The sequence below is a fragment of the Dendrobates tinctorius genome, unplaced genomic scaffold (assembly GCF_039654945.1).
Source record: "Dendrobates tinctorius isolate UK_male_01 unplaced genomic scaffold, ASM3965494v1 ptg000036l, whole genome shotgun sequence".
Classification (NCBI taxonomy): domain Eukaryota; kingdom Metazoa; phylum Chordata; class Amphibia; order Anura; family Dendrobatidae; genus Dendrobates; species Dendrobates tinctorius.
In genome coordinates this window covers 27,963,649-28,107,827 of record NW_027361704.1, presented here as the reverse complement: position 1 = coordinate 28,107,827, position 144,179 = coordinate 27,963,649, and the positions used below count along the sequence as shown (strand labels likewise).

Below are 144,179 nucleotides of genomic sequence, written 5' to 3'. Positions count from 1 at the left end.
TATAAACAGGTGTATTTTATATTTCTTGGGCTTTATAGGTGGGGAATGAACATGAAATATATGTAGATAATAGGGGAATGAACGCATATCCTATATAAACAGGTTTATATTATATTTCCTGTGCTTTATAGGTGGGGAATGAACATGAAAATTATATAGTTAGTAGGAGAATGAACACATATCCCATATAAACAGGTGTATATTATATTCCCTGAGGTTTATAGGTGGGGAATGAACATGAAATATATGTAGATAATAGGGGAATGAACGTGTAACCCATATAAACAGGTCTGTATTATATTCCCTGTGCTTTATAGGTGGGGAATAAACATGAAAATTATATATAGTTAGTAGGGGAATGAACACATATCCCATATAAACAGGTGTATATTATATTCCCTGTGCTTTATAGGTGGGGAATGAACATGAAATATATGTAAATAATAAGGGAATGAACACAAATCCCATATAAACGGGTGTATATTATATTTCCTGTGCTTTTTAGGTGGAGCGTGAACATGTAAATTATATAGTTAGTGGGGGAATGAACACATATCCCATATAAACAGGTGTATATTATATTCCCTGTGCTTTATAGGTGGGGAATGAACATGAAATATATGTAGATAATAGGGGAATGAACGCATATCCCATATAAACGGGTGTATATTATATTTCCTGTGCTTTTTAGGTGGGGAGTGAACATGTAAATTATATAGTTAGTAGGGGAATGAACACACATCCCATATATACAGGTATATTCCCTGAGCTTTATAGGTGGGGAATGAACATGAAATATATGTAGATAATAGAAGAATTAACACAAATCTCATATATACAGGTGTATATTATATTCCCTGTGCTGTATAGGTGGGGAATGAACATGAAATACATGTAGATTGTGTTGACGCGCTGCTGGTTTCACAGGGAGTTTTGCCTAGGGGGTACTGCAGGACAGACAGAGGATGCAGACCAGCAGTAAGGTCGAGTAGATGCCACAATGTGAAGTGTGAGCGGGACCGAGGCCTAGCTGGGAGCACGGTGTCAGGAGAGACGATGTGGGCGGAGCCAGCAAGCAACAGGGAGGACGGAAGTCGGCCGAGGCTGCGGTACAGAGAGGGAGAAAACAGGACGCTGTCAGAGCCGAGTTCATTTCCCACCTATAAAGCACAGGGAATATAATATACACCTGTTTATATGGGATATGTGTTCATTTGTCTACATGTATTTCATCTTCATTCCCCATCTATAAAGCTAAGGGAATATAATATACACCTGTATATATGGGATCTGTGTTCATTCCTCTATCATCTTCATATATTTCATGTTCATTCCCCACCTATAAAGCTCGGGGAAAATATAATATACACCTGTTTATATGGAATGTGTTCATTCCTCTATTATCTACATTTATTTCATGTTCATTCCAGGGCTGTGGAGTAGGTAAGCCAAACCTGCGACTCCGACTCCTCAATTTCCTTTACACCGACTCCACGACTCCGACTCCCACATATATTGCTTATATTTAAGTGAAAAATTTATTGTAGTACAATGTGAACATTTCTATGATCCAATAATCAAGATATTTAGATAGAACATAATATCTATTTATTGGAATACAACTTTAGAACACAAAAAACTGTAATAAATTGTAAATATGTAATACACTGTATATATGTACATGTATACGGTACAGACCAAAGTTTGGACACACCTTCTCATTCAAAGAGTTTTCTTTATTTTCGTGACTATGAAAATTGTAGATTCATTCTGAAGGCATCAAAACAATGAATTAACACATGTGGAATTATATAATTAAAGTGTGAAACAACTGAAAATATGTCTTATATTCTAGATTCTTCAAAGTAGCCACCTTTTGCTTTGATTACTGCTTTGCACACTCTTGGCATTCTCTTGATGAGCTTCAAGTGGTAGTCACCAGAAATGGTCTTCCAACAGTCTTGAAGGAGTTCCCAGAGATGCTTAGCACTTGTTGGCCCTTTTGCCTTCACTCTGCGGTCCAGCTCACCCCAAACCATCTCAATTGGGTTCAGGTCTGGTGACTGTGGAGGCCAGTTCATCTGGCGTAGCACCCCATCACTCTCCCTCTTGGTCAAATAGCCCTTACACAGCCTGGAGGTGTGTTTGAGGCCATTGTCCTGTTGAAAAATAAATGATGGTCCAACTAAACACAAACCAGATGGAATAGCATGCGGCTGCAAGATGCTGTGGTAGCCATGCTGGTTCAGTATGCCTTCAATTTTGAATAAATCCCCAACAGTGTCACCAGCAAAGCACCCCCACACCATCATACCTCCTCCTCCATGCTTCACGGTGAGACCCAGTCATGTAGAGTCCATCCGTTCACCTTTTCTGCGTCGCACAAAGACATGGTGGTTGGAACCAAAGATCTCAAATTTGGACTCATCAGACTAAAGCACAGATTTCCACTGGTCTAATGTCCATTCCTTGTGTTCTCTAGCCCAAACAAGTCTCTTCTGCTTGTGGCCTGTCCTTAGCAGTGGTTTCCTAGCAGCTATTTTACCATGAAGGCCTGCTGCACAAAGTCTCCTCCTAACAGTTGTTGTAGAGATGTGTCTGCTGCTAGAACTCTGTGTGGCATTGACCTGGTCTCTATTCTGAGCTGCTGTTAACCTGCGATTTCTGAGGCTGGTGACTAGGATGAACTTATCCTCCGCAGCAGAGGTGACTCTTGGTCTTCCTTTCCTGGGGCGGTCCTCATGTGGGCCAGTTTCTTTGTAGCGCTTGATGGTTTTTGCCAATGCACTTGGGGTCACTTTCAAAGTTTTCCCAATTTTTCAGACTGACTAACCTTCATTTCTTAAAGTAATGATGGCCACTCGTTTTTCTTTACTCAGCTGCTTTTTTCTTGCCATAATACAAATTCTAACAGTCTATTTAGTAGGACTATCACCTGTGTATCCACCAGACTTCTGCACAGCACAACTGATGGTCCCAACCTCATTTATAAGGCAAGAAATCCCACTTATTAAACCTGACAGGGCACACCTGTGAAGTGAAAACCATTTCCGGTGACTACCTCTTGAAGCTCATCAAGAGAACGCCAAGAGTGTGCAAAGCAGAAATCAAAGCAAAAGGTGGCTACTTTGAAGAACTTAGAATATAAGACATACAGTATTTTCAGTTGTTTCACACTTTTTTGTTAATTATATAATTCCACATGTGTTAATCCATAGTTTTGATGCCTTCGGAGTGAATCTACAATTTTCATAGTCATGAAAATAAAGAAAACGCTTTGATTGAGAAGGTGTGTCCAAACTTTTGGTCTGTAGTGTGTGTGTGTGTGTGTGTAATAAAAATATATATATATATAGAGAAATATATATATATATATATATATATATATATATATATATGGAAATTGGGATCCAGCAAAAGGATGAAAGTTCACCAGATTTATAAAAACTTCTTCTTTATTAATCCATTATATCATAAAAAGTATGAGGAATTCCAATCAATTTGTAGCATTCCAGCAAGGGACTACATGTTTCAGCACTATGTGCCTTCCTCATGTAGTCCCTTGCTGGAATGCTACAAATTGATTGGAATTCCTCATACTTTTTATGATATAATGGATTAATAAAGAAGAAGTTTTTATAAATCTGGTGAACTTTCATCCTTTTGCTGGATCCCAATTTCCTTATATTTCTATTTGTTGGGGCATACTCCCTGCCTGGATCCGTGCAAAGCATAGGGTGAACACCGATTACTGCATCAAGAGGAACTCCTTTATGGTGAGCTGGCTATATGTTTTTCACATTGTTTGAATATATATATACATACATACACACACACACACACACACACTATGATTTATCTCGGCTCAGGTAAAGCCTAGATCCTCAGGCTACATTCACACTATGGGCGTAGCCAGGATCAAACCTGGGGGGGCAGAATCTCATACTGTTCCGCAGAATTTCATACTGCACACCTCAGCTGCTGCAGAACCTCATACTTCACACCCCTACACTTGAAAATAAAGCCTGCACCTTTAGAAGATGTGGTGATGAATGCAGTCTATTTATTCCAACTATCAGTTGATGTTACTGCAGACGAGCAATGCCTGTCCTGGGCGTCCTTTTGGGCAGCTATGAGGTGTACCTGACTGGTGCTAAAAAAAAAAAGTGTGTTAGTCTGTGTGCTATCCGGCTTTCACTCTTTTTGGTACAGATATGATATGGATAGATATGATATGGATATATAGATAGAGCAGATTTCTAATCTGCTTTTGCTATTGAAAACATTATCTATGAGCTCAAAAACCTTTCAGGTGATGCGGTTTTTTTAAAAAGCTGATCTGCTTTTGCAACTGAAAAACGTATCCTCAAAAAACGCAGGAAAAACGCTGTGTGTGAATGTAGCCTTAGATCAGGAATAGAACAGTAATTTATAGGACATTTCATAACTTTCCCAAATTCCTATGAAAAAATATTCAGCATATTCTGCATTGAACTACTGTACCCAATTTAGTATATATTTTAGGAGTCGGTCCATTTTATACCAACTCCGACTCCACCAAAATGAGCACCGACTCCGACTCCACAGCCCTGATTCATTCCCCACCTATAAAGCTCAGGGAATATAATATTCACCTGTTTATATGGGATGTGTTCATTCCTCTATTATCTACATATATTTCATGTTCATTCCCCAACTATAAAGCTCAGGGAATATAATATACACCTCTTTATATGGAATATGTGTTGATTTTTTTAATTGTCTACTTAAAATTCATGTTCATTTCATATCCAAGATGCCTAAGAAATCTATAATACCTCTCCATCTCTTTGGACTTAAGTTATGTTCATTATTATTCTTCATTCCTTTTTTTTCATTCTTTTTAGTCCTTCCCATCCAAATGGCAAGACAACACAGTAAAGTTACAGTATGATGCTACTTTAACTATAGCCTATCTGACCTTTGCTAACCAGGCTACACGGCTGCCATGCTCTATCTATTGCAGCCTATCCTAAACCCTAGCATGTGCACAGAAAGGGGTAACACTCACAGTAGCGTTGGTATCTGTCCAATCCGGGGGCCCCTGCAGCTTTGCAAGATGGTGTGCACGTCTTCCTGGAAGCTCTGTGTAACGTGGTCTTTTCCTTGTGTTTCAAGTCCAGTGATGCTCCTAGAAACGATGGATTCCCTCCTCTGGATTCCTTTCTTGTCTTTTCTTTGTGGCTCCTCACAGCAACACAGGAAAGTCTCCTTGAAGAGTTTACAAAGTCTTTAATTCACAGCTCAGGCACGTCTCCTGTTGTGAATTCCCTTGCTCGAACTTCTGAGCCGAAGCTCCCTCTGGTGGTTACTGGGAGTAGTGGAGAGCTGGCGAGGTTGATGGAAGTTTCTCACCTGACGACGATAATTGGGAACCTGGGATTACTGGCTGGGAGCATATAATTGAGCTGGCTGCTTGTGATTTCCTCCTTGTGCGTTTGGACTTTCTTTTTGTCTCCTGCCTCATCTGCATGGTTCAGTTAAGTGATTCTTTTGCTAATCCTTCGCATCTAATTTGGTTGTGCCTTTTTTTTTTTTTTGCTGGGGGCAGCACTGGGCCCCGCTCCATATGTTACAGCTTGTGTCAGTTTGTTCAGTCCCCTGTTATGTTAGTATCTTTTGCTTTGCTTCCAGTTCATACCAGAGTGATGATCTAGCGGGGGTGAGGTCGTGTGGCCTCAGGTTTTATGTATATCAGATGTGTTGGATTTTTTCAGGGTTTTGTGCGTGATTGCAGACAGTATCTTTCCTGTCCTGTCTAGACAGCTTGGGCCCCACCATTTGCTCAGTCTGTTCTCTGCCTGTGTTTGTGTCTCATCTTGTCTCACCGACAATATATGTTTGGGGGCTGTCTATTCCTTTGGGGATCTGCTCCGGGGCAGTTTAGATTTCACCTTTCTGGCTTTAGGCTTAGTTAGTTCTTCGGCTGTGCCGAAGCTGTGCGAATGGCATAACAAATTGTACTGTTTTTCTCCTATTACCCCTTGCGAAAAGTGCAAAGATGATGTGACACAAGGACTCTTCATTAGAAATTTATTTTTTTAGATTGGAAGTAGAGCAAGAGAAAGCTATTCTTTGTTAGAGACTAAGATGGGCTGCTAGTCTGTGCAACGGACTCGTCCACTGCTGCGTGTACCTCATAGACAAAAAAGGAGAACCAGGTCATAGCAAGTCTTATTACCTAACTAGTAATCAAGGTAAAGTTAACCCCTTCCTGACATCCGACGTACTATCCCGTCCACGGTACCCGGGCCCGTATGACCGTGGACGGGATAGTACGTTGGGCCCTTTAATGCGATACCGCGACTAAAGTCGCGGTGATCACATTAAAATTCCGACGCCATCTCACCTTACAAAAGATGGCGTCGGCATCCCGGGCTTCAATCCCGCCCCCCCGGCATCCAGAGCGCTGTGATTGGCTGTTCAATTCTGAACAGCCAATCGCAGCGTTTCTCATTGTTTCAGCCAATCAGCTTGGCTGAAACAATGATGTCCTAGGCTGTGATCGAGTACTGATGTACTCGATCCTAGAGCCGGTGCCTGGCAATGCCAGGCATCGGCAAAAAGCACCAGGATTGGCGCGATCGCCGATCTGATCGACCGCGCCAATCGCAGTGCACAGCGGCGCTATATCGCCGCTGTGCCCTGCCAGTACCGGCCAGGATCGGTGCTTTATTAGCACCGATCCTAGACTGGAGCCTGGAGACAGGAGTTGGCTGGCGCGATTGATTAGATCGGCGATCGCGCCAACCACAGGGCACAGCTGCGGTCACCATGTGACCGCTCTGTGCCCTGCTGGTGACCTGGGCATGACCTGCCTAGTAATCGGAACTGTGAGCTCCGATTCTAGGCAGTTGCCATGGTCACCAGGCAGATCAGGGATTGGTGGGATCGATGTAATCATTCGATCCCACCAATGACAGGTCACAGCAGCGATGTGACCGCTCTGTGACCTGCCCCCTGACCTGCCTCTGACCTGTCTGCAGGGGTCCTCACTCAGCTGAGGATTCCTGCAGAGAAGTCGGACGCAGCAAGAGCTCCTGTGCTGGGTATTGTGCCACAGCTTGTAGCATCACAATCCCTGCAGAAGAAAGAAGAAAGAAGAAAGAAAACTACAACTGTAAGTGTTAATTGATCCCTGATCCCCTGCCCAATCTATCTTCACCCCCCCAATCTATCTTCATCCCCCCCATCCCCCCCTCCACCCCCCCTCTTACCCCCCTTCACCCCCCTTTTACCCCCCTCCACCCCCCTTTTACCCCCCTCCACCCCACTTTTGCGCCACCTCCGTGCACAGCCAGCGAGCGTTGATCGGTGACGCAGTTCTCTGATCAACACTCGAGCTCGCTTTTTTTTTCCTTAGCCCCCTTTGCGCCACTTCCGTACACCCATCCCGCAGCTGCAAAAGTTGGATAAGTGACACACGTCACTTATCCAAGCTTGTGCCTGCCGTTTTTCATTTTTTTCACCCCCCTTTGTGCCACCTAACTACAACCCTAACTGTTGATCCCTGCCCAATCTCTCTTCATCCACCCCAATCCCCCCATCTCCCTTCCCCCTATTTTTACCCCGCTCCACCCCACTTTTGCGCCACCTCCGTGCGCAGCCGCCGAGCGTTGATTGGTGACGCAGTTCACTGATCAACACTCGAGCTCGCTTTTTTTTCCTTAGCCCCTCCCGCAGCTGCGAAACTTGGATATGTGACACAGTTCACTTATCAGAGTTTGTGCCTGCTGTTTTCCTTGTTTTTTTTTTTTCACCCCCCCCCCCTTGCGCCACCCCGTGCGCACATCCAGCAGCCTAGTTTTGATAAGTGACACTTATCAGCTAGGGCCTGCTGTTTTAGACTTTTCTCCACAGCTTTTTCTTTACAGAAAGTTTACACCAATCACTCCCCCCCTCACGTACACATACAGTTTTCAATAAAGTGTAAACCCAAGCACCATATTTACACAAAAATGTCATCAAATTCATCCCAACAGCGCTATTCAGTGGAGGAGGCATATGCTATACTTGCCTCCGACACTGATAGCGATTTGGATGACGATCCGACTTTTCTTTATTTTTCGGATTCTTCATCCTCTTCTTCTTCCTCTTCCCCCTCCTCATCTTCCTCCTCGGGTCCTGCGGAACCGCCACGCAGACGCTCCAGGACAGAAGATGAGGCAGCGCCCACCATGCCCGCAGCTGACCCAGTGCTCCACGTATGGACCTCGCCCCCCGAAAATTACGAGCCACTGATTCCTGATTTTGTGGCAGAATCAGGAATCAAGTTTGACACCACTGGCCTCACAGAAATTGACTTTTTCAAAGTCTTTTTCTCTGAGGATTTTGTTAACCTCATGGTGGAGCAAACTAATTTGTATGCTCATCAATTTTTGGAGCAAAACCCGCATTCAACATTTTCAAACTGGTCTCCTGTAGACGCAGTTGAAATGACGCAGTTTTGGGGCCTGGTCCTCCATATGGGGATACTGAAGAAGCCGGAAATTTGGCAATATTGGAGTGTTGATATTTTATACAACACTCCAGTGTTCCGAATGGTCATGGCCCGGACGCGTTTTGAGGCCATCCACAAGTTTCTGCATTATACTGAAAATGCAGAGTGTCCCGCACAAGATGACCCCAACTTTGACCGTCAAAAAGTTTGCTGAAGTGTACGTGCCCCAAAGGGACATCTGCGTGGATGAGTCCTTGGTTCACTTCAAGGGAAGGCTGCGATTCCGTCAATACCTGCCCAGTAAGAGGGCCAGGTACGGAATCAAACTCTATAAGTTGTGTGAGAGTACCTCAGGGTACATCCACAAGTTTAGAGTTTACGAAGGGAAGGACACCCGGATTGAACCCCCTGAGTGTCCTCCTTTCCTGGGAGTGAGTGGGAAAATTGTGTGGGATTTGGTGCACCCACTGCTGGATAAAGGTGATCACCGCTACACTGATAACTTTTATACCAGCATCCCACTCTATAAATCCCTCTCTGAGCGACGTACCGCAGCCTGCGGTACTGTCCGCAAAAATCAGAGAGGCCTCCTGAAGACACTACTTGGGCAGATGCTCCGAGAAGGTGAGAGCTGAGCCCAATGTAGCGACCACCTGCTGGTGGTCAAGTATAAGGACAAGAGAGATGTCCATCTCTTGACCACAGACACGGTGATGGCAGTACCCTCTGCACTGTACGGGGTACCTCTACACAGGTCCGCAAACCGACATGTGTAGTGGGGTACAACAAAAACATGGGGGGAGTTGATCTCTCCGATCAACTCCTCCAACCGTACAATGCATTGAGGAAGGCCAAGGCGTGGTACAAAAAGCAATGTGCATGCCCCAGCGATACGACGTACCTTCATTTCCAGGAGGTAGTGGTTAAGGCCCTGATGTTTGGCGCTCAGGAAGGAGCGGGCCCCAGTACTTCTGGTACTGAAGGTGCTCGTATTGTCCCAGGTCAGCATTTTCCGGGGGTGGTCCCGCCAACCCCAAGAAAAGGTAAGCCGCAAAAAAGGTGTCGAGTGTGTTACAAAAAAGGAATACGCAGGGACACCACTTATCAATGCGACACCTGCCCCGAAAAACCTGGCCTGTGCATGAAGGATTGCTTCAAATTGTACCACACCTCCATGCACTACTAATTTACATTAGATTAGTTGGGGGCACATCTAGATTTGTTCTTTGGGGGTCTAGTATCCAAAATGATGTCATATGTGGGGTTTTTTCCTGTTTAGGCACATCAGGGACTCTGCAAATGGAACATGACGCCAGCAGACCATCAAAGTCTGCATTCCAAAACAACGCTACTTCCCTTTCGAGCCCCGACGTGTGCCTAAACAGTTTTTTCCCACATGTGGGGTACCAGAGTACCCAGGACAAATTGGACAACAAATTTCTCCTGTTACTCTTGGGAAAATTAAAAATTGGGGACTAAATGATCATTTATGTGGGAACACAACAGGATTTTATATTTTCACGCCTGGGCATTATAATCTTTAGTGAAACACTTGGGGGTTCAAAGTGCTCACCACACATCTAGATAAGTTCCTTAGGGGGTCTAGTTTCCAAAATGGGGTCACTTATGGGGGATTTCTACTGTTTAGGAACATCAAGAGCTCTGCAAATGGAACATGACGCCCGCAGACCATTCCATCAAAGTCTGCTTTCCAAAACGTCATTACTTCCCTTTCGAGCCCTGACGTGTGCCCAAACAGTAGTTTTCTCCCACATGTGGGGTATCAGGGTACTCAGGACAAATTTGACAACAACCTTTGGGGTCCAAATTCTCCTGTTACCCTTGGGAAAACAAAATATTGGGGACTAAATGATCATGTTTGTGGAAAAAAATATGATTATTTATTTTCACGCCCGGGTGTTATAAACTTCTGTGAAGCCCTTGGGGGTTCAAAGTGGTCACCACACATCTAGATAAGCTCCTTAGGGGGTCTAGTTTCCAAAATGGGGTCACTTGTGGGGAGTTTCCACTGTTTAGGCACATCAGACACTCGTCAAATGCGACATGGCGTCCGATCTCAATTCCAGCCAATTTTAGGTTGAAAAAGTTAAACGGGGCACCTTCCCTTCTGAGCCCTGCCATGTGGCCAAACAGTGGTTCCCCCCCACATATTGGGTATCAGCGTACTCAGGACAAATTTGACAACAACCTTTGTGGTCCAATTTCTCCTGTTACCCTTGGGAAAACAAAATATTGGGGACTAAATGATCATGTTTGTGGAAAAAATGATTTTTTATTTTCACGCCTGGGTGTTATAAACTTCTGTGAAGCCCTTGGGGGTTCAAAGTGGTCACCACACATCTAGATAAGTTCCTTAGGGGGTCTAGTTTCCAAAATGGGGTCACTTGTGGGGGGTTTCCACTGTTTAGGCACATCAGACACTCGTCAAACGCGACATGGCGTCCGATCTCAATTCCAGCCAATTTTAGGTTGAAAAAGTCAAACGGGGCTCCTTCCCTTCTGAGCCCTGCCATGTGCCCAAACAGTGGTTCCCCCCACATATTGGGTATCAGCGTACTCAGGACAAATTTGACAACTTTTGGGGTCCAATTTCTCCTGTTACCCCTGGGAAAATAAAAAAATTGTTGCTAAAATATTATTTTTGTGACTAAAAAGTTAAATGTTAATTTTTTCCTTCCACGTTGCTTCTGCTCCTGTGAAGCACCTGAAGGGTTAATAATCTTCTTGAATGTGGTTTTGAGTAGCTTCAGGGGTGCAGTTTTTAGAATGGTGTCACTTTTGGGTATTTTCTGCCATATAGACCCCTCAAAGTGACTTCAAATGTGAGGTGGTCCCTAAAAAAAATGGTTTTGTAAGTTTTGTTGTAAAAATTAGAAATCACTGGTCAAATTTTAACCCTTATAACTTCCTAACAAAAAAAATGTTTCCCAAATTGTGCTGATGTAAAGTAGACATGTGGGAAATGTTATTTAGTAGCTATTTTGTGTCACATATTTCTCTGTTTTAAGGGCATACAAATTCAAAGTTTGAAAATTGCAAAATTTTCAAAATTTTCGCCATATTTCTGTTTTTTTCATAAATAAACGCAAGTTATAGCGAAAATTTTTTACCACTAAAGTGAAGTACAATATGTCACGAGAAAACAATCTCAGAATCGCCTAGATCCATTGAAGCGTTCCAGAGTTATAACCTCATAAAGGGACAGTGGTCAGAATTGTAAAAATTGGCTCGGTCATGAACGTGCAAACCACCCTTGGGGGTGAAGGGGTTAAAGACTAAGCAGCTCTAAAGAATGGTGTGAGAATACTTTGTCCAGGGAAGCCGTGAATTTTTAAACTTCTCATGTGTGCGGGCTTCCCAAATAGATAATTCTTCGTGTCCGTATATGTCCTGAACACCTCGGTGATCCACTCTCCTAATGTAGGAGGGGTTGAAGACTTCCAATATGAAGATATCAAATGTTTTGCGGCAGTCATTAATAAAGGGGTTAAGTCATGCTTCTTTGGTTTAAATGTGTTCGAGGGAAGTGACAGTAAATTCTCTTGGAGTGAGGTCTCGTATCGATAGACACAAGCGACCAAAGAGGTATTGATACCCTTCCAGAAAGTTTATATTCCTGGGCATTGCCAGAAAATTTGTGTTAGGGAACCTATTGCCTTGGAGCATCTCCAGCACTGTGGCGAGTCGCTCAGGCCAAAATAAAATACATTTTCCGGGGTTCTGTACCACCTAGAGAGAATTTTAAATGCATTTTCTTGTAGCAGAATGCACCTGGAAAACCCATGGGATGTGGCGAGCACCTGACGTACCTCCTGAGGGTACAGAGATATCTTCAACTCAGATTCCCAGGAAAGTAAATAGAGGTTTAAAACGCTCTGAAGGTTTGACAAGATTAGCGTATAATTTAGACACTAATTTAGGGATAGGAGAATGTAGCTTAACTACAAACTCAAGCCGAAGCCATTCCGGAGAATGTTTCAACTCAGACAAATTTCGATAAAATATAGTGTACGTGTTGTTTTTGTAAGAAGTCCATGGGGCGTTTCCCAGCAGCAGTCGGCCAGCCCTCCACATAGGTTTTACGGCTAGTGAGGAGATGGGAGATTAGGTTGTTTGGAAGGGCGTCCCAGAGACCATAAGCGTCCACATAGGGTCTATCAGCCATGGGATGATTTTAAGTGGGATATTATCTAGAAAAAAAACAATGGGGTAGGAGGTTCGGGATAAGTGTTCACTTGTTCGAGAGAGTGTTTAAAGTTATTTCATCACACTTTTGAGAAGGGCGAGTAATAGACGACCAAAGATATAAGTCGGAATCTTTCTCCATCAGGACAAGTCCTATGTGCTGTTAGAATCTGAGCTATGTTTGGTCAGGTTAATCCAGTGAGCGAGGTGTATAGCGTGATAGTATGTTTTAAAATCCGGGAGGCCGAGGCCAATGGTTCCTTTAGGGAGGAAAAAAAAAGGAATTTTAGAGGGAGCCTGTCCCTTTTATTTTTCCAAACAAATTAAGAGATAAGTTGGTTAAGAGAGAGGAAAAAGAAATTGGAAGAGGTATAGGATCCATTTGCATGGTGTAAAAGATTTTTTTGAGGATATAAGACTTAATATTGACTCGTCCTATCCAGAATAAGTACGGGAGGTCGAAATTTTTAAGTAAGCCCTGTAACTTGTTTAAAAGGGGTATGAAATTGTTTAATTAGGGAGGAGGGGTCTGCTGTCAAGAAAATACCAAGGTATCTTAATTTATCTGAAGGCCCGTGGAAAGGGGTCTTTTTTTTTTTTTTTTTTTTTTTTTTTTTAGTGCTGAAATATCTGCGTTTGGTGCCCAAACGTTCAAGGATTCCGACTGACTCAAATTAATTTTGAAATTAGAGACTAACCCAAAGTCATTGAATATATTCATGAGTCTAGGAAATGCTGTGTTAGGGTTTGAGGTCAGAAGAATAAGATCGTCGGCGAATGCTGCTGCTTTGATTTCTAGCCAGCCTACCGAAAGGCCCTGGATGCCTACATCGTGTCTGATTTTCTGTATTAGGGTTTCCATTACCAAGACACACAAGGCAGGGGAAAGAGGACTTCCCTGTCTTGTTCCATTTCTTATTTCAAAAGGGTCCGAAAAGATCCCATTCACCCCCATCCCCCCTGGCAGTGGGATTTGCGTAAAGGGTCATAATAGCGTCTATGAAAGGAAACAGGAAAGCAAATTTTTGAAGAATACCTATCATATAATTCCAGCTAATTCTATCAAACATCTTCTTGGCAACGGTTGATAGGATTGTAAGGGCCTTCTTAGACCTCCGTGCATAAGAGATAGCATGCAGGTTCCTGGTAAAGTTATCCTTGCCCTCCCTCCCCTTAACAAATCCCACTTGATCAGGGTGGACCAACTTTTCTAGGACACCATTGATTCTTGAAGCTAATATTTTTGCCCACAATTTTATATAGTTATTGAGAAGTGAAATGGGCCGATAATTGCTACAAAGGCTGTCATCTTTCCCCTCCTTCGGAATAATGGCAATGTAAGCTTCTAGAGCCTAACTGGGAGGGTGTACTCCCCTGAGGAAAGAATTAAAAAGTGTAACCAAGTCAGGAAAGAGGATTTCAGAGAATTTTTTATAGTATCTGGCTGGGAGCCCGTCGGTACCAAGCACCTTCCCACTAGGCGTAGCTTGCAAAGCATCCTCAATCTCTCTAGGTGTAATTTGAGAGGTTAGGGCTTCGTAGTCATCAGGAGGTATTGCTGGGAGGGAAAGTGGAGCTAGAAAGTCTTGTATACTCTCTGCGGATGCCACACAGTCTTTCATAGGTTCTGGGGGGGTCTAAATGGTATAAGGCTCTATAATATTGCCTAAAGGTCTCGGCGATCTCATTGGATTCAAACCACCCTCTTGTTTGCTTTAGTTTTGAATATTTTTCATGTTTTTTCAAAATTTGAGAGGTGAGCTTACCACTCTTGTCCCAGTGCATTGTATTGTCTCCAATACATAAGGCCATCAGTGATATTTTCATCAAAATAACGTGCGATGCTGACTTTTAAATTTTCTACATTTTTTGTATTGTCTAGTAACGATTCATTCAACCCCCAGGTCCTGACCGCACGAGGCATGATGGTGATATCTATAAATACAGGGGTATGGTCCAATATTGTGATGTCTCCTACATAGAATCATAGAGTTCGAAGGGACCTCCTGGGCCATCTGGTTCAACCCCCTGCTCAAAGCAGGATTCGCTAAATCATCCCAGACAGATGTCTGTCTAGCCTCTGTTTGAAGACTTCCATTGAAGGAGAACGCACCACTTCTCGTGGCAGCCTTTTCCACTCATTGATCACTCTAAATGTGAAAGTTTTTTCTAATATCTAATCTGTCTCTCCTCCCATTCAGTTTCATCCCATTGCTTCTAGTCTTTCCTTGTGCAAATGAGAATAAAGATGATCCTTCTACAATGTGACAGCCCTTTAGATATTTGTACACAGCTACAGTCATATGTTAAAGTTTGGGCACCCCTATTAATGTTAACCTTTTTTCTTTATAACAATTTTGGTTTTTGCAACAGCTATTTCAGTTTCATATATCTAATAACTGATGGACTCGGTTATATTTCTGAATTCAAATGAGGTTTATTGTACTAACAGAAAATGTGCAATCTGTATTTAAACAAAATTTGACCGGTGCAAAAGTATGGGCACCCTTATCATTTTCTTGATTTGAACACTCCTAACTACTTTTTACTAACTTCCTGAAGCACTAAATTGGTTTTGTAACCTCATTGAGCTTTGAACTTCATAGCCAGGTGTATCAAATCATGAGAAAAGGTATTTAAGGTGGCCACTTGCAAGTAGTTCTCCTATTTGATTCTCCTATGAAGAGTGGCATCATGGGCGCCTCAAAACAACTCTCAAATGATTTGAAAACAACGATTATTCAACATAGCTTTTCAGGGGAAGGATACAAAAAGTTGTCTCAGAGATTTAACCTGTCAGTTTCCACTGTGAGGAACATAGTAAGGAAATGGAAGAACACAGGTACAGTTCTTGTTAAGGCCAGAAGTGGCAGGCCATGAAAAATATCAGAAAGGCAGAGAAGAAGAATGGTGAGAACAGTCAAGGACAATCCACAGACCACCTCCAAAGACCAGCAGCATCATCTTGCTGCAGATGGTGTCACTGTGCATCGGTCAACAATACAGCGCACTTTGCACAAGGAGAAGCTGTACGGGAGAGTGATGCAAAAGAAGCCGTTTCTGCAAGCACGCCACAAACAGAGTCGCCTGAGGTATGCAAAAGCACATTTGGACAAGCCATTTACATTTTGGAAGAAGGTCCTGTGGACTGATGAAACAAAGATTGAGTTGTTTGGTCATACAAAAGGCGTTATGCATGGAGGCTAAAAAACACAGCATTCCAAGAAAAACACTTGCTACCCACAGTAAAATTTGGTGGAGGTTCCATCATGTTTTGGGGCTGTGTGGCCAATGCCGGCACCGGGAATCTTGTTAAAGTTGAGGGTCGCATGGATTCAACTCAGTATCAGCAGATTCTTGACAATAATGTGCAAGAATCAGTGACAAAGTTGAAGTTACGCAGGGGATGGATATTTCAGCAAGACAAAGATCCAAAACACCGCTCCAAATCTACTCAGGCATTCATGCAAAGGAACAATTACAATGTTCTGGAATGGCCATCCCAGTCCCCAGACCTGAATATCATTGAACATCTGTGGGATGATTTGAAGCGGGCTGTCCATGCTCGGCGACCATCAAACTTAACTGAACTGGAATTGTTTTGTAAACAGGAATGGTCACAAATACCTTCATCCAAGATCCAGGAACTCATTAATAGCTACAGGAAGCGACTAGAGGCTGTTATTTTTGCAAAAGGAGGATCTACGAAATATTAATATCACTTTTATGTTGAGGTGCCCATACTTTTGCACCGGTCAAATTTTGTTTAAATGCAGATTGCACATTTTCTGTTAGTACAATAAACCTCATTTGAATCCAGAAATATAACTGAGTCCATCAGTTATTAGATATTTGAAACTGAAATAGCTGTTGCAAAAACCAAAATTGTTATAAAGAAAAAAGGTTACCATTAACAGGGGTGCCCAAACTTTAACATATGACTGTATTAAGTCTCCTCTCAAGTCTTCTCTTCTGCAAGCTAAACATTCCCAAATCCTGCAACCTTTCCTCATAAGACAGGGTTTGCAGACCAGTCACCATTCTGGTCGCTCTTTTCTGAACTTGCTCCAGTTTGTTGATGTCTTTTTTAAAATGTGGTGCCCAAAACTGGACACAGTATTCCAGATGAGGTCTGACCAAAGAGGAGTAGAGGGCAGTAATGACTTCACGTGATCTAGACTGTATGCTTCTTTTAATACATCCTAGAATTGCATTTGCCTTTTTTGCTGCTGCATCACACTGTTGACTCATATTCAGTCTGTGATCTATTAGTATACCCAAGTCTTTTTCACATGTGCTATTGCTTAGCCCTATTCCTCCCATTCTGTATTTGCTTTTTATTGCCCAGATGTAGTACTTTGTATTTTTATCTGTTAAAAACCATTCTGTTAGTTGCTGCCCACTGCACCAGTTTATTTATATATTTTTGAATCCTTTCTCTTCTCTAGTATTAGCTATCCCTCCTAGCTTTGTGTCAGCAAATGTAATCAGTTTACTCTCAATCCCTTCATCTAAATCGTTGATAAAGATGTTTAACAATACAGGGCCCAGGACAGAGCCCTGTGGTACCCCACTTGAGAACTTGAGACATTATTCCAACTGGATGTGCAGCCATTTACAACAACTCTTTGGGTCCGTTCACTAAGTCAGTTATGAATCCACCTAAGAGTTGCCTTGTCCATTCCATACTTAGCCATTTTGCCATTTTTTCAGTAAGGATTGTGTGATATACTTTGTCAAATTCTTTGCTGAAGTTAAGATATACAATATCTACAGCATTTCCCTGATCCACCCAGTGATTCTGTAATAGAAGGAAATTAAATTAGTCTGACATGACTTATTAGTTACAAACCCAATGCTGACTCTGTTTAATCACTTCATTCTTATCCAGGTACTGACATACATGTTGTTTAATAATTTGTTCAAAGATCTTTCCTGGTATAGAAGTCAGACTCACCGGCCTATAGTTGCCTGGGTCCACCTTCTTCCCCTTTTTGAAGATAGGAACAACATTTGCTCTTCTCCAGTCTCCAAGAATTTTCAAAGATTATGGAGAGGGGTTCAAAAATTTCTTCTGCTATCTCTTTCAGTACTCTGGGGTTTAATTCATCTGGACCTTTAGACTTGAATTCATTTAGGTTAGCTAAGTGTTTCCTCACTATCTCTCTGTTTAGATATCCTGGATTCTTCTATTCCCTTAATAGGACAGTGAAGAACAGTTGATGTTACATTTCCTTTCTGAGAGAAAACAGATGCAAAATAGGAATTTAAAAGTTTGGCCTTCTCAACATCCTGTCTTACCATTTCATCCTTTTCATCCTGTAAAAATCCTATAGCATCTTTGACTTTTCTTTTACTTTTGTAATATCCCCAAAATCCTTTATTATTGCTTTTGATGTCTCTTGCAAGCCTCAATTCATTTTCAGCTTTAGTTAATCTGATTTGTGCCCTGCAGGTTCTGCAGACACATTATATTCTTCTTTAGATATGCCTCCCTCTTTCCATTTTATAAACATTTATTTCTTCCTTTTTAGCATGTGCTTAAGTTCTGTGTTCATCCATCCTGGTTTCCTTAAATGCTTCCCATTATTCCCTCTTTTCCGAATTGTTAACAATTGTACTTTGAGAATTTCATTTTACAAGATTTCCCATCCTTCTTGGACATTTTTGTCCTTAAGGATATCCAGCTATTGGATCCCTCCAATTCTCTTTCTGAGTCCCTTAAAATCTGCCTTTCTGAAATCTAACCTTGACGTCTGAGTCTTCTCAGGTCTTCCTCCTCTAGTTATCCAAAATTATAAAATAACCCTACCTCCTTAGGATTCCAGCCACTTTTACCTCCTCAACCATTTCCTCCCTGTTTATAAGAATTAGATCCAAGGTAGCAGTTCCCCTTGTTTTCTCCCCTACCTTTTGGAAGATAAAGTTGTCAGCAAGAGAGGATAAGAATTTCCTTGACCTGTTAGTTTTTCCTGAGAGAGATTCCCAACAAATGTCAGGATAGTTGAAATCTCCCATGACAACTATGTCACATTTTTTGGAGAACTTGGCCATTTGATGCATAAAGAGTTAATCCATATCTTCAGCTTGCACAGGCGGCCTGTAGTAAATACCTACAATAGTGTCCTTTCCATTGTTCTGTCCTTGTATTCTTACCCAAACACTTTCCACAGAACTACCAGTCTCTGCAGATATACGCGTTTCTAAATTCTAACATACAATGCGACACCGCCTCCTCGTTTATCAAGGGTTTTATCCTTCTGTCCTTGTATTCCAATCATGTGTATTGTCCCACCAAGTTTCAGTGATTCCAATGACATCATTTCTTTTCTTGCGTTAGTAGTTCCAATTCTCCTTGTTTGTTGCCCATGCTTTGTGCATTAGTATAGAAACATTTTAGTTTGTGATTGGTTTCTCTTTCTCCAATATCTTTATTATTTAGATTATTTTGTCTTTGTTCTTCCTTTCCATTTCTAATAGCAGAGATCTCAATAGCATTTGTCAGGTGTATGGCTTTTTCTGGCCTTTTACTTCCTTTCCCACATTGTTCTAGTTTAAAGCTCTCCTGATGAGTGTAGCAAGGCGACTTCCAAATACATGTTTTCCAGTCTTGGTAAGGTGCACCCCATCTCTATCAAGTAGTCCATCGTATAGGTAATTCTCTCCGTGATCCAGAAATCCAAATCGTTGCTGACGGCACCATCGACGTAGCCAGTTGTTCACCTGCAGAATCTTACTCCACCTCCATGTTCCATGGCCATCCACTGGGAGGATGGAAGAGAAGACCACCTGCGCTCCCAGTTCTTTCACTTTCTTACCTAAGTTTTCAAAGTCACTGCAGATGGTTTCCAGGTCGTTTCTTGCGGTGTCATTTGTCCCCACATGTATTAGCAGGAATGGGTAATCATCCATAGGTCTGAAGAGTCCTGATATCCTGTCACACATCTTAAATTTTTGCACCTGGAAGACAGCACATTTCGTTTGAGGTTATATCCGGTCTGCAGATAGCGGACTCTGTTCCTCTCAACAGGGAATCCCCCATGACGACCACTCCGTTTCTTCTTCACAACACTTTTCTTTCTCCATCCAGGAGGATTCTGAAGGCGTACAAGGTTGCTGTTTGTGGGCAAAGTTTTATCCTGATGTATTTCTTCATCGTTCTCCTGCGTAAGAGCCTGGTACTGGTTCCTTAGCAGTATGGGCGCTGACCGCCTCCCGATCCTCCTGCTTCTCTGGGTCACATGTTTCCATTCCTGTTTCTTCTGGTGCTCCTCAAATTTCTTCTCTTTCTGTAACATGAAGAGATAATTCTGCTCTGTCTAAGAACTTATCACCTTCCTTAATGATCTTCAATGTAGCTAACCTCTCTTCGAGATTTTGCAACTTTTCCTCCAACAGGGACACAAGCTTGCATTTGTGGCATGTGAAGTTCGGCTTTTCCACTGGTAAGTCTGTGAACATGTAGCAAGAAATGCAGCTCACCAAATGGCTCCTGGCCTCTTCCATATTGTGAAAGAGATTCAAAGCGATGATAAATGAGCCAAAATTTGGGGCACGGTTTACCGATTTCCTCTTTTCCGCTGCAATGGCCAAAAATCCAGTGATCGTTGAGCTCGCGGAGACTCTTCACTTATCCCAGAAGGCACTGGGAATATGCAGATTCTCTCTTCGGGACTCCTCCCTTGGTTTACCGATTTCCTCTTTTCAGCTGCAACGGCGAAAATCCCGTGATCGTTGAGCTCGCGGAGACTCTTCACTTATCCCAGAAGGCACTGGGAATATGCAAATTCTCTCCTCAGGACTCTTCCCCTGGTTTACATGGGAGGATCTAATTAAATGAAAGGCCCGTTAACTTTACGACAAAAAAAATAGTCTATCCGGTGCTAAAAGTCATGAGGGGAGAAGAAAAAATGTAATCCTTAGTAGTGATCAGGTCCGCCAGGGATCTACTAAGTGGAAGGAGTTTGATTTGCTCAAAAGTCTTTTTCTTATTTTCCATGAAATGGGAGAAGAGCCACCCCCCACAATCAGCAAACCCTCTTGGAAAAGTTGAAATGTATCCAGTGTTTTGATGAGCCATTGAGCCTGTTCAATGTTAGTGGCATATAAATTGGCGAATGTCACCTTCGTGTTAGCTTAAGATCCCTTAACAAAAATATATCTGCCTTCCAGGTGACTTAGGCTGTCTGTGTGGAAAAGGGAGGCCCTTTTTGAACGCTTTGCTAAATAAACCCTTTGGACGCTGAAGAGAAGCAGCTGTTAGACCAGATGGGAAAGGGGGAAAAAGACATGTTGGGGACCCTTTCAAGTTTAAAGTGGATTTTGTGAATGAAAGCTACTTATGTTTTTTTCTTTAAGAGTGTAGTTATTTGACTGCATTTGGCAGGGGATTTGATTCCCTTGTCATTGAAGGTTGCTACAGTGATCGAGCCTGTACTCACCCGACTAGTCATTCCCCGTACTTCCATCAGAGACCCTTGTCACATTAGAATGCCTGAAAGAACAACAAAAAGAAGAGAGAACTTGAAGTAACAAATTTTTTTCATTAACAAGCTCGCCCATCGTGGGGGATTTAAAATATTCAAACGTGAGCAGAGAGTCCAATTGATGATCTTAGATCAAAGATTAAGAAAAAACAGTAAAAGAAACTGTCAAAAAACTGCTAATGAACAGTAGCCAATAGAAATCTGGAGATATGGAAAAAAGGTCTAGGAAGTGTAAACATATATGACCCCACAACGGTAGGGCCCCCCCACCCCAAAAGTCGCTCTCCTCCACTTGCACTCAATCTGCCTAGGCCAGTACCAACTCGCCCATATTTTAACCTGAGAAACACAAAAAAGAGGATAAAGACATATAATAACGGCAGATCCTCAGGAATGGGGATTGTCTATTAACTCAAACTTCCAGACATCAAGCGAATTCCTTCCTCCTCACAGTCAACAGAGCTAAGTCAAGCTGGGCCCTTCCTAGGAGCCAACTTTTAAGGTTTAAGAGACGTTTGTTTTTTTCTTGAGCGACCACTCCTGCGGTCTTGTCAATTGGGGGAGGTTCCATCCAATGTCGACCAGCATCCAGGAGGGGGATGTCAATTTGCTCAATGCCGTTCACTTCCCAGGAAGCCACAAGACCCGCCGGGGAGCGTATTGTGATCTGGTGATTATCCACTCCGACCGCGAGGCCAAAAGGGTACAGCCATCAATAAATCAGACCTTTAGCTCTGAGTTCCATTAGTAAAGGTTTGAGGGGCAATAACTAGAAAAAGTTGGAGTTTGGAATTTTCATAGTGACAATTATCTTGCTCTTTGGCTATTTCAAGGATGGCTGCTGTGTCGACAAAGCTGAGGAGACCACAGATAACGTCTCTAGAGGGTCATTTGGTTTTGGCTTAGGTTAAGTACATGATGCACCCACTCGATGATTATAGATTCAGCTCTCTTGGCTAAGAAAGTAAGTGAAAATTTCATTAGAAACTTTTAGAAGGGTTTCAAGTGCAAAAGATTCAGTTATGTCTCTCAATCGGGTGTTTTTCCTCCGGCTTTGGTTTCCTTGGTGTTCCGCCGCCAAGAGTTCCATATTTAGTTGTTGCTGGAGGACTTGATCTCGGAGGCAAGTTATCGCACTGACTGTTTCCATATTGGTAGATTCCAAAACCTCTGCTCTCTGACCCAATTGTAAATTTGTTCGAAGGACGATCAATTCTTCTAAGAGGGGTTTCATATTCTGGGCCATTAGTTTTTTCATAAATGCTCTAGAAATCGGCTCAGAGTCTCCCAGATCAGATTCGCAATCCGAGCCGTCTCCACTGGAGTCTGACCCCTCCATGTCGCTTATCCATGTTATTATTATTATCATTATTATTATGCATTTATATAGCGCCATTTATTCCATGGCGATTTACATGTGAAAAGGGGAAATATTGACAAGTATAATAAACATGTGTAAGACAAGGCACACACAAGTACATAAGGAGAGGGAACCCTGCTTGCGAGGGCACATAGTCTAAAGGGATGGGTGAGGATACAGTAGGAGAGGGTAGAGCAGGTTGTGCGGTGGTTCAGTAGACCGAGGATCAATGCAGGCTGTAGGCTTGTCGGAACAGGTGGGTCTTCAGGTTCTTCTTGAAGGTTTCCGTTGATGGTGAGAGTCTGATGTGTTGCGGCAGAGAGTTCCAGAGTATGGGGGCAGCACGGGAGAAGTCTTGTATGCGGTTGTGGGAAGAGGAGATAAGGAGGGAGTAGAGAAGGATATCTTGAGATGATCGAAGGTTGCGTGCGGGTAGGTACCTAGAGACCATGTCACAGATGTATGGAGGAGACAGGTTGTGGATGGCTTTGTATGTCATGGTTAGGGTTTTGAATTTCAGCCTCTGGGCAATAGGAAGCCAGTGAAGGGCCTGGCATAGGGGGGAGGCTGGGGTATAGCGGGGAGACAGGTGGATTAGTCGGGCAGCAGAGTGCAGGATGGACTGGAGCGGAGCCAGAGTACTAGAGGGGAGGCCAGAGAGTAGGAGGTTGCAGTAGTCGAGGCGGGAGATAAGAGCATGCACTAGTGTTTTTGTGGTTTCGTGGTTGAGGAATGAGTGGATCTGGGAAATATTTTTGAGTTTTAGGCGGCAGGAGGAGGCGAGGGCTTGGATATGTGGTTTGAAAGAGAGTGCAGAGTCGAGGATCACCCCAAGGCACTGAGCGTGCAGGACTGGGGAAAGAGAGCAGCCATTGACATTGATGGATAGGTCTGGTGGAGGGGTAGATTGAGATGGGGGAAAGATGATGAATTCTATTTTGTCCATGTTCAGTTTGAGAAAGCGAGCAAAAAAGAAGGCTGAGATAGCAGACAGACATTGTGGGATTTCAGTCAGTAAGGAGGCGAGGTTGGGTCCAGATAGGAAGATCTGCGTGTCATCGGCATAGAGGTGATACTGCAAACCGTGGGATTCTATGAGCTGTCCCAAGCCAAAGGTGTAGATGGAGAACAGTAGGGGTCCTAGGACAGAGCCTTGAGGAACACCAACAGACAGGGGGCGAGGTGAGGAGGTGGTGTGTGAGAGGGAAACACTAAATGTTCAGTCTGTTAGGTATGATGAGATCCTGGATATGGCCAAGTCTGTGATGCCAAGAGATGAGAGAATCTGTAGCAGGAGGGAATGGTCTACGGTGTCGAAGGCGGAGGACAGGTCCAGGAGAAGGAGGGCGGAGTAGTGTCGCTTGCTCTTGGCGTTTAGTAGGTCGTTAGTGACTTTAGTTAGGGCAGTTTCAGTTGAGTGATGCGGTCGGAAGCAAGATTGTAACCGATCAAAGAGGGATGAGGGGGAGAGGTGGGAGGACAGTTCAAGATATACATGCTGTTCCAGTAGTTTTGAGGCATAAGGGAGAAGAGATATCGGGTGATAGTTAGACACAGAGGATGGATCAAGGGAGGGCTTTTTGAGGATGGGTGTGATTGAGGCATGTTTGAAGGATGAGGGAAAGACACCATGTGTAAGTGAACAAGGTTGAAGAGGTGTGTTAGAGATGGGATGAAGACTGTGGCCAAGTTAGGGATGAGGTGAGATGGGAATGGGTCGAGGGCACAAGTGGTGAGGTGTGATCTTGACAGAAGAGTGGAGAGCTTATCTTCTGTCATGGTGGAGAAGCTGGCTTTTGCAGAACAGAGCTGAGTGGCTAAAAGGGGCATTGGGGGCTGCGGGCCAAAGTTTTGTCTGATCGTGTCGATCTTCTGCTTAAAGAAGGAGGCAAAGTCTTCAGCAGAAATGAGAGAAGAGGGAGGAGGTGCTGTGGGACGGAGTAGAGAATTGAAAGTGTTGAAGAGCTGTTTAGGGTTGTGAGACAGGGAGGATATGAGGGATGCGGAGTAAGTTTGTTTTGCGGCAGAGAGTGTGGACTTAAAGCTGGCAAGGGACTGCTTGTATGCGCTGAAGTGCTTAGTAGAATGGGTTCTCTTCCATCTGCGCTCGGCGGCCCTGGAAACCAGTCTCAGCTCTTTGGTCTGGCTGGTCAGCCAGGGCTGCCTGTTGATTGTTCGAGTTTTGCTCTGCATGAGGGGGGCAGCCAAATCATGTGTTGCTGTTATTGTGGTGTTATAAAAAGTAGCAGCGGCATCTGTGTCATGAAGGGAAGCTATGTCTGTAAGAGGGAGAAGGGACTCGGTGATTGTAAATTGAGGTGTTTGAGATTCCTGCGAGGGTGAGCGATGTTATGTAAATAAAAGCTTATAACCTGACGTTAAATTCAGCCATTGGTTATAAAAATTATTCTTTTGAAAGCTGAAACCCTCCGAAATGTGGTTTAGGTTAAGAAAATAAATTGGCATCAATGCAGAAATATTGATCATTAACCCCTTTACTACCAAGGGTGGTTTGCACGTTAACTCCCAGGCCAATTTTTACAAGTCTGACCACTAGGTAATGAGGTAATAACTCTGAAACGCTTCCATGGATCTTGGTGATTCTGACATTGTTTTCTCGTGACATATTGTACTTCATATTAGTGGTAAAATTTCATTCATATAACTTGTGTTTATTTGTGAAAAAACAAATTTCGTGAAAATTTTGAAAATTTTGCAATTTTCCAACTTTGAATTTTTATGCCCTTAAATCTCAGAGATATGGCACACAAAAAACTTAATACGTAACATTTCCCACATGTTTACTTTACATCAGCACAATTTTGGAACCAAAATTTTTTTTTGTTAGGAAGTTATAAGGGTTAAAAGTTGACCAGCGATTTCTTATTTTTGCAACACCTTTTTATTTTTACGGATCACATCACATTTGAAGCCACTTTGAGGGGTCTATATGATAGAAAATACCCAAAAGTGACACCATTCTAATAACTGCACCCCTTAAGGTGCTCAAAACCACATTCAAGAAGTTTATTAACCCTTCAGGTGCTTCACAGGAATTTTTTGAATATTTAAAAAAAAAAAAAATGAACATTTTAACTTTTTTTCACAAAAAAATACTTCAGATTCAATTTTTTTATTTTACCAAGGGTAACAGGAGAAATTGGACTGCAAAAGTTATTGTGCAATTTGTCCTGAGTACGCCGATACCTGATATGTGGGGGGGGGGACCACTGTTTCGGTGCATGGCAGAGCTCAGAAGGGAAGGAGCGCCGTTTGACTTTTTCAATGCAAAATTGGCTGGAATTCAGATCGGACGCCATGTCAAGTTTGGAGAGCCCCTGATGTACCTAAACAGTGGAAACCCCCCACAAGTGACCCCATTTTGGAAACTAGACCCCCCAAGGAACTTATCTAGATATGTGGTGAGAACTTTGAACCCACAAGCGCTTCACAGAAGTTTATAACGTACAGTGGTACAATTAAAAAAATCATTTTTTCCACAAAAATGATCTTTTCACCCCCAATTTTTATTTTCCCAAAGGTAACAGGACCCTAAAAGTTATTGTGCAATTTGTCCTGAGAACGCTGATACACCGTATGTGGGTGTAAACGACTATTTGGGCGCATGGCAGAGCTCGGAAGGGAAGCCGCGCCATTTGACTTTTTTGGCTGAAATTGAGATCTGACACTGTCGCGTTTGGAAAGCCCCTGATGTACCAAAACAGTGGAAACCCCCCACAAATTACACCATTTTGGAAACTAGACCCCCTAAGGAACTTATCTAGATGTGTGGCTAGCACTTTGAACCCCCAAGGGCTTCACAGAAGTTTATAATGCCTGGGCGTGAAAATAAAAAAATGGTATTTTTTCCACAAACATGATCATTTAGTCCCCAATTTTTTATTTTCCCAAGGGTGCCAGGAGAGATTGGACCCCAAAAGTTGTTGTCCAATTTTCCTGAGTAGGCTGATACCCCATATGTGGGAGAAAACTACTGTATGGGCACACGTCGGGGCTCGGAAGGGAAGTAGTGACGTTTTGGAATGCAGACTTTGATGGCATGATCTGCGGGTGTCATGTGTGTTTGGAGAGCCTCTGATGTGCCTAAACTATTCAAACTCCACACAAGTGACCCCATTTTGGAAACTAGACCCCCCCACGGAACTTATCTAGATCTGTGGTGATCACTTTGAACCCCCAAGTGCTTCGCAGAAGTTTATAACGCCCCGGCGTGAAAATTAAAAAATCATATTTTTACACAAAAATGATATTTTTGCCCCCCAATTTTTTATTTTCCTAAGGGTAACAGGAGAAGTTGGACCCCAAAAGTTGTTTTGCAATTTGTCCTGAGTAGGCTGATACCCCATATGTGGGGGTAAAACACTGTTAGGACACATGGCAGAGCTTGGAAGGGAAGGAGCACTATTTGACTTCTTCAACGCAGAATTGGCTGGAATTGAGATCAGATGCCATGTTGCGTTTGGAGAGCACCTGATGTGCCCAAACAGTGGAAACCCCCGAATTCTAACTCCAGCCATAACCCCAACACACCCCTAACCCTAGCCCTAACCCTAATGGGAAAATGGAAATAAATACATTTTTTAAATTTTATTATTTTTCCCTAACTAAGGCTAGTTTCACACTTGCTTTTTTTTGCAGCGCGTTTTTCCCGCAAAAAAACGCATTGAAAAACGCATACAAAAGCATACAACTGCTGCGTTTTTTTCAAGCATTTTTATGAGCATGCATGAAAAAAACGCAGCGTTTTTATGCGTTTTAGTGCGTTTTTACCGCGTTTGCGTTTTTTTCCAACATTAGGTGGCCCCTCACACTAACCCAAACCATGACTACTAACCCTAACCCTGACCCTAACCCTAACCCTAACCCTTAACCAAACCATACTTAACCCTAACCCAAACCCTAAACCCTAACTAACCCTAACCCTGACCCTAACCCTTAACCAAACCATACTTAACCCTAACCCAAACCCTAAACCCTAACTAACCATAACCCTAACCCTAACCCTGATCCTAACCCTTAACCAAACCATACTTAACCCTAACCCAAACCCTAACTAACCCTAACCCTGACCCTAACCCTTAACCAAACCATACTTAACCCTGACCCTAACCCTAACCCTGACCCTAACCCTTAACCAAACCATACTTAACCCTAACCCCAACCCTGACCCTGACCCTAACCCTAAACCCCCTTAACTAACCCTAACTCTAACCCAAACCCCTAAATTCCATGGTTAACAAAAAAAAACGCATGTGCAAAAAAACGCATACATAAGCATGCCAATGCGCACATATGCGCACCCATAGACTTATATTGGGTGTCTTGCTGTAAAAAAACGCATTGCGCGCGCATGCGTTTTTTTGAGGCAAATCGGACGCACAAAAAATGCAACAGGTTGCATTTTGTGCGCCCGAGCGCATACCGCAAAAAAACGCATGCGCGGTAAAACGCGTACAAACGCATGTGTATGCGCACGTAAGCGCATCCCATGCAAAGTATAGGGAAAAAAAAACGCATGCGCTATTTAGCGCTAAATTACCGCAAAAAAAAAAAACGCAAATGTGAAACCAGCCTAAGGGGGTGATAACGGGGGATTTGATTTGCTATTTATGGCGGTTTTTATGTTTGGCAGCTGTCACACGCTAAAAGACGCTTTATATTGTAAAAATAGTTTTTGCATCACCACACATTGAGAGCTATAATTTTTCCATATTTTGACCCACCGTGTCATGTGAGTCCTTATTTTTTGCGGGACGAGTTGACGTTTTTATTGCTATCATTTTCGGGGCACGTGACCTCTTTTGATCGCTTTTTATTCTGATTTTTGGGACGCAGAATGAACAAAAACCAGTGTTTTCATGAATTTCTTTTGGGGGGGATGCGTTTACACCGTTCTGTGTGTGGTAAAATTGATAAAGCGGTTTTATTCTTCGGGTCAGTACGGTTATAGCGATACCTCATTTATGTCGTTTTATGTTTTGGCGCTTTTATGCAATGAAAACAATTTTATATAAATTATTTTTGCATCACTTTATTCTGCGAGCTATAACTTTTTTATTTTTTCGCTGATGACGCTGTGCTGCGCCTCTTTTTTTTTTTCGGGACAAGATGACGTTTTCAGCGGTACCATGGATATTTATATGCGTCTTTTTGATCACGCGCTATTGCACTTTTTGGCTGTATGATAAATCATTATTTTTTGCTTCGTTTTTTATTTTTTAAGGGGTTCGCTAAAGGGGCTAACTAATGGAACAGATTTATAGGGTGGGTCATTGCGGACGTGGCGATACCAAATGTGTACTTTTATTGCTTTTTTTTTTTTTATTTCCAAAAAAATGAATTTATTAGGGAATTTTTTTTTTAATTAGCGATTTTTTTTAAAATTATTTTTACACTTTTTTTTTTTTTTAACTTTATTACATTGTCCCAGGTGGGACATTACTGTCCTGTGACAGATCACTGATCTGTCACATCACAGATTGCTGTGACAGATCAGCAATCTGTCACTGGCAGTGCAGAAGGCTTCCTGCAGGCCCCCGAAGGTCCCCGTCGCCATCTTGGATCCGGGGACCTGCAGGGAATGAGCCCCCCCCGCAGCAGCGCTGCACATTGCGCTGCTGTGGGGAGCTCAGGGAAGCACGGAGGGAGCCCCCTCCCTGCCGATACTTCCCTTTAACCCCCGGTACACCGCGATCATGTTTGATCGCGGTGTGCAAGGGGTTAACATGTCAGGGGCGGTCCGTGACTGCCCCTGACAGTGTGCCGTGTGTCAGCTGTGTTAATCAGGTTACACCCAGCCGCGATCGGCTGCTCTCCCCCCGTGAGCGCAGCTGATCGCATTAGACTTACTATTCCGTCCTTGGACTTAGGTCCCAGGTCACATGGACATCTAATGTAGGAAAAGGGTTAATGGACACAGAATGGTCAGATTTTGGCAAGACAAAAGTTTTGTCGCCTGGTGATATAATGCACCCAATCCTAGTTTACATCCTCACCTGTGCTCAGTAAATGATTGGTTAATTGGTGTGTATAAAAAGAAACCTAGCACCCCAGACCTTCACTTGAGCTGCAACTTGAGCTCTGACAACATGCCAAAAATCCATCCTGCGACCAAAGCCTGGATTATCAAGAGGCTGCAGACTAGATCCACTGCAGAGGTGGCTGGCACCTTTAATGTGTCTCAGCGTCAAGTGCAAAGAATTAAAAAAAGATTCGAAGAGACTGGAGATGTGTTTGACAAGCCCTGGTCCGGCAGACCCCGCAAGACAACTTCTCAGGAGGAATGTTTGTTAGAAAATCAAAAGCAAGCCTCTCTTCCACTGCAGCGGAGCTCCAACAGGCCTGGTCTCACCTCAAGTCCCTGTGTCAACTAGAACAGTTTGTAGGATTCTGTCTTGAAATGGCCTCCATGGTCGAATCAGTGCCCAGAAACCAGCACTAAACAAAATGCAAATAAAAAATCGTGTGGCATTTGCAAAGTCCCACTCCTGCTAAACAGATAGACGCTGGAAAAGTGTCAAAAGGTGGATTTCTCTGATGAATCTTCAGTGGAATTACACCACAGCCGCCGCAAATACTGCAGGAGACCTACTGGAGCCCGTATGGATACAAAATGTACCCAGAAAACAGTTAAAGGGAATCTGTCACCCGTTTTTTCCCCTATTAGCTGCCGGCATAAACATCGGGGGTGTCATGATCCAGTTTTGGATCTGACGGTTTAAATGGATAAGTTGTACTTTTTTCCCTTTGGCTGGGTGCCGGGGTGACGTGATTGCCCCCGGTGGCCATTGGAATTGCTACACGTGGTGTTTCATTCTGAGTTGCCCGGTGGTGGTTAGTGGTATCGCACGTTAGTTTAGGTTTAATATGCACATAATTAGTATTCAGGTGTGACGCTCTATAAAAGAGTGTCAGGTGGGTTTAATCACTGCTGGTGATATTGTGTCATTTTGAAAGCAAGCCTGGGTGAAGATGGAGCTGAACATGAGTCCTGCACGGCCCAGCCAGAGGGGACCAGTGGCAGCTATGTGGTCTGCAAGAAGGGCTGGCATGGCGTGGTGGAGTCACAGTTCATGGTGTCGGTGGGAAGAGCTTGCATTGCTTGGTGGAGTGGCGACTATGGAGAGAGTTGCACTCGGCATGCTCGACTTGGTTGCTGAGAGCTGGACTCAAGCATGCTTAAATTCTTGGCAGAGGCTGACTCATCTTTGGGACTCTGTTACTGGACTGCTGCAATTGGTGGTGGACTCTGCTCCAAGGCTGCACTATGGTGAAGGATCCAGTTATGGTGATGGATCCGGGTGGAGGAGAAGATGCACGCAGTTGGTGGGCTCTGTTGCTAGGAGCGTACGCAACAGAGCAAAGCTAAGTGGCGTTTCCCCTGTTTTGTCATCTTTCCTCATGTGTGTTTTAGTGCAGTGGTGGGATTAGTTTCCGCACCGACCAATTCCCTAGTGAGGGTTTAGGTCAGGGCGAGCTAGGGTTTTTAGGTTCCTGTTGCGCGCCCGGTGCGGAACCGGCATAGGGAACGTTAGGAGTGCAGGGACACTGGCTCAGGGGAGTTCAGGAGGTCTCCACATCCTATTCCCTATCCCAGGGCTCACCATTGTTAATGTTACCCAGGTCCCCCTTATTATTTAAATTCGCCTTACTGTAGGCGGGGTTTCCAGAATGTATGTATAACGTGTAATTCCTAAATTCGCCAGGTGGAGGTGGCGTATCCATCTGTCCATTTCTCCCCGCAGAATAACAGACGACTCCCAGATGTGTGTCGACGTGACAGAACTGGCAAACTTAGGGGTGGTAATTCCGGTTCCCCGGGCAGAAATTGGGGCGGGCCATTATAAGTCCCTATTTGCCATCGCAAATCCATCTGGAGAATCCCGTACCATTATAAATCTGAAACCCTTCAATGCCTGGGTCACGTACAAATTATTCCGAATGGAGTCAATCAGATCCACAGTCCATTTGATAGACAAGAATGCCCTGATGTGTACCCTGGACCTGAAAAGTGCCTACTATCAGGTGCCAATTCACCCAAGGTCACAGAGATTCCTGAGGTTTGCAGTAAGACTTCAGAATCGGACCTGCCACTTTCAATTTCAGTGTCTTCCTTTCGGTCTGGCCTCGAGTCTTCACGAAGCTAATCGCGGAAGTGGTAATGTTCCTAAGAAATCGCGGAATAATCATCATTCCATACCTAGACGACTTCCTCCTGGTGGCGAGATCGGCAGAAGAACTACGGCGACACAAGAAGACAATAGAGGTTCTAGAGTTTCTGGGCTGGATCATAAACAAAATAAAATCAAACCTAGTACCAGAAAGAAAGATTTTTTGGGGGTACTACTGGATTCCAGAAGCAGAACTTCCTTCTTACCACCAGAAAAACAGACAAGGATACGGGACAGCATGAAGGAACTTCAAAAAGGCCGCGTTTCCATCAGAATAGCCATGCGCGCTCTGGTCCTCATGACATCCTGCATCCCTTGTGTCCGATGGGCACAGTTCCATGCGAGAACCCTTCAAAAAGAAGTATTGGCCGCCTGGGATCGTCACCAGACCTCCCTAGACAAGAAAATGGCCTTGTCTCCAGCAGTAAAAAGATCCCTGGTGTGGTGGATGCAGCGACAAAACCTAAGGAAAGGTGTCCCCTGGATCACCTCCCCATGTGTCTTAATCACTACAGACGCCAGCAAATGGGGCTGGGGGGCTCATCTAGAAGGCAGAATTCTTCAGGGAGAATGGCCGGCAAACATGCGATCCACCTCCTCCAACTACAAGGAACTTTACGCCACATGGGAGGCCCTAAGAAGAAATCAGGACAAACTAAGAAATCAACACGTCAAGATTCTATCGGACAATGTGACGGCGGTTTCCTTCCTCCGGCATCAAGGAGGAACAAGGCATTGGGCACTCCAGGACCTGGCAAAAAAGATCTTTTCCTGGGCAGAAAATACGGTTCTGTCAGTAACAGCCGTCCACCTTGAAGGGTCGCAAAACACAGTGGCAGATTATTTAAGCAGGCAGAAGATCTGTCCCACGTAGTGGGAGCTGAACACAGATCTTTCAGAACTTATGCCAGCGCTGGGGAAGACGGCAGATAGACCTCTTCTCAACTAGAAAGAATACGAAAACGTACAGGTTTTTCTCTCTGAATCCGTTGGGCAATCCAGAAGGGGTAGACTCCCTAAGCCAAAAGTGGGGGCAGACTCTCTCATATGCATTTCCCCCGATAGCTCTCATTCCAGCCATCCTCAGGAGGATCAGGCAAGAGTGCTATTGATAGCACCTTATTGGCCGAAAAGGAGCTGGTTTCCACTCCTGGGGATTATGGCAGAAGATCGACCACTCCTGCTTCCACAGAGGGAAGACATCATTCACCAAGATCCAGGGAGACTTCACCTGTCAGCCTGGATCCTGAACGGCAGATCCTGAGGGCTCGAGGCCTGTCAGACCAGGTCATATCGACTATTCAGGCCAGCAGAAAACCCGTAACTTCTGCGATATACCACAAAATTTGGAAAAGATTCTTTCTGGATTGTGACAGGCCCGACTCAGCGGAAGGAAAGCCAGACATCCCAAAGATACTGGATTTTCTTCAGACAGGCTTTAATAAAGTGTGAAAATGAGGATGAGTGACCTCGTGGAGATCAAACATCCAACACTGCGGAGACACCATCACATGTTTCTCAACGCAGTGATCTAGAGCAATGCCCCCATCCCTTATGGGAAATATGCAAAAACATGCAAAACACAAGCCGCGGAGACACCATCACGTGTTTCTCAACGCAAGCAATGACTTGCCAGGTCTTTCCCCGGGAAGGAACAACCACGGGAAGGGCAGTCTCCAATGGAGGAAACCACCTATGCCAAAACATGGTATCCATCCACAGACAGCTGTTTCGGGGTATTGCCCCTCATCAGTGTGGAGTAGGAAACTGGCTAGTAGGAGCAATGCCTAGTAAAAGACTGTGAAAATGAGGATGAGTGACCTCGTGGAGATCAAACATCCAACACTGCGGAGACACCATCACATGTTTCTCAACGCAGTGATCTAGAGCAATGCCCCCATCCCTTATGGGAAATATGTAAAAACATGCAAAACACAAGCCGCGGAGACACCATCACGTGTTTCTCAACGCAAGCAATGACTAGCCAGGTCTTTCCCCGGGAAGGAACAACCACGGGAAGGGCAGTCTCCAATGAAGGAAACCACCTATGCCAAAACATGGTATCCATCCACAGACAGCTGTTTCGGGGTATTGCCCCTCATCAGTGTGGAGTAGGAAACTGGCTAGTAGGAGCAATGCCTAGTAAAAGACTGTGAAAATGAGGATGAGTGACCTCGTGGAGATCAAACATTCAACACTGCGTAGACACCATCACATGTTTCTCAACGCAGTGATCTAGAGCAATGCCCCCATCCCTTATGGGAAATATGCAAAAACATGCAAAACACAAGCCGCGGAGACACCATCACGTGTTTCTCAACGCAAGCAATGACTAGCCAGGTCTTTCCCCGGGAAGGAACAACCACGGGAAGGGCAGTCTCCAATGAAGGAAACCACCTATGCCAAAACATGGTATCCATCCACAGACGGCTGTTTCGGGGTATTGCCCCTCAACAGTGTGGAGTAGGAAACTGGCTAGTAGGAGCAATGCCTAGTAAAAGACTGAAAATGAGGATGAGTGACCTCGTGGAGATCAAACATCCAACACTGCGGAGACACCATCACATGTTTCTCAACGCAGTGATCTAGAGCAATGCCCCCATCCCTTATGGGAAATATGCAAAAACATGCAAAACACAAGCCGCGGAGACACCATCACGTGTTTCTCAACGCAAGCAATGACTAGCCAGGTCTTTCCCCGGGAAGGAACAACCACGGGAAGGGCAGTCTCCAATGAAGGAAACCACCTATGCCAAAACATGGTATCCATCCACAGACAGCTGTTTCGGGGTATTGCCCCTCATCAGTGTGGAGTAGGAAACTGGCTAGTAGGAGCAATGCCTAGTAAAAGACTGTGAAAATGAGGATGAGTGACCTCGTGGAGATCAAACATCCAACACTGCGGAGACACCATCACATGTTTCTCAACGCAGTGATCTAGAGCAATGCCCCCATCCCTTATGGGAAATATGCAAAAACATGCAAAACACAAGCCGCGGAGACACCATCACGTGTTTCTCAACGCAAGCAATGACTAGCCAGGTCTTTCCCCGGGAAGGAACAACCACGGGAAGGGCAGTCTCCAATGAAGGAAACCACCTATGCCAAAACATGGTATCCATCCACAGACAGCTGTTTCGGGGTATTGCCCCTCATCAGTGTGGAGTAGGAAACTGGCTAGTAGGAGCAATGCCTAGTAAAAGACTGTGAAAATGAGGATGAGTGACCTCGTGGAGATCAAACATCCAACACTGCGGAGACACCATCACATGTTTCTCAACGCAGTGATCTAGAGCAATGCCCCCATCCCTTATGGGAAATATGCAAAAACATGCAAAACACAAGCCGCGGAGACACCATCACGTGTTTCTCAACGCAAGCAATGACTAGCCAGGTCTTTCCCCGGGAAGGAACAACCACGGGAAGGGCAGTCTCCAATGAAGGAAACCACCTATGCCAAAACATGGTATCCATCCACAGACAGCTGTTTCGGGGTATTGCCCCTCATCAGTGTGGAGTAGGAAACTGGCTAGTAGGAGCAATGCCTAGTAAAAGACTGTGAAAATGAGGATGAGTGACCTCGTGGAGATCAAACATCCAACACTGCGGAGACACCATCACATGTTTCTCAACGCAGTGATCTAGAGCAATGCCCCCATCCCTTATGGGAAATATGCAAAAACATGCAAAACACAAGCCGCGGAGACACCATCACGTGTTTCTCAACGCAAGCAATGACTAGCCAGGTCTTTCCCCGGGAAGGAACAACCACGGGAAGGGCAGTCTCCAATGAAGGAAACCACCTATGCCAAAACATGGTATCCATCCACAGACAGCTGTTTCGGGGTATTGCCCCTCATCAGTGTGGAGTAGGAAACTGGCTAGTAGGAGCAATGCCTAGTAAAAGACTGTGAAAATGAGGATGAGTGACCTCGTGGAGATCAAACATCCAACACTGCGGAGACACCATCACATGTTTCTCAACGCAGTGATCTAGAGCAATGCCCCCATCCCTTATGGGAAATATGCAAAAACATGCAAAACACAAGCCGCGGAGACACCATCACGTGTTTCTCAACGCAAGCAATGACTAGCCAGGTCTTTCCCCGGGAAGGAACAACCACGGGAAGGGCAGTCTCCAATGAAGGAAACCACCTATGCCAAAACATGGTATCCATCCACAGACAGCTGTTTCGGGGTATTGCCCCTCATCAGTGTGGAGTAGGAAACTGGCTAGTAGGAGCAATGCCTAGTAAAAGACTGTGAAAATGAGGATGAGTGACCTCGTGGAGATCAAACATCCAACACTGCGGAGACACCATCACATGTTTCTCAACGCAGTGATCTAGAGCAATGCCCCCATCCCTTATGGGAAATATGCAAAAACATGCAAAACACAAGCCGCGGAGACACCATCACGTGTTTCTCAACGCAAGCAATGACTAGCCAGGTCTTTCCCCGGGAAGGAACAACCACGGGAAGGGCAGTCTCCAATGAAGGAAACCACCTATGCCAAAACATGGTATCCATCCACAGACAGCTGGTTTCCTTCATTGGAGACTGCCCTTCCCGTGGTTGTTCCTTCCCGGGGAAAGACCTGGCTAGTCATTGCTTGCGTTGAGAAACACGTGATGGTGTCTCCGCGGCTTGTGTTTTGCATGTTTTTGCATATTTCCCATAAGGGATGGGGGCATTGCTCTAGATCACTGCGTTGAGAAACATGTGATGGTGTCTCCGCAGTGTTGGATGTTTGATCTCCACGAGGTCACTCATCCTCATTTTCACAGTCTTTTACTAGGCATTGCTCCTACTAGCCAGTTTCCTACTCCACACTGATGAGGGGCAATACCCCGAAACAGCTGTCTGTGGATGGATACCATGTTTTGGCATAGGTGGTTTCCTTCATTGGAGACTGCCCTTCCCGTGGTTGTTCTTTCCCGGGGAAAGACCTGGCTAGTCATTGCTTGCGTTGAGAAACACGTGATGGTGTCTCCGCGGCTTGTGTTTTGCAGGCTTTAATAAAGGACTTAGGCCTACCTAGCACGCTGAATGTCCAGATCTCGGCATTAACCCCTTCACCCCCAAGGGTGGTTTGCACGTTCATGACCAGGCCAATTTTTACAATTCTGACCACTGTCCCTTTATGAGGTAATAACTCTGAAAGGCTTCCATGGATCCCGGTGATTCTGACATTGTTTTCTCGTGACATATTGTACTTCATGTTAGTGGTAAAATTTCATTCAAATAACTTGCGTTTATTTGTGAAAAAAACGGAAATTTGGCGAAAATTTTGAAAATTTCGCAATTTTCCAACTTTGAATTTTTATGCCCTTAAATCACAGAGATACGGCACCCAAAAAACTTGATAAGTAACATTTCCCACATGTTTACTTTACATCAGCACAATTTTTGTTAGGAAGTTATAAGGGTTAAAAGTTGACCAGCAATTTCTCATTTTTACAACACCATTTAATTTTTACGGACCACATCACATTTGAAGCCACATTGAGGGGCCTATATGATAGAAAATACCCAAAAGTGACACCATTCTAAAAACTGCACCCCTTAAGGTGCTCAAAACCACATTCAAGAAGTTTATTAACCCTTTAGGTGCGTCACAGGAATTTTTTCAATATTTAAAAAAAAAAAAAAATGAACATCTAACTTTTTTTCACAAAAAAAAATACTTCAGGTTCCATTTTTTTTATATTACCAAGGGTAACAGGAGAAATTGGACTGCAAAAGTTATTGTGCAATATGTCCTGAGTACGATGATACCTGATATGTGGGGGGGGGGGAACCACTGTTTCGGCGCATGGCAGAGCTCAGAAGGGAATGAGCGCCGTTTGACTTTTTCAATGCAAAATTGGCTGGAATTCAGATCGGACGCAATGTCACGTTTGAAGAGCCCCTGATGTACCTAAACAGTGGAAACCCCCCCACAAGTGACCCCATTTTGGAAACTAGACCCCCCCAAGGAACTTATCTAGATATGTGGTGAGAACTTTGAACCCACAAGGGCTTCACAGAAGTTTATAACGTACAGCCGTACAATTTAAAAATCACATTTTTTCCACAGAAATGATCTTTTCACCCCCAATTTTTATTTTCCCAAGGGTAACAGGACCCTAAAAGTTATTGTGCAATTTGTCCTGAGTACGCTGATACCCCACATGTGGGGGTAAACCACTATTTGGGCGCATGGCAGAGCTCGGAAGGGAAGCAGCGCCATTTGACGTTTTTGGCTGGAATTGAGATCAGACACTTATGATTGAGTCACCGTAGGAGGCAAAAACAGAAATGCTAGCTAAGTCCAGAAAACCAGAGAAGTTGGCAGCTATCGGATTGCAGACCCCTGAACCTATCAACACAACTAGCAGTAGCCGTGGGGAGTTCGTACGATGCCCTAGACCCCTCGATCACAACCGGAGAAATAGCTAGGCCTAAAGCAAGAAAGGGGAAAACTAAACTGCCCCAGAGCAGACCCCAAAGCAAAAGGCAGCCCCCAACATATAATAACGGTGAAGCAAGATGGAAACACCAACACAGGCAGAAAGACAGACTGAGCAAAGACGGGGCCCAATCTAGCTAGATAGAAAAGGACAGGAAGGCTGCTGTCTGCAATCCGCGAAAAACCCTATGAAAATAAGAGCCAACAGACTAACAGTGAAAAAGGCCCTGAAGACGCTAGGCTTCAAAAAAGCTATGTCAGTACTCAGGAATATTCTGAAGACAGAGCTACAAGCAAAAGGAGATTCAGCTCACCCCAGCAGGGAATGGCAGAATCCAGAAAAGCAAGGAAAACAAAACACTAATGCAAACAGGCAAAGCAGAAAAACTTAGCTTAGAGGAGCAGGAATCAGACTGGTGTCCTAGAAGTCCACAGAGAAATCACCCGCAGGGCAGAAGGGCGTCGGCAGCCTTATATCCAGTCCGTGACTCCACTCAGCCAGTCATCCTCATCAGGTTCAGGTGCCTGATAATCAGGCTCATTACCTTCCTTCACCAGAATAGGGAGTTCACCAGACCTCAGTGACGAAGGGGAAAATGAACTCACAGCAGGACACCATGTCGCGATTGGAAAACCCCTGATGTACCAAAACAGTGGAAACACCCCACAAATGACCCTATTTTGGAAACTAGACCCCCGAAGGAACTTATCTAGATGTGTGGTGAGAACTTTGAACCCCCAAGGGCTTCACAGAAGTTTATAACATAACAGCCGTACAATTAAAAAATCATATTTTTTCCACAAAAATGATCTTTTCACCCTCAATTCTTATTTTTCCAAGGGTAACAGGACCCTAAAAGTTGTTGTGCAATTTGTCCTGAGTACGCTGATACCCCACATGTGGGGGTAAACCACTATTTGGGCGCATGGCAGAGCTCGGAAGGGAAGCAGCGCCATTTGACGTTTTTGGCTGGAATTGAGATCTGACACTGTGTCGCGTTTGGAAAGCCCCTGATGTACCAAAACAGTGGAAACCCCCCACAAATGACACCATTTTGGAAACTAGACCCCCAACGGAACTTATCTAGATATGTGGTGAGCACTTTGAACCCCCAAGTGCTTCACAGAAGTTTATAACGCCCGGACGTGAAAATCAAAAACAATCATTTTTTTTCCACAGAAATGATATTTTTGCCCCCAATTTTTTATTTTCCTAACGGTAACAGGAGAAATTGGACTCCAAAAGTTGTTTTGCAATTTGTCCTGAGTAGGCTGATACCCTATATGTGGGGGTAAAACACTATTTGGGCGCATGGCAGAGCTTGGAAGGGAAGGAGCACCATTTGACTTTTTCAACTCAGAATTGGCTGGAATTGAGATCAGACGCCATGTTGCGTTTGGTGGAAACCCCCAATTCTAACTCCAACCCTAACGCCAACACACCCCTAACCCTAATCTCAGCCCTAACCCTAGCCCTAACCCTAATGGGAAAATGGAAATAAATACATTTTCTTTTAATTTTATTATTTTTCCCTAACTAAGGGGGTGATAACGGGGGGTTTGATTTACTATTTATGGCGGTTTTTATGTTTGGCAGCTGTCACACGCTAAAAGACTCTCTTTATTGTAAAAACAGTTTTTGCATCACCACCTTTTGAGAGCTATAATCTTTCCGTATTTTGACCCACCAAGTCATGTGATGTCTTATTTTTTGTGGGACGAGTTGACACTTTTATTGGTACCATTTTCGGGCACATGACATTTTTTGATCGCTTTTTATTCCGATTTTTGGACACAGAATGAACAAAAACCAGAGTTTCATTAATTTCTTTTGGGGGGGTGCATTTACACCATTCCGCGTGCAGTAAAATTGATAAAGCGGTTTTATTCTTCGGGTCAGTACGGTTACAGCGATACCTCATTTAGGTCTTTTTTTATGTTTTGTCGGTTTTATGGAATGAAAACTATTTTATATAAAAAATAATTATTTTTGCATCGCGTTATTCTGCGAGCTATAACTTTTTTATTTTTTCTCTGATGATGTGTGGCAGCTCGTTTTTGCGGGACAAGATGACGTTTTCAGCGGTATCATGGATATTTATATGCATGTTTTTGATCGCACGTTATTGTACTTTTTGTTTGGCGGTATGATAATAAATCATTATTTTTTGCTTCGTTTTTTATTAATTTTTAAGGGGTTCGCTAAAGGGGTTAACTAATGGGACAGTTTTATAGGTCAGGTTGTTACGGACGCGGCGATACCTAATATGTGTACTTTTATTGTTTTGTTTTTTTTATTTCCAAAAAATTGATTTATTCGGGGAATATTTTTTTTTAATTATTTTTACTTTTTTTTTTTTTTTTAACTTGATTACTTAGTCCCAGGTGGGACATCACTGTCCTGTGACAGATCGCTGATCTGCCACATCACAGATCACTGTGACAGATCAGCGATCTGTCACAGGCACTACTGCAGACTTCCTCATGCCTGCGCTTTGCAGGCAGTGAGGAAGTCAGCTCCATACAGGCCCCCGTCGCCATCTTGGATCCGGGGGCATGTATGGAAGGAGTCCCCCGCAGCAGCGCTGCACATTGCGCTGCTGTGGGGGGCTCAGGGAAGCACGGAGGGAGCCCCCTCCCTGCCGATGCTTCCCTTTAACCCCCGGTACACCACGATCATGTTTGATCGCGGTGTGCCAGGGGTTAACGTGTCGGGGGCGGTCAGTGACCGCCCCTGACACATTGTGCCGGGTGTCAGCTGTGATAATTAGCTGACACCAGGCCGCGATCAGCGGCGCCCACCACATGGGCGCAGCTGATCGTGCTAGACGTACTATCCCATCCATGGGCATAGGGGCCCGGGTCCCATGGACGGGATAGTACGTCTGATGTCAGGAAGGGGTTAAGCGCCTTTCTGGACTACCCCTTGGCCTCCCATCCCTGGGTAATAAGATTTATCAGGGCAATTCAGAGGTTACGTCCCACAGTCAGGTGGTCAGTCCCCCCCATGGGATCTTAGTCTTGTCCTGCGGTCCCTTTGCTCAGATCCCTTTATCCAGAGTCAGGAGATGCCCATCTCACATCGAACCATGAAGGTAGCATTCTTAGTGGCGATCACCACTGCAACACAGATAAGTGAGATACAGGCGCTATCTATCCAAGACCCATATCTCCGAATCTGGGAGGATCGAATAATCATGAGATTAGACCCCACCTTTTTGCCCAAAGTTGCGTCAGTCCAAAACTTAAACCAGGAAATAATTTTACCTTCCTTTTGTGAGAACCCCTCAAATGACAAAGAAAGGGCCCTGCACAAATTAGACGTACGCCAGGCAGTTATTGATTACATCAGGGCCACGCAGGGTTGGAGACAGGACCATAACCTATTTTTACTCTTTGGGGGGAAAAACAAAGGGAGAAAAGCCTCAAAAGCCTCCATCGCGAGATGGATAACATCGCTAATCAGTTTAGCCTATGTCTCTCAGGGAGTTCCTCCCCCAGAAGGGTTAAAAGCTCACTCAACACGAGCTTTGTCCGTTTCCTGGGCGGAAAGAGCAGGGGCTTCAGTAAACCAAATCTGTAGGGCCGCAACCTGGTCCAGGTTGGACACATTCTGTAAGCATTACAAATGAGATGTGTTATCTAACCAACAGACTGCTTTCGGGAGAATAGTTCTCCAGGCAGTCATCCCACCCTAAGGGGATACTTTGGTATTCTCCCTGGTGCTGTCAGGAGGGACGTCCTGGAAAATAGGCATTAGACCTACCGGTAATTGTTTCCAGGCGTCCATCCTGACCGCACAGATAGTTCCCTTCCCGAATTAATGATGTCATATGTCGTAATATGATTCTGTAAATAAAGTGTTCAGTTGCATCATCCATGGTGTGGTACTTGTAAAAACACTGAGGGAATGGGGGTGGAGACTGTTTTTAACCTGTTGTGTGCTCTTCCTGTCCCTGCAAGGAGGCGAGGGACATCCTCCCTGGTGCTGTCAGGATGGACTCCTGGAAACATAATTACCAGTAGGTCTAATGCCTATTTTTGTCTTGCCAAAATCTGACAATTCTGTGTCCATTAAATGATCAATATTTCTGCATTGAAGCCAATTTATTTTCTTAACCTAAACCACATTTCGGAGGGTTTCAGCTTTCAAAAGAATAATTTATACAACCAGTGGATGAATTTAATATCAGTTTATAAGCGTTTATTTACATAACATGGATAAGCGACATAATTTCTTTCAGGGAGTGTATTATCTGGGAAGGCAGGTCTCTTAGAAGATTTTTTAAGAGGAATTGTGTGGTGTCAGATGTCTTTTTTATGTACCGTATATACTCGAATATAAGTCGAGATTTTCAGCCCAAAAAATTGGGCTGAAAGTCCCCCTCTCGTCTTATATTCGAGTCATATACAAAGGGGGTCGGAGGGGGGGTGGGGGTGTCAGGTCATACTTACCAGTCCTGACGCTGTGTCTTGAGCCCCCAGCTTCTCACCGTGCTCTCGCTTCCTGCCTTCAGCGGTCACGTGGTGCCGCTCATTAAAACTCATGAATATGCGCATATTCATGAGTTTTAATGAGCGGTACCACGTGACCGCTGAAGGCAGGAAGAGAGAGCGCGGAGAAGCTGGGGGCTCAAGACACAGCGTCAGGACGGGTAAGTATAGCGATACTCGCCTGTCCTGCGTCCATGGCTGCTTGCTGCTGTCTGTCATCGGTCAGTGACTTCAGACAGCAGAGGGCGCGGTGACGTGGTTAGTGCGCGCCACGCCCCCTGCAGTCGAACGTCACTGACTGATGACGTGGCAGATAGCGGTGAGCAGCCATGGACGCAGGACAGGTGAGAATCTGACACCCAGCGACGGAGAGGTGAGTATGTAATTTTTTTATTTTTACATGCAGCGGCAGCACATGGGGGAATAATCTTAAGGAGCTTCTAATGGGGGCAGCATATGGGGGAATAATCTTAAGGAGCTTCTAATGGGGGCAGTATATGGGGGAACAATCTATGGAGCTGCTTATGGGGGAAGCATATGGGGGAACAATCTATGGAGCTGCTTATGGGGGAATAATCTATGGAGCTGCTTATGGGGGCAGTATATGGGGGAACAATCTATGGAGCTGCTTATGGGGGCAGTATATGGGGGAGCAATCTATGGAGCTGCTTATGGGGGCAGTATATGGGGGAGCAATCTATGGAGCTGCTTATGGGGGCAGTATATGGGGGAACAATATGGAGCTTCTCATGGGAGCAGTGTATGGGGGAACAATCTATGGAGCTGCTTATGGGGGCAGTATATGGGGGAGCAATGTATGGAGCTGCTTATGGGGGCAGTATATGGGGGAACAATATGGAGCTTCTAATGGGAGCAGTATATGGGGGAACAATATGGAGCTTCTAATGGGGGCAGTATATGGGGGAACAATATGTAGCTTCTAATGGGGGCAGCATATGGGGGAATAATCTATGGAGCTACTTCTGGGGACACCATATGGGGGAATAATCTATGGAGCATTTCCCACCCTAGACTTATACTCGAGTCAATAAGTTCTCCCAGTTTTTTGTGGCAAAATTTAGGGGGGTCGACTTATACTCGGATCGACTTATACTCGAGTATATACGGTATTTGTCTAGATCTCCATGAGCTTCAGTTGTGGTCTTAGTTGTTTGTTTTCCATGCTCATTATTTTAACCATAATGGAGCTTCTGATAGCATGTAGTGCAAAGATCACCACAATTAATTTTCCATTGTGTTTAGATATGCCACTTTTTTAGAGAATGACCAGTAGTTGTCACTCTTGTGCTGGTCTGTGGGTTCAAACATAGACTTTTAGGGCTCATACACACATTCAAGAGACTCGCAGGAATCTTATGCGAGCCTCTCGCATGAAAACCTGGCACTGCCGCCGGCGCTGCGACCGGAGCGTGTGGCTGCATAGAAATACATGTAGCCACACGCTCTGGTCTGAGTGCCAGCGGCAGTCTCAGGTTTTCATGCGAGAGACTCGCACGAGAATCATACGAGGGAGTATGAGTCCTTAGGCTGTGTACACACATTACGGATTTAGATGCAGATCCGCAGTGTTTTTGGACGCACAGAATTGCATCAAATCCGCAGTGTAGTGCACAGTCAGTGATATACTATGTTAATTTAAGGTTTATTGTGCACATGCTGTGGAAAAATACGCTTGGATTTGCAGCGTTTTATTTTCCACAGCATGTCAATTCTTTTTGCGGATCTGCAGCATTTCTGCACCCATTGACTTGCATTGAGTAAGTCAAATCTGCAGCAAAACCGGAGGTTTAAAAAAGATCTGAGGATTTGCGTGCAAGAAATGCTGCAGATAGGGAGGAGTGAAGTGTGTGTTCAGAGACTGTGTGCTGTAGTTTGTGTTTCTATGTGTGTGCATGTGTCTGCGGGGGTCGTGGGGGTGTGCGCGGCTGTATGTGTGTGTGGGTCTGTGTGTAGGCAGGCATCGTACTATGAGACTACTAGTCCCATCCGGCTATGCCTGCTACAGTGACATCAGTAGCCGATGATGGGACATTAAGTAGTCCCAGCATCGGGCTACTCTGTTAAATAGTAAAAAAAAAAAAAAAAAAATCCATACTGCTAATCCACGAAGCCCTTGATCCTCTGTAAAAAAAAAAAAAAAAAAAAAATAATAATAAAGTCAACCATGTATTCCCTCTTGGGACATAATCCATATAATGAGTGTCCCACGACTATCTCCCGTGGAGAGCTGTCATATCAGGAGATGTGACCACTCTATTGGGCCTCCAGTGATACAATGAGGAAGGTATCCTTCTGCACTGTACCACTCTGCCGTCAGGTCACAGTTCATCCTGTCACTTGCGGCCCCGCTGCATGAGAAAATTCTCAGCAGCGTTGCTGTCAAGTAAGAGAATGAACTCCAGTGATCCCTCAGTGATAACACTGCAGGAGCCATTGTTTCCTGTCAGTGTGTCACTGGAGACCCAATAGAGCGGTCACATCTCCTGATGTGACTGCTCTTTAGGGGAGATTGTCATGGGACATTCGTTATTACATGGATTACGTCAAAACAGGCAGTATTCGGTTACCTTTTTTTTTTTTTTTTTAACAGGGGATCGAGGGCGTCGCGGGAATTAGGCATGAAATAAACATGGAAAACTGTGTGTTTTATTTCATTAAAATGCTTTATTCTGGCTGTGTGTTTATTTACCATATAACAACTATAGGATTAGTAATGGATCGGTGTCTTATTGACGCCTCTCTAATACTAAACTGGCTGATGTCACCTTGTAATACAAAGGTGACATCCGCCTTTATTACCCCATATGCCACCGCTACAGGGCAGTGGGAAGAGAGAGGCTAAGTGCCGGAATTGGTGCATCTTATAGATGTGCCATTTCTGGGGCGGCTGAGGGCTGGTGTTGGTAGCCAGGCGTGGGGGCTAATATCTATGGCCTCTTTCTAAGCTATGAATATCAGCCCGCAGTTGTCTGCATAGTCTTTCAGGCTATTAATTATAGGGGGACCCCCACATCATTTTTTTGGGATTCTCCTATTTTAACCCCTTCCCGACCAATGACGCCACATAGGCGTCATGAAAAGCTCTGCCAGTCCGACCAGTGACGCCTATGTGGCATCATGAATTAATTGCCCTCCTGCGGGTCGGGTGACCGGGGTCACTGAAAGGTCACCAGACCCCCACGTTCAGGGGGCTTTGTACTTCACCACAGGGGGGGTGGCTTAGCCCCCACATGGCTACGATCGCTCTGGCTGTTGAAAGTGAAACAGCCAATCAGAGCGATAGTAATATTTCACCAATGATATTTGGTGAAATATTACAATCCAGCCATGGCCGATGCTGCAGTAGCATCGGACATGGCTGGAGACCGTGATCTGACCCCCCCCCCCCCCACACACACACACACACACCGACTCACGGCGGCGATGTTCCGCGCTGTCAGTATTTGCTCCCTCTTTTCTTCCCCGCGCTTCCCCTTGCCTTCCGATTCCCCCCCTATAGCCCCCCCGGTACCTCCTGAGTTCCGGTACCTCCCGGTGTCCCGCCGTGTTTCCATGGGCGCCGCCATCTTACAAAATGGCGGGCGCATGCACAGTGCGCCCGCGAATCTGCCAGCCGGCGGATTCATTCATTCATTTTACAGGTACAATTTGATCACTGTGATAAACTATCACAGTGATCAAAATACAAAAAAAAACTAAATTAAGCCCCCATTTAGGACACAATAAAATAAAGAAAATATAATTATTTTTATTTTTCCTTTAGGGTTGGAGTTAGGGTTAGGGGTGTGTTGGGATTAGGATTAGGCTGGTGGTTAGGGTTATAGTTGGGATTAGGGTTATGGATGTATTGGGATTAGGGTTAGGGGTGTGTTGGGGTTAGAATTGAGAGGGTTTCCACTATTTAGGCACACCAGGGGGTCTCCAAACACGACATGGCGCCACCATTGATTCCAGACAATTTTGTGTCCAAAAAGTCAAACAGTGCTCCCTCCCTTCCGAGCCCTGACATGTATCCAAACAGTGGTTTACCCCAACATATGGGGTATCAGAGTACTCAGGAAAAATGCACAACTTTAGGGGTCTGATTTCTCCTGTTACTCTTGAAAAATAAAAAATTGGGGGCTAAAAATGATATTTGTGGAAAAAAAATGATTTTTTATTTTCACAGCTCTGCATTATAAACTTCTGTGAAACACTTGGGGGTTCAAAGAGCTCACCACACATCTAGATAAGCTCCTTATTGGGTCTAGTTTCCAAAATGGTGTCACTTGTGGGGGGTTTACACTGTTTAGGCACATCAGGGGCTCTGCAAACGCAACATGGTGTCCGATCTTAATTCCAGACAATTCTGCTTTGAAAAAGTCAAACAGCGCTTTTTCCCTTCCGAGCTCTACCGTGCACGCAAACAGAGGTTTATCCCCACACATGGGGTATCAGCTTACTCAGGACAAATTGCACAACAACTTTTTGGGTCCAATTCCTCTTGCTACCCTTGGTAAAATAAAAAATTGGGGGCAAAAAGATCATTTTTGTGAAAATATGATCTTTTTATTTTTACGGCTCTACGTTATAAACCTCTGTGAAGCACTTGGGGGTTCAAAGTGCACACCACACATCTAGAGAAGTTCCTTGGGGAGTCTCGTTTCCAAAATGGGGTCACTTGTGGGGGGTTTCTACTGTTTAGGCACATCAGGGGCTCTGCAAACGTAACATGACTCCCGCAGACAATTCCGTCAAGTCGGCATTTAAAAACGTCACTACTTCCCTTCCGAGCCCCGACGTGTGCCCAAACAGTGGTTTCCCCCCAAATATGGGGTACCAGCGTACTCAGGACCAATTTTTCCTGTTAGATTTAAAAATTTGCGGGCTAAAAAATCATTTTTTGAGGGGAAAAAAAATGATTTTTTATTTTCATGGCTCTGTTATAAACTTCTGTAAAGCACTTTGGGGTTCAGAGTGCTCACCGCACATCTAGATAAGTTCCTTAGGGGGGTCTAGTTTCCAAAATGGTGTCACATGTAGGGGGTTTCCACTGTTTAGGCACATCAGGGGTTCTTAAAACGTAACATGGTGTCCGATCTCAATTCCAGCCAATTCCGCGTTGAAAAAGTCAAATGGCGCTCTTTCCCTTCCGAGCTCCACCATGCACCCAAGCAGGTTTACCCCCCCACAAATGGGTTATCAGCATACTCCGGACAAATTGTACAACAAATTTTGAGGTCCAATTACTCTTGCTACCCTTGGTAAAATAAAAAAATGGGGCAAAAAGATCATTTTTGAGAAAAAAAAGATTTTTTTTTATTTTTACTGCTCTAGGTTATAAACTTCTGTGAAGCACTTGGGGGTTGAAAGTGCTCACCACACATCTAGATGAGTTCCTTGTCGAGTCTAGTTTCCAAAATGGGGTCATTTGTGGGTCAGCTCCAATGTTTAGGCACATCAGGGGCTTTCTATACGCGAAATGCTGTCCGCTAACGATTGGAGCTAATTTTCTATTCAAAAAGTCAAATGGCGTTCGTTCCCTTCCAAGCCCTGCCGTGCGCCTAAACAGTAGTTTATGACCACATATGAGGTATCGGTGTACTCAGGAGAAATTTCCCAACAAATCTTAGGCTCCATTTTATCCTGTTGCCCTTGTGAAAATGAAAAAATTGAGTCTAAAAGAAAATTTTTGTGGAAAAAAAAGTGCATTTTCATTTTTACGGTTCAATTTATGAAGCACCTGGGGGTTCAAAGTGCTCACTATGCATCTAGATAAGTTCCTTAGGGGGTCTGGTTTCCAAAATGCGGTCATTTGTGGGGGAGCTGTAAAGTTTAGGCACACAGGGGCTCTCCAAACACGACATGGTGTCCTCTAATGAATGGAGCCTATTTTCCATTCAAAAAGTCAAATGACGCTCCTTGCCTTCTGAGCCCTGCCGTGCGCCCAAATAGTGGTTCCCGGGCACATATGGGGTTTCAGCGTACTCAGGACCATTTGGACAACAACTTTTGGGGTCCATTTTCTCCTTTTACCATTGGGAAAATAAAAAAATTGTTGCTAAAAGATCATTTTTTGTGACTAAAAAGTTAAATATTCATTTTTTCCTTCCATGTTGCTTCTGCTGCTGTGAAACAACTGAAGGGTTAATACATTTCTTGAATGTGGTTTTGATCAGCTTGAGGGGTGCAGCTTTTAGAATGGTGTCACTTTTGGGTATTTTCAGCCATATAGACCCCTCAAACTGACTTCAAATGTGAGGTGGTCCCTTAAAAAAAATGGTTTTGTAAATTTTGTTGTAAAAATGAGAAATTTCTAGTCAACTTTTAACCCTTATAACTTCCTAACAAAAAAAAATTTGTTTCCAAAATTGTGCTGATGTAAAGTAGACGTGGGAAATGTTATTTATTAACTATTTTGTGTAATATAACTCTCTGGTTTAACAGAATAAAAAATTCAAATTTGAAAATTGCAAAATTTTCTAAATTTTCACCAAATTTCAGATTTTTTCCCCACAAATAAACGCAAAAATTGTCGACCTAAATTTACCACTATTATTCATCTCAATATGTAATGAAAAAACAATCTCAGAATCGCTAGGAATCCGTTGAAGCATTCGAGTTATTACTTCATAAAGGGACGCTGGTCAGAATTGCAAAAAATGACCTGGTCATTAAGGTCAAAATAGGCTTGGTAGTGAAGGGGTTTATAGCCAGTAAAGGCTAAGGCTGTGCGCACACATCTGGAATTCCAGCGGATTTTATGCGTTTTTGCCGCTTTTTTTCGCCGTGAAAACGCGTAAACGCTGCAAAAATGCATAGAATAAGCCATTGTATTCAATGGTATTCCGCACATGCTGTGCTAATGCTGAGTTTATTTCCGCAGCACAATCGCATCACGGAAAGATATGCAGCAGGCTCATTCTTTGTGCGGAATTGCGGGAATTCCACACACATAGGAATGCATTGTTCCGCTTACTTTCCGCATGTGGCTATGGCCACCATGCGCAAAATAAGCGGAAAATGTGCGGATGGTACCCTGGGTCTGGAGGAGAGGAGATTCTCCTCCAGGCTCTGGGTACCATATCCCTGTAAAAAAAAAAATAAATAAAAAATTGTGTTTTTCTCATCTTCCGGCGTCCCACACAGCGTCCCCAGGCCTCAGTGATGCTCCCGCCAACTCCCGTTCCCAGTGATGCCTTGAGACAATGACCTTTGATGAAGTTGCGGTCTCGCATATACCATAGCAGTCTCGCGAGACATCAAAGGTCATTGTCGCAAGTCTTCACTGGGAACGGGACTTGCCGGGAGCAACGCGAGGATCGGGAATGCTGCGTGGGACGCCGGACGGTGAGAAAAACACAATTTTTTTTTTTTGTTTTTTACGTTATATCTTTTTACTACTGATGCTGCATAGGCAGCCTCAATAGTAAAAAGTTGGTCACAGTCGTCAAACACTGTTTGACGAGTGTGAACAACCTGTCAATCTGCTGCAGATCGCTTGGAAAATACTAGCATTCTGCTAGCTAATTACTCATGCAAAAACGATAGTTTATCGCGGGAAATACGTGGGAATTATGCATGCGGAATTCTATCTTATTTCCTGCGGCAGGGAGTTGCGGAACTCCCGTGGAATTTTCCGCGGCAATTCCGCAATGTGTGCACATAGCCTAAATATACTGCTGCGGGTTGATATTAATAGACCTGGAAGATCCATGGGTATTACCTGCTTCCCAGGCTATAAACATCGGCCCTCAGTCACTGGCTTTTCCCTGTCTGGGGGAGAAAATTGTGCGGGAGCACACACCATTTTTTTTTTTATTAAACAGATATTGCGCAGATTTTGTGTGTTTGTGTTTTATTTAACTCTATATACCATTTTATTATGTTTATTACTAAAAATCAGGCTTAGTATTTATCAATAGATAGATATATCGATAGATATCTATCCATCTATCTATAGATTATCTATCCATCTATCTATAGATCTATTTATCCAACATATAGATGTATCTATCTATATATATATATCTATATATATATATATATATATATATATATATCTATCATCTATCTTATTTATTTATCTATCTCATATCTATCTCGGCCAGGTTCACTGGAGGAGTCGTTTATCTCTGCCATCGAGGGGCCTGGGAGGGATCCGGTACACCCCGGGCATCCATCCACAACTGCGGTCCCGCTCTCTCCAGCCTGCAGGGACCGCTCTCACTCCAGCCTGCAGGGACCGCTCTCACTCCAGGCAGACGTGGGGGAAACTAACCCACACGGTGTCTCCCGGCCCATCCGGTGCCTCGGCATCCGTGAGTTCTGCATCTCGCTCTCCTTCACCAGTAGTCGAGAGCAGGCAAAGCTCAGATTATTACTCGGACGAACCCCTTTACCTAGATACCCCAGGGTGCCGAGAAACGGTGGACAGCCTCATCGAAACTGTCAAGTAAACGCTGGGGATTGAATATGATTCCACCCTGGCTTCAGGCCATAAGGTGTCTTTTAAGTGGGCTAAGCGGCTGCATAGAGTATTTTGCTCTCACCCAGAGTTCGTGGACATAGGGCAACGACACAGGGAATGGCCGGACAGGTGTTTCTCGGGCCAGAAGGCACTCGAGGCAAGATATCCGTTTCTCTGTAAAGATCTCAGTAAAAAATGGACGAAATCCCCAACGGTGGATCCACCTGTGTCACGCTTGGCCTCAAAAAACCCTGTTTTCCGTACCTAGTGGTTCTTCTACTAAGGATCCCACTGATCGTCTCAGAGAGCTTGGCTCGCTCAGTGTTTGAAGGATCAGCACACTCTCCCTCGTTCGTGGCAACGTGGGTAGCCAAGGCCATGATTTCTTGGTCAGAATCATTGAGCAGAGCCTTGCAGGATAGGGACCTACCTGTGGAGGTATCAGAGATCGCGAGTCAGATCACTATGGCTGGGGACTACTTAATGCTTCTTTGGATGCGGCCAATTGTGCGGCGCTTAGGGCCGCAAGCGCAATTTCCATTAGGATAGCTCTATGGTTAAGGACATGGCGGGCCGATTCAACCTCCAAGAAGTCCTTGACTTCTCTGCCTTATCAGTGTGGCTGCCTATTCGGAGAAAGATTAGACCAGCTCATCTCCGACGCCACAGGAGTAAAAAGCAGTTTTCTCCCTCAACAAAGGGTCAAGCCGCCGTTTCGCCACCAGTTACAGGCACGGTTTTGGGCCTTTCGCAACACCGGGTGGACTACAGCGGCCGCTTCCGCCGCTCCAGGTCGCTCCAACCAGGATAGGGATCGACAGGTTTCATATAGAGTCAACCTGTTGGAGAATGCGTGCTCGCCAGCCCATGTCGAGGGGAACCAGGTCCCAGAAATCCTCAGCCAAATGACCCAAAGCATTTTTTAGGCGACATCAGCGAAGTCTGGGTCACCGTAGCACACGACTCATGGGTGACAGAGCTGGTGTCCTCCGGGTACAAGAGTTGGTCAGTTACCCCCCCAAAACGGTTCTTTCCCGTCTTCCCAAAGGGGAGACCCGGGCAAAGGCGTTGCTAGGAGCCATCGAGTCACTCCAGCACAGCGGAGCCATTATTCCCGTGCCGGAGCACGAGAGGGCTCAGGGCTTCTATTCCAACCTATTCGCGATCCCCAAAAAGGACGGGACGTCAGGCCTGTTTTGGACCTGAAGCTCCTGAACAAATTCATCCGGATCAAACATTTTTGAATGGAGTCTCTCCTTTCAGTTATATCGGCCATGGGTCAGGAAGAATACTTGGCCTCTATCGACATCCAGGACGCCTACCTGCACATCCCCATTTTTCCTCCGCATCAGAGGTTTCTGCGCTTCGCCGTCAATGACGTTCATTTCCAGTTTGCAGCGCTGCCCTTTGGGCTAGCCACCGCCCCCAGAGTGTTCACAAAGGTCATGTCAGTCTTCATGGCCATCTTGCACTCTCGGGGCATAGTCGTCTGGCCGTACTTAGATGACCTCTTGGTCAAGGGCCCTTCTTTTCGGGCATGCGAGGAGAGTGTCAGCATCACGCTGGATACTCTTTCCCGCTTAGAGTGGTTAGTCAATATGAAGAAATCATCCCTTGTTCCAGCCCAGAGTGTTTATTTTTTAGGGATGATCTTCAACACCTTCTGAGGGTTGGTAATTCTCCCTCAAGACAAAGCCTTAGCGCTCCATCAAGGAGTCCGGACACTTCTCCAAGCAGTCCCTCACACCATTCGTTTCGGGATGAAGATATTAGGGAAAATGGTGGCAGCAATGGAAGCGATCCCGTTCACCCAATTTCATCTTCGCTCCCTGCAGCACGCCCTCTTGTCATCCTGGGACAAGAACCCATTCACGCTCAATCATCAGTGCCGTTTATCCTCTCAGGTCAGACAGTCGCTCGAGTGGTGAACAGTCAGTTCCTCCCTGCTTCAGGTGAAACCTTTTCCCCCAGACTAGTGGTTAGTAGTCACAACCGACGCCAGCCTCCTCGGCTGGGGAGCAGCTTTTCACCACCACACGACCCAGGGACAATGGTCACGACAGGAGGCACGCCTCCCGATCAACTTGTTGGAAATACAAGTGGTCTGCCTGGCTCTGCAACATTTTCAGCACCTTCTATCAGGCCGCCCCGTCCGGATTCAATTGGACAATGCCACGGCGGTGGCTTACATAAATCATCAAGGGGGCACCCGCAGCAGAGCAACCATGCGCGAGGTAGGGCACATTCATCACTGGGCCGAGAGGAACCATTTGGTGGTATTCGGCGGTCCACATCCCTGGCGTGGAGAACTGGGCGGCAGACGTCCTCAGCCGGTAGGGTCCCCGCTGACAATACTTCCAAGGGTCATCAAGAAGATCAAAACAGAAGGGGTTCCAGCAATTCTGCTGGCCCCAGACTGGCCCTGTCGAGCAGGGTACGCAGACCTAGTGCAGCTGCTCACCGATGTTCCTTGGCGACTCCCAGAGCGCCTAGATCTACTGTCCAGGCCCGATCTTCCTCCCCAAGCTTAGGGGCCCTGTGTTTGACGGCATAGCCATTGAATCTTGGATTCTGACCCCGGCGGGGTTTGGGTGTGAGGTGGTTGCTACAATGGTTAGCACCCGGAAGCCTACCTCGGCGAGAATTTACCATCACATCTGGAAGGTTTTCTTTGCTTGGTGTCGAGACCGCGGTTATTCTCCACTTAGATTCTCTATTTCCAACATCTTGGCTTTTCTCCAGTCTGGCCTAGACTCAGGATTGGCCCCGAGCTCCCTTAGGAGACAGATATCGGCTTTATCCTTCCGTTTCCAGCACAGAATTGCTACCAATATGCAGGTTAAGACTTTCATCCAGGGAGTCTCCCACTTGGTACCTCCCTATAGGGGGCCCCTGGACGCCTGGGACCTTAGATTGGTCCTAAGTGTTCTGCAGAAAGCTCCATTTGAATCACTACAAGATGTTTCTTTGTCGTACCTTTCCTGGAAAGTGGTATTCAGGCGAGTCTCGGAGCTGGCGGCCCTATCCTGCCGATCACCGTTTCTCACCTTCTACAAGGATAAGGTGGTTCTCAGACCAGCTCCCCCCTTTCTGCCGAAGGTTCTTTCCTCGTTTCACATTAATGAGGTTATTGTCTTGCCTTCATTTTGTTCAGCGCCAGTACACCGCGTGGAAAAGGCTCTTCACACATTGGATCTGGTAAGAGCCCTCAGGAGGTACGTGTCACGGACTGCACCCTTTCGACAGACACACGCTGTTCGTGCTCCCCGAGGGACGCAGGAAGGGACTCGCGGCCTCAAAATCGACCATAGCCAGGTGGATCCATCTGACTTTTCAGGAGTCCTACCGCATTAGGGGTGCGCCGGTTCCAGCAGGGATTAGAGCACACTGTACTCGGGCAGTGGGCGCCTCGGCACCAGGCTTCGACGGAACAGGTTTGCAAGGCAGCAACCTGGTCCAGCCTGCACAGGTTTGCCAAACGTTACAATATCCATTCTCGGGCTTCAGCGGATTCGAGCCCAGGTAGAAGGATTCTCCAAGCAGCGGTGCCGCACCTTTAGACACAAGGTGCATGTAGCTTGGATCGGTGAGTCAACTTCCCACCCAGGGACCTGCTTTAGGACATCCCACAGTACCTGTGTCCCCCAATGAGGCGAAGGAGAAACATGGATATTTGTGATAAACTCACCGTAAAATCCTTTTCTCCGAGACGCTCATTGGGGGACACAGCACCCACCCTGTTAGCCAGTTGGCTCTTGTTTATTTAATTAATGTGCATTTTCATTGATATTAGGGTGGTTCTCTTCTAGTCATATTGTTACCTGCATTAAGGCTGATTTTTGTTGTTGTTCTGCTTTTGCACTAAACTGGTTTCCGCCCGCAATCGGGGTGAGGGTTTATATGGCGGAGGAGGAGCTAATCTTTTTTTCACTTAGTGTCAGCCTTCAGGCGGCAGTAGCATACACCCACAGTACCTGTCCCCCCAATGAGCGTCTCGGAGAAAAGGATTTTACGGTGAGTTTATCACAAAAATCCATGCTTCAGTGCACACCGTAAAAAAAAAAAAGGAGCAAAAACCTTTGCCTTTTCGTCATATTGCCAAATAAACAGTACAGTAAAACGCAATCAAAAAGTCAAATTGAAATAAAAATAGTAGCAATGAAAACGTAATCTTGTCCTGTAAAAATCAAGCCACCATACAGCTCCAACAGTGGAAAAATGAGAAAGTTATTAAAGCGAAGCAAAACATTTTTTTTTCTATAAAAAAAAGTTTGTTATAAAAAAAAAGCGGCAAGACATAAAATAACTATATATAAATTGGGTATCGTGATCATACTGACCCGAAAAATAAAGCTTTCTTATCAATTTTATCACAAGCTGAATGGCACTAAAATTAAAAACAAAAAACAATTCCTGAATTGCTGGTGTTCATTTTTCCTCCTAAAAATCGGAATAGAAAGCAAATAAAAAATGTCCTGTGCCCGAATATGATACGAATAAAAACGTCAATTCGTCCCGCAAAAACAAGCCATCACATGACTTGGCTCCCATTTATCCTATGCTCTGTGCTGAGCCCTTACACCGGGGTTACCATGTAACTTTCTGAAATACGTGATTCAGATAGAATCCACAGTGGAAGATTCCTTATAATGAAGCAGACGGAGGCACTGTGGACGGCGTCTGACCTGTGATCCAGCAGTGTCCATCTTTTTAGTCGTACATAAGTGTCAATTTTGTACACCTCTGAACAGAGGCCAGACGTAGTCTAGAGCAGGGTTCCTCAACTCCAGTCCTCAAGGCCCACCAACAGATCATGTTTTCAGGATTTCCTTAATATTGTTCAGGTGATAATTACTTCACCTGTGCAATACAAAGGAAATCCTGAAAACATGACCTGTTGGTGGGCCTTGAGGACTGGAGTTGGGGAATCCTGGTCTAGAGTAACTCTGCTGCCTCCTTATAGTGAATGGATCCCTTAGGGAATCGGGTCACTCTGAGATTTAGATGGAAACCCCAAAGTAAAATGCTCAGCGTAGAACGCCAGATAAATGTGATCCCAAACATGTAAAATGTTCCCAATGAAAGCTTCAACTTAATCCACAAAACAATAAGTCCCCACTCAGGTGTCATCTGTTAATGGAAATATAGAGGGCTTCCACGTTACTGGTAGCACAAAGGCTCTGGAAAAGCGCTATAGCTCCTCATCACCCTAGAAGAAATTCAGCAAATTCTGCGCTCCCAAATCCCCTCTATTCTGAGCCCCAGTTTGCTTAATCCACATTTAGTGTCCACATGTTTTAGCATTTCTGTACCGATGAGAGCCCACCTAATTTACGGGTGCATGTCTCCAGAAGCATGGGCTGGGTACTACAACATGCTGGGCACTACAACATACTGGTCACTCTAATGGCAGTTTGCAATTTTCACTCATCAACATCCAGTGCTGCTTGTTTCTGGAAAAGTTGAGTCAAAATCGTCACTACACCTGTAGATAAAATCCCAAAGGGGTGTAATTTCCAAAATGGGATCGCTTGAGGGGGAATTCGGCTCTTGTGGCATTTAGGGTCTCTGTATATGAAGTCCAGAAACTATTCTATAATAATTTGTTCTCCAAGAGTCAAATAGTGTTCTATCCCTCCCAAATCGCACTGTGTGGCTAAACAGTTCTGTACAGCCACTCATGGGGTATCGCCACGTTTAGCAGAAATTGTGTGACACATTTTGTCAGAATTTTTACCCATTTCCCAGTGTGAAAATCCAAACTCTGAGGCTGAAACTTTTTTTTTTGTTATAAAAATATAATTATTTTTTCTTCACTACCCAACAGTATAACATTCTGTGACCCCCTGTGGTGTTAATATGATCACTGCACCCCTAGATTAATTCATTGAGAGGTGTAGTTTGTAAAACGGGGTCAATTACAGGTGTTTCTGCTGTTCTGGCACCCCAGGGGCTCTGCCAATGTGACATGGCCCCCTCAAACCCGTGCAGCAAAATCTGCACTGTATTATGGCACTTCCCTTTTGAGCTTTGCACTGTGCGTCAAAGTAGTTATCGATCACTTATGGGGTATTGATGTACTCAGGAGAAATCGCATAACAAATTGTACTGTTTGTTTTCTCCTATTACCCCTTGCAAAAATTGCAAACTTGGTGTCAAAGTAATATTTTATGTAATCATCTCCATTTTATACAAGTTTGTGAATCGACTGACTGTTAAAAATACTCACCGCTCCCCTAGATTAATTGCTTTGAGAGGAGAAGTTTACAATATAAGGATCACCTGTGGGGGTTTCTGCTATTTTGGCATGTCAGTGGCTCCTCAAATGTGACATTGTATCTGCAACCTATACCAGCCAAAATAGCACTCATTCCCTTTCCAGCCCTACCATGCGCCCAGCAGTCGTTTTTCAACAAATATGGGGTACCTCCGCACTTCAGAAAAATTGCACAGCAAATTTTGGCACATGGGAAATGTTATTTATAAACTATTTTGTGTGACATACAGTAAATCTCTGGTATAAAGATTAAAAGTTTGAAAATTGTGAAAATTTTCAATAGTTTCGCCAAATTTCAGATAATTTTTTTTTAGAAATAAACAAAGTATAGTGTGTCTCAAACAGTCTCAGAATCACTGGGATACGTTGAAACGTTAGTTATGACCACATAAAGTGACAGTTGTTAGGCTAGTTTCACACTAGCGTTTGGAGGCGCAGCGTTGGGCTGCAGACGCTCGCCGTGAAGCTCCGCCGCCTGCCGTGCCTCCTCCGGTCAGCTCCGTTTATGGGCGCATGACTCTGCATGCGACCTGCATACCCTATCTATAGCATTGGGTACGCAAGCTGTGCACAGGTATGCTTTTGCCGGCGCGCCGACCTGCGCCAATCGCACCGTGTTGCATTTTGGTGGGATTGGCCCACTGTCAAAAGGATGCATGCGGCGGCAAATGCATACCTGGGCACGGCCTGTGTACCCAATGCTAAAGATAGGGAAGGCAGGTCGCATGCAGCGTCATGCGTCCATAGGCGGAGCTGACCGGAGGATGCACGGCAGGGGGCAGAGCTTCACGGCAAGCGTCTGCAGCCCAACGCTGCGCCTCCAAACGCTAGTGTGAAACTAGCCTTAGAAATGTAAAGTCTGGTCATGAAGGTGAAATCAGGCTCTGGGACGAAAGGGTTAATGATCCTGGATTTAAAAAGAGATGTCTTAAAAGCTCCTCTGGGAGTAATGTGTATGTATCCCAATAGTTTTGTCCATATGGTGTGTAATAGATTGTGCTTCTTCCATGTTGAGAGGTGGAGAATGCCACTCTGATGATGTGTAAATCTGGTATGTTAATGAGAATAATAATCAGTTTTGGTATATATTTTAGGAACGCACAAAACTCCGCCAAGGAGTGCTGGAAAGGATAAATTGAGATCCGGGAAGGATGAATCAACGAAACCGAAGAGGTAAGCTCTAAATACGGCTATCATTCTGGTATCCGTTCATTGTACTGTAAGACATCATTCACATATCCAGTTTTTATTTCCATGTTTAGATAAAATGGAAATTAAAGGATTCACTGCAAAAATAGTTAATTTAAATGTGGATGGGAATGTCCTAAAGCACAAGTCATATGCACCCCAATATGCCTTTGATGCCAGGTACTGGATGGGTCCAGGAAAATCCACTTCACTTTATTAATTTGGTACTCCCATTCTGTTTTCTTATGCATTGACTGCAAGGCCTGCCCTGCTGCCAAGTCATATGCACCCCAATCCCCCCTTGGTAGAAACATGGAGGAGGGTCTCTTAACAAAAAATATCACATTAAAAAGGAGCGGGTCTCCTAGACTTGGAAGGCCCATACAGTAAGTGTGTTGGCTGTCAAACATTTTCGCCTGTGGGGTACACCTCAACCTTTTCCATAAGAAGTTTTTTTTTAGGCCCAGCAAAACCACACACCCTTGTTAGGAATTCAACCCTGGCTGTAGCAACATGGAACACATTAATGCTGTTGTCCTCGTAGGGGTGGATGATGAGGCGTGGATGAATGCCTGATTAAAAATAGGCCCAATTTCTAGGAGCGGGTCTCATAGACTTGGAATGTCCATACACTTAGTTTATGGGCTGTCAAACATTTCCCCTGTGGGGTACACCTCAACCTTTTTCAGAGCAAGTATTTTATGCACAGTATAACCACCCACCCATGTTAATAATTCGACACTGGCTGTAGCTGCACGGAACACGTAAACCCTTTTTGATCTAGTGGTGGTGGATGATGAGTCTCGGAGGAAGGCTTGATTAAAAACTAGGCCCAATTTCTAGGAGCGGGTCTCAGACTTGGAATGCCCATACACTTAATGTGTGGGCCGTCAAACATTTCCCCTGTGGGGTAAACCTCAAACTTTTTCAGAACAAGTATTTTACGCACAGCATAACCTCTCACCCTTGACTGAATTCAACACTGGCTATAGCAGCACGGAACACGTTAACCCTGTTGCTCTAGTGGGGGTGGATGATTAAGAAATAGGCCCAATTTCTAGGAGTTTGTCTCATAGACTTAGAATACCCATACACATTTCCCCTTGGGAGGTGTACATATTTTTTGTACTTCTCAAAAAAATAAAGGGAACACTTAAACAGAATATAATGGTCCCTCTCTAGGCTATTAATATGTGCCCTCAATCACTGGCTTTCCCTCTCTTACACACATACCCTAATCTAATAGTCAAAGACATAAAAAACTAAATGAAATTGTTTGCTGTATGTAAACCATGTGTCATTTCATGTTGTTTTTTGTAATTTACGGAAGCTGGCAATTGATTTAGTAGCTATTATTCTATGTAGAACTCTCTCTCTCTCTCTGTGTATATATATATATTAGTCTCAATGACATGTATATGTGTATGTATAGATGTGTGTATGTACACTATTCTATGTATATATCAATTCTTTATGAAACATCTCAGTGTGATTTTACTGTATCGCCAAATGAATTGCCGACTTTTGTTAAAGGACACCGGTGCGCATTTCTCGCAAGTCACACATCTGGTCCGTGTGTAATCTGTTTTCTCGCCCCCCCATAGTCTTGCATTGGCGTAATACGATGACAATTGCAATATAATACGACAATATAATATGACCGAGAAAAAATCGGCTCATGGGAGCTGCCCCATAGATTAACATTGTTCCGAGTGCTATGCGATTTTTTTTTCTCGCATAGCACTCGTCCGTATTTCTCGCTAGTGTGACGCTGGCCTCATGCAGATGCTGAAGATTACACCCAGTATACAGTATAGGAGAAGTAGTACTGTGCAATATATATACAGAATAATACAGATACTGAGAATTACACCCTGTATAGAGGACAGAAGTGGTACTGTACAGCATATATACAGAATAATACAGATACTGAGAATTTCTCCCAGTGTACAGGACAGGAGAAGTGGTACTGTGCAGTGTATATATGCTAAATAATACAGCTACTGAGAATTACACCCAGTATACAGGACAGGAGAAGTAGTACTGTGCAGTGTATATATACAGAATATTACAGCTACTGAGAATTACACCCAGTATACAAAACAGGAGAAGTACAGTATATACTCATGTATAAGCCGACCCCCCCCCAATTTTTCCACAAAAAACTGGGGAAACTTATTGACTCATGTATAAGCCGAGGGTGGAATCCATAGAATATGCCCCCATATGCTGATCCATAGATTATGCCCCCATATGCTGCCCCATAGCATATGCCCCCATATGCTGCCCCATAGCATATGCCCCCATATGCTGCCCCATAGCATATGCCCCCATATGCTGCCCCATAGCATATGCCCCCATATGCTGCCCCATAGCATATGCCCCCATATGCTGCCCCATAGCATATGCCCCCATATGCTGCCCCATAGCATATGCCCCCATATGCTGCCCCATAGCATATGCCCCCATATGCTGCCCCATAGCATATGCCCCCATATGCTGCCCCATAGCATATGCCCCCATATGCTGCCCCATAGCATATGCCCCCATATGCTGCCCCATAGCATATGCCCCCATATGCTGCCCCATAGCATATGCCCCCATATGCTGCCCCATAGCATATGCCCCCATATGCTGCCCCATAGCATATGCCCCCATATGCTGCCCCATAGCATATGCCCCCATATGCTGCCCCATAGCATATGCCCCCATATGCTGCCCCATAGCATATGCCCCATATGCTGCCCCATAGCATATGCCCCCATATGCTGCCCCATAGCATATGCCCCCATTTGCTGCCCCATAGCATATGCCCCCATTTGCTGCCCCATAGACTATGCCCCATAGACTATGCCCCCATTTGCTGCCCCATAGACTATGCCCCATATGCTGCTCCATAGAATATGCCCCCATATGCTGCAAAAAAAAAAGCCATACTCACCTCTCCTGGGTCCATCGCCACTGTCTGCCGCTTCTTGTGTCAGTGACTGTTCAGCCAGGAGAGGGGCGGCGCGCACTAATAACGTCACCACGCCCCCTGCTGCCCATCCTTCAGCCTCGCTCGCTTCTCCACTGTCTCCCTTCCTGTCTTCAGTGGTCACGTGGTGCCGCTCATTACCACTCATGAATATGCGCATATTCATGAGTGATAATGAGCGGCACCACATGACCGCTGAAGACAGGAAGGGAGTCTGTGGAGAAGCGAGCGAGGCTGCAGAGACCGTGGCAGGACAGGTAAGTATGATCTGACACTCCCCCTCCCCCACGACCCCCAGGTATATGACCCGTGTATAAGCCAAGAAGGGGATGAGGGGGGGGGGGGGGGGGACGGACGGGACTTTCATCCCCCAAACAATGAGCTAAAAATCTCGGCTTATACACGAGTATATACGGTAGTACTGTACAGTGTATATATACAGAATAATACAGCTACTGAGAATTACGCCCAGTATACAGGACAGGAGAAGTGGTACTGTACAGTGTATATACAGAATAATACAGCTACTGAGAATTACGCCCAGTATACAGGACAGGAGAAGTGGTACTGTGCAGTGTATATACAGAATAATACAGCTACTGAGAATTACACCCAGTATACAGGACAGGAGAATTAGTACTGTGCAGTGTATATATACAGAATAATACAGCTACTGAGAATTACGCCCAGTATACAGGACAGGAGAAGTGGTACTGTACAGTGTATATACAGAATAATACAGCTACTGAGAATTACGCCCAGTATACAGGACAGGAGAAGTGGTACTGTGCAGTGTATATATACAGAATAATACAGCTACTGAGAATTACACCCAGTATACAGGACAGGAGAATTAGTACTGTGCAGTGTATATATACAGAATAATACAGCTACTGAGAATTACGCCCAGTATACAGGACAGGAGAAGTGGTACTGTACAGTGTATATACAGAATAATACAGCTACTGAGAATTACGCCCAGTATACAGGACAGGAGAATTGGTACTGTGCAGTGTGTATATACAGAATAATACAGCTACTGAGAATTACACCCAGTATACAGGACAGGAGAAGTAGTACTGTGCAGTGTATATATACAGAATAATACAGATACCGAGAATTACACCCAGTATACAGGACAGGGGAAGTAGTACTGTGCAGTGTATATACAGAAAAATACAGATACCGAGAATTACACCCAGTGTACAGGACAGGAGAAGTGGTACTGTGCAGTGTATATACAGTGGGGGGAAAAGTATTTAAACAGCAAACAAAATGGCAGCAACACTTACCTGCCAGATCTAGGAACAACTGCACTACAATGTGCAGCCAGCCCATAAAGCAAGATGTTGGCAACACATATGCAAAATACCAGATTAACAGCCACTCTCCACCTACCCATTTCTGGAGGGGATGACTGCCCAGTATACAATTGCACAATAAAGGCCCGCATAGGGTGCTGTTCACAGCCTATTAGTCACGCCCCTACTATTCAATTAGACGGGCTGGCCAGCACACCCTCAGTGCATCCCAGTGTGAACACCTGAGTCTTCTTTTGTGGCTTTGCTATTTAGAAAAAAGTATTTAAACAGCGCACATAAGGAAAAAAATTCCCAATAATTAAAAAAAAAAAAAAAAAAAAAAAGATTTGAAAGGTTGACTCACCAAAACCCTGACTAATGCCCTAGCAGGATGCAGCACACCTCCATTGATAAAGGCTGGGGCAGCACAGGTGCAAACCGCTGATGAAAACAGCCAGTAACCCAAGAGGGTCTGGCTGCCTAGTGGAAAAAATGCACACAAATAGGGCTTGCATAGGACATCAATCACACAGTTAAGTGTGGTGCAAAGTGTCTGAACAGCCTATTAATGACGCCCATAGTATTAGCAGGTGGGCTGCTCAGCACTATATATATGCATCACACAGAAAAAAACAAGTGAGCTAATCTGCTTTGGGCAAAATAGTAACTAATACCCCATATCTTTTTGCACTTTTCATAATGTTTGCAGGATGCAGCTAGACCTCTTCATGGTGAACCTAGTAAAAAAAAAAAGTCAATCAAAAAACAAGTATAGGATTGCATTTTTTTGCAATTTCACCGTACTTGCAATTTTTGTTCGTTTTCTAGTACACAACATGATAAAGCCAATGGTGTCTTTCAAAAGTACAACTCGTCCTGCAAAAAACAAACCCTCACATGGCCATATTGACGGAAATATAAAAAAGTTATGACTCTGGGAAGAAAGGGAGCGAAAAACAAAAATACAAAGCCGAATAAAGCTCCGGGGATTAACAGGTTAAAATTATTAGAGAAACCTGTTATTAACATCATAGGTAGACCACAACTATGAGAGGCAAAATGAGAAAACAAATGCGGGAGCACTGAGTGATATGCACTTCCCGGCGCGGATGACGGGGCACATGCGCCGTTGGGGCTGATGAGGGGTTTATTTAAAGATCAAGCACTACACACAATGCAGCATTTCCCCCTGACGAAGCTAACGCGAAACGCGCATTGGGGCAGCACAGCGTTGCTCCAGATACACCACATGATGGGTAAGGAATCATAGGACATGGGATGGAGATATGCAGGGCAGTTTGCGCTAGGTACTTGCTACTTAGCATTACCTCTACTTACCACCCTTTCGCCTGGTTCTTTTTCTACTGACATAATTGCAGTGCACTAAGCACTTTACCGTATTAACCCCTTTACCCCCAAGGGTGGTTTGCACATTAATGACCGGGCCAATTTTTACAATTCTGACCACTGTCCCTTTATGAGGTAATACCTCTAGAAAGCTTCCATGGATCCCAGTGATTCTGACATTGTTTTTCTTGTGACATATTGTACTTCATGTTAGAAGTAAAATTTAATTCATATTACTTGCGGTTTTTTGTAGAGAAAAAATGGAAATTTGGCGAAAATTGTGAAAATTTTGCAATTTTCCAACTTTGAATTTTTATGCCCTTAAATCACATTGTTTTCTCGTGACATATTGTACTTCATATTAGTGGTAAAATTTCATTCATATAACTTGTGTTTATTTGTGAAAAAACAGAAATTTCGCGAAAATTTTGAAAATTTCGCAATTTTCCAACTTTGAATTTTTATGCCCTTAAATCGCAGAGATATGGCACACAAAAAACTTAATAAGTAACATTTCCCACATGTTTACTTTACATCAGCACAATTTTGGAGCCCAAATTTTTTTTGTTAGGATGTTAGAGAGGTTAAATTTGACCAGCGATTTCTCATTTTTACAACACCATTTTTTTTTTTAGGGACTGCATCACATTTGAACTCACTTTGATGGGTCTATATGATGGAAAATACCAAAAAGTGATACCATTCTAAAAACTGCACTCCTGACGGTACTCAAAACCAAATTCAAAAAGTTTAACCCTTCAGGTGCTTCACAGGAATTTTTTGAATGTTTAAAAAAAAAAAAATGAACATTTAACTTTTTTTCACAAAAAAATTACTTCAGGTCCATTTTTTTATTTTACCAAGGGTTAACAACAGGAGAATTTGAACTACAAAAGTTATTGTGCAATTTGTCCTGAGTATACTGATACCTGATATGTGGGGTGGGACCCACTGTTTCGGAGCATTGCAGAGCTCGGAAGGGAAGAAGTGCCGTTTGACTTTTTCAACGCAAAATTTACTGAAATTCAGATCGGACGCCCTGTCACGTTTGGAGAGCCCCTGATGTGCCTAAACAGTGGAAACCCTCCACAAATGCCCCCAATTTGGAAACTAGATCCCCCAAGGAACTTTTTTTTTTAGATATGTGGTGAGATCTTTGACTCCCCAAGGGCTTCACATAAGTTTATAACGTACAGCCGTAAAATTTAAAAAATCATATTTTTTCCACAAAAATGATCTTTTCACCCCCAATTTTTATTTTCCCAATGGAAACAGGACCCCAAAAGTTATTGTGCAATTTGTCCTGAGCATGCTGATACCTCATATGTGGGGTAAACCACTGTTTGGGCGCATGGCAGAGCTTGGAAGGTAAGGAGCACCGTTTGACTTTTTCAACGCAGAATTGGCTTGAATTGAGATCAGACACCATGTTGCGTTTGGAGAGCCCCTGATGTGCCCAAACAGTGGAAACCCCCAATTCTAACTCCAACCCTAACCCCAACACACCCCTAACCCATCTCAGCCCTAACCCTAGCCCTAACCGGAAAATGGAATTAAATACTACTTTTTTAATTTTAATATTTTTCCCTAACTAAGGGGGTGATAACGGGGGGTTTGATTTGCTATTTATAGCGGGTTTTTATGTTTGGCAGCTGTCACATGCTAAGTCGCTTTTTATTGTAAAAATAGTTTTTGCATCACCACATTTTGAGAGCTATAATTTTTCCATATTTTTACCCACAGAGTCATGTGAGGTCTTATTATTTGCGGGACGAGTTGACATTTCTTATGGTACTATTTTCGGGCGCGTGACTTTTTTTTTTATTGCTTTTTATTCTGATTTTTGGGGCGCAGAATTAACAAAAACTAGCAATTCATGAATTTCTTTTGGGAGGGGGCGTTTACACCATTCTGCGTTGGTAAAATTGATGAAGCGGTTTTATTCTTCGGGTCAGTACAATTACAGCGATACCTCATTTATTTTTTTTTTAAGTTTTGGCGCTTTTATACAATAAAAACAATCAATTTTATATAAAAAATTATTTTTGCATTGCTTTAATCTGCGAGCTATAACTTTATTTTTTTGCTGATGACGCTGTATGGCGGCTCATTTTTTGCAGGACAAGATGGTTTCAGTGGTACCATGTTTATTTATATTCGTCTTTTTGATCGCATGTAATTGCACTTTTTGATCGGCGGCATGATAAAGCATTTTTTTTTAAGGTGTTCACTAAAGGTGTTACCTAGTGAGACAGTTTTGTAGGGCAGGTCGTTACGGACGCGGCGATATTAACCCCTTAACGACCGCCGATACGCCTTTTAACGGCGGTAGTTAAGGGTACTAAAACCACAGCGCCGTTAATTCACGGCGCTGTGATTTAAGTGAATAGCACCCCCCAGTGTCAGATTTTCTCCGGTGTCTCGGCTGCCAGGGTAGCCGAGACCCCAGAGAACATGAATCGGTCGGTTTTTACCAACCCCGCTTTTGCGATCGCCGTTAATAACCCTTTTACATTTAATTTCTCTTTCCTCTGACGTGATCGCACATCAGAGGAGAGAGAAATAGCGTCCCACATCTCCCCAGGTACCTCTCCGTCCCTTCCCGGTGGTCCCACGTCCCACCGGCGTCCTCCGGCTGGCAGATTCCATTCATTTTTTTGCTCACTATGATAAACGATCATAGTGATCAAAATATAAAAAAAAGTACATAACCCCCCCCCCCGGTTTATCACCTCCTTATATAGGCAAATATAATGAAATAAAGAAAATATTTTTTTTTTTTCAGTTTTCCATAAGGGTTGGGTTAGGGCTAGGGTTGGGCTAGGGTTAGGTTAGGGCTCGGGTTAGGGCTAGGGTTAGGATTAGGGTTAGAATTAGGATTAGGGTTGGGGTTAGGGTTGGGATTAGGGTTAGGGGTATGTTGGGGTTAGGGTTGGAGCAAGAATTGAGGGGTTTCCACTATTTACCAACTTTGGGGGTCTAAAAATTGGGATCTAAAAAATCACTTGTGGAAATAAAAAATACTTTTTATTTTCACGGCTCTGCGTTTATAAACTTTTGTGAAGTGCTTGGGGGTTCAAAGTGCTCACCACACATCTAGATAAGTTCCTTATGGGGTCTTATTTCCAAAATGGGGTCACTTGTGGGGGGTTTCCACTGTTTAGGCCCATCAGGGGCACTGCAAACGCAACATGATGCCCGCAGACCATTCCATCAAAGTCTGCATTCCAAAATGGCACTCCTTCCCTTCCGAGCTCTCCCATGCGCCCAAACAGTGGTTCCCCCCCACATATGGGATATCGGCGTACTCAGGACAAATCGCACAACAACTGTGCGGGTATGATTTCTCATGTCACCCTTGTAAAAATAAAAATTTGGGGGCGAAAAGATCATTTTTGTGGAAAAAAAATGGATTTCTTATTTTACGGCTCTACGTTATAAACTTCTGTGAAACACATGAAGGTTCAAAGTGCTCCCCACACATATAGATAAGTTCTTTAATGGGTCTAGTTTCCAAAATGGGGTCACTTGTTGGAGTTTTCCACTTTTTAGGCACATTAAGGGCTCTCCGAACGCAACATGGCATCCGATCTCAATTCCAGCCAATTCTGTGTTGAAAAAGTCAAACGGCGCTCCATCCCTTGCGAGCTCTGCCGTGTGCTGAAAAAGTGGTTTACCCCCACATACAGGGTATTGGCGTATTCAGGAGAAATTGTACAACAAATTTTGTGGTTGATTTTCTCTTTTAACACTTGTGAAAATAAGGTTTTGAGCACCTTGAGGGGTCTAGTTTTTAGAATGGTGCCACTTTTGGGTATTTTCTGTCATGTACACCCCTCAAAATTACTTTAAATATGATGTGGTCCCTAAAAAAAATGGTTTTGTAAATTTTGTTGTAAAAATGAGAAATCGCTGGTCAACTTTTAACCCTTATAACTTCCTAACAGAAAAAAATTTTGCTTCCAAAATTGTGCTGATGTAAAGTAGACATGTGGGAAATGTTATTTATTAAGAAATTTGTGTGACACGTCTCTCTGATTTAAGGGCATAAAAATTTAAATTGCAAAATTTTCTAAATTTTCGCCATATTTCCATTTTTTTCATAAATAAACACAAGATTTATCGAAGAAATTTTACTACTAACATGAAATGCAATATGTCACGAAAAAACATTCTTGGAATCAGCGGGATCCATTAAAGCATTCCAGAGTTATAACCTCATAAAGGGATAGTGGTCAGAATTGTAAAAATTGGCCTGGTCATTAAGCTGCAAACTGGCTGTCGCTAAGGGGTTAAATATGTGTACTGTTATTGTTTGTTTTTTTTTATTAAGGAATTTTTTAAAACTGGGCAGCACGGTGGCTCAGTGGATAGCACTGCTGCCTTGCAGCGCTGGAGTCCTGGGTTCGAATTCCAGCAAGGACAACATCTGCAAGGAGTTTGTGTGTTCTCCCGGTGTTTGTGTGGGTTTCCTCCGGGTACTCCGGTTTCCTCCCACATTCCAAAGACATACTGATAGGGAATTTAGATTGTGAGCCCTATCAAGGACAGTGATGATATGTGCAAACCGTAAAGCGCTGCGGAATATGTTAGCGCTATATAAAAACAAAGATTATTATTATTACAAATTAGTTTTATACTTTTTTTTTTACTTTATTGTCTCAGTGTGGGACATTACTATAAAGTGTCGCTGATCTGACACTTTGCAGGGCACTGTGTCAGATCAGCAATCTGACATGCACTGCATAGGCTTTCTCAGCACCTGCTCTCATCAGGCACTTAGAAAGTCGCCTCCTTGCAGGACCCCGAAGGCCCCGCGGCCATCTTGGATCCGGGGGTTTAAAGTGATCACCACACATCTAGATAAGTTCCTTCGGGGGTCTTGTTTCCAAAATGGGGTCGCTTGTGGGGAGTTTCCAGTCTTCAGGCATATCAGGGGCTCTCCAAATCCGAAATGGCGCCCGATCTCCAGTCAATTTTGCGTCAAATGGCGCTCCTTCCCTTCCGAGCTCTGCCATGCGCCCAAACAGTGGTTTACCCCACTGATGGGGTGTCAGTGTGCCGGGGGCGGTCTGTGACCACCCCTGGCACACAGTGCCGGGTGTCAGCTGTGATGATCAGCTGACACCTGGCCACGATCAGCTGCTCCCCCCGTGAGCGCAGATGATCGCGGTGACGTACTATCCCGTCCACGGTCATACGGGTCCGGGTTTCATGGACGGGATAGTACGTCACATGTCAGAAAGGAGTTAAGGATGTGGTACTGTCTGGTTGACATGCCTTTATCTACCTGATTTTCTTGGTGAACTTGTATCGTTATTGTTCTACTATATGTTTTATATACCTGATCACAAATATCTATGTAATAAAGTTATACCTTTTTATTACTTTTTGGACTAGTGCTCCACATTTTTTCTTGTTTAGGTTTGGAGTGTCCTTTTGTCAATGATCTGCTTAATGCTTCCCAACATGGAGTGGAGCATGTGGCAACTTTATATCAATTATCAATAGTTGCTGGTTTGAGCTGTCTTTACATTTTATATTTAACCCTTTTCTGACATCAGACGTAATATTCCATCCTTGTGACCTGGGCCTATTTGACCACGGACGGAATATTACGTCAACACGATATGCCGCACACATGGGATAGATAGATGGCTACATGTATCGATGGGTGGCTAGCTATATCTATAGATCAGTGTTCCCCCAACTCCAGTCCTCAAGAGCCACCAACAGGGCATGTTTTCAGAATTTCATTACTATAGCCCAGCTGATGGAATTATTGCCTATGCAAGTACTGCAATTATCACCTGGGCCAAACTAAGGAAATCCTGAAAACATGTACCGTTGGTGACTCTTGAGGACTGGAGTTGGGGAACACTGCTATAGATGGATGGCTAGATATATCTATAGATCTATCTATCTGTGTGTGTGAACATTATTCTTCAATGGAGTATATAAAAGAAGAGCTTGGACAAAGAAATGACATCACAATTCTTTTTTTTTTTTTGTTAAATAGATCTTTCTCTTTCGTCTTATTGGGGGACACAGAAACCGTGGGTGTGTGCTGCTGCCTCTAGGAAGTTGACACTATGCCATGAAAAAAATGTTAACTCCGCCTCCGCAGTACACACCCCTTCGACAGGCTGTAGGACAATCAGTTTTGCTTAGTGTCAGATAGGAGGTGGACAGGGGTCTCTTACAGACCCATGCCTACCTCAATGTGTGTCGTTCCTTTTCAGGTAACCATGGAGGGATACAGAGTAAATGGGCTACATCTGTATTCCCACAAAGGGATTGAGTACAGTGTGTACTGCCACCCCGTATCCTCATAAATCCCATTTGCAGGACCCTAGCCCCTAACACGGACTTGTGTTCAGGTGATCGTATCTGGTCGTCTCCCATCACTCGCCCTCCAGAGCTTGATGATCGAGTGAGACGCCCTGCAGAAAAGATTTGGGACAGCAATCTTTTCGTCAGGTAACTGCTTCCTGTCACGGGGAGGAGCTGAAGGTAAGAGGCTGCAGCATTTTTTATTGAAAAAAAAAAAAAGAGAAGCTCTTTTTCTTGCATATATGGACGGGATCACTGTTACCCTGTGCTTTACAGCCCATAGCTCTAACTTATCTTAAGAGCCAGTACCTGCTTCCAACCACGACAGGAATGCAGATTGCGGCACAGCCTCCAATCCTTCCTCCTGCGGTGACATTATGCTCCTGGGCTCCAGCGGTCATCCAGCATGCACGCGTCCGATGTCAGATCCCGGCTTCCGGAGCCATCCGGGGTCCTCTTTCGGGACTGGCACCATCTTGGTGTTCCAGGAAGTCCGGGGCTGGGCCCGCCCACCGGTTCCGGGTGGGGCTAGAGGGCTGTTCACCTCTCTCTCTCCCCTCTGCCTTCGGGCAGCAGCTGCGGTGGGGACACAGGACGTGGGATGTGAGTACTGCACTACAGGTGTTGCCCCCTCACTTCGCTCTTTACCCCCGATAGTCGGCAACCATCGTTAAATATTTTGTATGTAGCTCATGAAATAACAAGCTTCCTTCGGGTCAGTCCTCCCCACTCTGCTCAGAATGCAGCAGACCCACTGTATTACCTATGCTAAAGAGCAGGTGCAGCCCCCCCCCCACCTTTCCTGCCAGGGATCTGGATGAATGAACTCATGGAGATCAACATCCAACACTGCGGAGACACCATCACGTGTTTCTCAACGCAGTGATTCTAGAGCACTGCCCCCATCCCTTATGGGAAATATGCAAAACATGCAAAACAGAAGCCGCGGAGACACCATCACATGTTTCTCAACGCAAGCAATGACCAGCCAGGTCTTTCCCCGGGAAGGAACAACCACGGGAAGGGCAGTCTCCAATGAAGGAAACCACCTATGCCAAAACATGGTATCCATCCACAGACAGCTGTTTCGGGGTATTGCCCCTCATCAGTGTGGAGTAGGAAACTGGCTGGTAGGAGCAATGCCTAGTAAAAGACTGTGAAAATGAGGATGAATGAACTCATGGAGATCAACATCCAACACTGCGGAGACACCATCACGTGTTTCTCAACGCAGTGATTCTAGAGCACTGCCCCCATCCCTTATGGGAAATATGCAAAACAGAAGCTGCGGAGACACCATCACATGTTTCTCAACGCAAGCAATGACCAGCCAGGTCTTTCCCCGGGAAGGAACAATACCCCGAAACAGCTGTCTGTGGATGGATACCATGTTTTGGACACAGTTGCATCAAAGGAGTCCTTTTTTGGACCTTTTAGAGGCCGTAAAAGGTTGAGACAGGACCGCCAACCCAGGTCCCCTTCTTACTCCATCTCACCACCAGAGTTTCTCTGGCTGTCTGCCTCCTCCCGGTCCTCCTCCCCAGAATCAGGTGAGGCATTTTTAGAGACACTCTCGGAGGAGGGTTCTGAGTACGGGCCAGAACAGCCTAGAGCGTCAAGGACATGGTCCAGGACCTCATTGCTGCAGTCAGAGACCTTAACAGTAAGGAAGCCTCATTGAAGCCTGATGATCAGGCTCTCTTATTTAAGCGGTGTAGGTCCCCCTCCAAGGTCTTCGTCACCCACAGGGATTTTGAGGAGGTGTTTGCCAGGAAAAGGGAAAACCCAACCAGGTGGTTTCAGAGGGGGAAGCCGTTTTGTGATCTCACATTCAGATCTCATTACCAACTGGACCTCCTCCCCTTCGGTGGATCCACCAGTGTCCAGTGTACCAAAACAGTCCCTCCACTCACCAGTTGGGCACCCAGTTGGGCACCCCTGGAGGATCCTAATGATAGGAAGGTAGAATCCCTGTCAAGAGCCACCTTTGAGACAGCAGCCGCTATATTGTGTCCGACCTTCGCCTCAGCTTGGGTAGCTAAGTCTGTTTCAAGATGGGTTGAACAGCTTAGACAGGGCATATTGTCCGGGGCCCCGCCAGCAGAACTAGCGGAGTTCGCAGACCAAATCTCTGGTCGGGAAGTATATGGTATCAGCAGCCTTGGACACCGCATCCTGCACAGCCCAAGCATTCAGCAACAGGGTAGCCGTCCGGTGAAAGGTCTGGCTAAAGGCCTGGCAGGCTGATTTGTCCTCAAATAGATCCCTAACCAGTCTGCCTTTTCAGGATTCCCAATTTTTTTGGTCCAGTGTTAGATCAAATCATTAAAGATGCAACTGGGGGCATATGCTTCCTTCTCCCTCAGGCCAGGTCTCGTCGATAGGTTTTCAAACGAAAGGCCCAATCCTTTCATCCCTTTCCTCATGCCCCAGCGGCAGACGCCTATGCTCAGGGCCCACAGAGGTCACAGGCGCCTAGGGACAGGAAGGTGTTCTTTCGGGCCTCTTCTTCATGGCGCCCTCACAGTTCCCACAGCAGAGCTACCAGGTCGGGGCCAGGCAGATCCTCTTCAGCCTGACGCTTGCAGGGATTACAGCTCCCTTCCCAGTTCCTCGCCCACACTAGGGGGCCGCCTTCTCTTCTGCAGAGATGTCTGGCGGAGTTTAGTAATGGATACCTGGATAAGGGAGGTGGTATCCACAGGCTGCAAGATAGACTTCAAAGCGCTTCCGCGAGGCCGTTTTTTTCTATCCCAACCACCAAGAGAATCTGCCATGGCCTGAGGTTTTTTAGCGGCCATCAATTCTCTCCTCAGCGCACGAGTAATCACCCCTGTTCCCGAGCAGGAGCGTTTTACAAGCTTTTACTCAAACCTATTTGTAATACCTAAAAAGGATGGCTTGGTTCGTCCCCATACTAGACCTCAAGAGGTTAAACAAATGGGTTCGCCTACGCCACTTCAGGATGGAGTCGATCCAGCCAGTGATTGCCTCTATGGAGGATCAGGAATTCCTATGCTCCATAGATATTCGGGACACCTACCTACACGGCCCCATTTTTCAGGGACATCAAAGATTTTTGCGATGCGCTGTTCAGCAGCAGCAGCATTCCCAGTTGGTGGCCCTACCATTTGGGCTGACAACAGCCCTAGAATTTTTACGGTGATTATGGCAGCAATGGTAGCCATATTAAGGGTCGGAGGTATAGTATTAGTCCCATATTTCGACGATATTGTCATCAAAGCACCCTCCTTGGATCAGGCTCAGGAAAACCTATCTGCGGTTGTAATCACGCTGTCCCGGTTTGGTTGTCACTTCAACAGGGATAGAAACCCGCCTTACGCCAACACAACGCTTAGAGTTCTAAGGGATGCTAATCGACACCCGCCGCTCGAGGGTCTTTCTTCCCGAAAGGAAGTGGATTACTCTCCGACAGGGAATTTGCTCTTTGCTAGAATCCCGACTCCTATCTTTTCGTGCTGCTATGAGATTCCTGCGGAGGATGGTGGCAGCCTCTGAGGCGATACCCTTTGCGCTGTTCCAGGATACTTCAGAAGAACACCCTCTTTCAGTGGTACAGGTCCGTCTCTTCGCTGGATCGCCCCTTCCTCCCTCCCAGTCAGGCCAGGCAGTCCCTCAAGTGGTGACTGACCTCCCCCCTTGTTTATCTGGGGTGGTCCTTTTCCACTGGCAGGTGATAACTACAGATGCCAGCCTCCTGGGCTGGGGTGCGGTATTCCGTCACCTGGCGGTCCAGGGGCGATGGTCGAGGCAAGAATCTTCATTGTCGATCAACATTCTAGAACCAACCGTGGTCTTTCCAGCACTCCTACATTGGGAAGGATGCCTCAAGGATCAGCTAGTCCGGATTCAGACGGTCAATGCCACAGGAGTGGCATACATCAATCACCAGGGGGGGACCAGGAGTCCCCGGGCATCGGTAGAGGCATCAAGAACCTTCAGCCGGGCGGAAGCTGCGATTCCGGCAATATCGGCAGTTTACATCCCGGCACAGACAACACGGCCACCGACTTCCTCAGTCGGGAGGGGCTCGCAGCAAGAGAATAGTCCTTACATCAGTATGTGTTCCATCAAATCTGCCAGCTATGGGAGACTCCAGATGTGGACCTTTTGGCATCTCGACAGAACAGAAGGGTCCAATAGTTTGTCTCCAGGTGCGCGATGCTCTGTCAATAGGGGTCAACGCACTGGTTATTCCCTGGTCACAGTTCAGACTCCCTTACCTTGTCCCTCCCCTTCCTCTCTTACTCAGGTTGCAATAATCTAAGGCAAGAATTGCCCGCTGGTTCAGAATGGCAATTCTGGAAGCCTACCGGGTGAAGAACAGGGTGTCCCCTGCTGGGGTCAAGGCTCACTCAGCCAGGGCGGTGGGTGCCTCCTGGGCGGCACACCATAGGGCATTAGCCATGCAATTGTGCAAGGCAGCCACCTGGTCGTCCCTTCATACCTTTTCAAGGTTCTATAAGGTCCATACCTATACTTCAGCGGACACCAGCCTAGGCAGAAGAATTTGTCAGGCGGCAGTGGTGAGTTCTCCAACCTGAGATTTGTCTTCTCCCTCCCCAGGGACTGCTTTTGGACGTCCCATGGTTTCTGTGTCCCCCAATGAGGCGTAAGAGAAAGCGGGATTTTGGTTGCTTACCGTAAAATCTGTTTCTCAGAGTCTTCATTGGAGGACACAGCGCCCTCCCATGATTATGATACTTATATTTGGCTTACATGACAGTGTCTCCTACTGCTTTTTCACGGATTGTCCTACAGCCTGTCGGAGGGGTGTATACTGCGGAGGTGGAGTTAACATTTTTTTCATGGGATAGTGTCAACCTCCTAGAGCCAGCAGCACACACCCACAGTTTGTGTCCCCCAATGAAGACTCTGAGAAACAGATTTTACGGTTAGCAAACAAAATCCTGTTTTATTTAGCTTACAAAAACGCAGACAAATCCGCATAAGAAAACGCTTGAAAATCCGCATCAAATCCGTGCTGATTTTTTTTTTTTGCGTTTCCTCCCAAGAAAGGAAGAATCTGCGCAAAAAATTACACAGGCAAATCTACAATGTGTGCACATATCCTTAATATTTAAATTTTCTTAAAAAATATCATTTGTTTATAATTTAGTAAAAATTGAAAAATTTTAAAAGGTTTGGTATTTCCACTTTTAAACACTAGGGGGAGCAGCTACTGAAATTTCAAAAAACTAGTGTACTGCAGTAAATATGGGCTGAATCTGCTGACATGGGTGTGATGTAAGTCCTCCCCTCCCCTTCTTGGGTGTTTGCTAAGGGATAAGAGAGTATGACATTTAGGAACACAGTGCGGAGCCATTTTGTTGGTGACTGCAAAGTTATACTGACAAGTAGACAGTCACCGATGACAGCAGCACAGACTATTTTAGGAGAGCAGTGTGCTAGTCTATGGGGGTCACAGGAGATATATGGTGGAAGGAGCAGGGTGACAGGAGCACATAGTATTTCAGCAGTGCAATGTGCATGTCTTTGGGGGGGTCACAGATGGAGATATATGGTGGAAGGAGCAAGGTAACAGAAGCACAAAGTATTTCAGGAGAGCAGTGTGCTGGTCTATGGGGGGAGTGTGCTTACGATCACACGCTGGCGCTCACGCTGATACTCACTCTGACGCTCACATTCACACGCGCTGACGCTCTCGCTCAGCCCGACACCATCATATTTAAACCAATATGTAAACACAAACACACACAAACCTAAGCACACATTGTCACCAGCCTATGCAGGAGAGTTAACAGAACGAATGTACATAGACTGTAACCAGACCGCAACTGTTAATTTTAAAGAGAAAACAAAAAATTGCGGAGGCTCCAGCTTAATATTAATAACCAGCAGAGGGAGAGCCAACGACGACTAGAGGCAGATGTTTATAGTCTGGAAGGGGGTAATACCCATGGAGCTTCCCAGGCTATTAATATCAGCTCACAACTGTATACTTAGCCTTTACTGGCTATTAAATTGGGTGACCCCAACAAAAAATGACGTGAGGTCCCCCTACAATTAATAACCAGCAAAGGCTATGCAGACACCTGCGGGCTGATATTAATAGCCTGCGAAAAGGCCATGGATATTGCCCCCCTCAGGCTTAAACACAGTCTCTCAGCCGCTCCATAAATGGTGCATATTATAGATGCGCCAATTCTTAGCCTCGCTCTTTCCACTTGTCCTGTAGAGGTAGCAAGTGGGGTAATATTTGTGGGGTTGATGTCACTTTTGTATTATCTGGTGACATCAAGCCCATGACTTAGTAATGGAGAGGCATCTATACGACACCAAATCCATTACTAAACTTATATGGTAAAGACACTGCCAAAATAAAGTCCTTTATTAATCTTAATTAAACCATACTTACCGAACCCCTAAGGCCTCTTTCACACATCAGTTTTTCGCCGTCAGGCGCGATCCGGCTTTTTTTTTGTAAAACCGGATCCGGCGAAATGCAATGCCGGATCCAGTTTTTCCCCATTGACTGACTTGCATTAGCGCCGGATCGCATTGCGTTTCATCCGTTTTTTGCCGGATCCGGCTACTTGTCTCATTCCGGCATCTGGAAAAACGGCTACTGTAACGTTTTTTGTCTCCGGCGAAAAAGCCGGAAGCGCCTGATCCGACGCTTCCAGCTTTTTGCCACAATGAAAGTCTATGGGCGCCGGAATGCGCCGGATCCAGAAAAAGACGGATCCAGCCACCGGATCCGTTTTTTTAAGTCTGCGCATGCTCAGATCCAATTGGCCAGCCCCCAGGAAACAGATATAACCTGCTAGATGGATCCGGCAGAAAAACGGATCCGTTTCTACAGTTCTCCAAAATTTATGCCGGATCCGGTTTTTCTAAAAATAGCCGGATCCTGCCTGACTGCAAAAAACTGATGTGTGAAAGTAGCCTAATCCCCGACTCCCTCATCTCCTGCAGCAAAAATAAAATTATAAACCACAAATATTCCTCACTTGTTCTCTCCCTTTACGGCACCACTGCTGTGTGGGAAAATTCTCATACAGCGGTAGTGCCGTAAATGAGAACACCCATCTCATGAACTCCTGTGAACTCTCACAGCGACGCAATGATACATTGCAGTGGGAGATCACCTCCTGTCAGTGTATCCCCGGGGGCTGGGTAGAGCGGTCACATCTCCCGATGTGGCTGTTCTACATGTGAGATCTCCATGGTACACTCTAATTTCCTGGACTGGGAGTCTACTGTATATATTTGTCTATAAGCTGAGCTTTTCAGTCCCTTTTTTGGGCTGAAAAAGACCCCCCTCAACCTATACACGAGTCATGGTCCCACTTACCTATTTTCCGTCGCAGCGTGGAGGTACCCGGCGTTTCCGAATCGTCTGCACGCTTCCCTGCAGCCTCTGTAAGTTTTCCGGTGGCCGGCGTTGGCAGCGAGGCAAGTGTCGGTGTCCTGAGCAGGCGGTGACACTGGCGCGCTATAGGTGCTGGGTGAGTGCTGCTTGCTCAGGCCCCCAGTACTTGCGATATTCACCTGTTCCACCGCTGTGCTGTCTTGCGGGTCCTCTGGCTGTGACCTTCAGGTCAGAGGGCTCGATGATGTGCTTAGAACGCGACCTCTGCCTGAACAGTCACTGCAGAGGGAAGAGGGAAATGTTATTTATTAACTATTTTGTGTGACATACTGTATTTCTCTGTTTTAAGTACATAAAAATTCAGTTTGAAAATTGTTAAATTCTTCAACTTTTTGCCAAGTTTGTTTTTTTACACAAACGCTAGTTATATTTAAGAAATTTTTACCACTAACCTGAAGTACAAGATGTCATTAAAAAACAATCTCAGAATCGCCAAGATCCATTGAAGCGTTCCAGAGTTATTACCTGATAAAGGAACAGTGGTCAGAATTGTAAAAACTGGCCTGATCATTGACATTGACAGTCGGGGCATTACCGTGGTGATGACTATATGTTTTGTTCCCCTTGTTTTTAATTTGGTCTTTCCCTTTCCATGTCCCATTCCTCCCCCTCCCAGTATCCCTCTATTTTCTGTGCTACCCGATGCAGATATGTTCGTGTAAAAATTGTTGGAAAACTTCAATAAAGACACTTCATTAAAAACTAAAAAAATAACTAAGGTTAGCACGCAAATATGAAATAAAAAAGGCAACCTATTAGTAACCCCAAAAGGATTCAAGAGATAAGCTTTTAGGTTGGGAAAAAAATAATGACATTGATCATATTCCTAACAGTTCCTCGCCTTGCTGCGGAGGTTGTCAGTCTAGTATCACAACTGGCACCCCCACTCAACAACGACTAGCCCTTATGCGCCCTAATAGGCCCTAAAAAATGAATTAACTGCAAAAAATAGCCTGATACACCACAATTTGGCAATAAGAAGAAATAACAGACAAAATCCGAATAGGTCACAAATGTTTGAGACGAAACACCTTAACGAAATCACTTGCTAGTCAGATGTTCAATAACCAAATGCAAACATTGCCATATTTACAAGAAAGGTAAGTATCCAGCTTTAGTCCATAAAACCCATAAAGTTTTCTTGTTTCTTTTAAAACGTAGCAAGCACTACTGCATGCACCTTAGGATAGGTGTGAGTTGAGGATAAGGGGAATGGGGAAAACACTGCTTGGTATAATATTTGTTTGACTTATAACCGGGATCGTTTGTATCATAAATCTAACTTTCTTCTCACCAGACCATGACTAGGTTCGTTTCTGATGGAAAAAATTTAGCTTTCATAGACCACTTTTTTGTAGAAAAAAAATTCCATTAAACAGAAAATAATTGTGGGTTAATAAAAATGATAAAGTGTATATATATATTCTGATTCTGGAGAGATGGTCATTTACAGCGGAAGTGGTTTTGCAAAGTGGTATGCATGTCAATAAAGAAATCACAGTACAAGTCAACCAAGTCCAATTTTTGTTCCACTGGATGTCCTAGAAGTTCCACTGCTGCCGTCTGGCAGGTCCTGCGAGTTCACGGTTAATGAACTCACTTCACCTATGTGACTTCCTAGGCTATTAATATCAGCCCGCAGCTGTCTGCATAGCCTTTGCTGGTTATTATTTATAGGGGGACCCTACTTCATTTTTTTAGGGGGGGTCCTCTATGTTAATAGCCAGTAAAGGCTAAGTATACAGCTGTGAGCTGATATTAATAGCTTGGGAAGCTCCATGGGTATTACCCCCTTCCCATGCTATAAACATCGGCCCCCAGCCGTCGGCTTTTCCTCTGCTGGTTACGAAAATTGCACGGGAGCCAACGCTATTTTTTTTTTACATAAAATAATCTTTTAATTAACCCCTTAACGACCAGGGGTATTTTTGGTTCTGCATTTCATTTTACCCTTCCTTTCTTTCCAGAGCCATAACTTTTTTTTTTTCTCCCCTATCAATATGGCCATGTGAGGGCTTGTTTTTTTGCAGGACAAGTTGTACTTTGAACGAAACCATTGGTTTTACCATGTCTTGTACTACAAAACGGGAAAAAAACTCCAAGTGCGGTGAAATTGCAAAAAAAAGTGCAATCCCACACTTGTTTTTGCTTGGCTTTTTTGCTACGTTCACTAAATGCTAAAACTGTTCTGCTATTATGATTCTCCAGGTCGTTATGAGTTCATAGACACCAAACTAGGTTCTTTTTTATCTAAGTGGTGAAAAAATATTTCAAAGTTTATTTAAAAAAAAAAATGCGCCTTTTTCCGAGACCCGTAGCTTCTCAATTTTTCGTGATCTGGGGTTGAGTGAGGGCTTATTTTTTGAGGGACGAGCTAACGTTTTTTTCAATGATTCCATTTTTGTGCAGATACGCTCTTTTGCTCATCCGTTATTGCATTTTAAAGCAATGTTACAGCGACTAAAAAAACGTAATTCTCGCTACGCCATTTAGCGATCGGGTTAATGCTTTTTTTTTTTTTTTTTTTTACTGATCGGGAGATTCTGGACACGGCGATACCTAATCTGTGTATGTGTTTTTTTTTTTTAATTGTTTTATTTTGAATGGAGCAAAAGGGGGGTGATTTGAGCTTGCATTTTTTTTATTTTTTCATATTTTTTAAAACTTTCTTTTAAATTTTGGCATGCCTTCAATAGCCTCCATGGGAGGCTTGAAGCATCCCATACTTGATTGGCTCTTCTACAAACAGACAATGAGCTGATCGCCTATATGTAGCAGAATTACTGCATTGCTATGAGCACTGACTACCAGATGCGCAGCTTGAAAAAGACGCCGTGTCGGAACGCGTGGGTCTCCTCCATGGACTTTCAATACCTCCATGACCGCATTGCTGCTATTTAGATGACGGATGACTGACCTGTTTTTCTGCTTTGACCGTTGTAGGGTGATGTATTTAGCCTGCTGAAGTTTCATTCAGGACCATTGCTCCTTTATTATGCATTGTTTTGCCCTTTGGGCTTAATGTGCACTACACGTGATGTTTTACTAGGCTTTATTTGTGTGCACACATCCCTGTTAATCAGGGGACATTTTCTCACATTTGCCCACTGATGGTTTCTGTTGGCAGCATGCTTTTTGTGATATCCCTCTTTGTGCAATATGAATTAGTAGCGGTCAGGTGCTATATTATATATTGTTAAATATTGATTATGCTATTTTGCCATTTGCTGGAGCATTCATTTATTACCCTTTGTTGGGTTTTTAATTGTTTTTAAATGTGTGTTTATTACTGGATTTGTTGACAATAAATTTAAATTCTTTTGTATCCTGTGTGGTGATCCTATAGTCTTGCATGGCTTTTTCTTATGTTTGGATGACTACCGGGTGGCGCTCATAGCAATATGGCATCAACAACCATAGAGGTCTCCAGGAGACCTCTGGTTGTTATGCCAACGCATAGCTGACCACCGATTATGTGACGGGGGTCAGTAATGCGCTCATTTCCGGCCGTGCCTTCCGGAAGCGTCTGCTAAATGCCGCTGTCAGCGTTTGACAGCGGTGTTTAACGGGTTAATAGACGCAGGTGGATCGCGATTCCACCTGTGCCTATTGAGGGCACATGTCGCCTGTTCAAAACAGCTGACATGTCCTGGCTTGATTGATGCGGGCTCACCGCTGGAGCCCTCATCAAAGCAGGGGAGACAGTCTCCTGAGCTGTGTACCTAAACCTATCCTGAGTGATATGGTCTCCTGAGTTGTGTATCTAATCCTTTCCTGTGCAATACTGTCTGCTGAGCCGTGTCTTTAATCCTATCCTGTGTGATACTGTCTGCTGCACTTTGTATCTAATCCTTTCCTATGTGATACTGTCTGCTGAGCCATGTAGCTAATCCTATCCTGTGTGTTACTGACTGCTGAGCTGTGTATCTAATCCTATCCTGTGTGATACTGGGCTCCCCTGCAGTCTGTGTCAGAGGGTGGTCTGTGTTGGCACGGTAATAAATTGTTATTTCCGGCTTTACAGAAGGACGATAACACCATAGAAATGATAAGAATAATAAGCCTCAGTTACCACAACTGTCTACAAGGAAAACTGTTGCTCATAGCAACCAATCACAGCTCAGCATCCTTTAGGCTATGTGCCCACGTTGCGTTTTTTTTTAGCATTTCCGCCACGTTTTTGCTTAAAAAACTCATCCCCATGCAATCCTATGGGATTCTGCACTTGCTGTGTCAATGCTAATGCTGCGGATTTTACCGCTGCGGAATTGCATAGCGGTAAAATCCGCAGCATGTCCGTTATTTTTGCGGAATTGTGGGATCGTGGCCATAGGATTGCATTGAAACGCATAAAGTGAGCGCTTCATGTGCGGTTGGTACTCAGGGTCTGGAGGAGAGGAGACTCTTCTCCATGCCTCGAGTACCATATTCCTGTAAAAACTAGCATTAAAAAAAAAAAAAATTAGAGATATACTTACCCTCTGACGGCCCCTAGAGCCCTCCCGGTCCTCATTGGCGCTGCCGGCAAGTTCCGTTCCCAGGGACGCATTGCGCGAATCACCCCAGATGACGTCAGTCACGTGACCGTGATGTCACAAAGGTCCTTCGAGCAATGCATCCCTGGGAACGGAACGTACCCAGTGCGCCGCTGAGGACTCCGGAGGCTGTCAGAGAGTAAGTATATCTCTATTATTTTTTTTTTTAAATTATTTTTAACATTCTATCTTTTACTATTGATGCTACATAGGCTTGACAAGTGTGACCAACCTGTCAATCACTTTTCCAAGCGATGCTTCAAATCGCTTGTAAAAGCACTAGCATTCTGCAAGCTAAAGACACTTGCAAAATGCTAGTGTTTTGTGGGAAAATGCATGCGAATTCCGCATGCGTTTTACCCGTGGCGGGGAGTTGCGGAAATGCTGCAGACATTTCCGCAGCATTTCTGCAACGTGGGCACATAGCCTTAAACAGCTCTGGTGAAATGAAAGATGCTTTGTGATTGGGTGGGGCTATGTGGAGTGGGCGTGGCTGATACACACACACACACACACACACACACACACACACACACACACACACACACACACTCTCATTTTTATATATAGATGTTGCTTGCTGTAGACTGACAATACATAATTATCAGTAAGTCTGTATTAGTCTCAATTTCCCAATTTTGCATGATAACGCTTCTTTACGTGATGTTTCTGTGCTCAGTCCAACAGAAAGAGGCCCATTACGGCGGAGCTCTCGACTCGCACTGAAGGAAAGGCCAAACTATAATGACGGTCGTCTATTATATCCCTCACTAAAATACATAAGGCCTAATGTTCCATACAGCAGAGTAACAAGTAAGGTTTATGTCTGTGTTTTGTTTTACATGTTTATTGTTATGTTTTCCTGTTAAAATTATATCCACTTTTTTGCTGAGAGCAGAAGTAAATGTGTGCAGGTTTACCACCTTTCTATCTACTTAGACCCTGCGACCCTGCCAGTGTCAGAATTTAATAGTCGCATGTCAGTATAAGGCCATGTTCAGTAGTTGGTCAATATTTTACATGAATATTTGTAAGTCAAGACCAGGAGTGGGTGAAATATGTAGAAGTGATGATGTTTTTCTATTTTCTACCTTTCCTTTGAAAAGAGACCTGGCTTACAAGTACTAATGTAAAATAGGGAGTGTTTTTTCAAGTATTTTTTTTATTCTTGATTACTGTGTTAATAATTGGGCTGTCTGTTTGACCTTTCCTCCTTTTCTAGTATAGTCTTCTTCATGTATGATGCAGCACCCGTCTACAGGTCATTTATGCCTATTTATGTAGTGCCCCCCATACCTTTTTTATTTCCCAGCAGCCATAAGCTCGTCTGCATTGTTGTCTGGTGTCTGCTAATGAACAGTAGCCAATTGAAAACTGGAGTTATGGGAAAAAAAGGTCTAGGAAGTCTAAACATATGACCCCACAACAGTAGGGACTGCCCACCCCAATAGTCTCTCTCCTCCATTTGCACTCTCCCTCAGTCTGCCTGGGCTAGTACCAACTCACCCATATTTTAACCCTACGATGCATGACATTCGAAATCTACACTCTTACATATCCCGGGCCTTTTAGGCCCGTTTGCAACTTATATGGAAGGAATTGACCAAAAAAAAATAAGTAAGCTTTTTTTAGTTTATTTCAAAATTGTAAAGTCAGGTATGACAAATGCACACAATTATAAGTGTTATAAAGAGAAATAACATGTAAATTGAAGTAAACAAAACCTGCAACTAGTTTTCGTTTCCAACTTTTCCTTTACTTTTCAATTTTATTACTCTCCATCACAATTTTCACATGTTATCTTCTCTAAAGAATGTTCTTTACAAACATTTTCTCCACAAATGGTGCAGTACCGCTCAGTTTTCCTGTCTTTTTACGATGGACAAATAAAGCAACGCTTTCGTTTTCTTTCTTCTCGATGTTGAATTCTGGAAAACTTACACCACAACGTTTCATAGCTTCAATCGTTTGCTTTGGCATGAATTATGTGTCCCTTCGCTGCATCATGTGTGGCATTACAAGTTCATGGCAAAGGTCCTTCAAGAATAGGCGCTTCTTGTCACACCTCTTAGCATGAAAATCGGGATGAATTTTACAATAAAGAATGTAGGCATTCAGGGCTGATAAATCAAGCATATTTGCAAACAAGATTACAGGCCAACGTTGTGTTTGCCTTTTGCATGTGTATTCCCCAATCATTTCATCCATCTTGTCCACACCTCCTTTAGTTTTATTATAGTACATGATGATTTCAGGTTTTTTTTTTCCGGGTATTGATGTCAACAATGGCATCATGATGCATTGTACTGACTAATGTAACGGATTTGTCCTTCTTAGCTTTGTAAGAGACCATTGTTGATTTGTCGCTGAACCCAAATACACTGTCATAAAGTTCTCTCTGTGGACTGTGCTTCATCACCGGAGGAATATCTCGTCGATTTGGCCTCATAGTACCAAGCACTGTAAGTTAATTGCCAAGTTCTACACTTGTGAAGTAATTGTCCATTGTTATGTTTCTACCAGAATTGTAAATTGGTAGTGCAAGTTTTTTTTACAATGTCGGCACCAAGGTCTCTGTGCACTGGTGCGCCAAGTTCTTTTCCACAGTAGATAAGTCCATTTATCCCATAATAAGTGGTAGAGTCACACATCCAGAATATTTTCAGTCCATACTTGGCTGGTTTGCTAGGCATATATTGAATGAACTTACAACGTCCTCTGAAGGCTACAAGTTGCTCATCCACAGTTACATTTTCACCAGGTTTGTAGAGCTTGGTACAATTCCCGATAAAAATATTCCAAATGTAACTAATAGGCGCTAGTTGATCCGTAGTTGGCTGTGTGAAAGGACCTTTAGTCTGAAAACAAATGTCATGCAGAAGGCATGACAATATCATAAACTAAAAGGCCTGTGTCATGGAAATATTTGTTCTTCCAAAAAAGCATTTTTATAAAAAAAAACGATGATCACATGAAACTAGGAAATTACCAACAACTAAAAACCTGAGAAATACCTAGAGTTTCAAAATTCTAATGTACAGCAAGTAATCTTGCAGAAAATAGCAAAAAAAGACAAATAAACTGATGAGTATATGATAAACCTAATACGGGCTTAAAAGGCCCGGGATATGTAAAGCTGTAGTTTTCAAAAAAAAAAAAAAATTATATAGAAAAACCCCATCACATAAAAATATATAAACAACTAGAAATTACACACAACTACAGACCTTAGGAGTTCCTAGAGTTTCAAAATTCTAAGGTTAAAACCCTTTCAGAATTTTTGCAAAACAAAAGTTCCTGGGCCTAAAAGGCCCGGGATATGCATCGTAGGGTTAACCTGAGAAACGCAAAAAAGGGGAGAAAGACATAATGGCAGATCCTTAGGAATGGGGATAGTCTATTAACTCAAACTTCCAGACATCTAGCAAATTCCTTCTGACTCACATTCAACAGAGCTAAGTCAAGCTGGGCTCTTCCTAGGAACCAACTTTTAAGGTTTAAAAGACATTTGTTTTTTCTTGAGCGACCACTCCTGTGGTCTTGTCAATTGGGGGAGGTTCCATCCAGTGTCGTCCGGCATCCAGGAGGGGATGTTAAGTGGCTCATTGCCGAGCACTTCCCAGGCAGCCGCCTGATCCTCGGGGGGTGCGTATTGTGATCTGACGATTATCTACGCCGACCGCAAGGCCAAAAGAGTACAGCCATCTAAAAATCAGGCCTTTAGCTCTGAGTTCCATTAGTAAAGGTTTGAGGATACGTCTTTTTGCAAGAGTTGAAGGGGCAATATCTTGAAAAAGTTGGAGTTTGGAATTTGGATGGCTGCTGTGTTGGCAAAGCTGAGGAGACCACAGATAACGTCTCTAGGGGGGTCGTTTGGTTTTGGCTTTGGTTAAGTGCACGATGCACCCGCTCAATTATAGATTCAGCTCTCTTTTGGCTAAGAAAGTTAGTGAAAATTTCATTAGAAACTTTTACAAGGGTTTCACGTGCAAGATATTCAGGTATGCCTCTCAATCAGATGTTTTTCCTCCGTTTTCGTTTTCCTTGGTGTTCCGCCGCCAAGAGTTCCATATTTAGTTGTTGTTGCTGGAGGACTTGATCTCGGAAGCAAGTTATCGCACTGACTGTTTCCATGTTGGTAGATTCCAAAACCTCTACTCTCTGACCCAGTTGTAAATCTGTTCGAAGGACAGTCAATTCTTCTAAGGGTAAGTGCACACGTAGTTTTTTGGTGGTGCGGATTTTGTAGTAAAATCCGCAGATAAATCCGCAGGACTGAAGTCCTGCGGTTTATCTGCGGTTTTGCCCTGCTGTTTCACCCCTCATAATGGATGAGGTGTGAAACCGCAGCGGTTCTGCACAAAAGAATTGACATGCGGATTGTAAACCGCAGCATGTGCACAGCGTTTTTCAGTTTACCATTGAAAACAATGCACCTAAATCTGCTGCGGACCCGCAGGGCCAAAACCGCTGCGGATTCGCAGCAGAATCCGCACCGTGTGCACATACCCTAAGAGGGGTTTCATATTCTGGGCCATTAGTTTTTTTTCATAAATGCTCTGGAAATCTGCGCAGAGTCTCCCAGATCAAATTCACAATCCGAGCCGTCTCCACTGGAGTCTGACCCCTCCATGTTATCTGGGGAGGCAGGTATCTTAGAAGATTTTTTTAAGAGGGGTTTGTGTGGCGTCACATGTCTTTTTTAGGTATTTGGATTTCCATGAGCTTTATGGATTTGTTCCTCAGCTGTGGTCTTAGTTGTTTGTTTTCCACAATCCTTATTTATTTTAACAATAATGGAGCTTCTGATAGCATGTAGTGCAAAGATCACCACTTGAACATCATAGCATACAACTAATTTTCCATTGTATTTAGATATGCGACATTTATAATGTTCAATTTAAAATATATTGTGGTACCGTAATAGCCAGAAAAATAGATGTAAATACTTAACGTCCCTAAAAATATTTGAGCTAAGTATTCAAGAAGTGATACCTTTATTGGCTAACCAGAGAAATTATATTTGCAAGCTTTCAAGGCTCAGTTTTTCGGTAGGTTTTTCAGATCCATGTGTTCGGTACATTAGGGTATCTTCCTTTGTTTTATAGAATGACCAGTAGGTGTCACTCTTGTGCTGGTGTGAGGGTTCAAACATAGACTTTTAGGGCTCATACACACTTGCGAGAGACTCGCATGAATCGCATGAAAACCCAGCACTGCCGCGGGCACTGGGACCGGAGCGTGCGGCTGCATAGAAATATATTTAGCCGCACGCTCCGGTCCGAGTGCCAGTGGCAGTCCCAGGTTTTCTTTCCAGAGACTCACACTAGAATCGTTCGAGTCTCTCGCAAGTGAGTTTGAGCCCTTAGCCTGTATGCACACGTTACAGATTTAGATGCAGAACCGCAGTGTTTTTGGACTCGCAGAATTGCATCAAATCTACAGCGTAGTGCACAGCCAGTGATAGACTATGGGAATTTAAGGTTTGTTGTGCACATGCTGGGGAAAAATATGCTCGGATTTGCAGCGGTTTTTTTTCCACAGCATGTCAATTCTTTTTGCTGATCTGCAGCATTTCTGCACTCATTGACTTGCATTGAGTAAGTCAAATCTGCAGGTTTAAAAAATATCTGAGGATTTGCATGCGAGAAACGCTGCAGATAGGGAGAAGGGAAGTGTGTTCAGAGACTGTGCGTGTCTGTGTGCCGGTGTGTGGGCCTTCTACAGTGACATCAGTAGCTGATGATGGGACAGTAAGTAGGCCCATCATCCGGCTACTCTCTTGAATAGTAAAAAAAAAAAAAAAAAAAATACATAATCACCATACTGCTAATCCACGAAGCCCTTGATCCTTTGTAAAAAAAAATAAATAAAAAAAAAATAGTAAACCGTATACTCCCTGTTGCGACTTAATCCATATAATAACGAATATCCCACGACGATCTCCCGTGGAGAGCTGTCACATCAGGAGATGTGACCGCTCCCCAGGGGCCTCCGGTGATACAATGAGGAAGGTATCCTTCTTCGCTGTACAACTCTGCCGTCATGTCACAGGAGTTCATCCAGTCACTTGCGGCCCCGCTGCGTAAGAAAATTCTCACGCAGCATTGCCGTCAAGTGAGAGGATGAACTCCAGTGACCCCTCAGTGATAGCACTGCAGGAGCCATTGTTTCCTGTCAGTGTGTCACTGGAGGCCCAATAGAGCTGTCACATCTCCTGATATGACAGCTCTATAGGGGAGATTGTCGTGGGACACTCGTTATTACATGGATTACGTCGGAACAGGCAGTATCCGGTTGACTATATTATTTTTTTTTACAGGGGATCGAGGGCGTCACAGGAATTAGGCATAAAATAAAGATGGAAAACTTGTGTTTTATTTCTCCTTCATCTCATTGGGGGACACAGATACTGTGGGTGTATGCTTCTGCCCATAGGAGGCTGACACGAAGTGAAAAAAAGAGGTTGGCTCCTCCCCCCGCCATATACACCCTCGCCCCTATTGCGGACGGAAATCAGTTTATGCTTAGTGTCTTGGGAGGCACACGTGTCTGGGTTTCTCCAGACTTCTTTTTCTTTTTCCTTTTCTTTTTTCCATGAAGATAAGACAGGCGCGACAGACCCTATTGAAAGGGGCCGATCTCCCCAAACCATCAACGGGCGAGCACCCGTTGAGTATCGTCTCCGTGTATCCTTTCCCGCACCATGGGACATATCTGGGCCTTTATCACCATACTTCTATTTTGGTTTTTTATTTTATCAAGATAAGACAGGGGCAACGGATCCTATTGAAAGGGTCCGATTTCCCCAAACCAACAACGGGCAAGCATGTGTGTGTCCCTCCATGTATCCTCTCCCGCGACGTGGGACATGAAGCCGGACGTAGCCCTGTCCACCCCTAGGTATTGAAACCATGGGCTTGTACAGAGGCACAAGACTAGTCTGTGCGGCCCCCACTGCTCCACCAACGCTATACGGCGGTGCTGCAAGGCGGCGGATGGTCCCTCTCTTCACCCCCTGAAGGGGTTAGACGGAGCTAGGGTGCCTGCACCATCCAGAAATTAACCCCATCCCATCTACCTGGTGTGCTAGATAGAAGTCAGGTAAGGAGGGTTGGGGAGGGCCCTGCGGCAGCGTTCCGGGGAATCCACTGAAGCTCCAGGCATCTTAGGAAGTGTAAGCCATTTCTCCTTCCCTCTCCTCCCTCCTGCCTCCCTCCGCCAGGCGTGGACGCCGGGTTCCGGCGGCAGGGATCGCAGGGGGATAAGGCAAAGACCGCCAGCGCGCCCCCGCGACAGGCGGGCATGCAAAATTTAGCCCGCGGCTTCGGCCGTGACTAGGCTGCAGGCGGAAGTCCCGCCCCTGGCGTGACGTTATTTCGCGGCAGGCGGGCATGCAAAATTTAGCCCGCGGCTTTGGCCGTGACTAGGCCGCGGGCGGAAGTCCCGCCCCCAGCGTGACGTCATTTCCGGCGCTGCCCCCCAGGCTAGGGTGGAGGCCGAACAAATTGAGCCCCCGGCTTCATGGCAGGGTAGGCCGCATCCGGGAGAGGAACGTCCCGGTCTACCCAGAGGAAAGGAAAGCAGTGGCAGCGGACGTGGGGACACAGAACGGGGTAAGTGTGACCCCCGACTCTAGAGGCGCGCTACGGGCGATTAAAGGTGGTTTTTTTCCTCCTCCCGTCCCCTCAACCCTCATTTAAATTAGGCCTGGCAGCAATATGACCGGAAAAGGTAAATCGCACACGTTCCTTTATGCCGCATGCATTTCTTGTGGGGTTAGGTTTCCACGAGCGCACAGAGCCAAAAATTATGCGAAGCCTGTGACTCAGAACGCGCCCAGGAGCCCTCTCCTGGGACCACGACCGAGGTCCCGAACCCCCCGGAGTGGGCCCTATCTGTATCACAGTCCATGACGTCGCTTACGAGGGCAGTCGAGTCCCTTCAGGCCCCAGATAGGGGCAGGGACAGTGGCTCGCCGGCCTTAGAGGGAACCTCCACCTCACAAGAGCCTTCGGCCTGCAGGGGCCGCTCTCATTCCAGGCAGACCCGGGGGAAAAGAATACACACGGTGTCGCCCAGTCCATCCGATGCTTCGGCATCCGTAAGTTCTGCTTCTCGCTCCCCGTCACCAGTGGTTGATAGCGAGCAGACCTCAGATTGCGACTCAGACGAGCCCCTTGACCTGGACACTCCAGGGTCATGTGAAACTGGACAGCCTCAAAGAAGCCGCTAATCAGACCCTGGGGATTGAGGATGATCCCGCAGTAGCTACGGGGCATAAAGTGGCATTTAAGCGAGTGAAGCGCCCACACAGAATTTTTTTCCTCTCACCCGGAGTTTGAGGACATAGTGCAGCGGCACAGAGAACATCCAGACAGGCGTTTCTCGGGTCAAAAGGCACTCGAAACAAGGTATCCGTTTGCTCCGGACCTCCATAAAAAATGGATGGAATCTCAGATGGTGGATCCTCCGGTTTCGCGCCTAGCCACTAAGACCCTGCTATCCGTCCCTAGTGTTTCCGCACTTAAGGATTGCCTTATAGAGAGCTTAGCTCACTCATTATATGAGGCGTCAGGGTCAGCGCTCGCTCCCTCATTCGACTTGGGTAGCCAATGCCATGATATCATGGTCAGAAACATTAAACAAGGTCGCGCAGGAGCAGGATCTACCTGCAGAGATTTCGGAGATCGCAGGTCAGATGTTGATGGCTGGAGACTATGTAATCAATGCGTCTTTGGATGCGGACAATTGCTCGGCACTTGCTGCCGCTAATGCAATTTCTATCAGAAGAAGCCCTATGGTTAAGGACATGGCGAGCCGATTCTACTTCTAATAAGTCCTTGACTTCCCTGCCTTATCAGTGCGGCCACCTATTTGGGGAGAAGTTGGATCAACATATCTCCGACTCCACAGGAGGAAAGAGCGGGTTTCTCCCTCAACAAAAGGTCAAAACGCTTTTTCGTCACCCGTTTTCAGGCTCGTTTTCGTGCCTTTCGCAACCCCGGGTGGACTATAGCGGCCAAGTCTGCCACCTCAGGCCGCCACAACCAGGATAGGGAGCGGCAAGTCTCATATAGAGCCAACCCATTGGGGAGAATGCATACTCAGCAGCCCAGATTGAGGGGATCCAGATCCCAAAGATCGTCAGCCAAATGACTCGAGGCCTTTACCAGACGACACAGGCAAGGTGGGCGGCCGCCTACTCTTGTTTCACCACATTTGGGTCAATATCGCTCACGACGCATGGGTAAAGAAATTGGTGGCCTCAGGTTACAAAATAGAATTTGTCAGATATCCTCCAAGACGGTTTTTTCTTTCCCGGCTTCCCAGGGTGGATACCCAGGCAATGCCTCTATTGGGAGCCATCAAATCGCTCCTGCACAACGGAGTCATTGTTCCAGTGCCGGAACACGAAAGAGCTCAGGGGTTCTATTCCAACCTTTTTGCGGTTCCCAAAAAGGGACGGATCTGTCAGGCCTGTTTTGGACCTGAAGCTTCTGAACAAATTCATCAGGATCAGACATTTCCGGATGGAGTCTCTCCGTTCAGTCATATCGGCCATGGATTAAAAACACAAATGTGACATGCACACATGTGAACACGTCGATCAGGCAATGCTCACACCACCCACTAACTGAGATACAACAAGAAAACACAGAATGACAGATTCGCAAAAATACTCTGCAATAAAAAATGGCAGTAATCAGCAAGTGCTGGATAACAAATACAGGGTATTTAGTCAATACGTTTTTTTGCGCAAAAAAATGTACATCAAGCTGCTCCACCACGTCAAGGTAACCCTATTGAAGCAGTCCCTATCTAATGTATTAAAAACCTGAACATGTGAACAGTGTCTAATATGAACAGGATTCAGACAGGCCGCTCCCTAGTATGGGCTTGTGGTCTGAGACAGCTCTTATGTGCAGGTCACACGAGAGGGGTGGGGTCTCCCAAACCATGCTAAGCAAGGAAAAAAACGGATTAAAAACACAAATGTGTCATACACACATGTGAACACGTCGATCAGAGCATTGTCTGATCGACGTGTTCACATGTGTGCATGTCACATTTGTGTTTTTAATCCGTTTTTTTCCTTGCTTAGCATGGTTTGGGAGACCCCACCCCTCTCTTGTGTGACGTGCACATAAGAGCTGTCTCAGACCACAAGCCCATACTAGGGAGCGGCCTGTCTGAATCCTGTTCATATTAGACACTGTTCACATGTTCAGGTTTTTAATACATTAGATAGGGACTGCTTCAATAGGGTTACCTTGACGTGGTGGAGCAGCTTGGTGTACATTTTTTTTGCGCAAAAAAAGTATCGACTAAATACCCTGTATTTGTTATCCAGCACTTGCTGATTACTGCCATTTTTTATTGCAGAGTATTTTTGCGAATCTGTCATTCTGTGTTTTCTTGCTGTATATCGGCCATGGAGCAGTGAGAATACTTGGCCTCAATCGACATCCAGGATGCATATCTGCATATTCCCATTTTTCCTCCTCATCAGAGGTTTCTACGCTTTGCCATCAGCGATCAACATTTTCAGTTTGTAACGCTACCCTTCGGGCTAGCCACGGCTCCCAGAGTGTTCACAAAGGTTATAGCAGTGGTCATGGCCACACTGCATTCTCGAGGCATAGTCATCTTGCCTTATCTGGACGACCTCTTGGTCAAGTGCCCGTCAATACGGGCATATGAGGAGAGTGTCAACATCACGCTAGATACTCTTGCCCGCTTAGGATGGTTGGTCAATGCAAAGAAGTCATCCCTTGTGCCAGCTCAGAGTATCGCCTTCCTAGGAATGATCTTCGACACTTGCCGAGGGTTGGTAATTCTTCCACAGGAAAAGGCACTAGCTCTCCGGCAGGGAGTCCGGACACTGTCAACCAGTCCCTCATACCATCCGATCCGGGATGAGGATTCTAGGGGAAAATGGTGGCAGCAATGGAAGCGATACCTTTCGCCCAGTTCCATCTCCGCCCCCTGCAGCACGCCCTCTTGTCAGCCTGGGACAAGAATCCTTTCACGCTCGATCCTCAAGTCAGGCAGTCGCTCGGATGGTGGTTAACCAGTTCCTCTCTGGCCCAGGGGAAACCTTTTCCCCCAGGTCATGGGCTGATAATGACAACCGACGCCAGTCTCCTCGGTTGGGGAGGGGTGTTTTGCCACTACACAACCCAGGAACGGTGGTTGCCACAGGAGGCACGCCTCCCGATCAACTTATTGGAGATACGAGCAATTTGGCTGGCTCTGCAGAAGTTTCATCAATTTCTAGCAGGCTGCCCTGTCCGGATTCAATCTGACAACGCCACGGCGGTGGCTTACATAAATCATCAGGGGGGCACCTACAGCAGAGCAATCATGCGCGAGGTGGGGCACGTTCTTCAGTGGACCGAAGCAAACCACTCGGTGATTTCGGCTGTCCACATCCCGGGCGTGGAAAATTGGGTGGCAGACTTCCTCAGTCGGCAGGGTCTTGCATCCGGAGAGTGGTCTCCACATCCCTAAGTTTTTCAGCAGATTTGTCAACTCTGGGGAGCTCTGGATGTGGACCTGATGGCTTCCAGAGTGAATGCCAAGGTGCCCACATATGTCGCTCGGGCCAGGAACCCGCAGGCATTCGCGGTGGACACGTTGGTTCTGCCATGGAACCAGTTTCGCCTCCCATATCTATTTCCCCCACTGCCACTACTCCCGAGAGTCAGCAAACGGATCAAGACGGAAGGAGTGCCGGCGATTCTGCTAATGCAGCTGCTCGCCGACGTTCCTTGGCGCCTGCTAGAGTGCCCAGATCTACTGTCTCAAGGGCCGATTTGCCACCCGAACTCAGGGACCCCGTGTTTGATGGCATGGCCGTTGAATCTTGGATTCTAACCCAGGCAGGGTTCGGGAGCGAGGTGGTCTCTACAATGATTAGTGCCCGGAAGCCTGCTTCAGCATGAATTTACCATCACACCTGGAAGGTTTTCTTTGCTTGGTGTCGAGGCTGCGGTGTTTCTCTGCTGAGATTCTCGATCCCCAACATCTTGGCTTTTCTCCAGTCGGGCTTAGACTCGGGCTTTGCCCCAAGTTCCCTCAGGAGACAATTGTCGGCCTTATCCGTCCTGTTCCAGTGCAGAATTGCTACCAATTTGCAGGTGAAGACTTTTCATCCAGGGAGTCCTCCCACTTGGTACCTTCCTATAAAGTGCCTATGGACGCCTGGGTCCTTAACATGGTCCTAAGTGTTCTGCAGGAAGCTCCATTTGAACCCCTTCAGGGTATCTCTTTGAGGTTCCCTTCCTGGAAAGTTGTACCCCTAGTGGCCATCACTTCCATCAGGCGGGTTTCAGAGCTGGCGGCTCTATCCTGCCGAGCTCCGTTCCTCACTTTCCATAAGGATAAGGTGGTCCTCAGACCAGCCCCTCCTTTTCTGCCCAAAGTCGTGTCCTCTTTTCACATTAATGAAGATGTTGTTTTGCCTTCATTTTGTCCAGCATCGGTGCATCGTGTGGAAAAGGCTCTTCACACGTTAGACCTGGTAAGAGCCCTCCGGAGGTACGTGTCGCGGACGGCACCCTTTCGTCAAACGGACACGCGGTTCGGGCTCACCCAAAGGGCGCAGGAAGGGACTCGCTGCCTCAAAATCGACCATAGCCAGATAGATTCGTTTGACTATTCAGGAGGCCCTACCGCATTAGAGGCACGCCGATTCCAGCAGGTATCAGAGCGCACTCTACCCGGGCAGTGGGCGCCTCTTGGGCGCTTTGGCACCAGGCTTCGACGGAACAGGTTTGCAAGGCAGCAACCTGGTCCAGTCTGCACACATTTGCCAAACATAATATCCATGCTCAGGCCTCGGCGGATGCGAGCCTGGGTAGAAGGATTCTCCAAGCAACGGTGGCGCACCTTTTAACAAGAGGTGCATGTAGCTTGGATCGGTGAGTCAATCTGTCACTCAGGGACTGCTTTAGGACATCCCACAGTATCTGTGTCCCCCAATGAGACGAAGGAGAAACATGGATTTTTGTGAGTACTCACCGTAAAATCCTTTTCTCCGAGACGCTCATTGGGGGACACAGCACCCACCCTATTAGCCAGTTGGCTCTTGTTTTGTTTAAATGTACAGTGGGGAAAAAAAGTATTTAGTCAGTCAGCAATAGTGCAAGTTCCACCACTTAAAAAGATGAGAGGCGTCTGTAATTTACATCATAGGTAGACCTCAACTATGGGAGACAAACTGAGAAAAAAAAATCCAGAAAATCACATTGTCTGTTTTTTTTTTTCATTTTATTTGCATATTATGGTGGAAAATAAGTATTTGGTCAGAAACAAAATTTCATCTCAATACTTTGTGATATATCCTTTGTTGGCAATGACAGAGGTCAAACGTTTTCTGTAAGTCTTCACAAGGTTGCCACACACTGTTGTTGGTATGTTGGCCCATTCCTCCATGCAGATCTCCTCTAGAGCAGTGATGTTTTTGGCTTTTCGCTTGGCAACACGGACTTTCAACTCCCTCCAAAGGTTTTCTATAGGGTTGAGATCTGGAGACTGGCTAGGCCACTCCAGGACCTTGAAATGCTTCTTACGAAGCCACTCCTTCGTTGCCCTGGCTGTGTGCTTTGGATCATTGTCATGTTGAAAGACCCAGCCACGTTTCATCTTCAATGCCCTTGCTGATGGAAGGAGGTTTGCACTCAAAATCTCACGATACATGGCCCCATTCATTCTTTCATGTACCCGGATCAGTCGTCCTGGCCCCTTTGCAGAGAAACAGCCCCAAAGCATGATGTTTCCACCACCATGCTTTACAGTAGGTATGGTGTTTGATGGATGCAACTCAGTATTCTTTTTCCTCCAAACACGACAAGTTGTGTTTCTACCAAACAGTTCCAGTTTGGTTTCATCAGACCATAGGACATTCTCCCAAAACTCCTCTGGATCATCCAAATGCTCTCTAGCAAACTTCAGACGGGCCCGGACATGTACAGGCTTAAGCAGTGGGACACGTCTGGCACTGCAGGATCTGAGTCCATGGTGGCGTAGTGTGTTACTTATGGTAGGCCTTGTTACATTGGTCCCAGCTCTCTGCAGTTCATTCACTAGGTCCCCCCGCGTGGTTCTGGGATTTTTGCTCACCGTTCTTGTGATCATTCTGACCCCACGGGGTGGGATTTTGCGTGGAGCACCAGATCGAGGGAGATTATCAGTGGTCTTGTATGTCTTCCATTTTCTAATTATTGCTCCCACAGTTGATTTCTTCACTCCAAGCTGGTTGGCTATTGCAGATTCAGTCTTCCCTGCCTGGTGCAGGGCTACAATTTTGTTTCTGGTGTCCTTTGACAGCTCTTTGGTCTTCACCATAGTGGAGTTTGGAGTCAGACTGTTTGAGGGTGTGCACAGGTGTCTTTTTATACTGATAACAAGTTTAAACAGGTGCCATTACTACAGGTAATGAGTGGAGGAAAGAGGAGACTCTTAAAGAAGAAGTTACAGGTCTGTGAGAGCCAGAAATCTTGATTGCTTGTTTCTGACCAAATACTTATTTTCCACCATAATATGCAATTAAAATGAAAAAAAAAACAGACAATGTGATTTTCTGGATTTTTTTTTCTCAGTTTGTCTCCCATAGTTGAGGTCTACCTATGATGTAAATTACAGACGCCTCTCATCTTTTTAAGTGGTGGAACTTGCACTATTGCTGACTGACTAAATACTTTTTTCCCCCACTGTATATGCATTTACTAATTTCATATAAGGGTGGTGTTTTGGACATGTTGTACCAGTATTAAGGCTGATTTTGTTGTCTTCCTACTGCTTTGGCACCAAACTGATTTCCGCCCGCAATAGGGGCGAGGGTGTATACGGCGGAGGAGGAGCTAACTTCTTTTTTTCAGCCTCCTAGCGGCAGAAGCATACACCCACAGTATCTGTGTCCCCCAATGAGTGTCTCGGAGAAAAGGATTTTACGGTGAGTACTCACAAAAATCCATGTTTCATTAAAATACTTTATTCTGGCTGTGTGTTTATTTACCATATAACAACTATAGGATTAGTAATGGATCGGTGTCTTCTTGTCGCCTCTCTATTACTAACCGGGTTGATGTCACCTTACAATACAAACGTGACATCCACCCCTTATTACCCCATATGTAACCGCTACAGGACAGTGGGAAGAGAGAGGCTAAGTGTTGGAATTGATGCATCTTAGAGGTGTGCCATTTCTGGGGCAGCTAAGAGCTGGTATTTGTAATCAGGCATGAGTGCTGGGGGTGTTTGTCTTTTTTTCACTCTTTATGTACCATTTTATTATGTTTATCACTAAACATCAGGCTTGGTATTATTTATCTATCTATAGATGGATACCTATACATCTGTATAGATTAGCTATCCATCTATCTATAGATCTATCTTTCCATCTATAGATGTATATATCTCTCTCTCATATATATATATATATATATATATATATATATATATATATATATATATATATATATATATCTTTATGTAACTATCTCATATCTATCTCGACCGGAGGAGTCCTTTGTGTCTGATATCGTGGAGCCTGGGAGGAAGCCGTTACTCCCCAGGCGTCCATCCACATCGACCGCAGTGCAGCTCTCTCCAGAGCTCCACAATTCCGATAGGTCCACTGCGTTCTGCCTCCTTTAGGGCTCGAGCTGGAAGTTGTTTCAGGGGGTTTTACGTGCAAGACCCCCTGTTTTAGTAGTTTTTTGTGGCTTTGGGGAGGGAAATCAAACGACTCACGTCTGTCCCTGCAGCTGCCCAGGCCACGCCCCCAGAGCTATAACTTAATCTTTCTACTGACGGAGCTTTATGGCAGCTTGTTTTTTGCGGGACCATTTTTATTTACATTTCTTCTTGTTTGATCTCATTTTATTGCACTTTTTGTTCATTGGTATGATGACAAAGCAAAGTTTTCTTTTTTTTTTTCTTTACGATGTTGACTGAAGGGGTTACTGTATATACTCGTGTATAAGCCGAGATTTTCAGCCCATTTTTTTTTGGCTGAAAGTCCCCCTCTCGGCTTATACACGAGTCATATGAGGGGGAGTGGGGGGTGTATACTCCCCCTCCCTCCCCTCCTGGCACGGTCTCTGCAGCCCACCCGGCTTCCCCCATGATCTCAGTGTCCCAGCTGTTCCTGCATTCAGTGGTCACATGGTACCGCTCATTAAACTCATGAATATGTGCATATTTAATGAGCGGTACTACATGACTTCTGAATGCAGGAACAGCTTGGACGCCGACATCATGCTGGAAGCAGGGGCTGAAGAGACCGGGCGCCAGGAGGGCGGTGAGTATGACGGGGGAGCAGAGCAATACTTACCGCTCCCCGTTCCATCACTGTCTCTGGGTCCTCTGGCTGTGACATTAGCGGAGGGCTATGGAGCATCTACTTGGGCCATTATTAACCCTTGTGCAGCATATGGGGGGTGTTTATATATGGAGCATCTACTTGGGCTACTATACCCTTGTGCAGCATATGGGGTGGTAGTTTATGTATGGAGCTTCTACTTGGACCACTATTAACCCTTGTGCAGCATGTGGGGGGTATTTATGTATGGAGCTTCTACTTGGGCCACCATTAACCCTTGTGAAGCATATGAGGGTATTTATGTATGGAGCATCTACTTGGGGCAACATTAACCCTTGTGCAGCAATATATGGGGGTATTTATCCTTGGAGCATCTTGTTGGGCCACCATTAACCCTTTTGCAGCATTTTATGGGGGTATTTATCTATGGAGCATCTTTTTGGACCACCATTAACCCTTGTGCAGCACTACCCTTGTTTTATACACGAGTCAATAAATTTTCCCAGCTTTTTGTGGCAAAATTAGGGGGGGTTCGGCTTATACACGAGTAGATATGGTAACTAGTGTGACAGTTTTATAGTTCGGGACATTCCGGACACGGGGATAACAAATATGTGTACCAAAATACATTTAAAAAGACGGGAGAAACATTATGAAACCAATATGTATGTTTATGTAAAAAAAAAAAATGTACACATATTTGGTATCGAGTCCGAATGACCCGACCTATAAAACTCATGCTAGTTATCTACTTTTCAGTGCACACTGTAAAAAAAAAAAAGAAAAGAAACTTTGCCTTTTCATCATATCGTTAAACACAGTACAATACAATCAAAAAGTCAAATGGAAATAGTAGTGATGAAAACGTAATCTTGTCCCACAAAAATCAAGCCACCATACATCTCCAACAGTGGAAAAATGAAAAAGTTATAACTGTCAGAATAAAGTGTCAAACATTTTTTTCTATAAAAAAGTTTGTTACAAAAAGCGGCAAAACATAAAATAACTATTTTAATTGTGTATCGTTTTAATCATACTGATTCAAAGAATAAAGCATTCTTATCAATTTTACCACAAGCTGAATGGCATTAAAAAAATAACCCAAAAAACATTTCCTGAATTGCTGGTGTTTGTTCATTCTGCCTCCCAAAAATCGGAATAGAAAGCGATTAAAAAATGTCCTATGCCCGAACATGGTACCAATAAAAACGTCAATTCGTCCCGCAAAAAACAAGTCATCACATGGCTCGGATCCCATTTATCCTATGCTCTGTGCTGAGCCCTTACACCGGGGTTACCGTGTAACTTTCTGAAATACGTGTTTCAGATAGAATCCACAGTGGAAGATTCTTTATAATGAAGCAGAAGGAGGCACTGTGGACAGCGTCTGACCTGTGATCCAGCGGTGTCCATCTTTAGTCGTACATAAGTGTCAACTTTGTGCACCTCTGAAAAGGACACCTCTGAACAGAGGCCAGACGGAGTCTAGAGTAACTCTGCTGCCTTATTGTAGTTAACCAGCAAAGTATTGGGTAACAAAACCCACAAAAATCTCTAACTTCAAACAGCTGTCAGAAATAGAGAAAATAAAATATAACATTTAATGAAGAATTATTAAAAAGCTACTCATACACATAAAGTAATAGTACATATTTTAATATCACACCCCGTGACTAACGGTGCTGTAAACTAACCACAAAGATATCTATTTAAGTTGATCAATAGATCTTTGCTCAAATAGTACATACAACTGTTCCCAGTTCTAAATACCACCAAGTCTGAATTCATATAGATGACAAACTGTAATAAAAAAATGTACAAGCATAGGAAATTAGACGTAGGTCAACAAAATTCCTCTACTCCTTAATGAATGAAACAATCACAGTTCATGTGTGGACATATACAATAGGTGAGAAAAAAATACAATTCTGTAAGAAAGGAACAATCTCGCCCATGGATAGAAATAAAGTTAGCTGTCATTTTCTCAATCCAATATAGCGAAATCCAAGAAAGGGAGTGGAGCATACTGTTCCTATTAAGCCCTGTCAAGGCTAACATGGCCCTAAGCCCCAAAACTTCCGCCCTTACCAAGGGCAGTCCACATCTGACCCTAAAAGTAAATAACCCTACTTGTCCCTGTGCATCCCAACGCGTTTTGTCACTCTTGTGACTCTTCAGGAGACATAGCACATACGGGCACATAAAGGTGAAAGGGAAATTCACTCACTAACATAGTTGTTCAAATGACCGCGCTCAAAACAGGTGTTTTTATAGAGCTTTCTTAATTAATCTTTAATAATAATCTTTATTTTTTATATAGCGCTACATTCTGCAGCGCTTTACATTTTGCACACATTATCATCACTGTCCCCAATGGGGTTCACAATCTAAATTCCCTATCAGTATGTCTTTGGAATGTGGGAGGAAACCCACGCAAACACGGGGAGTACATACAAACTCCTTGCAGATGTTGACCGTGGTGTGATTCGAACCGAGGACTCCAGCGCTGCAAGGCTACAGTGCTATCCAGTGAGCCACAGTGTAATTGGTCAGAAAAACACATGATCAAAATGTCCAATTAGGATGACTCACCCATACACGTTAGAAAATATGCCTGGATCACCGTAATTTCTTGCGGCACATGTTTCCATCATGGCCGATACATATCCGGTGCATAAACCCAGAACAAGCCTTTGGAATGCAAGGGCACATGGCCATCATGGCCGCTTAGCTTCCGGGGCACATAACCGGAACTAACCTTTGGAACGCATGATGAATAATCATGGCAGCTATATGGAATGCAAACAGACTATTACCAGTCCAAGATCTGGTTTGTGAACCCGGAAGTGAAGAGTGCTTCACTCATGTCTTTTGATGTGGCCGCGTCCATAAAGGCTCCCCCATTTCCAGGGGCCATTCACAACAAAATTAGTTCCGGATCACAGAAAATGCAAGAACTGTTCCACAATGATGTAAATGAAACATTATGCGATCAATAATTGGCAAAGATTTTTGTATATATGTACACAAAGGCATAAATTAATTATGGGTAAATACTTAGCATATCCAGAAGTAGGATCAATAAGTATCTTTAGATATAGGTACTGACAGTCTGATAGCCAGAGTCCAATATTAACAACAGACCCACATATTAAAAAGAATCTCAAATAAAAACTCCTAAAACTCAATGTAGACAAAACTGAACTCCTTGTCTTTCCTCCATCTCACGTATCTTCCCTACCCGATCTATCTATTATGGTAAACTGCATCACGCTCTCTCCCGCACCTGAAGTCTGCTGCCTCGGAGTAACTCTTGATTCTGCCATGTCCTTGAAACCACACGTACAAACTCTTGCCACCTCTTGTCGCCTCCAATCAAAAATATTTCCACAATCCGTCCCTTCCTCAGCTCTCAATCTACTAAAACTCTTGTACATGCCCTCATTATCTCTTGCCTTGACTACTGCAACACTCTCCTCTGTGGCCTCCCTGCTAACTCTCTTGCACCACTCCAGTCTGTCCTCAACTCTGCTGCCCGACTAATCCACCTCTCTCCTCGCTTCTCCTCGCTTCTCCCCTCTGCAAATCCCTCCACTGGCTCCCAGTTCACCAGCGAATCCAGTTCAAACTACTAACACTGACCTACAAAGCCGTCCACAACCTCTTTCCTCCCTATATCTCTGAACTAGTCTCCCAATATCTTCCCTCACTTAATCTTCGATCCTCCCAAGACCTCCTACTCACCTCCACACTTATTCGTTCCTCACACAACCGCCTCCAAGATTTCTCCCGAATATCCCACATCTTCTGGAATTCCATGCCTCAACACGTCCGATTATCCACCACCCTCGTATCCTTCAAACGGAACCTGAAAACCCTCTTCAGGAAAGCTTACAGCCTGCATTAACCATTCTGCGGCCTCATCATCACCACCAGAGCTGCTGCCTCATCACCAGAGCTGCTGCACCCCTGACCTTCTGTCTCTTCCTCACTATCCCATAGAATGTAAGTTCGCAAGGACAGCTCAGCACACCGTATCACACAGAATAGTATTAGATACACTCCTCAGCAGACAGTATCACACAGAATAGGATTAGATACACGGCTCAGCAGTGAGTATCACACGTGATAGGATTAGATACACGGCTCAGCAGTCAGTATCACACAGGCTAGGGTTAGATACACGGCTCAGCAGTCAGTATCACACAGGATAGGATTAGATACACTGCTCAGCAGTCAGTATCACACAGGATAGGATTAGATACACGGCTGAGCAGTCAGTAACACATGATAGGATTAGATACACAGCTCAGCAGAAAGTATCACACAGGAGAGGATTAGGCACACAGCTCAGCAGACATTATCACACAGGATAGGGTTGGATACACATGTTTATCAAAAGGCTCTTGAATAAGTTGAAAATAAAATACTGTCAATACTTGGGTAATCGTTTAGTTAATTTGTCTTGCAAATCTGTATTGTTGAATATATGATGTGAAATGTTTTTATGTGCAAATATAATCATTATAATTTGTTATAACTAACCACAGTTGTTTACTATGCCCAGGCAACACCGGGCTCTTCAGATAGTTAAGTATAAAAGTCACTGGCCGTAATTTATGGGTTCCCCCATGGGGATTCCTTTGCACACTATCCCATGACTCTAGACATAATAAAGTGCAGATTAAAATACACTCCAGGAAAAAGTGCAATACCAAGATGTTAGATCAGTATAAATAAGCACACATGGAATAAAAAGGACTCTCGGTAAGATAAGATAAAAACAGCGAAAAACACCAAGAAAATGTCCAAATTTTATTTATTGATAATTATATATATAGTTTAATAAGATATGTATAAAATAAGATATGGGGGCCAATGCCATAAAAAGGCACTACCGGGGACCAAAATGTATGATACAAAAAAAAAAAAAATATAAATATATATATATATATATATATATATATATATATACACACACACACACACACAGGTCCAGTATATATTATTGGGGAATGTAGCAAAGTATCATTTCAAACGAGGAGGCACGATGGGGGTACTGTTGGAATAAACCCCTCTTCCATATTAAACTGTTACATGCCCTTTCATCAAGACATGTTTTCTTTATCAATCAATGGAGCCAGAGCAAGGTCATGATATAACGCCATGGACATCACTAGTAAGAAATAGAAATAACAGAAACATAGAATAATTAAAAACAGAAAATAAAAAATGTACATAAAATAAAAACACTACATCCCCAGAAAAGGGGGGTGGAAGGAAGGGATGAGGGGGTAGAAGGAAAAAAAACGCCAAAAAGACAAGGAGGGGACAATGACTCTACAGAAATGAGGCAAAACTCAAAGCTTACTTCAGACCTTTCGGTGTCATAGTATCTAAAAGAACTATCCACCTCGTTTTAATTTGTGCAAGGAGTTTTTTGTTGTCCCTGCCCCTAATACCAAGATGGAGAGCATCAATCCCTCTAACGTTAAGCAATCTTGCGTCACAACCATGATGTGACTTAAAGTGACGGGGGGATTGCTTTGAGATCCGCAGAGTCCACCACTGTCTTGGCCGCGCCAATGTCCCTCTCATACTCACGCACGCGCACCCTGAGTTCTCTGGTATTAAGACCAACGTATATCTTGGGACATGGGCAAATAGCATAATATACCACATTTGAAGTACCACAAGATATACGTTGTCTGATAGTAAAGTCTTTGAGTCCATCCGCAGAGACAAAGGAAGAGCAGCGCAGGCCAAGCAGTGTCCATATGAAAAAGAACCAGTCTGAGGATTACCAAATGGATTATTAGGAGCCGGAACATAATGACTCCTCACCAGGAGATCGCGAAGGTTTCACGATCTCCTGGAAGTCATTGAGGGAAAAGCACCCAGGGCCAACCTCAAGGAGGGATCAGTCCCCTAGACAGGCCAATGTCTCTTTAAAATGGTACTCATTTCATGCCACTCGAGATTATAGGTGGAAATGAACCGTATCGGTCCACATCATGATCCACCTTCCGTGGTGTTCTCCTTGCTAGATCATAACCCTTTTTCACACATCTGCGGCTGTAGCCACGTGTGTGAAATTGGTCCTTGAGATCCGAGGCCTGTGCCTCGAATCTGAAGTCCATGGAGCAAATTCGCCGCATCCTAAGGAATTATCCGACCGCAGCGGCCCTTATAGTGGCTGGATCATGAGCCGAGGATGCATGTAACAGAGAGTTGACGTACGTTGGTTTCCTGAAAACGTTTGTCTGGATGCGACGATCAGAATTGACGTCCAGGAAATCGATGATAGTATCATCTGAAGTGTAAGTCAACCGTATGTTAAAGTTGTTCTCATGTAGAATCCTCAAGAAATCCTCGAGTTGGCAAGCCGCCCCATCCCACATACCTGGCCCAGGTCCCTGCTTCCTGCGTTTCTGCCCCCCCCCCGTACCCGGGAAGGGCCCCGAAAATTTAGCCCCCGACTACAGCCGGCACTAGGCCGCAGGCTGAAGTCCCGCCCCCCTCCCCCGAAATGCGTTTACTTCCGGCGGGCCCTCCCCCGGGGCCTCGGGTGGGTACCGGAAATTAAGTCCCCGGCTTCAGCCGGCGCTAGGTTGCGAGCAGAAGCCCCGCCCTATGACGTCACCGGCAGTAGCATCTTCCGGCGGACCCGCCTGCACGCCGAGGCACACTTTTTTGAAAAGGGAGCAGCTGTTCGGCAGCCTGGACGCCTAAGGGGACACAGGACTACCCCCGAAGGAGGAAGGCCCCGTTTGTTTGCAGGGCCTGTCCCCTTTTTCCAGAGGCTAAGTGATTTGCTTATCCTCCCTGCAGACATATCTCATCTAGCAGGGCCACCATGTCCAGAAAGACTAAGACGCACACGTTTCTGTATGCTGCATGCACCTCCTGTCGGTCTGCTTTCCCACAGGCACAAAGCAAACAAATATGTGAAGCCTGCGATTCCGAACGTGCCCAGGAGCCCTCCCCTGCGAACGAGCTCAGTGTGCCTAGTCCCTCGGAATGGGTTCTATATCTGTCGCAGTGTATGGCGTCACTTACAAGAGCAATCGAGTCCCTTCGAGCCCCAGATAGGGGCAGGAACAGTGGCTCGCCTGTTTTGGAGGGATATTCCACCTTACAGAAGCCTCCAGCCTGCAGGGGCCGCTCTCTCTCTAGGCAGAAGCTGGGGGAAGCGAACACACACAGCGTCTCACTGTCTGTCTGGTGCCTCTGCATCCATGAGCTCAGCCTCTCGCTCACCTTCACCAGTGGTCAATAACAATCAAAGCTCCGATTTCAACTCGGACGATCCCCTTGATTTGGATACTCAGGGTTACCAGAAACAGTTGACAGCCTCATCGAAGCCGTCCACCAAACCCTGGGGATTGACGATGAATTCACCTTGACCCCAGGTCACAAGGTGTTGTTCAAGAGAGTCAAGCGGCCTCATAGAGTATTTTGTGCTCATCCAGAGTTTGAGGACATAGTGCAACAACACAGGGAACGGCCAGATGAGAGTTTCTGAGGACAGAAAGCGCTCGAGGTGAGATACCCATTTGCCTCTGATCTCTGTAAAAAGTGGGCGGAATCCCCGACGGTAGCTCCACCCATGTCGCGTTTGGCCTCTAAAACTCTGTTGTCCTTACCCTAGTGGTTGTTCTCTTAAGGACCCTACTGACCGTCTCATAGCTTGGCTCGCTCGGTGTTTGAGGCGTCAGGTTCAGCACTCTCTCCCTTGTTGCCGGCGACGGGTAGCTAAGGCCATGGTTTCTTGGTCAGAGTCATTAAACAGAGCCTTGCAGGGTATGGACCTGCCAGTGGAGGTATCAGAGTTCGTAAATTAGATCGCTTTGGCCGGAGACTACATAATTAATGCATCTTTGGATGCGGCTAGCTGCGCGGCACTCGCTGCCGCAAATGTGATTTCCATTAGGAGGGCTCTGTGGTTGAGGACTTGACGTGCAGTTTCAACCTCCAAAAAATCCTTAACTTATTTACCTTATCAGAGCGGCCGCCTATTCGATGAGAAGCTAGACCAGCTTATCTCTGACAACACAGAGGGCAATAGCAGTTTTCTCCCTCAGCAATGGGTTAAACAGCCTTTTCATCAAAAGCTTCAGACACGGTTTCTGTTCTTTCGCAACCCCGGGTGGGCTGCAGCGACCAACCCCGCCGTTTCAGGTCGCCCCAACCAGGACCGAGATCGTTAAATCTCAAATAGAGCCAACCGATTGGGGAGAATGCGATCCCACCAGCCCAGATCGAGGGGACCTAGGTCCCAAAGATCTTCAGCCAAATGACTCGAGGAAAGTTCCGGGCGACACCAGCAGAGTAGGCAGTTCGCCGGTTTCGCCATGTCTGGCTCTCCGTCGTACACGACACATGGGTAAGAGCTGGTGTCCTCGGGGTACAAGTTAGTTTGTCAAGCACCCCCCAAGATTAATTTTTCTTTCTCATCCTCCAAAAATGGAAACCCGGGCACAGACTTTGTTCAAGGCCATCGAATTGCTCCGGCACAAAGGTGGTGTTATTCCTGTAGCGGAAAACGAAAGATTTCAGGGGTTCTCTTCCAACCTATTCATGGTCCCCAAAAAGGATGGGACTGTCAGGCCCATTCTGGTCCTGAAGCTCCTGAACAAATTTGTCAGGATCAGACATGGAGTCTTTCCTCTCGGTCTTATCTGCCATAAGACGGAGAGAGTATTTGGCCTCTATCGACATCCAAAGATGCCTACCTGCACATCCCCATTTTCCCTCCGCATCAAAGATATTTACGCTTCGCTATCAACGGCCTACACTACCAGTTCGCAGCCCTGCCTTTCGGGCTAGCCACTGCCCCCAGAGTGTTCACAAAGGTCATTGCGGTCGTCATGGCCATCCTGCACTCCCAGGACAAAGTCATCTTGCCCTACTTAGACTACTTCTTGATCAAAGGCCCGTCATTTCAAGCATGCGAGGAAAGTGTCAACATCACGCTAGATACACTCTCCCGCTTAGGGTGGTTAGTCAGTCTGAAGAAATCATCCCCTGTTCCAACTCAGGAGATTTCCTTTTTAGGGATGATCTTCGACACCTCCTGAGGGTTAGTAATTCTCCCTCGGGACAAGGCCCTAGCCCTCCGGCACTGGGTCAAGGCACTTCGCCAACTAGTTCCCCGCACCATTCGTTTTTGCTTGAGGGTCTTAGGGTAAACGGTGCCAAAAGTATTGACACCCCTGAAATTTTGTCAGATAATACTCAGTTTCTTCCTGAAAATGATTGCAAACACAAATTCTTTGGTATTATTATCTTCATTTAATTTGTCTTAAATGAAAAAACAGAAAAAGAATTGTCCTAAAGCCAAATTGGATATAATTCCACACCAAACATAAAAAAGAGGGTGGACAAAAGTATTGGCACTGTTCGAAAAATCATGTGATGCTTCTCTAATTTGTGTAATTAACAGCACCTGTAACTTACCTGTGGCACCTAATCGGTGTTGGCAATAACTAAATCACACTTGCAGCCAGTTGACATGGATTAAAGTTGACTCAACCTCTGTCCTGTGTCCTTGTGTGTACCACATTGAGCATGGAGAAAAGAAAGAAGACCAAAGAACTGTCTGAGGACTTGAGAAACCAAATTGTGAGGAAGCATGAGCAATCTCAAGGCTACAAGTCCATCTCCAAAGACCTGAATGTTCCTGTGTCTACCGTGCGCAGTGTCATCAAGAAGTTTAAAGCCCATGGCACTGTGGCTAACCTCCCTAGATGTGGACGGAAAAGAAAAATTGACAAGAGATTTCAACGCAAGATTGTGCGGATGTTGGATAAAGAACCTTGACTACCATCCAAACAAGTTCAAGCTGCCCTGCAGTCCCAGGGTACAACAGTGTCAACCCATACTATCCGTCGGCGTCTGAATGAAAAGGGACTGTATGGTAGGAGACCAAGGAAGACCCCCACTTCTTACCCCGAGACATAAAAAATCCAGGCTGGAGTTTGCCAAAACTTACCTGAAAAAGCCTAAAACGTTTTGGAAGAATGTTCTCTGGTCAGATGAGACAAAAGTAGAGCTTTTTGGGCAAAGGCATCAACATAGAGTTTACAGGAGAAAAAGAGGCATTCAAAGAAAAAAACACGGTCCCTACAGTCAAACATGGCGGAGGCTCCCTGATGCTTTGGGGTTGCTTTGCTGCCTCTGGCAGTGGACTGCTTGACCGTGTGCATGGCATTATGAAGTCTGAAGACTACCAACAAATTTTGCAGCATAATGTAGGGCCCAGTGTGAAAAAGCTGGGTCTCCCTCAGAGGTCATGGGTCTTCCAGCAGGACAATGACTCAAAACACACTTCAAAAAGGATTAGAAAATGGTTTGAGAGAAAGCACTGGAGACTTCTAAGGTGGCCAGCAATGAGTCCAGACCTGAATCCCATAGAACACCTGTGGAGAGATCTAAAAATGGCAGTTTGGAGAAGGCACCCTTCAAATATCAGGGACCTGGAGCAGTTTGCCAAAGAAGAATGGTCTAAAATTCCAGCAGAGCATTGTAAGAAACTCATTGATGGTTACCGGAAGCGGATGGTCGCAGTTATTTTGACTAAAGGTTGTGCAACCAAGTATTAGGCTGAGGGTGCCAATACTTTTGTCTGGCCCATTTTTGGAGTTTTGTGTGAAATGATCAATAATTTGCTTTTTGCTTCATTCTCTTTTGTGTTTTTTCATTTAAGACAAATTAAATGAAGATAATACCAAAGAATTTGTGATTGAAATCATTTTCAGGAAGAAACTGAGTATTATCTGACAAAATTGCAGGGGTGTCGTTCGTCTGCATAGAAATACATTTAGCCGCACGCTCCGGTCCGAGAGCCCGGGGCAGTCCCAGGTTTTCATGCCAGAGATTTGCACGAGAAACCGCAGCATTTTTGGATGCGCAGAATTGCATCAAATCCGCAGGGTAGTGCGCAACCAATGATAGACTATGGGAATTTAAGGTTTGGTGTGCACATGCTGCGGAAAAATATGCTTGGATTTGCAGCATTTTTTTCCACAACATGTCAATTCTTTTTGCTGATCTACAGCATTTCTGCACCCATTGACTTGCATTGAGTAAGTCAAATCTGCAGGTTTAAAAAAGATCTGAGGATTTGCGTGCAAGAAACGCTGCAGATAGGGAGAAGGGAAGTGTGTGTTCAGAGACTGTGCGTGTCTGAGTGCGGTGGTCTGTGTGAATCTATTTGTGTTTGCTTGTGTCTGCGGGGGTCGGCAGGTATGTGCGCGGCTGTGTGGGTCTGTGTGTAGTCAGGCATCGTACGATGAGACTACTAGCCCTATCCTGCTATGCCTGCTACAGTGACATCAGTAGCCGATGATGGGACAGTAAGTAGTCCCATCATGCGGCTACTGTGTTGAAATAGTAAAAATAAAAACAAAATACATACATATTCACCATACTGCTACCCACAAACCCCTTGATCCTCTGTAAAAAAAATAAAAATAAATAAAATAATAATCAAGTCAACCGTATACTCCCTGTTGCGACGTAATCCATATAATGAGTGTCCCACGACGATCTCCCGTGGAGAACTGTCACATCAGGAGATGTGACCGCTCTCCAGGGGCCTCCGATGCTACAATGAGGAAGGTATCCGTCTACAGTGTACCATTCCGCCGTCAGGTCACAGGAGTTCATCCAGTCACTTGTGGCCCCGCTGCGTGAGAAAATTCTGAAGCAGCATTGCCGTCAAGTGAGAGGATGAACTCCATTGACCCCTCAGTGATAACACTGCAGGAGCCATTGTTTCCTGTCAGTGTGTCACTGGAGGCCCAATAGAGCGGTCACATCTCCTGAAGTGACAATTCTATAGGGGAGATCGTCGTGGGACACTAGTTATTGCAAGGATTACGTCGGAACAGGCAGTGTCCGGTTGACTTTATTTTTTTTATTACAGGGGATCGAGGTGTCGCAGGAATTAGGCATAAAATAAAAATGGAAAACTGTTTTATTTCATTAAAATACTTTATTCTGGCTGTGTGTTAATTTACCATATAACAACTATAGGATTAGTAATGGATCGGTGTCTTATTGTCGCCTCTCTATTACTAACCGGGCTGATGTCGCCTTACAATACAAAGGTGACATCCACCCCTTATTGCCCCATATACCACCACTACAGCGCAGTGGGAAGAAAGAGGCTAAGTGCCAAAATTGGTGCATCTTAGAGATGCGCCATTTCTGTTGCTGCTAAGAGCTGGTGTTTGTAGCCAGGCGTGGGGGCTAATATCTATGGCCCCTTCCTAGGCTATGAATATTAGCCCGCAGCTGTCTGCATAGCCTTTCTGGCTGCTAACTATAGGGGGACCCCACATCATTTTTTTTTTTTTTTGGGAGCCCCCTATTTTAATAGCCAGCAAAGGCTAAATATAGCCGCTTCACAGGCTATAAACATCGGCCCCCACTCACTGGCTTTCCCTCTCTGGCGGAGAAAATTGCGCGGGAGCCCACACCATTTTTTTTTTTTTAATTAACCAGATATTGCGCAGATTTTATGTTTGTCTTTATTTAACTCTTTATGTACCATTTTATGTTTATTACTAAACATAAGGCTTAGTATTTATCTATAGATAGATATCTATCCATCTATGTACAGATTACCTATCCATCTATCTATAGATATATCTATCCATCTATAGAACTATCTGTCTATCTATATACTGTATGTATACTAGCTGAAGAGCCCGGCGCTGCCCGGGCATAGTAACTAACTGTGGTTAGATATAACAAATTCTAATTATCCTCCATCCCATAGTCCCGTGCCCATATACCCATCATACATATCCTCCATCCCATAGTCGTGTGCCCATATACCCATCACACATTCTCCATCCCATAGTCCCATGCCCATATACCCATCATACATATTCGCCATCCCATAGTCGAGTGCCCATATACAATATACCCATCACACATCCTTCATCTCATAGTCCCATGCCCATATACCCATCATACATATCGTCCATCCCACAGTCAACCATTATGACATCATAATGAGCGGTGGGGCTTGATGACAGCGTCGCCATGGCAACCATTGTGACATCATAATGAGGGGCGGGGCTTGATAGGCACACACTGTTTCCCCATTATGTAGATAGGGGCATTATGACATCATGAGGGGCGGGGCTTGACGCACACACACTTTTTCCCCAGTATGTAGATAGGGGAAAAATTGTTTGGTGAATTGGAACGCGCAGGGTTAAAATTTCGCCTCACAACATAGCTTAGGATGCTCTCGGGGTCCAGAAGTGTGACTGTGCCAAATTTTGTGGCTGTAGCTGCGACGGTGCGGATGCCTATCCCGGACATACATACACATACATACATACATACATACATACATACATACACACTTTGAGCTTTATATATTAGATATATTAAGAATATGTAAAATATTCCCAATGAAAGCTTCAACTCAATACCAAAAAAAGTAAGTCCCCACTCAGATGTCATCTGTTAACGGAAATATAGAGGGCTTCCACGTTACTGGTAGCACAAAGGCTCTGTCTCCTCACCACCCTAGAAAAAATTCAGCAAATTCTGTGCTCCCAAATCCAAATGCCTCCCTCTATTCTGAGCCCCAGTGTGTTTAATCCACATTTAGCGTCCACATGTTTGGCATTTCTATACCGATGAGAGGCTGCCTAATTTACGGGTGCATGTTTCCAGAAGCATGGGCTGGGCACTACAACGTACTGGTCACTATAATGGCAGTTTGCAATTTTCAGTCAGCAACATCCACTGCTGCTTGTTTAGTGAAAACACTTATGGAGTTAAAATCGTCACTACACCTGTAGATGAAATCCCAAAGGGGTGTAATTTCCAAAATGGGGTCACTTGAGGGGGGGAGTTCAGCTCTTGTGGCATTTAGGATCTCTGTATTTGGAGTCCGGAAACTATTCTAGAATAATTTGTTCTCCAAGAGTCAAATATGGTTCTGTCCCTCCCAAGCCTCACTGTGTGGCTAAACAGTTCTGTACAGCCACTTATAGGGTATTGCCACATTCAGCAGAAGTTGTGTGATCCATTTTGGCTGAAATTTTACCCATTTCCCAGTGTGAAAATGCAAACTCTGGGGCTAAATCATTTTTTTTTGTGGTAAAAATATAATTTTTTCTTCACTACCCAATAGTATAAAATTCTGTGGACCCCCCCCCCTGTGGTGTTAATGTGATCACTGCACCCCTAGATGAATTCATTGAGTGGTGTGTTTTGTAAAACGCGGTGAATTACAGGAGTTTCTGCTGTTCTGGCACCCGAGAGGCTCTGCCAATGTGACATGGCCCCCTCAAACCGGTGCAGCAAAATCTGCACTGTATTATGGCGCTCCTTCCCTTTGGAGCTTTGCACTGTGCGTCAAAGTAGTTATTGATCACTTACGGGGTATTGATGTACTCAGGAGAAATCGCATAAAAAATTGTACTGTTGGTTTTCTCCTTTTACCCCTTGTGAAAATTGCAAACTTGGTGTCAAAGCAACATTTTAGTGTAAAAAAATAGTAATATTTTGAGTAGTCATCTCCATTTTAGGCTGTATTCACATGTAGCTTTTTTTACGCTTTCGTGGCGCTTTTTAAACGCAATTTTGCCGTGAAAACGCAAAAAAAAGCATCCCATGTATTTCTATGGCATTCCGCACATGCTGTGCTAATGCTGCGGATTCTTCCGCAGCGGAATTGCATCGCAGAAAAATACGCAGCATGCTCATTCTTTGTGCGAAATCGCGGGAAAATCCCGAAAATCCGCACACACAGGAATGCATTGTTCTGCTTACTTTCCGCATGTGGCTGTGCCCACCATGCGAAAAGTAAGGCCATGTGCACACGATGCAGATTTCCAGCGGATCCGCAACGGATTTTACCACACACAAACGCTGCATATCTGCATTGTGATGTACAGTAGCATGTAAATCAATCGAAAAAAAAAACCGCTGTGCGGACGCTGCGTTTTTTTCCGCACGGTTTTCTTGCCGTACAAAATATGCAGCATGTCACTTCTTTTGTGCGGTTTTCCACCTGCTCCATTCTCCAAATCCGCAGGGGAAAACTGCAAGAAAAGCGCACTAAAAAGGAAGAAATCCGCAGGAAAAATGGAGGTCATTTGACCTGCGGATTTCTTCAATTCTGCGTGGAAAAATCCGCAGGACAAAAAAGTACGTGTGCACTTAGCCTTAGCAGAACATTTGCGGATGGTACCCACTGTCCGGAGGAGAGGAGATTCTCCTCTGGGCTCTGGGTACCATATCCCTGTAAAAAATAGAATTAGAATAAAAAGAAATCATCAAATTCTCACCTTCTGATGTCCCGCGCAGCGTCAGCAGGTTAAGGTCATTGTCGCAAGGCATCACTGGAAACGGGACCTGCCGGGAGCATCGCGATGATCGGGAACGCTGTGTGGGACGCCGGAAGGTGAGAAAACACTATTTTTTATTTTTTTTTCATTATTTTTAACATTAGATCTTTTTACTACTGATGCCGCATAGGCAGCCTCAATAGTAAAAAGTTTGTCACACTCGTCAAACACTATGTTTGACGAGTGTGACCAACCTGTCAATCATTTTTGCAAGCGATACTACAGATCGCTTGGAAAATGCTAGCATTCTGCAAGCTAATTATACTTGCAAATCGCTAGTTTTTCTGCGGGAAATAAGCGGAAATTTAAAATGCAGTTTTCCCGCGGAATGGAATTCCCGCTGAAATTTCCACGGGAATTCCGCAACGTGTGCACATAGCCTTATACAAGTTTGTGAATCGGCTGAGGGATAAAAATACTCACTGCTCCCCTATATGAATTGCTTGATTGGAGAAGTTTATACTACAAGGATCACCTGTGGGGGTTTCTGCTGTTTTTCTTTCCAGCCCTACCATGCGCCCAATCAGTCGTTTTTCAACAAATATGGGGTACGTGCGTACTTTGGAAAAATTGCGCAGCAAATTTTGGCATGTAGGAAATGTTATTTCTAAACTATTTTGTGTGACATAACTCTCTGGAATGAAGATTAAAAGTTTGAAAATTGTGAAATTTTCAAAAGTTTCGCCAAATTTCAGATATTTTTAGAAATAAACATTATATTTATTACTATAAAGTTATATCAAACAAGTTTTACCACTATCGTGAAGTACAATGTATCACGAATAATAGTCTCAGAATCACTGGGATACGTTCCAGAGTTATGACCACATAAAGTGACTGTGAATAGTATTGTAAAATTTGGCCTGGCTATGAAGGCTAAAACAGGCTTTGGGACCAAAGAGTTAATGATCCTGGATTTAAAAAGGGATGTCTTAAATTCTCCTCTGGGAGTAATGTGTATGTATCCCAATAGTTTTGTCCATATAGTGTGTAATAGATTGTGTTTCTTCCATTGTGAGAGGTGGAGAATGCTACTCTGATGATGTGTAAATCTGGTATGTTAATGAGAATAATAATCAGTTTTGGTATATATTTTAGGAACGCACAAAACTCCGCCAAGGAGTGCTGGAAAGGGTAAATTGAGATCCGGGAAGGATGAATCAACGAAACCGAAGAGGTAAGCTCTAAATACGGCTATCATTCTGGTATCCGTTCATTGTACTGTAAGACATCATTCACATATCCAGTTTTATTTCCATTTTTGGATCCATTTATAGATAAATAAAATGGAAATTAAATGATTCAATTCAAAATTAGTTAATTTAAATGTGGACAGGAATGTCCTAAATTGTTGTCCTTTTTACTACAATCCGATTTTTAGCTTGAAAAGTCATTGGTACACGGATCAAAATTAGTGATGGGCGAGCACTAAAATGCTCGTTGCTTGTGTCCAGCAAATTGGAATTCTTGGGTACTCGGACAGAACAAGGAGCCCAATGTAAGTCTATGGGAGACCCAATCATTTTTACCGCTATCCCCCCCGGGGATCCTTTTAAGGTCTAAAAACGTCTGAAAGTGATGGAAACACTGCTCAAATGACACGGGGACATCATGGGGATCGCCCCTGGAAGCATATTCCTGACTCCTAGTTCACAGCTTTAACCCCTTCCCGACCTGTGACACAGCATAAGCGTCATGAAAGTCTGTGCCAATCCGACCCATGACACATACCCTGTGTCATGACTTCAAAGCCCCCTCACTGAAAGGTCACCTGACCCGCAGATACAGAGGGCTTTGTAATTCACCACAGGGGGCGTGGCTTTTCCCCCTCGTGGCTACAATCGCTCTGATTGGCTGTTAAAATTGAAACAGCCAATCAGCGATAGTAATATTTCATCAATGAAAATTGATGAAATATTACAATCCAGCCATGGCCGATGCTGCAGTAGCATCAGACATGGCTGGAGACACCGATTCGATCGCCCCCGCCACTGAATGACATCGGCGATCTGCCGCCTCTGTCATCATCTGCCTCTCCTCCCATTCCCTCTGCTCCCCGCCAGCTTCCGATCCCCCCCCCCTCACCCACCTCCCTGGTACCTTCTGAGTCCCCCCGATGTCCCGCGGGTCTGGATCATGGGCACCGCCATCTTGGAAAATGGCGGACGCATGCGCAGTGCGCCCGCCCAAATCTGCCGGCTGCAGATTCCATTCTTTCATTTTGATCCCTCTCACATTGATCAAAATGAAATAAAAAGTAAATCAACCCCCCCCCCCCCCCCCCCGATTATCACACCCATAGGTAGGCACAACTAATAAAATAAAGAAAATACTTTTATTTTTCCATTAGGGTTAGGGTTAGAATTAGGGGTAGAGATGGAATTAGGCTTAGGTTTGAAGTTAGGGTTAGGGTTAGAATTAGGGTTAGGGTGGAATTTGGGTTGCAATTAGGGTTAGTGTGGAATTAGGGTTGCAATTAGGGTCAGGGTGGAATTAGGGTTAGGGTTGCGGTTAGGGTGGAATAAGGGTTAGGGTTGGAATTAGGGTTAAGATTAGGGTTCGGGGTGTGTTGGGGTTGGCATTAGGGTTAGGCTTGTGGTTAGCGTTGGAATTAGGGTTAGAGATGTGTTTGGGTTAGGGTTATGGCTAGAGTTGGGATTAGGGTTAGGAATGTGTTGGTTAGGGTTGTGGTTAGGGGTGTGTTGGGGTTAGGGTTGGAGTTAGAATTGAGGGACTTCCACTGTTTAGGCACACCAGGGTGTCTCCAAAAGCGACATGGTGCCACCATTGATTCCAGCCAATTTTGCGTTCAAAAAGTTAAATGGCGCTCCTTCCCTTCCGGGCCCTGCCGTGCGCCCAAACAGTGGTTTATGACCACATATGAGGTATTGGTGTGCTCAGGAGAAATTGCCCAACAAATTTTAGGATCCATTTTATCCTGTTGCCCATGTGAAAATGAAAAAACTGAGGCTAAAAGATAATTTTTGTGAAAAAAAGTACCTTTTTTTTTTTTTTTTTTTACGGATCAATTTGTGAAGCACCTGGGGGTTCAAAGTGATCACTATGCATCTAGATAAGTTCCTTGGGCGTCTAGTTTCCAAAATGGGGTCACTTGTGGGGAAGCTCCAGTGTTTAGACACACAGCGACTCTCCAAATGCGACATGGCAAGCGCTAAATATTCCTGCATATTTTCCATTCAAAAAGTCAAATGGCGCTCTTTCCTTTCTGAGCCCTGCCGTGCGCCCAAACAGTGGTTTATGACCACATATGAGGTATCGGTGTACTCAGGAGAAATTGCCCAACAAATTTTGGGATCCATTTTATCCTGTTACCCATGTGAATATGAAAAAAATGATGCTAAAAGAAAATTTGTGTTGGAAAAATTAAAATGTCCATTTTTTCCTTCCACGTTGCTTTAGTTCCTGTGAAGCACCTGAAGGGTTAATAATCTTCTAGAATGTAGTTTTGAGTATCTTGAGGGGTGCAGTTTCTAGAATGGTGTCACTTTTGGGTATTTTCTGCCATATAGACCCCTCAAAGTGACTTCAAATGTGAGGTGGTCCCTAAAAGAAAATGGTTTTGTAAATTTTGTTGTAAAAATGAGAAATCGCTGGTCAACTTTTAACCCTTATAACTTCCTAACAAAAAAAAAAATTTTTTTCCAAAATTGTGCTGATGTAAAGTAGACATGTGGGAAATGTTATTTAGTAACTATTTTGTGTCACATAACTCTCTCGTTTAACAGAATAAAAATTCAAAATTTGAAAACTGCAAATTTTTCGCCAAATTTCTGATTTTTTTCACAAATAAACACAAAAATTATCGACCTAAATTTACCACTGATATGAAGCCCAATATGTCACGAAAAAACAATCTTAGAATCGCTAGGATGCGTTGAAGCGTTCCAGAGTTATTACCTCATAAAGGGACACTGGTCAGAATTGCAAATAATGGCCAGGTCATTAAGGTCAAAATAGGCTGGGTCATGAAGGGGTTAAACAATATTGTCGGAGTTTTATGCCATTTTTACCGGTGCACCAAAAATCATACCAAAACAGATTTTGCTGGGAAATATGTTAAGGTATAGCCTTCCAGGTTAATGACTTGTATATAGGGCAAAATAATTAACCCCGACCAAAATGTTCCTCTACCACTTGGGCTATGTAACTGGCCATGTGGTGTGTGACACATAAACACACATCTTGTTTCATTTATGAAGGAGGAACTCTTAAAGTCACAGAGCCTATTTTTACTGGGGCACAAGGCGGCATCAATCTTCTTAAAGGGCCATTATTAAACAGTGGATCTCCTAAACTGTTATTGCCTATGCAGTGAGTGGATGGGCTGCCAAGAATTACAACGCATCCCAAATACCCCTTTTACGAGATGTCCAGGAGGGCTTCCATAAATGTTGCATTGAATGCAAGAAGGCCTGCCTTGCTACCAAGTCATATGCACCCCAATACGCCTTTGAACCCAGGTGGTGGATGGGCCCAGGAAAATCCACTTCACATTATTATAGTGGTTTGAAAAAACCACTATCTTGTAATCCGAACGCTGCTAACTTATTCTTCTTCTTATTATTAAGTTGATTTCCGCAATTAATGCGGCCCGAACCGCTACACGCACAGACTCCGTTGAGGTGTCGTTTCGAAGCCAGCGTCCATGAGAGGTGTGCTAAGTATTTTTCGTGTCGATCGGATTTGTAGTTTTTGCGCAATTTGCGTTTGAAAATTTTTTTTCCCGTCATTGGAATGCACTGTCTCCAATGCTTTTCAATAGGAAATGGCAAAACGTGCCCTGAGGCGATTGAAATGACAGTTCAGCTCATTGATATGCGCAGGCAGACCCATTTACTATGCCAACGCCTGCGAACGTCACATGACATCTCCAGAACAGAGATTCTGCCAAATAATATCAGCTCTTAAAGTGAAACCCACAGCACAAATGCAAATCTAGCTTCATCACATGACACATGCCCCTGAGAGAGAATGTGTGCGCCAAAGTGGATTTAGAAGCCCAGTGAGCCAAACTAGCTCTTAAAGGGCCAATGCGCCAAAGTGATTGTTAAAGGGCCAGCGCACCCAAATGAGTCTTAAAGGGCCGACACACCAAATCGGAGGCTTAGCCACCCCGGCCTCCAAATCGGAGGCTGAGCGACCCCGGCCTCCAAATCGGAGGCTGAGCCACCCCGGCCTCCAAATCGGAGGCTGATCCACCCCGGCCTCCAAATTGGAGGCTGATCCACCCCGGCCTCCAAATGCGACCCCGGCCTCCAAATCGGAGGCTGAGCGACCCCGGCCTCCAAATCGGAGGCTGAGCCACCCCGGCCTCCAAATCGGAGGCTGAGCCACCCCGGCCTCCAAATCGGAGGCTGAGCCACCCCGACCTCCAAATCGGAGGCTGAGCCACCCCTGTGACGGGAGTATTCTCCAGAGCAAGGAGGGACAACAGGCCTGGGAACGATCCAACAGATTTATTGACCAGAACACAGGAACAACACGAAGGTAATTTGCAGAGTCCCAAAATAAGTCCACAGGAAACTGATTCGGGGGCACCTCCCGACAATCCTTGTGCCAGATCACAAAACCATAGTCCTTTTAGAGTCCCAGAAATCCGCCACGATCACACTAAGGCCGAGGCTTCCTCAGACAGCCTCGCCCTTCTCTTTCAGCATCCAACTCACATCTGACTGAGTTGCACAGGGATCTAGTGTCTCTGCTCCTGGATCAGCCCATGTGTGTAGTGGAGGAGGGTTCCACTCCTCCTATGCAGTGGTTTGGCCCACAGCAAGGCACCGCTGTGTCTACGAGGATGTGCATTGTGAGTCCTCCCCCTGCTGAGGAGAACAATGGTGATTCCCCTAGCTGTGTTGACCCAAGCCTGAATTCAATTATGGTCTAGATACACAAGTCTTGTGGAAAGGAGACAGGTTACTTACATAATTACATTATAGTCCCAGAGACACAGGCAATGGGGGAAGGAAACATATTGTTACAGGTACACACAAGACATTGCAAAGTATTGGGGAAAAATACATATCATGACAATCCCTTCCCCTCCTAATTTGTGTACGTACTAGGGACCTCTACAGATCACTGGTTAAGTACACAAAGGCATGGCGTAACTTACATGTGGCTTCATGCAGCCACGAATTGGCATCGTAGCTTTCCCACATCATTGCCCAGGAGAACAGCTGCAGGCAGACCACCCATCACCCCAACCACACATCGCCTGACCCCAAAACCAAAGTTCAGATCCACAGTGGCTGTGGGAATAGTCCTCCATTGTCCACCAGCCAGTTCAATGACAATCCCAGGTCCTCTATGGATTGCCTCAGGCCGAACCACTCGGGGATCAGCCAGCGTGAGGAAAGCCCCTGAGTCACAAAATCCAACAAGTCTTTGTCCATCCAGCACGACCTCCTGCAAGTGCTTACCTCGATGAGCTGAAGTCGTCAGGGCTGCGGGTCGCACACCATAAACTCCTAGTGGTGCAACATGGGTGGGTGAGGCACTAGGCCAGTCCTCACGTAGTGGTGACACGTCTTCCTCCATGGCACTTGGCTGTACATAATTAATAATATGATTGGGTACAGGATCAATCCTCATTTGAACAGCTGGGCAGGAGGCTTGCAGATGCCCCGGCTGCCCACATCGATAGCATCTGCGCTGTGTCTCACTCCATCCAATGCGTCCTCTTGGGCGAGGAGTAAGGGAACCTGCCGGTCGGCTCCCACCTAAAGGTGCTGTAGGGGTTTGAGGACGATTCCTCCATGAGCTGGCTGGACATGAGGCCTGCAGATGCCCCGGATGCCCACAACCATAACACCTGCGCTCTGCTACTTCCTCTCCTCGTCGTATTCCAGAAAACGCAGTGGAAGCAACAGGAGGCACATTAACACAGGTATCAACACGAGGTGGTGGCTCAGAGGAACGGGGAACAATGGGGACAGAAGAACTGGGGGCCACCGGTGTTGTGGAGCTGGTAGGCCTCTCTCCATCCTCCAACAGAACTCTCCACCGAGGCTTGATGGTGAGAGCCTCATCAGCGAGAGATGCAGCTTCTTCCACTGTAGCAGGTTTCCTCTCACGCACCCATTCCCTGATCTCAGCGGGGCACTGGGCAAAAAATTGTTCTTTTAGGATAACCTGGAGACAGGTGTTCCAGGTTAAGGCCTCCTCTGCCTCCAGCCAGCGATTACATATTTGTTTGAGTCTGTGGGCATACATCTTGAAAGACACTTCCTCATTACAGGCTAAAGTACGAAACTGGGTCCTGTAAGTGTCTGGGGTCACAGCATAATGTTCTAGAACAGTCCGTTTAATCTCTGCATACTCACAGTTCCACCGAGGGTCCATAGCTCTATAGGCTGCGGCAGCTCCACCCTCTAAGAGCCCCACAAGATGTCGGACGCGCTCCCTTTCCGGGACTTCCATTAATCGACACTGATGCTCAAAGTCCAGGAAGAATCCCTCAATGTCACCGGAAGCCTCATTAAACGGCTTGAAGTCTTTGCGGTACACTCTGGGGAGTTCCCTCATGGGGGATGCTGTGGGTACAGTCTGTCTGGAGCTTCTCGCTGCCTCCAAAGCGATCTCCCTCTCCAGCATTGCCCTCTCCTCCATCCTGCGCTGCCTCTCCTTGGCTGTGCGCATGACCTCCCTCTTATCTTCTATGGTAGCCTCTTCTCCCAGCAAGGCCATCTCCTCCTCGTACCACACAACCCACTGACTTTTTTGGGTATTTACCTCCGGCTGCCGTCTTTCCTCTCTTTGCTGTGAGGATCCTTCCTCCGCATCATCTTGCAGGTGAACTGCTTCCAAAGCCTCAATCAGCTGCTCCTTGGAGAGTCCCTTGTAGCTGACTCCCAGTTCACGGGCCTTTGTTTGTAGGTTCACCGCAGTCCAGTTCTTGTACTCTGCGGTGCTGGTTCCCGATGTTGATGGGCCGTTCTCCTCCATTCCTTCTGCTCCGATCCCACCGCTGCCAACCAGTTTGTGACGGGAGTATTCTCCAGAGCAAGGAGGGACAACAGGCCTGGGAACGATCCAACAGATTTATTGACCAGAACACAGGAACAACACGAAGGTAATTTGCAGAGTCCCAAAATAAGTCCACAGGAAACTGATTCGGGGGCACCTCCCGACAATCCTTGTGCCAGATCACAAAACCATAGTCCTTTTAGAGTCCCAGAAATCCGCCACGATCACACTAAGGCCGAGGCTTCCTCAGACAGCCTCGCCCTTCTCTTTCAGCATCCAACTCACATCTGACTGAGTTGCACAGGGATCTAGTGTCTCTGCTCCTGGATCAGCCCATGTGTGTAGTGGAGGAGGGTTCCACTCCTCCTATGCAGTGGTTTGGCCCACAGCAAGGCACCGCTGTGTCTACGAGGATGTGCATTGTGAGTCCTCCCCCTGCTGAGGAGAACAATGGTGATTCCCCTAGCTGTGTTGACCCAAGCCTGAATTCAATTATGGTCTAGATACACAAGTCTTGTGGAAAGGAGACAGGTTACTTACATAATTACATTATAGTCCCAGAGACACAGGCAATGGGGGAAGGAAACATATTGTTACAGGTACACACAAGACATTGCAAAGTATTGGGGAAAAATACATATCATGACAACCCCGACCTCCAAATCGGAGGCTGAGCCACCCCGGCCTCCAAATCGGAGGCTGAGCCACCCCGGCCTCCAAATCGGAGGCTGAGCCACCCCGGCCTCCAAATCGGAGGCTGAGCCACCCCGGCCTCCAAATCGGAGGCTGAGCCACCCCGGCCTCCAAATCGGAGGCTGAGCCACCCCGGCCTCCAAATCGGAGGCTGAGCCACCCCGGCCTCCAAATCGGAGGCTGATCCACCCCGGTCTCCAAATCAGAGGCTGATCCACCCCGGCCTCCAAATGCGACCCCGGCCTCCAAATCGGAGGCTGAGCGACCCCGGCCTCCAAATCGGAGGCTGAGCGACCCCGGCCTCCAAATCGGAGGCTGAGCGACCCCGGCCTCCAAATCGGAGGCTGAGCGACCCCGGCCTCCAAATCGGAAGCTCAACGACCCCGGCCTCCAAATTGGAGGCTGAGCGACCCAGCCTCCAAATCTTACCCAGAGTGGCCCCACCCACCAAATCGGACCCTGAGGGGCCCCGCCCACCAAATCGGACCCTGAGGGGCCCCGCCCACCAAATCGGACCCTGTGGGGCCCCGCCCACCAAATCGGACCCTGAGAGGCCCCGCCCACCAAATTGGACCCAGAGTGGTCCCGCCCACCAAATTGGACCCAGAGTGGTCCCGCCCACCAAATTGGACCCAGAGTGGTCCCGCCCACCAAATTGGACCCAGAGTGGTCCCGCCCACCAAATTGGACCCAAAGTGGTCCCGCCCACCAAATTGGATCCAGTGGGGCTCCGCCCACAAAATCGGACCCAGTGGGGCTCCGCCCACAAAATCAGACCCAGAGGGGCCCCTGCCACAAAATCGGACCCTGATGGGCCCCAGTCACAAAATTGGACCCTGATAGGCCCCGGCCACAAAATCGGACCCTGAGGGGCCCCAACCACAAAATCGGACCCTGAGGGGACCCAACCACAAAATCGGACCCTGAGAGGCCCCGCCCACCAAATTGGACCCAGAGTGGTCCCGCCCACCAAATTGGACCCAGAGGGGCCCCACCCACAAAATCGGACCCTGACGGGCCCCGGCCACAAAATCGGACCCTGAGGGGCCCCACCCACAAAATTGGACCCTGAGGGGTTTCGGCCACAAAAATTGGATCCTGAGTGGCCCCGGCCGCAAAATCGGACCCTGAGGGGCCCCGGACACAAAATCGGACCTTGAGGGGCCCCGGCCACCAAATCGGACCCTGAGTGGCCCCGGCCACCAAATCGGACCCTGAGTGGCCCCGGCCACAAAATCGGACCCTGAGGGGCCCCACCCACAAAATCGGACCTTGAGGGGCCCCACCCACAAAATCAGGCCCTGAGGGGCCCCACCCACAGAATCAGACCCTGAGACCAAAGTGGCCCCTGAGAGGCACCCACAGTTAAATCGTATCCTGAGTTGAAAGTCTTGCAGGGGCAGCAGGCAAGTCTCTCTTAAAGGGGCAGCCCGGGCACCATTTCAAACCACTATCTGTACTTCCTTCAGGAAATACACATCTAGTATTATTATTACTATTCAGTTGATTTCCGCAATTAATGTGGCACGAACCGCTACACGCACAGACTCCGTTGAGGCCTCGTTTCGAAGCCAGCGTCCATGAGAGGTGTGCTAAGTATTTTTCGTGTCGATCGGATTTGGAGTTTTTGCGCAATTTGCGTTTGAAAAAAGATTTTCCTCAATGCATTTCAATGGGAAAATGTTGCCATAGGGAAAACATGGGGCTGTCGGGTGAGGTGGCAGTTAAGCTCATTGATATGCGCAGGCTCACCCAGTTACTATGCCAACGCCTACGAACGTCACATGACCTCTCCAGGACAGAGTTTCTGGCAGATAATTTCAGCTCTTAAAGCGAAACCCACAGCATAAATGCAAATCTAGCTTCATCACATGACGCATGCCCCTGAGAGAGAATGTGCGCCAAAGTGGATTTAGAAGCCGAGTGCGCCAAACTGGCTCTTAAAGGTCCGACGCGCCAAATTGATTCTAAAAAGGGCCGGCTCACCGAAATGAGTCTTAAAGGGCCAGCGCGTCAAATCGTAAGCTGAGTGAACCCAGGCTCCAAATCGGAGGCTGAGCCACCTTGCCCTCCAAATCGGACCCTGAGGGGCCCCGCCCACCAAATTGGACCCTGAGGGTCCCCGCCCACCAAATCGGACCCTGAGGGGGCCCGCCCACCAAATCAGACCCTGAGGGGCTCCACCCACAAAATCAGACCCTGAGGGGCCCCAACCACAAATTCGGACCCTGAGGAGCCCCACCCACCAAATGGGACCCTAAGGGGCACCAGCCACCAAATCGGACCCTGAGGGGCCCCGACCACAAAATCGGACCCTGAGGGGCCCCGGCCACAAAAACGGACCCTGAGGGGCCCCAGCCACAATATCGGACCCTGAGGGGCCCCAACCACAAAATCCGACCCTGAGGGGCCCCGGTCACGAAATCGGACCCTGAGGGGCTCCGGCCACGAAATCGGACACTGAGGGGCGCTGGCCACAAAATCGGACCCTGAGGGGCCCCAACCACGAAATCAGACCCTGAGGGGCCCCGGCCACAAAGTCGGACCCTGAGGGCCCCCAACCACAAAACTGGACCCTGAGGGGCCCCAACCACAAAATCGAACCCAGAGGGGCCCCACCCACAAAATTGGACCCTGAGGGTTCCCGCCAACCAAATTGGACCCTCAGGGGCCCTGCCCACAAAATCGGACCCTGAGGGGCCCCGCCCTCAAAATCGGATCCTGATAGGCCCCGCCCACCAAATCGGACCCTGAGGGGCCCCGCCAACCAAATCGGACTCTGAGGAGCCCCACCCACAAAATCGGACCCTGAGGGCCCCCAATCACAAAATCGGACCCTGAGGGGCCTCAACCACAAAATCGGACCCTGAGGGGCCCCGGCCACAAAATCGGACCCTGAGAGACCCCGGCCACAAAATCGAACCCAGAGGGGCCCCACCCACAAAATTGGGCCCTGGGGGCCCCGCTCACCAAATCGGACCCTGAGGGGCCCCGTCCACAAAATCCGACCCTGAGGGGCCCCGCCCTCAAAATCGGATCCTGAGGGGCCCAACCAACAAAATCGGACCCTGAGGGGCCCCAGCCACAAAATTGGACCCTGAGGGGCCCCGGCCACAAAATCGGACCCTGAGGGGCCCCGGCCACAAAATCAGACCATGAGGGGCCCCAACCACAAAATCGGACCCTGAAGGGCCCCGGCCACAAAATCGGACCCTGAGGGGCCCCACCCTCAAAATCAAATCCTGAGGGGCCCAACCAACAAAATCGGACCCTGAGGGGCCCCAGCCACAAAATTGGACCCTGAGGGGCCCCGGCCACAAAATCGGACCCTGAGGGGCCTCGGCCACAAAATCGGACCCAGAGCGGCCCAACCACAAAATCTGACCCTGAGGGGCCCCGGCCACAAAATCGGACCCTGAGGGGCCCCAGCCACAAAATCGGACCCTGAGGGGCCCCAGCCACAAAATCGGACCCTGAGGGGCCCCGGCCACAAAATCAGACCCTGAGGGGCGCCGGCCACAAAATCGAACCCTGAGGGGCGCCGGCCACAAAATCGGACCCTGAGGGGCCCCAACCACAAAATCGGATCCTGAGGGGCCCCGGCCACAAAATCGGACCCTGAGAGACCCCGGCCACAAAATCGAACCCAGAGGGGCCCCACCCACAAAATTGGACCCTGAGGGGCCCCGCCCACAAAATCGGACCCTGAGGGGTCCCGCCCTCAAAATCGGACCCTGAGGGGCCCCAGCCACAAAATCGGACCCTGAGAGACCCCGGCCACAAAATCGAACCCTGAGGGGCGCCGGCCACAAAATCGGACCCTGAGGGGTCCCGCCCTCAAAATCGGACCCTGAGGGGCCCCGGCCACAAAATCGGACCCTGAGAGACCCCGGCCACAAAATCGAACCCAGAGGGGCCCCACCCACAAAATTGGACCCTGAGGGGCCCCGCCCACAAAATCGGACCCTGAGGGGTCCCGCCCTCAAAATCGGACCCTGAGGGGCCCCAGCCACAAAATCGGACCCTGAGGGGCCCTGGCCACAAAATCAGACCCTGAGGGGCGCCTGCCACAAAATCGAACCCTGAGGGGCCCCAGCCACAAAATCGGACCCTGAGGGGCCCCAGCCACAAAATCGGACCCTGAGGGGCCCCAGCCACAAAATCGGACCCTGAGGGGCCCCTGCCACAAAATCGGACCCTGAGAGGCCACACCCACATAATCAGACCCTGAGGGGCCCCACCCACAAAATTGGACCCTGAGGAATCCCGGCCACTAATTCAAATCCTGAGGAGCCCAGGCCACCGAATCGGATCCTGAGGGTCCCCACCCACCAAATCAGACCCTGAGGCCAAAGTGGCCCCTGAGAGGCACCCACATTTAAAACGGATCCTGAGTTGAAAGTCTTGCAGGGGCAGCAGCCAAGTCTCTCTTAAAGGGGCAGCCCAGGCACCATTTCAAACCACTATCTGTACTTCCTTCAGGAAATACACATCTAGTATTATTATTACTATTCAGTTGATTTCCGCAATTAATGCGGCCCGAACCGCTACACGCACAGACTCCGTTGAGGCCTCGTTTCGAAGCCAGCATCCACGAGTTGTGTGCTAAGTATTTTTCATGTAGATCGGATTTGGAGTTTTTGCGCAAGTTGCGTTTGAAAAAACATTTTCCTCAATGCATTTCAATTGGAAAATGTTGCCATAGGGAAAACATGGGACAGTCGTGAGGTGGCAGTTAAGCTCATTGATATGCGCAGGCTCACCCAGTTACTATGCCAACGCCAACGAACTTCACATGGCCTCTCTAGGACAGCGTTTCTGGCAGATAATTTCAGCTCTTAAAGCGAAACCAACAGCATAAATGCAAATCTAGCTTCATCACATGATGCATGCCACTGAGAGAGAATGTGCGCCAAAGTGGATTTAGAAGCCCAGTGAGCCAAACTGGCTCTTAAAGGGCCGACGCGCCAAAGTGATTCTTAAAGGGCCGGCGCACCGAAATGAGTCTTAAAGGGCCGGCGCGCCAAATCGAAAGCTGAGTGACCCCAGGCTCCAAATCGGAGGCTGAGCCACCCCGACCTCCAAATCGGAGGCTGATCCACCCTGGCCTCCAAATCGGACCCAGCGTGGCCCCGCTAAAAAAATCAGACCCTGAGTGGCCCCGCCCACCAAAACGGACCCAGAGTGGCACAGCCCACCAAATCGGACCCTGAGGGACCCCACCCACCAAATCAGATTCAGTGTCCCCGCCCACCAAATTGGACCCTGAAGGGCCCCGCCCACCAAATCAGACCCAGAGTGGCCCCGCCCACCAAATCAGACCCAGAGTGGCCCCGCCCACCAAATCGGACCCTGAGGGGCCCCGCCCACCAAATCGGACCCTGAGGGGCCCCGCCCACCAAATCGGACCCTGAGGGGCCCCGCCCACCAAATTGGACCCTGTGGGACCCCGCCCACCAAATCGGACCCTGTGTGCCCCCGCCCACCAAATCGGACCCTGAGGGGCCCCGCCCACCAAAACGGACCCAGAGTGGCACAGCCCACCAAATCAGATTCAGTGTCCCCGCACACCAAATTGGACCCTGAAGGGCCCCTCCCACCAAATCGGACCCAGAGTGGCCCTGCCCACCAAATCAGACCCAGAGTGGCCCCGCCCACCAAATCGGACCCTGAGGGGCCCCACCCACCAAATCGGACCCTGAGGGCCCCGCCCACCAAATCGGACCCTGAGGGCCCCGCCCACCAAATCGGACCCTGAGGGGCCCCGCCCACCAAATCGGACCCTGAGGGGCCCCGCCCACAAAATCGGACCCTGAGGGGCCCCGCCCACCAAATCGGACTCTGAGGGCCCCCGCCCACCAAATCGGACCCTGAGGGGCCCCGCAAACCAAATCAGACCCTGAGGGGCCCCACCCACCAAATCGGACCCAAAGTGGTCCTGCCCACCAAATCAGACCCTAAGGAGTCCCACCCACAAAATCGGACTCTGAGGGGCCCCTGCCACAAAATCAGACCCTGAGGGGCCCCAACAAAATCGGACCCTGAGAGGCCTCGGCCAGAAAATCGGACCCAGAGGGGCCCCGCCCACCAAATTGGACCCAGAGGGGCCCCACCCACCAAATCAGACCCTGTGGTGCCCCGCCCATCAAATCGGACCCTGTGGTGCCCCACCCACCAAATCGAACTCTGAGGGGCCCCGCCCACCAAATCGGACCCAGAGGGGTCCCACGCGCCAAATCGGACCCAGAGGGGTCCCACCCGCCAAATCAGACCCTGAGGGGCCGTGCCCACCAAACCAGACCCTGAGGGGGCTCGGCCACCAAATCGGCCCACCAATTCAAGCCCTGAGGATGGGCTGAATCGGATCCTGAGGGGCCCCACCCACCAAATCAGACCCTGAGGGGCCCCACAGGCCAGAGGGGCCCCACAGGCCAAAGTGGCCCCTGAGAGGCACCCACAGGTAAAACGGATACTGAGTTGAAAGTCGTGCAGGGGCAGCAGGCAAGTCTCTCTTAAAGTCGCAGCTCGGGCACCATTTCAAACCACTATCTGTACTTCCTTCAGGAAATACACATCTAGTTCTTTTTCTTATTATTATTATTATTCAGTTGATTTCCGCAATTAATGCGGCCCGAACCGCTACACGCACAGACTCCGTTGAGGTGTCGTTTCAAAGCCAGCGTCCATGAGAGGTGTGCTAAGTATTTTTCGTGTCGATCGGATTTGTAGTTTTTGCGCAATCTGCGGTTGAAATTTTTTTTTCCCGTCATTGGAATGCACTGTCTCAATGCATTTGAATGGGAAACTTAAAACGTGCCCTGAGGCGATTGAAATGGCAGTAAAGCTCATTGATATGCGCAGGCACACCCAGATACTATGCCAACGCCTACGAACGTCAAATGACTCCCCCAGGACAGAGCTTCTGCCACATAATATCAGCTCTTAAAGCGAAGCCCACAGCACAAATGCAAATCTAGCTTCATCACATGACGCATGCCCCTGAGAGAGAGAGTGCGCTAAAGTGCGCCCCCGCCCACCAAATCGGACCCTGAGGGGCCCCGCCCACCAAATCGGACCCTGAGGGGCCCCGCCCACCAAATTGGACCCTGAGGGGCTCCGCCCACCAAATCGGACCCTGAGGGGCCCCGCCCACCAAATCGGACCCTGAGGGGCCCCGCCCACCAAATCGGACCCTGAGGGGCCCCGCCCACCAAATCGGACCCTGAGGGGCCCCGCCCACCAAATCGGACCCTGAGGGGCCCCTCCCACCAAATCGGACCCTGAGGGCCCCGCCCACCAAATCGGACCCTGAGGGGCCCCGGCCACCAAATCGGACCCTGAGGGGCCCCGGCCACCAAATCGGACCCTGAGGGGCCCCGGCCACAAAATCTGACCCTGAGGTATCCCGTCCACCATTTCAAGCCCTGAGGAGCCCTGGCCACCGAATCGGATCCTGAGGGGCCCCACCGACGAAATCAGACCCTGAGGGGCCCCACAGGCCAACGTGGCCCCTGAGAGGCACCCACAGTTAAAACGAATCCTGAGTTGAAAGTCTTGCAGGGGCAGCAGGCAAGTCTCTCTTAAAGGAGCAACCCGGGCTCCATTTCAAAGCACTATCTGTACTTCCTTCAGGAAATACATATCTAGTTCATTTTGTACTCCCTTTGTTTTCTTATGCATTGACTGCAAGGCCTGCCATGCTACCAAGTCATATGCACAACAGTAAACATTTGAGCCCAGGTACTGGATGGGCCCAGAAAATTCCACTTCATATTATTAATTTGGTTCTCCCATTCTGTTTTCTTATGCATTGACTGCAAGGCCTGCCCTGCTACCAAGTCATATGCACAACAGTAAGCATTTGAACCTAGGTACTGGCTGGAAATTACTCTCAATTAAGACACACTCCCTATAAAGTATTTGTTCTACAGGTGGGGACCACAGACCACATCTCAGTACCAATGCTTTCTGGCTGATGTTTTGGTCACTTTTGAATGTTGGTTGTGCTTTCACACTCGTGGTAGCATGAGGCGGACTCTACAACCCACACAAGTGGCTCAGGTAGTGCAGCTCATCCAGGATGGCCCATCAATGTGAGCTGTGGCAAGAAGGTCTGCTGTGTCTGTCAGTGTAGAGTCCAGAGGCTGGAGGCGCTACCAGGAGACAGGCCAGTACACCAAGAGACGTAGAGGGGACCGTAGAAGGGCAAGAACCCAGCAGCAGGACTGCTCCCTGCACCTTTGTGCAAGGAGGAACAGGAGGAGCACTGCCAGAGCCCTGCAAAATGACCTCCAGCAGGCCACAAATGTGCATGTGTCTGCACAAACGGTTAGAAACCGACTCCATGAGGATGGTCTGAGTGCCCAGCGTCCACAGATTGGGGTTGTGCTCACAGCCCAACACCGTGCAGGACACTTGGCATTTGCCACAGAACATCAGGATTGGCAAATTCGCCACTGGCGCCCTGTGCTCTTCACAGATGAAAGCAGGTTCACACTGAGCACCTCTGACAGACATGACAGAGTCTGGAGAAGCTGTGGAGAGCGATCTGATGTCTGCAACATTCTTCAGCATGACCAGTTTGGCAGTGGGTCAGTAATGGTGTGGGGTGGCATTTGTTCGGAGGGCCGCACAACCTTCCTTGTGCTCGCCAGAGGTAGCCTGACTGCCATTAGGTACCGAGATGAGATCCTCAGACCCTTGTGAGACCATATGCCGGTGCGGTTGGCCCTGGGTTCCTCCTAATGCAGGACAATGCCAGACTATATGTGGCTGGAGTGTGTCAGCAGTTTCTGCAAGATAAAGGCATTCCCCAGACCTGAATCTGATTGAGCACATCTGGGACATTGTCTCGCTCCATCCACCAACGTCACGTTGCACCACAGACTGTCTAGGAGTTGGCGGATGCTTTAGTCCAGGTCTGGGAGGAGATCCCACAGGAGACCATCCGCCACCTCATCAGGAGCATGCCCAGGCATGGTAGGGAAGTCATACAGGCACAGGGAGGTCATGCAGGCACGTGGAGGCCACACACACTACTGAGCATCATGTTGACTTGTTTTAAGGACCTTACATTCCACTTTAATTTTGTGTGTGACTCCAAATCCAGGTTAATAAATTTGATTTCCATTGATGATTTTTGTTTGATTTTGTTGTTAGCACATTCAGCTTTGTACAGAACAAAGTATTCAATGAGAATATTTCATTCATTCAGATATAGGATGTGTTATTTGAGTGTTCCCTTTATTTTTTTGAGCAGTGTATTTTGGTGACAGGCATCATAATACCCTTTCCAAAACATAGAGTGGCCGGAGCATGACTGAATGCGTTCACCCTGGTGTTCAAGTGGTGGTGGACGGTGAGAAGGAGGAGGTCGTCACCAAATACCCAAAATCAGGAAGCATACTCCCATGTTTGGTTGTGAAGAGGTGTTTGGGAATACACCTCCCAAAAAAACCCCACTACTTTGGAGTTTGCTTCGCTGTCATCATTTGGTGGTGTCGAGAAGGCAGGCCCAGTCTATCCCTTTTCATTTTTAGAAGCGTCAGCCTGTCTGCATTTTCGCTTATCTGTGATAATGCCACCAGCTGCACTAAAAACCTGCTCTGGCAAAACGCTAGCGGCAGGGCAGGCCAGGACGTCCCAAGACGTAGAGAGCCAGCTCATGCCACGTGTCCAGCTTTGATACCCAATAATTAAAAGGCACAAAGGAATCACGGAGGACATTGGTACGGTCAGCAAGGTATTTCCTCAGTATCTTAGAAAACATTGCATCCCTTGTGAGATTTCCCTGCACCTCAGTGCCAGGGCGATTGGAGGGTCTTAGACAACTGTCCCAGAACTTTGCCAGGGTTCCCCTGCCTCTGCTGGAGTGTACTTGTGTCTCACCTGTCCTTGGTTGGCCAACGAACTGTTATTTCTGCTGCCAGCATTTTGAGATGGGAATTTTTTAATAATTCTGCAACAATGGCCCTATGGTACTGCACCATTTTGGTACACCTGTCTGCCTCTGGAACAAGAGATTGAAAGTTATCCTTGTAGCATGGGTCTAAAAGTGTCACTAGCCAGTAATGACTGGTACCCAATATTTTGACAATACGAGGGTCACAGGAAAGGCAGTGCAACATAAAGTCAGCTATGTGTGCCAGAGTGGTAACAGGCTAGCCTTTTGTGTCCTCACCAAGAGGACAACTGACCAAGGTGTCCTCCTCTTCCTTTTCTTCCCTTCCTTTTCTTCCCTGCCCTCAGGCCATCCACACTAAACAGACGGTATGACAGTTGTGGTTGTAGTCCCGTCTATAGCGCATGTTAGTAGCTCCTGTTCTTCCTCCTCTTCCTCATTGTCAACCAATCCACATTGGGATGACATGAGGCTGGGCTGTGTGTAATCATCCTGTATGGTTCCTTGATCCATGTCCTTCTGCTCCGCCTGCAATGCATCCTCTTTCATTGTGAGCAGAGAGCTTTTCAGAATGCAGAGAAGCGAGATGGTGATGCTAATTATGGCATCATCGCCACTCACCATCTTGGTGGACTCCTCAAAGTTTTGGAGGATGTTACATATGTCTGACATCCATGTCCACTCCTGAGTTCTTATGTGTGGAGTGAATTCTGAAAAACGACGGCCTTGTTGATGCTGGTATTCAACAACTGCCCACTTCTGCTCTCCAATCCTTTCTAACATGCAGTGTAGCGTTCCAACGCATGGGGACGTCACACATCAGTGAGCTGGAATCTGCAATTGCTGCTGAAGCATGGCAAGGGCGGCTGAATCTGTAGCTGACTTTCTAAAATGTGTACACAGGTGGCGTACTTAAACCAGCAGCTCTGGATAGCTTTTTAGAAAACGAACACCAAGGTTCAGCACATGGGCCAGGCATGATTGAAATTGTGGCGTTGAATTTAATGGGACTTTTTTGCCTTGCCATACGGAGGATAGTGTCTCTGTCTCTGCAATTGTGTCGTGGCGGACTACCCGGGGGAAGAGATTTTGTAGGTACCCTATGAGCCCTCTCTATGGAAAAAGTTGGAGAGAACTCACCTCCCAATGTGTCTCTGAACCATCCTTCCAAGAATTGCTCCGGTCGCTGACCTTCCAAATGCTCTGGTAATCCAATAATTCAGATGTTCTTCCGACGCATTCTGTTCTCTGTCATCTGCCTTTTGCCTCCAGGCATTTATGGAGCCAGGTACCTTTGACAGCTTAGTTTCCATAAGTGCAAGATTATCTTCCATGCTGGATACTCTGGTTTCGACTTCCGTGATGCTTCCCCTCATTGCTTGCATATCCTGCCGAAGACGCCCCACTTCCGAATGCACCTCCTCTTTTCCCCCCAACAAGGATGTTTTAGAGATATGGCTTGCATTAATTGTTCAGATGCTTGTTTTAGGGTCCGATCTTCTTGATCGCCACCCTCTTCGCCTTCAGAAGGGCAGTTTTTACATTGATCTGCAGCTTTAACACTAGGAGTATTTCTGTGGGACCTAGAGTTATCAGAGGGGTCAGGTCTTGCAAACTCCTTTAGCTATTCAGCCGCCCTTGAGCTTTGATCGGTTCATAATTAACGTTTATGAAACAGCTAGTTGGTCAAGTATATTTTCCCCCCTTCCACTGATTTCTTAGTTTACTAATGCAAAGTAATACAGCCAGTTTGTTTGGTCTGATCCCTTCCAGATATGATATGGTGCACTGTCAGCAAGCTGCTACATCCTCTATAACTCCAGCCATGCAGAGCAGGGAGAAATGAAAGTGAAAGCACAAAGCTGCCAACATTCACTCTAACATGCTACTTCACTAGCAGTTGTACCCACTGCGACTTCAGTTTCTGTTCAATGAAAGCTTACTATAAGGCTGGGTTCACACGTAGCGGAATTCTCGCGGAAGTTACCGCGGAATTCCGGATTCCATTCTGCGGGAAAACCGTATTTTAAATTCCCGCGATTTTCCCGCGGAAAAACTAGCGTTTTGCAAGCGTAATTAGCTTGCAGAATGCTAGCGTTTTCCAAGCGATCTGTAGCATCGCTTGGAAAACTGATTGACAGGTTGGTCACACTCGTCAAACACAGTATTTGACGAGTATGACCAACTTTTTACTATTGAGGCTGCCTATGCAGCATCAGTAGTAACAAGATCTAATGATAAAAATAAAAAAAAATACAAAATTGTGTTATTCTCACCTTCTGACGTCCCGCGCTGCGTCCCCGATCATCGCGATGCTCCCGGCAGGTCCTGTTCCCAGTGATGCATTGCGGAGAAACTCACTGGTGTGATGAGCTTTGGTGTCTTTTACTGCCAATGTCTTGGTAACTATTTCATTTTTGTCACAAACAAATCGGACATTGATGGCAAAATAGTTCACTCTGTGACGTGTGCAGGCATCCATTTTAAGAAACAGAAAGCGTCCCTTGAGAGTTTTTTTAAGTTCTTCCTTTTGTTTAAAAGCTTCTTCGATTACTAATTTTCTAATACTCTCTCTCTCCAGAGAAACACCAAGCTTGCGGGCCATTTCCCCATTCAGACACATAAAAGCTGGTCGTGAAAATAATGAAATAGGCACACTATCCTTTACAACAAGCTCTATGATCTGTTTTTTAAATGTATCTACTGTCATTGTCACAGTAACTTTGTCACTGACAAAATATCTTGCAACTGATGGCTGCAAAGTTCTCTGCTCCTTTGTTTGGCTGGAAGAGCTGGGCACTGGTTCATTGGTTTGGATGCAGTCTTTCTCATCCACTGCTTTCAGTACTTCTGGATGAAAGCGCTGTAAATGTCTCTTTAGATTAGAAACTCTGGTAGGAGCATTTTTATCTTTGCCTGAATATGCACTCATCTTGGCTTCACAGCATTTGTTTTCGTCTGGATCATTTGTCATACATTGACAGACATAATGTTTTCTATCTTGAGTGATGGTGAAATGTTCAAATACAGCTGATTTAATGTGATGCTTCTTTGACATTCTCAGGTTTTTAATTCTGCATTCACAATCCAAATGACAATTGTTTTTCCTAAAAACAATTGTACAAAATTATTGCCAGGTCGTACAACTGATATAGTGGTCAGTAATACTGTTATTATTCCTCATGTACTCACAGTGAACTGATGCAAAGTTTGTTGAAAGGATAATACTTCTTACAGTCTTCCTCTTCTGAGTAGCAGGCAGCTGTGAGATGCTTGGAAGATGCACACCTAGTATGATCTAGTGTAGAGGAGGAGCTTTACTACTAAGAATTTGCAACACATTTTCAGTTTCATACATTGTAAGTAGGGGGGTTGGGGCAGCATGAGGTTAACCAAGTATAAGATTAGATAAGGGCAGTGGAGAACAGTGACACACAAGAAGTAAGAAATGTCTCTATCTCCAGCAGAACTGCTTATCACTGTTGTTCATAGTTTGATAGAACATATATATTTGAGTAACATTTATAAAATTCATATGAAAGTTCAATTATGAAATATTAATACATTTTTTTTAAAGCTGGAGTCGGTACATTTCTACCGACTCCAGCCAAAACTAACTCCGACTCCACAGCATTGCGGAATTCCATGGGATGCTGTTTTTTTTTTGCGTATTCACGGCAAAATCGCGCGTTAAAAACCACCGCGAAAAAAGCGCAAAGTGTGAACGCAACCTAAGAGTCCCACAACAAACCCCAGTATGTGGTTTGAAGTGGTGCGTTGTCAGCAGATTGCCGCCGTATCCACGGTCTCAGTCTCGAGCAGCAGTCATAAAAGTAAAAGCGCTGGATTAATATATAATGGCGGGCGCCAGCAGGCGATTTATATCTCTAATGGGGAAACACGGGGCTCATTTCTCAGCGCTCACACTGCATGTTCCTCCCTGTGTACCTCCGTGAGTCCAATGTGCTGTTTGGTCAGCCGCATCTGAAGAGGATTCTTCTGTGCTGCGCCTCCAACTTCTGTGGAGTGCCGCACAATTGGCCGCCGTTCTTTGCTGGCTGAGTTTCCCGCCCGGGTTTTCCCAGATCCACACCAACCGGAGCCGCACACCACACCACCTCATAAGCCGGAGAACTACAGGAGGTCACACTATCACCGAGGTAAGTCACGTTTGGGTGGTGTAAATACCGGATTAAAGGCAGGATTATGGGAGCTCTGCCTAAGCACGTCCTCTCATCTCCACTACATCGCCACGCCCCCACAGTTAGTAATATTTTGTTTTAAACTTTTTAACGTTGTCCTAGGATGGGACATCACTATGTAATGTCAGATTAGCGATCAGACAGGCAAGGAAGGAGGCGTGCTGGCGCAAGCCACCTTCCCTTCAGGACCTGGAACGACCCCGCTGCCATCAAGATGCCGGGGGTCACCATGGAGACCATCAGGACATTGCGATCACGTCGTGTTGTGCTGATGGAAGCGCACAGAGAGCCCCCTCCCTGCGCGATGCTTCTCTATGCCGCTGTCACTAGTGACAGCAGAATCTGAAAGGTTAAATGCTAGCACCGATCGTGGGCATTGTTGCAGGGTGTCAGCTGTCACGTACAGATGACACCCGCACATGATCGCCGTGGCTCTCAGCGTGAGGCCGTGCGATTGTGGCGCTGTAGATATACTGCTTTTTGCTGAAACGCACTTTGCGCAGAGCTGTATATGTATGGCACATGTTGGGAAGGGGTTCATTCACACAGTCGTAAAGTTATATCACTACCATGGATGGGCCTACACAGTTTGGTTCACTGTGGAAATATTGTTCATTGCTTACTCCCGATTAAGTCCTGATACGTTTCCCTGTCGCAGGGCAAACAGTAGAAAATGTAGCAGAACATGAGGCCCTCACGCTGGCGGAACCATTAAAGGCGTGAAGTGTAACAGAAGAGCCCTTGTATAGCTCTATCTCTTCTGTCTCTATGAAGATTGACATTTAACATGCCCTCCTGGCGTAGGCTGTGGCAGTTTCCTGGCCAATTGAAAATTGGACAGTAGATGGTAGTATAGGGCAATTTATCGAACAAACCACATAACAGGACATAGGTTTTGGTAACACCCCCCCCCCCACAACTATATTTTGCAACAGATAGGAGGAGGTACTGGGACACTACAATATTCATGTGTATAACAGTCAGTTTGAAGGAAGAACAATTAATACGTCCTCACATTTGCAAGGACAATTCCCTCACGTTGATGGTTTTATCATTTGAAATTGTATTTTTGTTTTCTTTTTGACACTAAAAGAGACCTTGATTTCTATGTTTCTACAGAGTCGTATTTGACGATGTATTGTTTGAGGCCCCAGAAGAGTCAGACTTGTAAGTAAATTTGACAACTTTCAATAATACAAATAAGATGAACAATTTATATAACCTTTGAATTCAAGTTAAACTTACAGTAAAACTATATTAATGTGCTTTGTATTTCATATGTATACTGGAAAGAAAGAGAAGCTTAGAAGGTTGCAGTGGATCCGTATGCAATACGGGTCATGTCTGTATTAGGTCCGTTTTTGTTGACCCCCTCGAAATGTATAGGTGAATCTTATCAAAAAGTGATTAGGTACATGCAAATAAAGCATCTTGCTTAATTAGTATGATGTAGTCCGGTCCGATGGGCGTTGCTTCGGTTCCCTCACTCCACCCCTCCTCGACTTGCTGTATGCATTCCTTGCTGTGAATATCGCAGATCGCATAGAAATTTTGCGCGTGCGCTGTATGCTTTGCCCAACTGCAAGCAAAGCCAAAAAGCAGTACGGCACATGCGCCAGGTATTACAAGTTTGCAGATACCAAACATGTATAGGTACTTGTTTATTTAAGTGCTAAAAAAAAATTCCAAAATTTTGGGGGAAAAAATGGTGTGTCTATGGCTGGAATCACACTAGAGAGGAATACGGACAAGTGCTATGCGAGAAAAAAATCATAGCACTCAGACCACTGTTAATCTATGGGGCATCTCCCATCACCGTATTTTTTCTCGGCCGTATTACACTTGCGAGTGAAATCGCAGCATGCTGCGGTTTGCACCGTATATCGGCCGAGACACGCCAATGCAAGGCGGGAAAAACTTGCACACCACACGGACCATCAGTGTGACTTGCGAGAAATATGCACCGATGTCCTATGAAAAGCCGGCAATTGAGTGCGCTATATTGTAAAATCACACTGACAGGTTACAATAGCAAAGATATATACACATAGTATAGGTGTGTGTATATATATATCTATATTTCATAGAGAGATAGATAGCAGAATAGCCGATAATTCATTTGCCCGGCTTCTGTAACATCATTGCAGAAGCCGACAGGATAGGACCAGTGGTTTACACACAGTAAACCCATGCAGAACAGTTAGATTTATATATATGGCAGTGACTATTACTGTTAGTGGTATGTGTGTGTAAAATTTGGGACCTGTATGTATTTACTAAAAGAATGTATTCACGAATAAAACTGGTGTGGGCTCCCGCGCAATTTTCTGGGCCAGAGAGGGAAAGCCAGTGACTGAGGGCAGATATTAAGAGCTTAGCAAGGGACCACGGTTTTCCCATGCTCCCAAGTTAATCACTGCGCAGCATCCATGACTAGCGCTGATTTAACTGATGCTGCGCAGCCCCCCAGCCTGACCTGCGATGATCTGGTGTTTTTAGTTTTCTATTTTTTACAGGAGATTGAGTGCATCATTTTGATTACCAGAAGAATAAAGATGGAAAACTGTGTTTTATTTCATTAAAATACTTTATTCCGCCTTTTTATTAAATACACACAGGTCCCAAATTTTACACATAGACACTAACAGTATTAGTCACTGACATCTATAAATCTAACTGCTTTAAATATATATGTTTTGAAGATTATTTGGTATTAAAAAGATGTTTCCAGTTGCGTTTTACAATGCTATTTTAACACGAGCTTTTACATAGAGAGAACTGCTGTATGTAAAAGCTCATGTTAAAATCAGCAGTATTTAATATGTTAACAGCCGCAGGTGGATCGTATTTCCGCTCTCGGCTGTGAAGAGCACGTGACAGCTGATCAGATCAGCTGTCAATATGCCTGAAAAGATGCCCGGAGCCCGCATCAAGGGGGGAGACACAACGTATGACATACCTATATGTCATGAAGGGGTTAAGTGCAGTACCAATCGAAAGTTTGAAGAATTCTTTTTATGCAATGGTTTTCCTTGTTTTTTTTGGAAATTACACATTGTAGATTTAAACTTTAGGCACCAAATCCACAAAGGGACACTTATTGAAACAAAATGTAAAAAAAAGCACTTGTGAAATAAACCAAACTATGCGCTCCTGGCTTATGAAGGGCTGCATTGTCTCAGTAAGCTTCATCTATGCCCATTGCCATTTTTATTTAGAAGCTGCTTGAGACAATGCCTTGGATGTGTAAAGGTTTAGCACATTTCCTGGTTTAAGTGTTTCTCTTTACTCCTAGTTTGTGTTCCTTCGTGGTATTGCTGCCTTAAGTCTGGATCTACAATCAGCACATTCCAATAAAAAGAAGGAAAATTATTGCATGAGCAGTTATGTTCAAACTTTATTCATTATCTTTATTAGTCAGAGTGTTGAGTGAAATCCAGTTGCTACCGGGAGGAATACGTTTAATTTTCTCCTGGTAGTGAGATTCTAAGCGCCCGCAACAGACAGGTTCAGAACACTATTAACATGCAGATTATCCCCATATCTGCAGGTTAATTGCATTTTTTTTCACTTGACAATTTCCCTTTAATGTAAATTTCAGTACTAGTGTTTCACTTTATAAAATAACAATTTTGTTTGTTAATTTTTATATTGTAATTAATATTTTTTACATGCATATAATGTTTTGTTTTTTTTAATCTACAGTGTAATAGAGCCTTGGTCAGAAGAAGGTATGCTCAAACATGTGACTTTATATTTTCTTTATTCCAAATTTTTTTATACTATAGGTTTTTTAAAGGGACATATAAATAATGGTTTGACACCACCAATAAAATCTTTAGGGGAATCTGTAAGCAGGGTTTAATACTCATTTGAGAGCAATGTAATGCAGGCAAAGAGAAGCTGAATCCCACCATGTATCACTTAGATTTCTGGGTGCAGCAGTTCTGACTCAGAGCTTTTAGATTCCGAATGAAGCAGAGCTGAAAAGCTGCCCCTGCCAACACCACGCTCTCCATGCACAAAGTCCATGGACAGTGAGCTGCTTATCACAGGAGAGGGCGTTGCTAAACTAGTATGGTCCTGCAATTTTAATCTCTTTGTGATAAATCCTTCACAGTTAGTGAACAGCAGCACACACTTTGACAAGTGAGACATCCCTGAATTCTGTGTTTGTCTATCTCCTGCTGTCCTCAGATTACATAGCAAAAACCTACTGACATATTCTCTTTTAAGGGCCCCGTCACACATAGCGACTCACCAGCAATCCCGACAACGATATCAACTTGTCAGGATCGCTGGTGTGTCGCTACATGATCGCTGGTAAGCTACCAAACAAGCAGCTTTACCAGCGATCAACACCAGTGACGATGAGCGCTGGCGTTACTGTGTACTTTAGTTACCAGCGCGCTGATGCAGGGAGCTGGTAACCAAGGTAAACAGCGTGTTTCTAAATGCCACGTGGCCCTTAGAAAACCCTCCGTTTACCTTGGTTACCACCTCCCTGCATCAGCGCACTGGTAACTAAGGTACACAGAGGGTTTCTAAGCTCCGCGGGGCGCTTAGAAACCCGCTGTTTACCTTGGTTACAAGCTCCTGATCGCCGGTCTCCATTCTGGACCTGAAGCTCCTGAACAAATTTGTCAGGATCAGACATGGAGTCTTTCCTCTCGGTCATATCTGCCATAAGACGGAGAGAGTATTTGGCCTCTATCGACATCCAAAGATGCCTACCTGCACATCCCCATTTTCCCTCCGCATCAAAGATATTTACGCTTCGCTATCAACGGCCTACACTACCAGTTCGCAGCCCTGCCTTTCGGGCTAGCCACTGCCCCCAGAGTGTTCACAAAGGTCATTGCGGTCGTCATGGCCATCCTGCACTCCCAGGACAAAGTCATCTTGCCCTACTTAGACTACTTGATCAAAGGCCCGTCATTTCAAGCATGCGAGGAAAGTGTCAACATCACGCTAGATACACTCTCCCTCTTAGGGTGGTTAGTCAGTCTGAAGAAATCATCCCCTGTTCCAACTCAGGAGATTTCCTTTTTAGGGATGATCTTCGACACCTCCTGAGGGTTGGTAATTCTCCCTCGGGACAAGGCCCTAGCCCTCCGGCACTGGGTCGAGGCACTTCGCCAACTAGTTCCCCGCACCATTCGTTTTTGCTTGAGGGTCTTGGGGAAAATGTTGCCAAAAGTATTGACACCCCTGCAATTTTGTTAGATAATACTCAGTTTCTTCCTGAAAATGATTGCAAACACAAATTCTTTGGTATTATTATCTTCATTTAATTTGTCTTAAATGAAAAAACAGAAAAAGAATTGTCCTAAAGCCAAATTGGATATAATTTCACACCAAACATAAAAAAGAGGGTGGACAAAAGTATTGGCACTGTTCGAAAAATCATGTGATGCTTCTCTAATTTGTGTAATTAACAGCACCTGTAACTTACCTGTGGCACCTAATCGGTGTTGGCAATAACTAAATCACACTTGCAGCCAGTTGACATGGATTAAAGTTGACTCAACCTCTGTCCTGTGTCCTTGTGTGTACCACATTGAGCATGGAGAAAAGAAAGAAGACCAAAGAACTGTCTGAGGACTTGAGAAACTAAATTGTGAGGAAGCATGAGCAATCTCAAGGCTACAAGTCCATCTCCAAAGACCTGAATGTTCCTGTGTCTACCGTGCGCAGTGTCATCAAGAAGTTTAAAGCCCATGGCACTGTGGCTAACCTCCCTAGATGTGGACGGAAAAGAAAAATTGACAAGAGATTTCAACGCAAGATTGTGCGGATGTTGGATAAAGAACCTTGACTACCATCCAAACAAGTTCAAGCTGCCCTGCAGTCCCAGGGTACAACAGTGTCAACCCGTACTATCCGTCGGCGTCTGAATGAAAAGGGACTGTATGGTAGGAGACCCAGGAAGACCCCCACTTCTTACCCCGAGATATAAAAAATCCAGGCTGGAGTTTGGCAAAACTTACCTGAAAAAGCCTAAAACGTTTTGGAAGAATGTTCTCTGGTCAGATGAGACAAAAGTAGAGCTTTTTGGGCAAAGGCATCAACATAGAGTTTACAGGAGAAAAAAAAGAGGCATTCAAAGAAAAGAACACGGTCCCTACAGTCAAACATGGCGGAGGTTCCCTTATGTTTTGGGGTTGCTTTGCTGCCTCTGTCGCAACAGGGAGTATACGGTTGACTTTATTATTATTTTATTTTTATTTTTTTTTACAGAGGATCAAGGGGTTTGTGGGTAGCAGTATGGTGAATATGTATGTATTTTGTTTTTATTTTTACTATTTCAACACAGTAGCCGCATGATGGGACTACTTACTGTCCCATCATCGGCTACTGGTGTCACTGTAGCAGGCATAGCAGGATAGGGCTAGTAGTCTCATCGTACGATGCCTGACTACACACAGACCCACACAGCCGCGCACATACCTGCCGACCCCCGCAGACACAAGCAAACACAAATAGATACACACAGACCACCGCACTCAGACACGCACAGTCTCTGAACACACACTTCCCTTCTCCCTATCTGCAGCTTTTCCTGCACGCAAATCCTCAGATCTTTTTTAAACCTGCGGATTTGACTTACTCAGTGCAAGTCAATGGGTGCAGAAATGCTGCAGATCAGCAAAAAGAATTGACATGTTGTGGAAAAAAATGCTGCAAATCCGAGCATATTTTTCCGCAGCATGTGCACACCAAACCTTAAATTCCCATAGTCTATCATTGGTTGCGCACTACACTGCAGATTTGATGCAATTCTGCGCATCCAAAAATGCTGCGGCTTCTCGTGCAAGTCTCTGGCATGAAAACCTGGGACTGCCGCGGGCTCTCGGACCGGAGCGTGCGGCTAAATGTATTTCTATGCAGCCGAACAACACCCTTGCAATTTTGTCAGATAATACTCAGTTTCTTCCTGAAAATGATTGCAATCACAAATTCTTTGGTATTGTTATCTTCATTTAATTTGTCTTAAATGAAAAAACACAAAAGAGAATGAAGAAAAAAGCAAAACATTGATCATTTCACACAAAACTCCAAAAATGGGCCAGACAAAAGTATTGGCACCCTCAGCCTAAAACTTGGTTGCACAACCCTTAGTCAAAATAACTGCGACCAATCGCTTCCGGTAACCATCAATGAGTTTCTTA

At 45.7% G+C, this 144,179-nt stretch overlaps 1 long non-coding RNA gene across 1 annotated transcript; it reads left to right on the top strand.

The window, feature by feature from the left end:
* The first annotated feature begins 83,197 nt into the window (after positions 1-83,197).
* Positions 83,198-138,171, top strand: LOC141087957 (uncharacterized). The gene is made up of 3 exons (XR_012231777.1): positions 83,198-83,325; positions 115,324-115,402; positions 138,127-138,171. It is a non-coding gene; the product is annotated as an uncharacterized lncRNA (long non-coding RNA).
* Positions 138,172-144,179: the final 6,008 nt, after the last annotated feature.